This window comes from Arvicanthis niloticus, chromosome 13 (assembly GCF_011762505.2).
Source record: "Arvicanthis niloticus isolate mArvNil1 chromosome 13, mArvNil1.pat.X, whole genome shotgun sequence".
NCBI lineage: Eukaryota > Metazoa > Chordata > Mammalia > Rodentia > Muridae > Arvicanthis > Arvicanthis niloticus.
The window spans coordinates 6,637,719-6,759,614 of record NC_047670.1 but is presented as its reverse complement, the minus strand read 5'-3'; the positions used below and the strand labels follow the sequence as shown (position 1 = coordinate 6,759,614).

The following is a 121,896-nucleotide window of genomic DNA, read 5'->3' as shown; positions in this document are numbered from 1 at the left end:
AACTTCAGTGCTTTCTGTGGATCCAGTTTTAATTCACTCCCAAAGTGTCACCCAGATTTCTTGGGCTGCTTGTGACACCCTTGATCTAATTTTGAAGGCTCCTCCTTTGTCCCTGGGTTCTTCTCTTCTAACCCCTGGAATGGTCTGCTTCAAACAATTGTATCTGAGCTGTGTTTGAATAAGAGTGCTTTATCAGGAAGTTCTTGGCAAACATCTTTGTCTGTTTTGGTGATCTGGAAGACTGCCTAACTTTCTTTTGGGTTTAGAGCTGCCCTATGTCACATGGCTTTCTCATCGACTCATTTCCTGCCCCCAGAGACTGTATCTATTCTAGGAAGAGTAAAATGTGTCCTCCACCTGGATGGACAAATTCTCCTTGCCTCCCTTCCCTCCCTCCCTCCCTCCCTCCCTCCCTCCCTCCCTCCCTCCCTCCCTCCCATCATCCACTTACCTAACATTTATCTAGATGCTTGCTTTATACTAGGTTCTGGGAATATACAGATGTCAGTGTCTTGACTTTGAAGCTACATTAGAAGTCAGTTCTGTGTGAGTGATGCAGTGCATCTGAACAATGATTGTGGGGTAGGTAAAGACAGACAGACAGACAGACAGACAGCATAGAAAAGTCAGAGACTTCCAGAGACAGAAGCAACAAGAAACACATTTACACAGAATTACTTTCCAACTTACATCTTTGATGTTTCCTCAAATCCTGATGTATGATTGAGCTGCTTTGCTGTCCCTTAGGTCTCTGGAGTTCCAGGGTAGGCATTTTCAACAGACCAGGCTTTGGCAAGGATTCATCATGTTTCTCTGCCAAGGGCTCTCGCTGGCAGATGGCAACAGCTGCTGCAATCGAGTGTAAGAAAGTACAGGAGGAGCCCTGCAGAACGTCCTTTTTATTACACTAATGGCTTCTTTCCTGAGAGTGGCTTTCATTGTATTGGTACATAATTGTTCCTGCCAATGCATTTGCTCTGATCATACAAAAATCTAATTACTCTACGTAATGAATCATTAACAATTTCCTTAAATTTATTTCAGTGTTTGCATGTTGGCATTCAGTTTATGCTAATAAACCTAAAATATTCATGCTTTTAAGTCTGAGATTGCAGATGTTAAAAATTTGTTTTAGTAAATGTACATTGCAGATCAGGTTTTTGTAAAACCCGGGGGGTGTAAGCTCCTGGAGATTATTCTGGAATACGACAGGCACATGGCTTTCCCATCCACTTTTAAAGCAGAGGTCCTTCATCTCCTTCACCCAGCATGTTCAGTTAGCCAACAGAGTGACGTGTGGGCATCAGTAACTCAGGAGCATTGATGGGTGCTTAGTAATGAAGGCGGATCAAAGTGACTGATCTTTATATCCATTCCCTGTTGGTTTATCTGCACTGAGACTCATCCAGTTGATGAAGTAGATATTGGAAATTAATATTGTTGACGAGCCAGGGTAGGGGGATACAGGGGTGCGTGCCTGGGGTACAGAGGACAAGGGGAGAGGGCATGGGGGGAGACTCTATGAAGGGGGACTGGGATGGGGCAGCAGCAATTAGGATGCAAAAATTAATTAATTAATTAATTAATAAGAAATTAATATTGTTAGTCTAAGAATGGAAAGTTAACTTTAAGTTCTCCCCCACAGACATGCAGCACTCAGCTTTTTTTGAATGTGGTCACTCTTAGGAACTGTATCCCGAGATGTCCACCTCCTCTGCTAACTACCCAAAGCTTATGTGCTCAGTCTATTATTATCCTCCCTTCACAGATTAGAAATAGAATTTGAGAAGTGAAGCAACTTGGCCCAAGGTTCCAGTATTTCACAGTGCTTTCTCAGCTGGGGCTAGTTTTGTCTGGTTGAGGACATTTGGCAATGTCTGAGGACATTTTTCACTGTCACAATCAAGCACGGGGGTGGGCTGGGGCAAGTCATTGATACAATGAGGAAAGCCAAGGACACTGCTTAACATCCTATAAGGAGCAGAACAACCCCGCCCCCTCCAAGAGAGGATGATCTGCTCCAGCGTGACCACAAGGTTGTGGGTGAGAACTGCGGTATCGCAGCTGAGTGCAATGCCCCTGACCCAGCTCTGTGGGCTGCGGCTTTCTAACAGCTGTGGTAGACAGCTGTGGTGGGGACCACGGTGTGACTACGCCTCTTCTCCCGCACCTGTGGGGGTGTAGCCTTCCTTTCTTGTGTGGGCTGTGGAACACTGTGGGGAACTGAGAAAGCCTGGAGGGAATGTGGTTGTTTGACATGGGCACAACCATGTCAAAGACCCAAGGCTTCGGAGCCATGGGAACAGCCACGCCTTCTCATACTGATCCGATCCAGGACTGGCAAAGCCTTCCGCTGGTTTGAGTGCAAATATTGACAGTGTAAGTAGGAGTATTTAGGGACAGTGGACTGCTGTGTGCAAAATTAGCAACTGCAACCTCTGCCTCCTAGACACTTAGACTGCTCACCTACAAAGACTTCCTACCCATACTAGCCAGCCCTCCCCGTGTGCTGTACATAGTAGGTGCACTCTGTCATGGCAAACAGTCTACCTGATCCCAGCTTTTCTGTACATGTCTGTCTGTTCTTTCTACTGTTCCTTGCTGTCACAGAATACCTGTGTGGCTGCAGCCTGGGGCTGTGCGCATACTTGTCACCTGCAGAAGTGACTTTCAGCCAGTGTTCAGACTCTCTTTGTTTTACAGGCCAGTTTTGAGGGAATTCTACAGAAACCCTCTGTCTCTGGAGGCACGGATTCTCAGCTGCTCTCAATGGTCACTGCTTAGCTCATTTGCAGACCCACTCTCTCCTCCTCTAATTGAGGTATGCCGAAGGGCTGTTGATACTTCTGAGAGCAAAGCCCCCAAACAACAGGAAAGCAAAGCCACACTCCCACAGGATGTGTGAGTTCATAAATATATGTGTGTGTTCATGTGTGTATGTATCAAAGGCCCTCATCATCCTCTCCTTTCCCCCTTCCCCTCCCAATACAGCTTTTCTTCCCAGTTTCCTTCTACTTTCCTGTCTTTCCATGCACATGCACGTGCACACACACACACACACACACACACACACGTTTTAATTAAAGGTGCCTGCATGAGCATGGGGCGGGCCTTTATTACTTCAGGAAGGACATTATATCAGTGGCTACAGCACTGAGGACCATGACTCTCCAATCCCAAGGAACCTGCCTTATGCTCATCTGCAACGAGGGAAGCATTGTAAGCCCTCCTCTAAGCCACGAACAAATATCGACAGCTGTCGTCTTGTGGGCGTAGCCACTGCTGCTATGAGTGCCATGGTTGTGACCTGTCCGGAAGGCAGCTTCTCTAGCATTCCTTCCAATCATCCATTCCTTACAATTTTCCCGTATTCCTTTTCTCCTCTATGCAGTCTGAGTATGAAGTGACTTATCTGTCCTCTCTTTCTCCTCATGTACTCAGTAGGCTTCTGGACTCTCCATGGATGTCATCCAGATCTGGTTGTGGCTCTGAGAGTCCATCCAGGCCCATGATGGTCTCTTCTCTTCTCTTCTCTTCTCTTCTCTTCTCTTCTCTTCTCTTCTCTTCTCTTCTCTCCTCTCCTCTCCTCTCCTCTCCTCTCCTCTCCTCTCCTCTCCTCTCCTCTCCTCTTCTCTCCTCTCTCCTCTCCTTTCCCCTCCCCTCCCTTCTCTTCCTATCTATCTATCTATCTATCTATCTATCTATCTATCTATCTATCAATCATCTATCTATCTATCTATCATCTATCTATCTATCTATCTATCTATCTATCTATCATCTATCTATCTACATATACACAGGATTTATTAGAGTGGCTTACAGCTTATGGTCTGACTATTCCAACAATGGCTGTCTCCCAATGGAAAGTCCAAGAATCTGGCAGTTGTTAAGTCCATGAGGCTGAATGTCTCAGCTGGGTTTTCAATATACTCTGGAATCCCAAGGAAGCACTGGATGCCCATACATGCCAGTGAGAGTGAGGTAGGCCAGCAAAGAGCAAGGTTTCCTTCTACCTGTTCTTTACATAGGCCTCTGCCAGAAGGTATGACCCAGCTTTAAGGTGGAACTTCCCAACCTCAGGAGATCCAGATTTAAGGTGGGTTCCTGAGGAGATCCAGCTTTAGGGGATGTTCTTCCAACTCCAAATGATTTAATCAAAAAAAAAATCGCCAGGTAGTGGCACACACCTTTAATCCCAGCACTGATAGGCAGAGGCAGAGCAGGCAGATCTATGAGTTGAAGCCAGCCTGGTCTACAGAATAAGTTCAAGGACAGCCAGGGCTACACATAGAAAGCCTGTCTTGGAAAATCAAAATAAGAAAAAGAAAAGAAAACTCTCTCATAGGTGTGCCCACCATCTTGAGTTTTAGTTAATTCAGAATGTAGTCAGGTTGACAGCCAAGAATACCATCACACCTAACATATGCATGAGGTCTGAGAATGATGTGCCCTGTTAACACTTATATAACAAATTCGTCCAGGGTCCCAGGAGAGTTGGCCCAGAATTGCTTAGCTAAACAACTATAACTAGCAGATGAAAGGCGTTTTAAAAGAACTTTGACATACTCAATAATCTGTACTTTAAATTGTCTTTTTAAAACATACTTTTATACAGTGTATTTGATCAGGGTTTCTCTTCACTTGTGAGATTCTATCCCCCCTCCTAGTCAGCCCCATACCTTCTTTATCTCTTTCTTTAAAAAAAATCTAGTAGGCTAATTAAAAAGAAATCTAGAATAAAACAAAGCAAACAGACAAATAAAGGGAAAAAAGGAAAAAAACCTGAAAAAATGCAAAGAAAATGTTTAGGAAATATATACTCCCCCACCGCACACATACATGAACACAAACCCATAAAAACATAAAATTGGAAAACATTATAGATAAGCAAAAAGACAGGTAAGGTTAAAAAATATTCTTGAGTTTGTTTTGTGTTGGCCATCTACTGTTGGACACAGGGCTGCCCTTAAGTGTGGTGTGGGTACCCGGCAAGACTCCACTGGAAAAAAATAATTTTTCCCTTTGTGAGTTGTTGTCTTAGGGAAGGGTGCTCTTCCCTTCTTGGTGATGTTGACAAAGTCTGGCACAGACCTTTGTGGCCCCTGCACATGCTGCCATGGTCCTTTGAGTTCATGTGTGCACCAGTCCAGCTCTGGTTAGAAGGCCTTTTTTATCTCCATAGACTTCACCATGGAAAAGAAGGGGTTGTTCACATATTTCTGTCCCCTCTTCCACAGAGATCTCTGAGCCCTGAGGAGAGGGGTTTGATGAAGATATTCCGTTTAGAACTTAGTGTCCCAGGTCTCTCCGTCTCTGCACAGTGTTCAGCTGAAGCTGTCTCAGTTAGTCCCCATCTCCTACAAGAAGAAGCATTTCTTGCTGGCTTAACAAGACACTAAACTCATTCCCAGCAGGTGTGGCTTCTGGGTTCCCAGATAGAGTCCCATGATGGTTTCTTTGTCTTCAACTTTCAGTCAGAACTCCTAAAACCTTTTTTAAAGGCTCTGGACTGCTTTTTCTCTCTCAACCCAGCTGACAGTCTTTCTTCTCAATAACCATCCAGCTGAGAATTTTTCTATGCAAATTCAGTGTGTGCTTTTAGTCCCCAGTCAAATACTATTTCCTCCTTTAACTTCTAACTGGAAGCCTTGGGCTCCCAGGGGTGGGTATGGTGTATCACAGGGGGGCAGTATGGGATGGGGGGGGGCGATGGGACGAACCAATGCCTGAACTCAGAGCCTTGTACAGACTAAGTGAGCACGGTGCTACTGAGGTATCCCTAGGCCTTTCTTCTATTTGTATTTTGATACAGGGTCTCACTAAGTTGCCTAGCTGGCATTGAGCTTGAATATGCTATTTAAAAAGCTATGGATCTATAATGAGGAAAAAAAAAAAACAGCTCTTCTTGCATCTGAAAGTAATAAGTCCAATGCAGTGATTTCAAACTTCTAAGGCAAATTGTTATCTTACAGATACCAAAATTTTATAGACAGCATCAATCTGATGTTGTAGAATTGAACTTTTATCCTAATGGAGCTGATTGAAATAATGTAAACTTTGAAAATGTGAAAGGTGGATAAATGGGCATGCAGTTTCTACCTGTATTTTATTTGGTTATGTAACACTGAGAAAGCCAGTGAAATAACTGTTAACAGAGTTTAGAAATTCACTTAGAAGTCAGTAAATTCTATTAACACTCTATTATAGATTACATACAATTATTGTATATGATATACATTAACATGTTGGTAGTATTTCAGACACTAAATTTAATGTCTGTGTATTTATTAAGTCAATGATTTCATGATCACACACAAGACTTTACTTTGAATCATGAATTCTCAGTGTATGATTATTATTCCGTGTGTGGTGAGGCAGAAATATTGACTATTGAAAGAAAAGAGGAGAAGAGAAGAGAAAAGAAAAGAAAAGAAAAGAAAAGAAAAGGTTGGTCTTCAAATGTAACATGGACTCGGCATACACTGAGAGACCAACTTCTTTGGGTTCAGACTCCATCTTAGAGAACCTGACCTAAGGTTGAACTCAAGTTAACAGGCCGGTACCTAGCACCAGTTTCCAGGCATCCCCCAACAAGACCTATGTCTCACACCAGTTTCCAGGTTACTGCCCAATAAATCTGCACCTCCAGGTTACAAGTCCACCCCTGCCTAACAACCACCAGTTAGGAGGAAAGCAGGAGCTAAGCCCAAGCTCCAGCTTGTGAATAGAGACTCTTGGGTGATTGCATCGGATTGACTCCTCATTGGCCTTGGGGGTTCATGAACGCTTCCTGGTACTACACACATGTTACAACTTAATGGGGACTAGGGAAGCATGTGGAAGACTTTAGGGGAACAATGAAGAGGAAGCAACCAACTGTGGACAGCACAGGAAAGGAACTCTGGGTCCTCATGGAGCAGGTGTGCACACAGCATAGAAAGAACAAGGTAAATAAGCAAAGTTGTCATGTCATGCAAGTCCTTATACAGTTAGAATATATGGAATTTAATTTTTAGTCTAACAAAGCTCTCTCAATTAAGGGAAAATTTAAGTTGAGGAGTTTTAAAGTTCACCTTTCAGGGGAAAGGTGAACCAAAGAAAAGAGCCAGGAGGCAGTATGTGGGAGGCCAGGACATGGGAGGTAGCTGGGGTCATTGTGGACATCTGAGTGCAGACCTTCATGAGTAAAGGGCGAGTGGAGGGGGGGGATTCCAGTAATGGGGCAGAGTGTCCAAAAATCCTGAGGACAGAAGAGGAAGAGTGAGCCATTGTGGTGGGAAAGGGCCATGAAAGGTATCAAAGATGGTTTCAGTGTCGCAGGGTCCAAGGCAATTTGGGACATTTAAGGTCCTTATTTTAATTCCCGGAAGAAGTGAAGTTCTTAGGATTTTAGAGGAGGAAACGATATCATGTAATTTACATGTTAGTAGCATCTTTCTCACCATTATCCTGAGAATAGAGAGAGCAAGGCAAAGAGGTCAGGGAGAGATGTTAAGAGTCTGCTGGGGCTGCCATTTCAAAATACCAAAGGGTGGGTGGCTTGAACAATGGTCCTTTACTCTTCACAGTTTGGGGTGCTTGGAAAGTACAGACTGAAGGTACCAACTGGGTGAGTTTCATGCTAGTGGCCCATTGTTTAGCTTTTGAGCACCCACCGTATCCCTGTGGCTTCTCTGTGGTGGAAATAAACAATGGAGAGGGAGAGAAGTGGGAGAATGTCCTGTTTATCTTTCTATAAGGAAAAAGAAGTAGATGAATACAAAGCACTAGACCCCGCACTTGTTCAGCTAACTCCAGTCACCTCCTGTGGTGGTTTATGTAAGAATGGAATGCCCTCCAGGCTAATATATTTGAATATTTAGTCGTGGTTAGTTGAACTGTTTGGGACAGATAGTAGGTATAGTCTTGTTGGAGAAGATGTGTCACTGAGGGTAGGCTGTGAGGTTTCAAGCGTCCTTGTCATTCCCAGTTAACTCTCTGCTAATTTATGGATTAGAATTTAATGTCTCAGCTACTGCTGCAGTGCCACATGTACCTGCCTGCTGCCATGCTCCCTGCCGTGGGATGGTCTTAGACTCACCCTCTGAAACTGTAAGCTCCCAATAAATGGTTTCTTCTATAATTTGTCTTTGTCATAATATCTCTTCCCAGCAATACAAAGTAACTAAGACATTCCCCAAGCTTCACATGACATCATTCTGATTCAGAATATCAATTTGGAGGAGACACGAGTTTTCAGTTCACAGCAGGAGGTCACTATTTGGGGTGAGAGATGTCAGAGAATTTGGTATGGCAGAGGATACAAGCTGTTATACTGTGAAAGTATTTTTTTCTTTTAAAGCAGGTTAGCTCTATTGGGTAATCTGATATGGAGAATGGGAGAAAAAATAATCAGAGACAAAAAAGAATACTGGATAGGCATGATATTATTGTTTGTTGTTTACTTTCAATATTGATAAGTTGTACAGAACTCAAGAGAGTAGCTAAGAGTGGGATCCAAAAGTTCTCCATTTAATGAGTTTCAATTTGTAAATAAATGTGAGGACGGCTTACTACAAAAGTTTTGTTCCTGTTTGACACTGTGGCTGGGGACAACCGGCTTTTAAAGGACCTGGGCTAGGAATGCCAATGCTATGTCAACCCAAGGCTATCTGGCACCACTGACGAACAGCTCTACCACAGATCCCAGGACCGTTCCCCTGGGAGGCATTGGGGGTATTGATTTTTATGTATTTTCTCTTCTCAGAATCTGCCTTTGCACTCAGAGGCAACAGAATTCTGACATTTACTCTTGGATGTTTCCTGTACAGGGAAGTTATAAAGGCCTTTTGGGCAGAATTGTCTCAGACATTTCCTCTGTGCCACTGTCCTTAAAGTATCAGACGTCATGCAGCGCATGCCCTCCGACTCTATCCACTTCACCTCAGTGCAATAGAGAATGTGTGGATTACATGACTCTAAATACAACTTTGGAAAATTCTCTTATTTTGAAAAGGGAAGATACACATGAAGCAGGTAACTAATCAAAGACAAGGGCTGGTTTTTTTTTTTTTTTTTTTTTTTTTTTTTGTCTTGAAGACCCAACAGACATATAATAACATTTTTTAAAGCCTGAAAATAGTAGAATGTTAGATAATTTTTTAAATTATTGGCATTGTGTGTGTGTTATAAGTGTTGTGTGCATCTTCATGTGGGTGTGTTCATGTGTGCATGTGAGTGGGAATACACACGTATTTGTGCTGGAGATTGCAGGATCTCATACTGAAGCAGCAGCTGGTCATTTGCCTAGGTCAGCCGTTCTTAGAGCTGGGAGCCTGCTGTCTTCCTTCACCTCTCTAGCGCTGAGATTCTAGTTGTACGTTTCCTCACTCTGTAGTGTGTGGGGTGGACCAGTGAGTACTAGGGAACGGATGTAAAGCAAGTGGTGGGGATCCACTGTTTACAAAATACCACTAGTCTTGAAAAAAGTGATAGAGTAGCACTTAGCAGCAGTTTCCTATGTCATTGTCAGAGATATATTTGTCAGAGAAGCGTCTCCCTGCAGCAGATGGGACCAAATACAGTGACCCACAGCCAGACATTATGCAGAAAGAGGGACCTTAGAACAGTCAGCCTTAAATGGGATGTCTCCATCAAATCCCTCCCCTCAGAGCTCAGGGAACCCCACAGAAGAGGAAGCAGAAATGGAAGAGATCAGGAGAACAAGGCTCTCTAAATCAACTGAGCAAAGCTCATATGGGCTCCCAGAGGCTGAAGCAGCCAGCACAGGGCTTGCACGGGTCTGCAACAAGTCCACTGTGTATGTAGTATAACTTCCAGTTTAGTGTTTGTATGAAACTCCTGAGTGTGCACAAGTGCATCTCTAGTTTTTGTTCCTTCTCTTGGGCTCTTTTCCTGATGTTGGGGGCTCACACACACACATATACACACACATGAACGCCTACATACATATATAAGTATGTCATATACACACACAAAATAGAAATTAAAAATTAAAAATACAAATACAAATAAAAAAAATCAATATACCTGTGTGTTGGTGTCCTTGGGTTGCTGAAACAAAGACTTTTCAGGCTGTGCTTGTTAACAACAGAAGTCAAAGTTTTCTCAGTGCTGGAGCTACAAGTCTGAAATCACTATTAGCAGTTTTGTCATTTGAAAAGTTCTGTTTTAGCTTCTTGACTCTGAGCTGGCCATCTTACAGTGACTCGTTTTCCTGTGCGTTTTCCTATGCATCTGCACACTGACCCTTTCCTGTGCTAGCAGCATCCTAATCTCCTCCTTACACTTAAAGGCTTATTCACCGAGGGTGTATCCGATGACCTCATTTGACTCAATTACTTTGGAACCATCTAGCTGCAGCCTCTGAAAAACCACTGAAGGCCATCTGCATCTCTGAGCGGACACATTTCAATGCATGAAACGCTCTTGGAGAGATATCCTTGTAAATTCTTACACTTCTGTTTTAGGGTTGATATTGAAGATGTCTAATCTTCACACACACACACACACACACACACACACACACACACACACACTCACTCTTGCAGACACACACATTGTATTGTGATAAGGCTTTTTTGGTATACATGAGGGATGAAGATGGTGAAAGGACCTGGTGAGCAACGTAACAAAAGAAGACGCCTGGTCCTCGGGGTCTTATACCCATCTCCTACACAAGAGTAGGCATGTGGGGTGAGATGAGATCTGCTAGTAAACTGAATTTAGCTTGGGGTGGGTTTGGCATTCTGCAGGCAAGATGCTCAAAGCAGGGTGCCGATTGTTCCTTGCTGCACAGACTAACCTGGCGTTCCTCCAGAAACACTTGGAACAAAGCAAACAGGAGACAAGTAGCTAGTGAAGTCAAGCCGGGAGAGTGTGTATGGATTCAGTCATTTTGTTTATAACCCTGAGTAGTAGAAGCTAAGAGGCCAATAGACTTGACTTTTCACACAGCTCTCTGAGGGTTTCTTGTCACTTTATTTGACTCTTAACTTTTTCTCTGCTAAACACAGCTATGTTTCTGTACATCACTGTTTCTCTTAAATATCTGTTGGAACCAGATGAGATGTAGATACAATAAAGTTCCCAGAAGGGTTGTTTTGCTTTCTTTGTTTGGCCACAAGAAAACACTTTGTAAATCAAGTCAGCTTTCAAATGCTTGAAATTGCAAGTAAGAAATAAGAGCCAAGAAAGGTCAAACGGTGGATGAAGCTAAATCATGTAATTTAGGTCGAATGTTTTTATGAGAGAGTGGGATTGTGCCAATGTTGTAGATTTAATAGAAAAAACTCGCAGATCCATAGCTGTTTGTTTCAAATAATAAAGTGGAGTGAATGGTAGTGATTTATGGGGTTCCCTTTGATCCTGACACTTCATTATTTTTTACCCAGAATGGCATTTCTGGTACAATCTTTTAATACCATGTTTCCTCATCTTGCTCTGAAATAATATCTCCACCACAATCAGCCTCTTATGTGATGCTCCGCTGACTCCCATCTGGAAGGCAGTTGCACCATGAACGAGATTGCTGATGTCCCTACGTTTGTGTTTCTTGGAGTCTTTCTGAGGATATCGAAAATAATGGTGTATAAAATAGAAAATCAGACAAAAATTTATTTATTTATTTATTTATTTAATTAATTTATTTTTTACAAATTATGCACATGTGAACAAACATGTCGTTTTGTTAAATCAATATGCACAATGTAAAAAGTGATAACAGAATCAAAAGCATATGACTTTAACCCTCCCTTTTAAGTAAGGTTTTTGTTTGTGTCTTCTGTTTTTGTGTTTAATTATATTTTTGAGACAACATGCTACGAACTTAAGAACATAGCTTCACTTGCAGAAGAAGACATTTTCATTAACACATTTCTCTTCATTGCTTCATCCAGTTTTTAATTAATATAGAATTTTCCCAAGATGACATAAAACACAGGATTCTAAGAAAGCTGGTTTGTTATGCATGGGGAAAAATATATGGATTGTGTATTTTGACTTTGCAAAAATTTCACCATATACTCTGACTTGAGTTTTCCCCTTTAGGGAATGTAGCCAACGAGACCTGGCCTTAACTCGCTGCTTTAATAATGAGGTTAAAGAGGCACTTCAGCTTTCTTAGCCTGATAGCTTTGCATCAGTTAACCTGAGACGACACTCATTTAATTGGACTCGTGGAGAAGAAATGAGATGGTACATGTATGGTAGTTAGTGGTCATACACTGATGGGCAGTCTCACTGGATTTGGAATCAACTAGGAGAGACAGATTTCTGAATGTGTCTGTGAGGACGTTTTCAGAAAGATTTAACAGGGTAGGGGAGACGCGCCCTGGACATAGTACTAACATAGGTCTGTGCCCTGTGATCCAAGGGAAAGCAGAACACTGATACTCATCTGTCTGTTCTCTGCTTTCTGCGATGTTCTGATGTGGGAAATCCCAGCTACTTTCTCCCACACCACAAACTCTGCAGTGCTTCTTCCTCCACAGGCCAAAATAAACGCTTTAAAGAAACACAAGTCACTTTTGGTCAAGCATTTGGTCACAGTAATGAGAAATTGTTTTATCTCTACGAGCACTTAATTTGCTCAAGTATTGCAAATGTTAACTGAGAACTCTGAGGACAGCAGGGTGTTGGCCTCAGAAGAATGCAAAAATGACCTGGCCTAACTGCTCCCTCCAAGCGAACACCCTTGACTTTGTAAGCGGGGTTTGAACGCCCCCAAGAAGGGGTGCTCACCATATGCCAGTGCTTCTGGCTGTGTGATGAACTGTTTGAATTATAACCATATTTTCTGGGTCACTCTATGCATAAAATGTTGACACCCTGTCTCAAAATGAGAACTAGAAGACTGCCTTTTCTGTGTGTCTGTGTGAGCATTTTTCCAGAGGTTTAACTAAAGAGAGATGGAAGACCCACCTGGAACGTAGGTGGCAGCTCCAGTCCAGGGGCTGAGGTGCAGGACTGACTAAAGAGAAATCGAGCTGAGCAGTGATGTTCATCACTTTCTGCTTCCACTTAGGGACACGATGTGACCAGCTACCTCCATCCTGCTGCCGTTCACCCCAGTATGATAGGCTGTGCTTCAACCTGTTAGCCGCTGCTTCTGTGAGGCACTTTGTCGCATTAGCCAGAAACCTTCCTTAGTGCACTTAACGCCTTTCCATAGGAAGAGGGCGAGTGAGTACAAATACCCGAAGAGAGAGTAAATGATCTCGGGAAAGTGACTGGGTCCTGGGAATCTGACATCTGTCACAGTCGGTGGCTGAGTTGTTGACCTCAGCGTCCTCTCCTTAATATGAGTTAATGTTCCCCTGGGTTTGCTGGGAGGATTTGTCACCACTGAGCTCCTTCAGTAGAATCTGGAACCAGATAGAAGGTGAAAATAAAACACGTGCTGTACCGTCATGCTCCGCTCCCCAGCCCCGCCTGCCCCCACCCCGCCCCCTATCCCGCAGCTGCTGCCCCCTGCCAGCTGCCACCCCAGTTTAAAGTCCCAAGTGTCATAATTTGGGTGGCATTTTATAACTCCATTTTCAGAAAAACAAGCTCAAAGGAAACCAAGCATCTCCCTTCCCACTTTAGGCTAGACTAGACAGGGGATTACATACTTCTCGGCTACAGAGTTTCTTTATTACTGAGAACCATAATTCCTAGGTACCAGTGCTTGTCTTTCGTGGGTGGGCAAGCAACAGGAGTAGGCTGGTTACAATGAACAGCTGAGTGGCTCTGCTTTGAGCTGAAGATTTTCCTATGTTACCTAATCTGGGGCAGACAGGTATTAAAGGTTTCTCAGCCCACCTTCAGTGATTATAGCAAAATACCCATGACTGGGTAATTAATAAAAGAGAGAAGGTTATTTTGGCTCACAATCTGGAGGGATGGAGCTGGCAGGAGCTGTGTGCTATACCACACTGTGATGGAGAGCAGACGGGCAGCTGACAAGTGAGAGCATTTGAGGCGACAGAGCACAAGGGAAACAGTTTGTAACAGCCAGCTCTTGTACTAATCCAGCCTACCACCGGACCTAACTCACACTTTTGGAGATGCCAATTCTGTCTGTGGGCACTGCTGAAAGACCTCTAATGTTCTTATGTCTCAGTGCTGCTGGCAGAGGCACTATACTTCTCTCTGAATTTTGGAGGATACAAATCATAGCCCAGAAGGATGTATGGTTGGTTATTTTTCATGGCTATGACTGAAGCTCAAGAAGGTGACAGGACAAGGACATCTCAAGCTACGGCCAATGCCATCTCTGTAAATAGGCGGTTGGTTAAAGCAAGTTTGAAGGGTAGGTCCAAAGTGACAGGCTACCCTACAGCTCAACTACTGAGGTAGAGAGGTGACAATATTTTTAAGCAGTAATTCAACCCACACCAGTCCAGATACAGTTGAGCCTGTATATTCTTAAAGAATGTAATTGTCTTTAACTGCAATGCATGGGCTTTGATTATATGAAAGGAAGGCTGGTCCTGATATTGTAAATACAGCTGCGTTCCTAGGTTCTTTTGTCTGCTTGGTGTGAGAAGCCGAGCAAAGCCGATTATTCTGGAGTTTCTTCACAGTCATTTGCTAAGTGTAAATACGATTTTCAGGTGACCCACTCTTCTCTCTTCCATGCAACAAGGCAAAACTCAAATTTTAGCTGGGAAGTCCTCAGCAGGTGGAGGACTATTTATTATATAACTATTCAGCCTGGATGGCTTCTCTGCAATTATTTTGCTGCTATTTACAACATTTGCAGAACCGAGGGAAAAATGTCAAATAAGCATTTGATATTTTTCCTCATCTCTCCATCCAAGGGCTATTGCTTTGTAATTTGTTTAGCATTTTAGTAAATCCATTAACCTTTCACCCTGGACACAGAAAATGGGTTCGATGGTTTAATTCTGCTCCCCGAGGAGTCTATAACCACATCGTAAGCAGCATGTTAGACATTAATTGGGATGTATTTTCAGACACATCTAGAGTCAGGATAATGGAAGCATAGAAAATACGAACTAGGGAAAGCCAGAGAAACTAGCCTATCTATGAGCATGCTGATTCCGAAATCATCACATCGATTTCTGTTGGTAGGAATGGTATCTACTTGCCCCGGGGCTCCAATAGTAAACTACATTTTATTTTATAGTTAAGACCTATTTTCCTTTCTTAAAATCATTTCTTAAAATTACTTATTTTGGTATGTGCATATGAATGCAGGTGTTGTAGAGACCAGAAGAGTGTGTCATATACCCTGGAGCTGGCTTTGCAACTGTATGTGAGCTTTCCAGTGTGAGTGCTGGGAATTGAGCTTGGGTCCCCTGAAAGGGTAGTGCATGCTCTTAACCACTGAGCCAGCGAGCCAGCCCTGTTCTAATTTGCTTTCTATTGCTGTGTTAAAACACTGACCAAAGCATTTCATTTTATCTCATAATGTCAGTCAGAGTCAGTTGCTGAGGCAGGAACTAAAGTGGAGACTGTAGAGGACTGGTTCTCACTGGCTTCCTTCCCTCATCTTGCACTCATTTAAATCTATTTATTTACTTATTTATTCACTTACTTATTTATATCTTGAATGCTGCCCCCCCTAAGGTTTCCCCCTCACAGAGTCCCTCCCTCTACTCCCCCCTTCTCTGGAGAGAGTGGCCCCACCCTGGATAGCCCACCACCCTAGAAGATCAAGTCGCTATCAAATTAGACATGTCCTCTCACTGAGGCCAGATAAGACAGCCCTATTGAGGAACAGATTCCACTGTCAGGCTACAGCTTTAGGGAAAGCCTCCTTCTCCAGTTGTTGGGGGAACCACATGAAGACTGAGCTGCATGTCTGTTGCATATGTACCATGGGCCTCCTTCCAGCCTGTGTATATTCTTTGGTTGGTGGCTCAGTCTCTGAGAACTCCCAGAGGTCCAGGTTAGTTGACTCTGCTGATCTTCCTGTGGAGTTCCTATCTTCCTCAGGGCCTTCAAGCCTTCCTCCAACTCTTCCATGAGAGCCCCGACTTCTGTACAGTGCCAGCCTGCTCTTTGATACACCCCAGGACCATCTGCCCAGGGGCGGCACCACCCACAGTAGGTTGGCTCCTTCCATAAAAATCATTAATGATAAAAGGCCCCACAGACTTGTCTGCAAGTCAAGTTTATGGAGGCATTTTCTCAACTGATGTTCTCTCTTCCCAGACTACCCTGGCTTGTGTCAAGTTACAAAACAATAAAGTCAAATCACTTGAAACCAGCCTGCCTTTCCGGCGTGTGATTGCCACCGATTTCCTGCACCTATTTTCTGAAAAGCCTTCTGAGCTTTTTCTTGGCTCCCCCAGGTGCTGTGATATTTGGGACTTGGAATTTAGGGGACTATTTCAAAAGTCAGAAACTAATTTTCTGAAAAGAAGGGCTTGCGCAGAAAGGCAGCCTTTGCTTTTCTGTTGCCCTAAGTGAGAAGCTTAGCCCAGGAGAGCAGCTCCCTGTGCCCAGCTGCTATCTGCCACCTGGGCCTCAGCCCTATCCCTGCACTTGTTACCACACACACTGCTTAGGGACACGAATAGTTCCACTCTGGGGCTGACTGGATCTACCTCTCCCAGGCTCCTGTCACCGTGGAGGTGACACTGATAACCCGAGTTGCTTTGCACACTGTATGCCCTTGCTTAGTTGAGTCTTACACTGATCTTATAACCAGGCCAATTCTTTATCTCCCTTGTATTTGATCAAAGATTTATCCTGAGGCTAATCTCCAGTGTTACTGTGACACCTGAGTGCATCTGAGTCTGGATGAGCAGGGACGGAAGTTGGGAGGAAATGTGTATACAAATCCTGAACATTCTGTCAGTTGTTATTTTATGGAAACGATAGTTTATTAGAAGGCACATGTGTCTGAGTAAGCTGTGTTTTATTCTTCTGTGAGATGTGAGGAAGGAATAAAAAATAGGCTAGCTAGGCTTGATAGTTTGAGTAAGAATGACATCCATTGTCCTGCTTTGACTTGTTGCCCCAGGGTGGGCTGATACCCAAGGGGGGCTTTCCCTTCTCTGAGGGGAATGAGAAAGGTAACGGAGGGAGAGATGTGTGAGGATGCGACTAGGAGGAGAGGAGGGAGGGGTGCGATTGGGGTGTAAAGTGAATGAATAAATAAATTAATAATAAAAGGAATGGCCTCCAAAGGCCGGTATATTTAAACACTTAGTCACCAGGGAGTGGTGCAGCTTGAGAAGGAGTAAGAGGTGTGGCCTTGCTGGAGGAAGTGGGCCAGTGGATGCGGGCTTCCAGGTTTCAATGGCCAGAGCCAGGCACAGCATCGTTCTTCCGGTACAGCATCGCTCTTCCGGCTGCCTGTGGATCCAGATGTAGAACTCTCAGCTGCTTCTCCAGCACCATGGCTCCGTGTGTGTCACCATGCTCCCTACTGTGGTGACCAAATTTCTGAAACTGTAAGCAAACCCTAATTAAATGCCTTTCTTTCTGAGAGTTGCCTTGGTCATGGCGTCTCTTTACCTCACTAGAATAGTGACCAAGACGTTTGGTCTCAATGTTTGCTTCTGTAATTTTTTCCAGGATACTCTTGGGCTCTCTCTCTCTCTCTCTCTCTCTCTCTCTCTCTCTCTCTCTCTCTCTCTCTCTCATTAGGAGGTGGGTGCAAATGGGAAGGAGGGAGAATGGAAGTATTGAATATGGACGTTTTAACAAAGGACAAAACAATTATATATAGTGCTAGGCAGAACATTGCTCATGTTGAAGACAGGAAGCATGGAAATGCTTGCATAAATCCACAACACCCAGTAGTTAAGAATGAGAGAATATTCTTCAAGAAAAAAAAATCTGGTTTCAAAACTGTTTTCAAACACATTATTCATCCTAACCAGGAAAACAGAATCTGGCCTAGGAAAGTATTTTAAGTCATTTAATATACAGGCTTCTTACTTTAAAGACTTGGAGACTGAGGAACAGACAAGTGACTTAAGATTCATCATTCACAGAGCTGGCATATGAAGAAATAGCTTCTGGCCTCACACTCCAGCCTGAAACAGCCATCCAACGCTATTAAGCTATCTGCAGACAACCTCAGGCCTTTTGTAGAGTTATGTTTAAAGGCGAAAGGGACTTTGAAGTTGTGATAAAATTAAACTGGTTCTGGGCTTCCTAGCCACTGTGGTCCCTACTGGTACCTAGTTAGTGTCCTGACTACTGTGCCACTTTCCTCTGCATGGTCAGGAACGGGGGTCGGGGGGTGGGGGGGTGGGGGTGGGGGAGTCTTCCTCCTTCCTTCTTCACAGCCTCCAGGGAACTTCTCTCTGGAATAATAGCCCAAAATTTGAATTTCTTATTTTCAAGTTCTGCCATGAGCTACTGATTTCTAAGGCCTCTTCCAGGAGTGAGACCATTTCTCTTTAAAAAGTATTGTGCTAATAAGAATTTTTTGAATATTTATATATGTATCATTTTGGTTCCCAAGTGACAATAGGCAGTTTCCCAGCTTTGTCAAACGCACTGGCTTCTATGAGGTGACACTCCTTATCTGGGCCAAACTGCTCAATTGTACTCTCTAGTTCTTTCCTCATTAAAAGAAATATTGAAAATGAGTTTCTTTAGCTGCTTGAAACCTGTGCTTCTGTGAACATATCACCATCTCAGAGGTTATATGTCTGTGAACACATCACCATAGCAGAGGTTATACTTCTGTGAACACATCACCATAGCAGAGGTTATCCTTCTGTGAACACATCACCATAGCAGAGGTTATCCTTCTGTGAACACATCACTGTCACAGAAGTTGTGGGGTTTGCACAAGGAACCAGGCTGAATCCTGCTGCACTCACATGGCTGCCCAGCATGGCTGCTGTCTTGCCACCTTTGTGTGGACAGAAGAACATTGTTCTAAGTCTCACAATTCATGGCTGATAACAGGAATGCTTGAGTATAGGATACTCAGAACATTCACCAAAAGTGTGGAGGCAGAAAACCCTCACAACTATCTGCAAATGCTATTGCTCAGAGCTGTGTCTTTCCTAGTCCAGGCCTGCCAACAATCTGTACTTGAATCTTGTTCTAGGGGGGATATTTAAAGAATCCTCTCATATGAGAAACTTGTTTCTATGGCTCATCAAGATGTGACTTCATAGTTACAGCTATAATGTTCTTATTTTCTCTGGGAAATTGTAATTCTATAGAGAAATGGGTAGAAAGTTTTCTGTATAAAATCTTGAAGACCACCACTGAAATTATGTAGCCAAATTAATTCTGAATTGTACTTACAACCAGGTTCCAAATTTCTTGTGTTATCTCCACTGTGTTTATGATAGTTTAGCATGAGTCTCCCCCCCCCCCCTTAAAGCCATACAAATTGCCAAAGCCTTCAGAACGGGCAGAGTGTCAATGCTGGCATGCTGGGTTAGTTATTCGTGCTAAAGGGAGGATGCCAGCCAATGAATCACCAACAGACTTCTTGCCACACCTGGGGTTTTCTCTGTAGGGCTTCCATCCAAGTGTTGACAAAACTCAACTTTGGATAGACTCTAAGAATTGCTGGGACGATGGCCAAAGGTGCTTTCATGCCAATGGGACAACCCCCCTGCCCATTAGCTAGGCTCTTCTGCTCCCCAGATGGCAAAAAATAGAGAGTACTTTGTGATTTCCCACATCAATGCTGATTGTGAAGTCTTCCAGACAAAAAGCTTCTAGTTATGGTCATTCCTTGTAGTGCCCTGGACTCGTTTTTTGTAAAAGCTTGGTTTGAAACTAAGTTGAAAGCTACTACCCAGCCATAGGCCACATAGGTGTATTAAACATGCTGCCTGCTTAAGGTTAAGATTCGGGCTACAGTCACAGTATCAGGTTTTATCTTCTGAACAGTCCTGGAAACAGCTGGAGCAGATGCAGTGCCTCAGTTGACTGAGTGGGCTGCCCAGGGTTCTGACTCTAGCTAGGTAGTTGATTTGTCTTGGGACTGACATTTATCAAGAGTCTCTCATTTCCTTCTTGGGGTATTAACTCATTGTGGAGCTGACTTGTGAGTCTGTGTAAGGACCAATGACACTTTTGAGAAGGCCCACCTTTAGGAAGGTGGATGCTCCATCGTGGTCTCACATAGGTCAGTGCTTGACAGTGTTTGTAAATACAATTAGGAGAGCGAAGTTGTACTTATGAAAAGGACATTATAAGAAGAGACACTCACTGGGCAGCCTGGTAAACCTTCTTTTACTGCTATTATCTGTAATTTCCCTCATCAATTATTCTAATGTCAGTACGGAGCCTAACTGAGTTAAGGAAAGAATACAGGAAGATTTACATTGACAGGGTGTCAAAAGAGTGGCCAGGAACCTGGAGATGCCGTATCATGCCTCTGTTTGAATATCATAACCTGATATGGTGCAAGCTTCTAACAGAGTCTGTTGGGTCCTCACAGACCCGTCGAGCCAAACCAGCAACTCTGGCTACACGTTTTTCTTAGTTTGGCTTGCATTGCTGTGAAGAGACTCTGTGACCACAGCAACTCCTATAAAGGAGAACATTTAATTGAGACTGGCTTACAGTTTCAGAGGTTCAGTCCATTATCATTATGACAGGAAGCATGGTAACATGCAGGCAGACATGGTGCTGGAGGAGGAGCTGAGAGTTCTACACCTTAATCTGCAGGAGACTGTAAACCACACTGGGCATAGCTTGAGGATATGAGACCTCAAAGCCCACCCCCACAGTGATTCAGTTCCCCCAACAAGACCACACCTACTTCAACATGGCCACACCTCCTAATAGTGCCACTCCCTATGGGCCCATGGGGACATTTTCTTTCAAACCACCACAACATTATTTCACAAAATATGATGTTAACACCAACTTATTAATGGTTTGCTTTTTAGAAAGAAGAGAAATCTGTGGAAGATTCTAGAAAACCCATCACTAAGACCTTGTAATGTGTGCTTTCTGTTTGCTGAGATGGGCTCTTTAGCCATTATCATCTGTCATTCTCAGGGCATGGAGTAGGTTTAATATGGTGAACAGAAGTGTTTTTTTAGAAAGCTAAGGGTTTGGGATGTCTCTCAGTGGAAGAAAGTTGGCTCAGCATGAACAAGGCTCCAGTTCAGTCTCCAGCATCAGAAAAGATATATTGGATGTTGGTAGGTAATAAATTATCTAGCCTCGTGTTTCTCCTAAGCATTTTCTGTTGTCTAGAAAAAAAAATCAACTTTACTTTCAAATATCACTTCAACACAAAATCATATTCTCCAAGGCCCAGGGAATTAGGTCTCTGTCTATGGATCCACTTGCCAGCACAAAAAGTCTCATTTCATGGAGAACTGCCTAGACATAGCAAAGGAATTTGTTCTAGGAGAACTAAGTTGGCTGAACAGGGAGTATTGGGTCCTTCCTTTGGGAAGGGTCTGGTGCTGGTGGGCCCTTGTGAGTGTGCAGCAGTTGCTACTGAACCTCGTCTGACCTGAGACACAGAAAGTGAGCAGCTTTCCTGGATGACTGGGCACCGTGCCACTTCTCTTCTGAAACAGAAGGAGCCAGTCTGTATCCCTAGCTGGCTGTCATATGCAGACATAGTCGTGATGCTCTGAGCATGAGTAACTGCTGATAAGGCTTTAGTGGGGACAGATGGGAAGGCTGCTTCTTGCTCACGCTTCCTCACTGGGGGGTAAGGCCGAGTGACAGTTTCCTGCTAATCCTTATTATACCTCACTGAGCATAGCACTAGTATTACAGACTCTTCCTTTCCCTTATTTCATTATGTCTGCACAACTGGGCAGATCTTTCAGTCAAACCCACACAGTCTGATCCTTAAGCTCTCACAGGCGCACACTCGCTTCTTTACTACTGAGCCTCCATTTTCTTGATAGCAGTTTATAATGGAATGCCTTAAAAAAAAAAAAAAAAAAAAAAAAAAAAAAAAAAAAAAAAAAAAAAAAAAAAAACAAGGAGAGGAAGAAAAAGGTGCCTAAGTAGGAAACAACCAGGTGTGAAATTAGAAGATGAAGAATAAAAAATAGGGGCTGGAGAGATGGCTCAGCGGTTGAGGGCACTGGCTGCTCTTCCACAGGAACCAGGATCAATTCTCAGCACCCACATGGCAGCTTACAACGGTCTGTAATTCCAATTCTAGGGGATCTGACACCTTCAGACAGATATACAAACAGGCAAAACACCAATCAATGACCTAAAATTAAAAAAAAATATTTTTAAAAAGAAGAGAAGATAGCCATAAGAGGAAAACTGGCTTAGAATCACATACAGCTTCAAATAAGGGGAAGAGAGAAGCAAAGTGTGGTGGAGGGAAGTAATGGGTGCCTGTGAATAAAACGAGGTTTTCCTGGGATTAATAATGAAGACAATGTGGTCAATGGCTTCTATTCTCTCCTTTTCTATCTACCAGGATGGAACCTAGAGCCTCATACACACTGGTCAAACATTCTGTCACTGAGCTATATCTCCAGCAAGGTTAATATGATCTTAAAGAATTTAAAACAACTAATGGCACAACATGGAATTAGATTAGAAGATAACACAAAACCTATTGATTATGAGAGTGGAAATAAAGATTAAGTGATGCCATTAAAAGGGGTGTTCAGATGGAGTCCGTAGTTGTGGGTGAAGTTAGTGAGTGTCCAGGGTGAAAACTAAGCTACTCTAAGAATAAAGCATGAGCTGAGGAAGATAGTGGCAGCTATTTGTGAGCACAGAGTCATCAGCTTTAAAACAGGTGGAGTACCTCCTCATTAGATACGCAACATGATGGACTTATCAGTCCCAACATACATCGAGTGCATTTGGTGAACCTGTTACTCAGACATGCTGGGGGGACACAATGATGAGTCAGACAGATGACATTGCCTAGAAAAATTATTAGTTCTTCAAAATTTTCTTACAATGTACTTTGATTATATACATCCCTATTTCCTTTTCCTACCAAATTCCACCTTCTTAACCTACTACCAAATTTCTTCAAATGAACCTATTAAAGTCAAAAGCAGGCAAAGAGAGCAGGAGGGTGGCCTGAAAGCAATAAAGATACAATAGTCATAAACTATTCTCCCTAAAATACATAGTATTGAAATCACCAGTGGAAATACAACAGGAACCAAGTGGTAGTGGCCAACACCTTTACTCCCAGCACTTTGGGAGCAGAGGAAGGAGGATCTTTGAGTTCAAGGCCAACCTAGTGTACAGAGCGAGTTCCAAGACAGCCAAGGATACACAGAGATATGCTGTTGTAAAAAAAAGCAAACCAAAACAGAAGAAGAAATACAAGAGAAAATGTAAAGACCTTTCTGCTCCAAAAAGTTGCTTCCCTGTTAAGTCACACACACAACTGTGACTGGTTGATATGCTGGTTGGACTTCCTCAGAGTATGGGTTATCTCTGCTGACAGGAAGGCAAGAGAAGGCAGAGTACAGAGGAAAAGGAAAACGTCTCAGAGGGCCTCATAAGAACAGTGTTACTGGTATTCACAACAGAGTGTTTTTGGACTGTAGGGAGCACCCACAGGTCTAGGGTCCCCTATGCTTATTCCTCTGCTTCCTTTATACTTGAGAAGTGGCAGTGGTTAGGATCTGAGTTCAATTTGCCCCTTCCAGCTAAGCTTCATGTGCCAGTAGCCTGGCCTCCTGTGTGGTGGTATTGATGAGGTAGAGCTTTTAAGAGGTAAAGGCTTCAAGGTATGGTGGTTCATACCTGCAATCCCAGAACCAATAAATCAGGAACATTATGAACTTGAGGCCAGCCTGGGCTACACGTGGAGATCCTGTATCAAAAAGCTCAACCAACCAGCCAGCCAGCCAGCCAGCCAGCCAAACAAACAAACAAACAAACAAATTTGAAGTCTGGTGGAAGGTGGTAGGTTATTGGGGGTTGCCTACTTTACAAGGGATTAGTGTAGTTCTTGTGGTAGTCCAGTTATTTCCTTCAAGAGCTAATTGGTATTAAAAGAACAAGCTGAATCCTACTTATGAGTCTCTAACTCTTAGCTTTCTGTGTGACCTCTTCCATGCTAAGATACTTAAACACCATGATGTGATGAAGTCAGGGCCAGTGCTACACTCTTGAACTTTTAGACTTTGTTCAAATATGCAGTTTCCCCTTTGATCATTTTCCAGCCTCAAGTATTTGTTATAACAGAAAATGAACTGCACCTGAGGTCTCCCTGTAGTGGTAATGGTACCATGCGCAACACTCTCCATGGAGAGAGAAGCAGAATTTATCTCTTTTCAGGCAGTCTGGATCAGCTGCTATGATTTCCCATGGGAAAGTATCTGTTTTGATTCTGTTACATAAGAGGGCATAGAAGCTCTTAGATCTAGAATTTCACCATGAAACTGATTCTCTTGGAAGAACCCACTACCCCCACATAACTGCAGAAACAAATGCCTGTGCCCTGCCATTGGCTGAGTAGTCTAAGACTTCGAGCTTTGAACATATTGTATAATTTTGTTTGGAGAGCATGTGACTCAATCCTGCCATGGAGACAGATACACACTCTTAAACCATCTGGGCATGAGTCTCAGAGAAGGTCTGCAGACACACAGTGGTCACTGGTCAACCATAGCCACACGGTTCTGGTGTCAGATACCCATATGTGGAGAGAAAACACAGGTTGATGGCTGCCTTTCTTCAGTCTGGATTATAACCTCACCCATACAAACAAACTGATGGCTTGATGGATTGCTGGATACTGTGTTTTCATAATAATGCTGTTTCCTCTGAATTATTGCCCTAAAATCTTCTTACAAGTAAAGTAATAGCTCCCAAGTTTATCTTCTCTCTGGAATTTACCAAATGCTCTTACATATTTTATGCCTGGTGAGATAGCCATGTCTTATAGTCAAACTTTATGTACCCCAAGCTTTATATTTTTCATAAATGTTTTAATTCAAATAAAGTAAATTTCAAGTGTTACATTTTCCTCCCAACACTGAAAATATAGCTACTATTAATCACTTCTGGTTTTATTAGCATGCTTTAAATATCATAAACAAAATTAAGAATATAAATCTTGTTTTAGGTTGTTTTCTAAATAACTTGAGTTTTTAAGAACCTTTCACAAATTTCAGAAAATATTTGGGAAAATTGTTCATTTTATCTGAAAATTTGTCTTCAGTTGTGTATCTATAAGTACTTCATCTTTTTTATCTGGTATTATCTTCATATCTTTACAGTGTAATTTATCATCTGTGGCTTCTAACAACTGATGTCAGTTGGGCATTCATATGCATGGGTTTTCTCCCACAGATCCAGTCACCACAGACCCAGAGTAGAGTTAAATATACAGTAGTATCTGCATTGAACACATTTGTCTTTAAGTCTTGTATTTATTTCTCAAACAAGATAGTATAGCCATGGCCTACATAGCATTTGCAGTACATTTAAAATAATCTAGAAATGATTGAAAGCATACAAGAGGGTTGGTGTAATATGTCAGCAGTTAAATGTGCTGGCTGCCAGACCTGCCTAAATTTAACCTCCAGGATACATATGTGTGGGGAGCCGACAGAAGGCGCTATTATCCTTGCAGTCATCTTGAGCCATATACCCTGATAAGAGACTTGATTACAATAGCCTACAACAGCTGAGCACACTCTGATAACATCTTGTTTTAGATACCCAGGATTTTCCTTTGGGTGTGTGAGACTTAAAGGTGTAACTTAGAGATCAGACTTAAAGGTGTGACTTAAAGGCATGACTTAGAAGTGAGACATATAAAAGGTGAGAGGCAGACAGAAGAAGGCACTTAAACCTGGAAAAGGACTTGGAACTGGGAAAGAGACTGGCAACTTAGAACTAGGTTAGGACTTGAGACTTATTACAGCTGAAACTAGGATTAGGACCTGAGACTTGGTACTAGGAACTAGGGACTTGGAACTTGGGACTGGGAACTAGGAACTTGGAGAGAAGAAGAGAGACTGAAGAACAAATGGGATTGAATCACACTCTGTCTGGTCTCCATTCTTCGCATCTTTCCTCACTCTCTCTCTTGCTGAACCCCGGCCCGCTGACTGGAGCAGATTGGGGCAGTGCGGGCTCTAACAACTTAGCCCCCAAGGCTTTTGGCAGTGCGGGTTCCAACATTGATAGAGCGGTCCCCGACATTTTGGCCCCCAAGCGTGGGGCAGAGCTGTCCGAGATACATATGATGGAAGGAGAGAACCAGTTCTAGCAAGTAATCTTCTGATTTTCACATGTGTGCTATGACATTAACATTCACACACACACACACTCCAAAATATATGTATATGTGTATGTGTATATGTAGTATATGTAGATGTAGATCTAGATGTGTGTGTATGTGTATATATATATATATATATATATATATATATATATATATATATGTGTGTGTGTGTATGTATATACATATAGATGCATATACACACATATATGCATATATATGAATATGATCAGTCCTATTACACTATTTTATAGAAGCCTCGAGTGCATCAGATGTGGGTATCCATGGGGGTGGGGTTCTGGCTAACTGCTGATAGCCAGCAACAGCTGTATCTCATGTCCTTTTTTGTTGTTGTTGTTTTACTAGCTAGAATTGCTTGCTTTGAATATGAAACTAACTATCCCTTTAGGGAAGGAGACAATCAAGAGAGTTGCACTAGGAGATATGTATATTTAATTAGGTTCATAAGTTTTGGGGTCTCTCAGAAGGATTGAGTCTTAGTAGGGAACTTACCCACTAATAGCATAACTCAGTGTGAAGTACTCCAAAATTTGCAAGATCATCTTAATTTATTCTCATTATCAGGAAGATGAATAATAAAACCAAGTTTTAGAAATTTTTAATTTCCCCCAAGGATTGCGGGTATCTTTTTTGTTGTTGTTTGGTTGGATTTCTTTTGTTTTTAGAACCAACTATTGAAAGACACTTCAAACAACAGGTTCTGATGATCCAGCCACCATTTCACACTTAGAAATTGTCAGAACTGAATGGCTTTTCTCGCTCTGCTTCGCACCTGCTATCGCCTTTTCAGAGGACCTATTTATAGTTAATAGTTACAATTACAGATGCTGAAGCCACAGTTCTTTTCTGAGTCCCATTCTACATGTGTTTTAGCCAAGAACTATGCTGGACTATTGGAATAGTTAAAGACAATTATAATAAATGAGCCAAACCCATTGGATTCTTGGATGTTAGCCTATTGGAAGCTAAACATACTAAACCTGCAGATAGTCAGAGCACCCTGAGCTCTGGTGAGCACCAAGCTATGAAATACTCACTGTCTATGAGCCTTGACTGAGGGGGAGTATATTAGTTATTTATTTCTCACTTATTTTAACATGTGCTTAAGGGTAGTATATTTTAGAAGCTTTCTTCTGAGGGCATGCTAGAATATTACTGAGTATTCTAGGGCTGAATATTACTGGCTTTTAAGATTATTTTGTTTTCAGATGACAATAATTCCTTTTTCCGTTTCTCCAACTTTCCCCCAAGTAAAGTCTTAGCAAGAGATGGCACCTTGGTGTCTTGACACAGCGGTGTTCTTCCCTTAAGCCACTCGCTGTATTTGTAAGATGAATGTTAGTGATACTATGTAGAGAGTGGACTCACCGGACGAGGATACTGAACATCTCCATCGCATTATCACTGCTTTCTGTTTGCACACTTAGAGCTCGTCCAGCTATTAATAACTACATGCTAGCGTCTTGTGATCTGAGCTGTAAAGTACCAGAACGTATTAGTTGTATCTGAGTTCATATTTCTACCCTTGCTCCTCTCAAGGCTAGTAATATCTACACATGACAAATCCCAACTGTGACAAAGACTTTCACCCATCTTGTGCAAGGCCTACAACTTAGCTATTCAGAAATGTTGATGTACCTTTGACATTAGGACATATAATGTCTTGCCATGTACCTCATTGTGCTGTGCCCCTGTCTGAGACATTCTCGCACCCGACCCCCTTGCCACTTGAGACTACCCATTCACCTTTTGGGTCTTAGCTCAAGCAAGAATCTTCTGTGAAATCTTTCTTGGTTGCTTTTTTCCTCCGGAAGTGACCTTATTCTTTGAATTTAGTTATGACTACAGTGCATCCCAGCATACTGTTAACTTTATAACTGCATTCTTAATTGCATTTTGTACCGTGTCTAGCTGCACATTTGTATTCTCCCTGAAGGCAGACACAGTAGCTGATTTATTTCTGAGCAGTGTGGAAGAAAGCACATTAATTCACAGTGAGGGAAAGACACTGCTAACCAGGAGGGCCCAGTTGCTAACAAGCAGGAAAAATCTGAAAAAGAGAGAGCGATAGAAAGAAAGATAGAAAGACAGGAAGAAATAAGGCAAGAAAGGAAGGAAGGAAGGAAGGAAGGAAGGAAGGAAGGAAGGAAGGAAAGTTTAAGGCGTGTGTATTCCTCTCCAGTAATGTTCCACAGTCACTTCATGGGAAGGGATAAATAACACGAACATCTTGGGAGAAGATCTGTAAAGTGGGGTCTGGTAGAAGGAAAGTGTACAGAGAGGGCAGAGGCTTCTCAGGGAGCTTTCCAGAAACAGCTGCCCATAGGGAAGACTCTCCCAGAGGCCAGTGGCCTCTGCCTGCTCCATGTGGGACACACACTGTTCAGGACCTGAGGACACAGGCAGAGTCAGAAGGAGGGAGACAATGGGGACTCATGGAGGAAAGGATTGGTCCCCAGCTCGGTGTTGTGGAGATGAAGCACCTTTGACTGAAGATACAGCTCAAGTCACAATGGTACAATGTGGGCAGATTAGGCAGTGTGCTGTGGTAATCATAATGAAGACCAAGGTTGTTTGTTCCCAGGGAAATGAGAGAACATTTAAGGTCCAGGGCTAGGTTGCCGTAGCAAAATTTCAGTCTAGTTTCTTTAGGTTCTTCCTGGGTAGATCTGCTCTTCCATCATAATTAATTAATAGTATTCCTCTTACTCTCAAAAGTCTCCGTGTTTACATAACAAATTATAGTTGACATTTCTTAATCTCTACCACAGCATGAATGGGTTTACTGTAGGTGAGATAAACTTGTATTCCTAGACTTTGGTAGAAATATTAGGTTCAAAATTAGAATGAAAACATAGCTAATGATTTAAAGAGTGGATATTGTAATTTAGTTTGAGATTATAAAAATGAACGCATCTTTAATTACAACTAGTACCACAAATAGAAAATTTTAAATTTTACATTTATACAGAAGCCTTGGGTTTTGTGTACTGTGAACTCTGCCTTTACTTTTGTCTAGAATAGAATGATTTCAAAAGACTAATAGCATCTACATGTGGCTAAGTGACTTCTACTTACAGGGGAGTTTGTCTACTTTGAGATGTTCTCAAATGTGTTTGGTGCATCATGTGCTGGAAAGAACAAAGGATGAATCCTTGAGGACCTGTCTCAGTTTCTTACCAGCTAACATGAAAATGAGTTAATTAACTATCTGGTAGCCCCACTTCCTCACTGGTGGAAAGAGATGTTCACATCTCTGACTTCTCATAGCAGTTGTGGTAAAGAGCAAATGATATAATAAAATAATCTGTTTAAGAACTACACAATTTAAGTGTGCTGAATGTTCTTTCTAAAAGGAATCCACATGAAAGTACTTAATGTCATAAAATCAAGTGTATGCAGATGAGTTGGAATGACTGAAAATCATGGTTTTCTTGTCAGAAACTGTCTTGTTTTACATGAAAGATACAGTCACTAGTTAATCAAAGGCCTGAGGAAAAAATGAAGCAATTCTGGAGATGGAGCCCTTTAGTTCCTTGTTTTATGGTGTTTTATCTAATAAACCACCAACCTAGTCATCAGAAGGTCAACTGTTTTATAGATTAACTCTCCCGGCCCATGACACAAGGCTGTGTCTTGTTAGAGAGAACAGATGTTTGTCATTTGTCTTTCCACATCAAAGACCTGTGGGAACTTTTTAATAAATTAGAAATGTATTGAGGAGATTCGATTCATTCTTAACCTAAAGGAAGTATAACTCAGCACAGCTTCCCTAAAATGAAAGTAGGAAGTATAAAAACTTACATGGAACAATTCAGTTTCCTAGAAAACCCTTTACTGTTGGTGAAGCGCACGGGAACCTTTGAGGTTTTAGATTATATTCGGGATACTTACTTCTAATTTTGGAAGGTTGTTAAAAATATTTAGACTGCCACATACAGATTTATATTAAAATATGCTTTGTTTTTTGCACAAACAGAGCTTCTTTTAAAAATAAAGTCAACTTTGTTTAAAGAAAGGGGCCATTTAATTTTGCACACAAATGGTAAAACTGAGAATATTAGTAAAACAACACAGGCTTTTGTGAAATGAATGTGCTTTTGTAAGAAAATGAATGCATTTCAATTCTGGGGAAAGTCCCCACTAGGGTCTGGGATATGTTAGGCATGTTACAAAGGTCGTGGTAGTTGAGTATTTGTAATGTGGTAAGGAAAATTCCCATTTCCACTTTTTCTTACATGAAGATCTTAGCCAGCTTCTGCAGGAAGTGCAGGTGTGCAGCAGTCTATGGCTGCCCGCTACCCTCCCCAAGCCAGCCTCCCGGAAGCCAGCCTCCTGCGTGCTGAATCACTCATCTATTTGGTCATGCTGTGTAGGACTTTTGCAGCTGTAATTAAAAGTCCCAAAGCAGTTGACCTTCAGACATGGCGATTAACCAAATGGGCCTGATTTAGTCATATAGAGCCCCTTAAGATGAAATCGGAATTCAAGAGAGTTGACAAGAGAGAGGGGCAGGGCTGGCTTGGATTGCTTTGAAGATGCGGGGGTCATGAGTATGGAGCCCTGGGAGCAGAGGGTGGATGTCAGCTGACAGCGGCAGAATGGTGACCTCAGAGCTACAGCCTCAATGAAGGAACCTCTGTTGTGGTTGCCCCATTTTTTTTTTTTTTCCCTGAGGCAGGGTCTCACCATGTGGCTCGGGATAGCCTGGAACTTCCAGTATGTAGTCTAGGCTGATCTACTATTCATAAATGTCTGCCTGAGCCTCTTGGTGCTGGGATTATAGGCAGCCATCACCACACCTGGTTTATGAATTATCCTCTCTAAATTCTTTACCTAAAAAGTTCAGCTTGGCCAACACCTGGATTTTGGACTTAAGGAGACCGTAAGCAGAGAACCAATGGAGCCACTTCTAGACTGTGGAATAATAAGTAGATGGTCTTCCTAGTTTCCAACGTGTGATTAATCTGTGCAATAGCAGCCTAATGTAGAAGCTCACGGTCCTGAAGCAAATGAACCATAAATCTAAGTTCAATCCCTCCAGCATTGCTACAGAGAGAAAAATGGAGAAACAAAGCAATCAAAGATCGTAAGGAACCCATTTCTGAATTCCACGATCAGTCATTCATTCATTCATGGCCGTGAGCCTGGCTCCCCTTCGTACGCTGTTGATGACAGGCCTGCCTGTGGAGATAAAATCGCAGCCCGTTTCTCAAAGTACTCACAATCAAAGAGTCTGGGCAGACAACCAAACGGATCCATGCAGGTTAATATATCTCTCAGGTACCATGAAAGATACACCAGCGGTCAGGCGAGGCGGATCATCGCACAGGCTCTGCGTTCTTTTCACATGCCTGCTGTAGGCGGTATAATAGTCTCTGAAGAGGTCCAAGCTTCCAGAGCCAATGAACACATTGGATTAGTGCTGAGGAGAAGGTGAGGTAGAAATAGAATAACGCCTACCAACCAAGTGACTCTGAGATGAGATGATACCCATCAAAATTCCAACACAATTCTTCAAAGTCATGGAAAAAATAACATAGGATAGCAAAAACAATTCTTAACAATAAAAGAACTTCTGAGGGAATCACCACCCCTGACCTCAAGCTGTACTACAGAGCAATAGTGGGAAAAAAAAACTATGTATTGGTACAGAGAGACAGACAGGTTGATCAATGGAATAGAATTGAAGACCCAGAAGTAAAACTACACACTTACGGATGCTTGATCTTTTACAAGGAAGCTAAAAATGCACAATGGAAAAAAGAAGGCATCTTCAATAAATTGTGCTTGTCTAACTAGCAGTCAGTATATAGAAAAATCAAAATAGACCCATGTTTGTCACCTTGCACAAAGCTTAAGTACAAGTGGATCAAGGACCTCAACATAAAACCAGATACATTGAATCTAATAGAAGAGAAAGTGGCAGCGTCTTGAACTCATTGGCTCATGGGGGGTGGGGTGGGGGGAATTCCTAAACAGAACACCAATGACTCTAAGATCAAGAATTGATAAATGGGACCTCATGAAACTGAAAAGCTTCTGTAAGGCAAAGGACACAGTCAATAGGACAAATTGGGAAAAAAAAAAATCTTCACTAACCCCACATCTGATAGAGGGCTATGTTCAAAATATATAAAGAACTCAGGAAATTAACCTCCAAAAAGCCAAACAATCCAATCAAAAAATGGGGTATATCGCTAAACAGAGAATTCACAATGGGGGAATCTCGAATGGCTGAGAAGCACTTAAAGAAATGTTCAAAGTCCTTAGTGGCCAGGGAAATGCAAATCAAAATGACTCTGAGATTTTATCTTACACCAATCAAAATGGCTAAGATAAAAACCTCAGGCAACAGCACATGTTGTCGAGGATGTGGAGAAAGAGAAACATTCCTCCATTGCTGGTAGGATTGCAAACTGGTACAACCACTCTGGAAATCAATCTGGAGGTTCCTCAGAAAATTGAAAATAGATCTACCTGAAGACACAGCAATACCATTCTTGGGCATATACCCAAAAGATGCCCCACCAGACCACAGAGGTACGTGTTCTTCTATGTTCATAGCTGTCTTGTTTTTGATAGCCAGAAGCTGGAAACAAACCAGTTGTCCCACAACAGAAGAATGGATACAGAAAATATAGTTCATTTACATAATGGAAGACTACTCAGCTATTAAGAATGAAGACATGATGAGTTTTACAGACAAATGGATGGAACTAGAAAATATCATCCTGAGTGAGGTAACTCAGACCCAAAAGGACATGCATGGTATGTACTCACTAATAAGTGGATATTAGCCAAAAATTACAGACTTTCCAAGACACATTCTACAGAATTCAAGAAGGTTAACAAGCCAAAGGGCCCAAGTGAAGATGCTTCAATCCCACTTGGGAGGAAGAAGGAAACAATCATGGGGGTGGGGCGGCAGAGGGCGATAGAGAGAAGGGAAAGTGAGGGAAAAGGGGGAACAAGATTATGTATTGGGGGGAGGGACAGGCGAGAAGCCCTGAGGGTCAGCAGAAAGAATGGACATATACAACCTCGGGAGGTGTGTGGGGGCGACCCTCTAGAATGTACCAGAGACCTGAGAGGTGAGAGACTCTCAAGCCTCAAATGAAGGGACCTTAGATGAAATGCCCAACAGTGGGGACAGGGAACTCATAGAGTCCATCTCCAGTACAAAGACAGGGCATCAAGTAGAGAGATGGGGTTGCCATCCCATAGTCAAAAACTCTGACTAGGAATTGTTCTTGTCTAAAAGAACTCTAGGGACAAAAATGGAGAAGAGACTGAGGGAAAGGAGGTCCAGTGACAAGCCCAACTTGGGATCCATCTCAAGGGAAGGCTCCAAGGCCTGACATTATTACTGATGCCATGATGTGCTTACAGTCAGGAGCCTAGCATGGCTGTCCTCTGAGAGGCCCAACAAGCAGCTGACTGAGACAGATGCAGATACTTAACATCCAACTAATGGACTGAAGTCGGGGACCACTGTGGTTGGATTAGGGAAAGACTGGAAGAGACTGAGGAGGACGGTGACCCCATAGGAAGACCAGCAGCCTCGACTAACCCAAATTGCTGAGATCTCTCAAACACTGAGCCATCAACCAGGCAGCATACACTAGCTGGTTTAAGGCCCTTGACAGCAGAGGACTGCCTGTTCTGGTCTCAGTGAGAGAAGATGTACCTAACCCTTGAGAGACTTGAAGCCCCAGGGAGTAGGGAGGCCTGGTGGGAGGGTGGGGGTGTGGGGACATCCCTTAGAGACAGGGGTGGGGGTGGGGGTGGGGGGGCAAGGAATGAAATGAGGAACTGTCGGAGGGCAAACCAGGAGGGGGATAATGACTGGACTGTAAATAAATTAAAAATAAAGAGGTAATTGTACACTGTTAGCACACGTTTTCTTTACACTGGGAGGGAGCATCAGCGCATCTGCTTCCCAAAGGTGGCGGCGGAGATGCATGGGAAATACTGACAAGGAACTGAGGGGATTAGTTAGGTGCTAAACATGAGATGATATTTGTGGGTTTCAAAACAAATCACTGAACCGTGCTCAAAAGAAAAATATAATTGTGTATAAATTATATGGTAGTAGTCTTGATTTAAACTGCACCTCAAAAGAAAATAATTGTTCACTGTTTAAGCAAAAGAACTACCAACTTCTCAAATGCATTTTCAAGAAAATGCGCCTTTTTAGGTTGGTTCTGTAGTTCAGTGATAGAATGTCTGCCTAGTATGTATTGAGTCCCTGGGTTTAATCCCTGGTGTATCTCTCTCCCCCTCCTCTTTCCCCCGCTCACCCCTCTCCTCTCCCCTTCCCCTCCCCCCATCCCGCCCCCCACCACACATACATATACCACACACACATATTCTCTCATATACTCTGTCTCACATACACACATCCCACTCTCTCTCACACACACATAGCACTCCCCTCCCTCCCTCCCTCCCTCCCTCCCTCCCTCCCTCCCTCTCTCTCTCTCTCTCACACACACACACACACACACACACACCATACATACCACAAACTCATACTCTCTCACACAGTTCTCTCACCATAACATTCTCTCACACTACACACACTGTCTTACACACACATTAACACACACCATACAACATATACAACACATATTCTACACACACAACACATACCACAGACCACACACAATACATACACACACATATACCCCCCCCCCCCACACACAAAATCAATGGAAAACACTACAAAGAACATTTTACTTAAATCTAAGAACTAAGAGATGACTTAAAGTGTCCTAGAGGAGGACGGGGAGATGCTCTCCTGTCATCGTCCTGAAGAAATGAACTGTAAACAGCTTGCTGCCAGTGAGTACCTATGAGGATTACACAGGGTGTGCTGAGATGGGTGCTATTGATCTTGCTCAGTGCTCAAGGACGACTTTTACAGCCCCCCCCCCCATTTTTTCCTAAAAAGAGAAACATTTTCATGTTTGCAAAGTGCTCTAAGTTCCTCAGAGAAAAATGCTAAGTACCGGAAGGGTGTTACTATCTCACGCGTTTGCAGCTTGCGTTGACAGTCATTTCACTGGTTCCATTTACAACTACTGCCTGTGCAAACCGCATCTTTCATGTGTTTGTTTGTAACCCACTAAAAGTGTGCCCTCATTTCAGAAAATGTCTCTTCAGAGACATGGATAACAAACTTACGGAAAGGTAACCGTCTTGCCCGAATTACTTAATGCCATTGGAGGGCATTGAGGGAATGAGACCATATGTGTGCGCTTGGCAAGGTGCCTTTGGAGTCAAAGTGCATCCTTAGCAAGTCTCTATGAATTATTTACTTGTTGGAGACTTTCAAGATATTATTTTATGGACAGCTCTTCGGTGGAAAGAATTTAGCAAGAAATGATCATTCTGCCTATTATTCTGCCAAGGGTTCTAGGGATTTGGCTAGAAGAATCAATAGGGTTTTTGTTGTTTTGTTTCATTTGCTTACAAATTTTATATCTGAGCAAACGGGCAAAAGCCCAGCCCAATTATTTACTAATACCCTTCAATTGCAGTTTATCAAAGATGCAGTCTGCTTGTCAGTCCTTTAATAAGTGCTTCTGTCTTCCTTTGGGGCGTGGGATCACAGTCAATAGCTATAAACCGCAGAAGTGACAGGATGTTCCATCTCATTAAGAGGCCCATAGCCCAGACCCCATCCTCCTCCTCCTGACATCTGATGTGTGCTCCTCAAAGACAACCTTTCAACCTTGTTGCTTTGCAAATACATTGGGTGTCCCAAGGGTACGTGATGAAGCAGGCCACATGCTTCAAGTTGCATAGCGGAACTTGCCTTTTGACGTGCGTTTCCTCAGTTCTCTGTGGGAAAACCCTTTTGTTCATAAGACGTCCTTGGCACCACTCTCCAAACCCTCACAAGTCCTTGATATACTGGGGGGAGGGGGTCATCCAGATGACTTGAGGTCGTCTGGAATTTTGTTGGTCATGAGACTAACTAGACTCACACTTTATAAAGATCTGTGTTCACTTGTGCTAATGATAGGATTGCCTTAGGCTTGTGTTTCCAGGGCTAAGAAAGCGTTATCAAGGAGAATAGCTTTATTGTATCCCTTACCAATTAAAGTATAGCATCTGAACAATCTTTGTGCAATATTCATTATAGAATACATTGAATGCATATTTTGATAATTTTTGACACCATTAAGGTGGTTTGTGTAAATGCATCCATATCTAGCCAGTCTCAACAAATCCTTTCAGAAATGTTATGTACCATTCACAATGTAGAATTTTCCAGTCACATAAGCCAATGTGTATGTTGTCATTATTTATAGTTTGCTTCCATGGCTTTAGTGACTACAAATGAAATTTTAGCAACAAGATTCAGTTTCATATTGCTGACTATAACTACCAAATTGTAAAAAACTTCAAAGCATTTAGCACATGCAGGTTTTTTTTTTTATCTTTAACTTAAAACAACAAAATTGTATGTATGTAGTACAAGTGGATTTTGAAGAAACTCTGGAGAAGAAACTCTGCCCTTCTATTATCTGATTGTGATCTTTGTTCTTCATAAATCTAGTAGGATTTCCCCACCAAAGAAATCAAATGGATTAATCCAAGATGAAGCATGTGTGTCCTAATTAACAAGCTCACTTAATTAAATTGGATTGCATGACATATATGCCCATAGTCAAATAGGACGACTCCTGGCAGGGAGCAAGAGAGGGTGGGGGTGACAGATGCTGCTGTATTTGTGGGTGAACCCCCCTCCCCCGTGTGTGTGTCCATGCCTGCATTTCCAGTGTTTCTGGGGTAGCACTGGATTCCAACAGGCCTCTCATTTTCTCTAGAATATAGACTAAAGGCATTCATTTCCAATCTTATTGAATGTGAAGACTTCCTTTTTAATATAAAAAGAAATCAAAGAATTTATTTATCCAACTGAAAATTCATAATCGACACCCTTATACATAATTTAACTGTGACCTTCAGATCACCCACAAAAGCTAGGGACAAACAGTGTCCGAGAAGCACTGTGCTCATTTTTCTCATTAATTTATTTATTCACTTTACATCCTGATCCAGCTTCTCCCAGTCCCTCCTCACACAGCCTCTCTTCCTTCCTCTCCTTCTGTTCTCCTCTGAGAAGGGGGAGGCTGCCTAGAAAGCAACTCACCCTGCACCTCAAGTCACTGCAGTATTAGGCACATTCTCTCCCACTGGGGCCAGACAATGCGGCCCAGTTAGGGGAGCGGGATCCACAGGCAGGCAGAGCCAGGGACAGCCCTGATCCAGTTGTTGGGTAACCAGCGTAAAGACCAAGTGAAGACCAAGCTGCGATCTGCTCCTTCTGCGCAGGGTTGTCTGTGTCTGCACCCTTCCTTTTGGGATTACACTCACTTTTCCTGAACAGGGTCTGGGGATCGAACTCAGGTCTTTAAGCTTGCACACAGCACTTTACTGACTAAAGTACCCTCCTGACCCCACTTTAATAGTCTGATTGTAGAAAATCAGGGAAAATACTTATTCTTAGCCTAATAAATGATGAGGAACTGACAGAGATTCTTATAAATCTTGGAGACATACTGTTTCTATTTGTTTTCTTTGGCTGAGTGATATTTCCTTATAAATATTAAATTAAAAAAAGCCTGCTCTTGCCACCAACAAAGGATATTTCCGTGTTTTGCAATGTTAGTGTTCACTCTGCTATGTATTACTCACAACCCATTTTTTTTTTCCTCCCAGACACGGGACTGGAATATGTTTCCACCTTTGATTACTACACCACGGGGCAGTAGCTAATGCAATGTGGGGTGAGATGTGTCCCTTCTCTAAGATGGAATCATAAAGAATGTCCTCAGTTCCATATCCACTCTGCCTTCCCACTGGGAGGAACAGAGAGGAAATGGGGACCAAGAGAAGGGAGGAGTCACAGGATGGGAGGAGCCTGAGACCAGGATGACCCAGCCCCTCTCCTGAGATCACAGTCACTCCTTCCCATGCCCCCTCCCAGTTGTGCTCTCTTCTGTCAGGCTTCACAGGGTCTCCTGGTCTCAGGAGACTAGAGAGTAGGAGTTTGGAAGGTTAACTGCAACGGGGATTCCATCTATTCAGCTATAGGGAAGTTGTCACTCATGCCAGGTGGGTAATTTCAACAACATAGCTGCTTTGGGATCAACCCACCCTCCGCTATGGAACCCCTTACCCCTGCTCTGTAGTTTACCCTAATAAACTCAGTGATGATTTGAGTGAAACAGTTACTTTGATCTGTCATTGGTGCTCTATCTGGGAGGGGTTGGGGGGAGGGGTGGGGAAGGCGGGAGTGGGAGGCAGGGGTAGGGGAAGTAGGAAATGTTTGCTCACATCTCCCTGGGAGGAGTTCACATAACACCCTTGTTAAATCATGCACGTGGAAAATAAGGAAAACAAGCCTGTTCTGCTGTGTGGAACAGTGGAACTGCATTTTCTTTTTCTTTTCCTTTTCCTTTCCTTTTCCCCCTCCCCTCCCCCTCCCCCACCCCTCCCCCTCCCCTCCCCCACCCCTCCCCCTCCCCTCCCCCTCTCTCCTTCTCCCTCTCTCTCTTTTTCGTTTCTGAGACAGCATTTCTCTATGCAGCCCTGGCTGTCTATGCTGGCTGTAGAGCAGGCTGGCCTTGAAGTCAGAGATCTACCTGCTTCTGCTGAGTGATGGAATTAAGGGAGTTTTCTTTACTAATGCTTGGCAGAATGCCTTGGGTTATTGGATGCTTTATCAACTTACTTTGTTAATTTGTTGTTTGTATCTGCTCCTGAGCCAATGGCCCAGATGATAATAGTCAGAATTCTGCAACTCTTTCAGATCTGTGTCTAGAAACATCTGGAGAAGCTTGATTGTATTTTCAATTCATGCAACTGCTTTGTCTACACCACTTTTAAGGGGTGATGTAAATTATGAGCAAATGAGTTTATCTGTTAATATTTTTGAATGGCTCTATTATATTGCAATATACAAAAATCTACTCATTTAGCAGTAAGAAAGGGGCTAACATTATCTTAGTCTGTTTCACGCTCCTATACCAGAGTACTGGAGGTTAGATCATTTTGTAAGGGAACATTTTTTCTTATAGTTTTGGAAGGATGTAAAGTCCAAAGTTAAGGTACTTGAGGGTTTGCCTTGTGGTAAAGACACTGTCTGGGCTTCCAAAATGGTTTCTTAAATGCTGTATCCTGCAGAGGGCATGGGAGAGCACTGTGCTCCTTATGTGGCAGAAGACTGAGGAGCAGAGAGACAGCAAGAGGAGGAGGTTCTCCTTCTGCAACAGAAGCAGCCAGGACAGTGGGGTCCTAACGACTTATCTCCTATTGTTATGACAAATACACTTCAACATGAATTTAAAAGGTCACAAATATTCAAATATTCAACCTATAGCAGTGAATTACTATGGGAGACTGTCAGATTATTGACCTAGAAGTGGGGAAAGGGGGATTCTTTTTATTTTAAAACACACATTAGTTGTGCTTTGCTTGCTTATTTTGGAGACAGGGTCCCTCTCTGTAGCCCAGGGTGGCCCAGATCTTACAGCAATCCTGGTTCATCCTCCCATGTGTTGGGATTATATGCATAAGCCCCTATCCTTGGCTGGGCTTCATTTTTATGTGCAAGAAGTGTTAATTTTCTAGGGCCAGAGGGGGATTTTCTTCAATGGCCCCACTAGAGTCTTCTCTTAATGCTAAAGGTATCACGGCAGCATTCTGAGTTTTCCCACTTCTCTGAAGACCTCTCCTTGGGTTAGCTGGGCTCCCTCTGGAGGGGACCTTATTGGAAGACAGTTTTTTCCTACACCAGCACAGCACTGTGTTCACTTATTAAAAAGTATATTCCTGGGCCGGGGAGACATCTCAGTGGGTAAAGTGTTTGTCGGGGCTAGAGTTTACATCCTCAAACCAATAAATGGCAGATGGGCTTGGTGGCCTGCCAGTACTTCCAACCCTGAAAGGCAGAGGCAGAGAATGCTCAGGGCAGGCTGGCTAGTAAGACTGGTCACATCCACCAGCTCTGGTTTTGCCTCAGAGAACTTGGTTGGCCTCAATGGTGGATGAACAATGAAGGATACTTTTAAAGAATCCATTTCTAATCAATTGTTTTAATTGTAAGTGTACATAAATACTAAAATATGAATGGTCCCTGCTCATTAGAAACACTAAAACTACAAACATGAACATAAAATCACATTTAAACCAAGGTGCTGTTAAACACAATCACTGGAAGGCACACGGGAAGAATCCCTCCGTGTGGGAGGATGGACTCATCCCAAGAGCAAGAAGAGAGGAGAAATACTTTATCAAGCTCTACTTTCCTTCAAGAATTTTGCAGTTTTGTTTGGCTCTAGAAAGCCGGTGCTGTGGTTGCCTGCAGTGTGCATGGGATATTGGTGAGAGGGAAGATGTGGCAACTCTTCTTCCAGTTGATTAGGTTCCAAACACTAGAGTCATCCTGGTATCCCTCTCCCCAGACCCACACCTGGATTCTTATAAATTCTGGTGTTTTCACCATTAAACCATCTCTCACCTGCCTTCACTTCTCCTGCCTTGGTCAAGTAAACCCCAGCTAAGTTGCCATTAGCCCTTGCTTGGACACCTTTGGTACCTCCCAATTGTTCTTGCTTCAAGATAACTTGATGTTCTGCATTCTGTTTCCTTATAGAAGCCAGAGAAATCCTCTCAGATCATGTCATTTCTCAGTGAAATCTGCCCATGGCTTCCCGAGTTGGGGTCTTAAGTGTTCTGTGGTAGTGTGGTTGGTTCTCCCCAGGAGAGCTCTTTGGCTTCATCTTACAGCATTTTCTCACTGATGTTCCCTTGCAGCCACACTGGCTGTCCTTCGTGCTGCTTCTCAGGCACACTGAGAATGATCAGGGGCTGGATACTGTAGCCTTAATGTCCTTGTATGCTCCTGCTAAAACAGATAGACCCATTTCTGTGATGTCTCCAGTGCAGGGGATACTTCGTCCTTACATAGGGTTGGGCAGTGACCAGCTTGGTGAAGAGCCCATCTTGCATCCTAGACTAAAGGGACCACTGCCATAGTCAACATGAACCACCAAAGCTGCCGGAGAGGCACCCCCACACTGAGCTAGATGTATTAAACAGCACGGGGGAAGAACACAGTAGCCATAATCTGCATTCACTTTCACCAGCTCAAGCCCAGTCACCAGACTGAATCCAGTGGTCAGGGAGCTGGAACATGAAGCGTAGTGTGGGCCAGAGAGAGACGGTGGTAAGCATCCATGTGTCCTGTCATACTTTGGTAGATGTACATCTGTCTGTCCCTTTCTTTAGGTCTAGTCTTAGTTGTCACCTTCTTAGAAGTACCTTGATGCCATTGTGTGGCTGTGATGCTGGCCTGGGCTCTGGCAGCCTCAGCTCTGTTTTGTTTTTGTTTTTAATCAGCGCATTTTCCCCTTTACTTCCAGAAAGCATTTATTTCTTGTAATGGTTTGAAATGCAGCTCGCACAGGATGTATTCAAGTACTAATCCCAGAACCTGAAAACGTGACTATTTGGATCTTCAGCTGTGATTAAGGATTATGAGATGAGATCATTTCTGGATGGCCCTAGTGAGCCCTAAACCCAACAAGTGTCCTGAAAACAGAAGAAATCACAGGTGTAGGTGTGTGTGCACTCAGTGTGTGTGTGTGTGTGTGTGTGTGTGTGTTGTGTATGTGTGTGTGAGAGAGAGAGAAGAAGAAGAAGAAGAAGAAGAAGAAGAAGAAGAAGAAGAAGAAGAAGAAGAAGAAGATGAGGAGGAGGAGGAGGTGGAGGAGGAGGAGGAGGAGGATGAGGATTAGGAGAAGGTGGCAGGGCCACATGGGGCCGCATGAGCCAGGCAGAGTTTGGAGTTACACAGCCATGTTCAAGAATTCCTGGAGCTGTCAAGAACTGGAAGAGGAAAGGAAGGGTTGGTTATTAGAGCAGAGGTGTGGTCTAGTGCTACGTTGCTGCTTTGGACTTCTGGAATGGAGGAAGGAAGGAAGGAAAGAAGGAAGGAAGGAAGGAAGGAAGGAAGGAAGGAGAAAGAGAGAGAGAGAGAGAGAGAGAGAGAGAGAGAGAGAGAGAGAGAGAGAGATCCTGTTCCTGTTGTATAGCCTAGGCTGGCTTTCTGTCTCTTCCTGTCAAAGTTTCATTTGTGTTGGGATCACAGGCGTGTGCACCATGACCACCTGAGACAATGTACTTCTGTTTTTAGCCATGTGGTCTGTGACAATCTATTATGTTACCTAAAGGAAAATGACACATCTTCTCTGCTCTTCTCATCTATCTTCTTCCCCGTCAATCCTTAGACGACCTTCCTTCCTATCACCTAAGCTCTGGCTGTGCTGGTGGTGGAGGTCGTGGTGGTGGTGCTGGTGTGGGTGTGTATGTGTGTGGTGTGTAGAGGCTGTGTTTTGTTGTTTGCAGTGCAGAGAACACTGCGTGGCATGCCAATACTGGTTGAATGAATAAGTAGACATAGGCAAGCACACCTTCAGCCTCCGCAGAAGATGAATTTACCTTTGTGAACAGCTTTAATAGCCATTGAAAAACGCTCTGTCCACAAAGACACCGTCTTTTGGTCTGTTTTCATTCAGAGACAGGCTGTTTAGTTGGTGAGGGCTGAGACTCTGAACTCTAGAATAAAAGTTCATCACCTCTGCAAATAAATGAAGAACCTGAGGAGAGATCTCTGAGAGGATCCGGAGTTGGATAGTCACCCCATGCCGTGGCATTGGCCAGGGAGGGAGCGAGCCAACCAGGCACTGGAAGACAGGATGAGCTCTCTTGGTCAGTTTCATTCTTTTGTTCATGGATAAAAATATTTCTCAGAATTTCACAAATCTATTCTTTAATATTGCTTTGCTTTTTGTCTCCCATTTGTCAATGGGAAGTTACTGCAACCCGGGGCTGTGGAGAGAGGCTAGAAAACACTGGGCTGAAATCTGAAGCCCCTGGCCTTGGCTGAGGAAAGCTTGCTTATCAGCCACCCCAGCGCCTGTCCCAGTAATATGGCTCACTTCTTCAGGGGGACCTCTTTAAATCCCAGCTCAGAACTCAACCTGGCTGGATTCATTCTCCAGTGTTAATGTTTGTATGTATGTGTCTGTCTTAGTTAGGTTTCTATGGCTGTGACCTGGTTCAGTGGGGCAGGGAAAGGGATTATTTGCCTTACACATTCACAACATAGCCCATCATAAAAAGGAGTTAGGTAGGAACTCAAGGCAGGAACTGAAGGCCTGAACCGCCAAAGCAGTAGCCATGGAGAAATGCTGCTTACTGGCTTGCTCACTTTGCTTTCCTGTACACCCCAGGACCACCTGCCAGGGTTGACACCGCCCCGAGTGGGTCACAGCATCCCACATCAGTCATCAATCAGGACAATACTCCCCTACACTTGCCCACATCTAATAGGGGCACTCTTTCATTTTCTCTTCCCTGATAACTCTCAGCTTTTGTAAAGATAAAAGCTAAACCACACAGCATGTGTATTTGTCCGATTAGTTATGGCCCAGACATTTTCATGGCTCACTAAACAACTAGTTCTCCACCACAGCTGACACCTTAATACCTGGTAGATGTTCCATAAATATGCATTAAATATAGTTAAGGTGGATGCTCCCGTGTGCTTACTTAATTGAAATTGTGTCTTCTCAGATCTAGATAGTCTAAATTCTGACCCTGGAACCATAGAGCAGCACCCCAAGATTAGCACGTGAAGTGCAGCTATGGGGCGCTTCTACACACAGATGCTGTCCCGCAATGCCGCTGGGTGATGCCGGCACTCGGATTCAGGAATGTGCATGTTCTCTTGCTCTTGTATTTCTTCTACCTCTGTGCTCCTGAAGGAGAAGCACACACAGGAAAGAGCTGACAAAGAGCATCTGTGGTAGCTTTCGTACCTGTGGGACAGCCCTTGGATTCCTGAGAGAGTGAAATGCATGAGAGCAGGGGGCTCCTGGCCCAGGTGTGTGACAGCAGGCGACAGATTCACCTTTTCAGGCTCCGGTGTTACAACTCTGCTGTCCTTTGTCGAACCGTGTGAATGGAGTGTCAGTGAACGCCTGGGAATCAGAGAGATGGAACCCTGGTCCCAGCTTCTGCATGGGAGAAACCCTCCGGTCTGTTCCTACCTCTGATGCATGGATTTGAAGCAAAGGTCCACACTAGTAAAAATGTCCCCAGGTGAACTGTAAGGGAGAGTCCTAAAACATGGCTTGCACATGTGCTGATCATCAGAAACACATAAGCCCACATGAAGCCTTCTCTCTGAATGCTTGGAGCAACTAAAACCTGAAAACGAGGCAACAGCGTTGGTGACTGGGGAGCCAACTGTCGTGCGTCCCTATGGGCACGCGGCTCAGCAAGTAAGCAAGTCCGGTACAGGGAGGTCACACGTGAACCTCAAGCGTCACATCGAGGTTTTAAAAGCTAAGCAAAAGGACGACTGTATGCCGCGTAATTTCACTTCTGTGACCGTCTAGGAAAGATGCACAGGGACAGAAATCATTGTGTATGTTGTTCTGGCGGATGGATGGAAGGAATATGGAGACTGTTTGCACTTGGTACAGTGCAGATTGGGTGACAGTGCACATTTGTCAACATGCATGAACATAAAACTGCTGCAGGAGGGGCGGAGGGCATGGCTTAGTGCCTAAAACGTTTGTAGTGCAAGCATAGGACCAGAAACTACCAGCACCCAGAGAAAACCAAGAGCGTGTGGGGACCTGCCTGCAATCCCAGAAGTTGGGAAACCGATCTTGGGCCAAGGTGGCTAGCTAGATTAGCTGAATCTGTGCTTTTGGGGGTGAATGAGAGACATCATCTTCGTGAATGAGATGAAATGTGATGGAGAAAACCTCTCAAAGCTGACCTCTGACCACCACACACAGGTAAAAGTGCCCCTCTGACACACATGGGGCAGGATACACATGGCAAGTAAACCACACACCCTGATGGATTTCATTCTCTCCAATGTCTCAGCAAGGCAGCCTGTCTAAGTGTATACATGCATACTCCTGCACAGATGCATAGCTACGTCTTCCTAAGTTTAATCATTTAAGGAAGGGAATTATCCCAGACTCACAGACAGTGGAGTCTGAGGACAACATAGTAGCATTTCTTCATTTTAAAGCATAATGAGGAAGAAGAAAGTGGGTTTTCTATGGTATGCTGTTATAAGGGGTGACATACTCTCCTCTTTTCAACAGGGCTCAGAATGCTTCTCATTTCACATTTTCTGTTCCTGCAATTACAAATTCTTCTTTGTATTCATTGGCATCTTGTTTCCTGCTTGGGATTTTTTGTTGTTGTTGTTGCTGCTGCTGCTGTTGTTCTGTTAACCAGGGCTGGGGGATTGGCCTGGGGCAGGAGAGGGAGCACAGTCACAGAGAGATCTGAGGAACAGAAATGCTTAGCCGAGGATTCTGATGGTTTGAGTGGCTGTGTTGTGACCTGAACTAGATGTAGCTCAGCCTAATGCATGTTGCACAGTCACTGTGTCCCTGTCATGAACTTTCCATTTTCACAAAGGCCCCACTGTGTAGCCATTTAGTTAGACCCCCATGTCTTAGCCAGGCCTCCTGGAAGCCGTCCTAGAGAGTATCTGTGCCATTCAGTTGGGTGAATGTCTTGGGTTCTATTGGTGTGATAAAACATGATCATAAGTAAGTTGGGATGGAAAGAATTTATTTCATCTTTTAACTCTCAAGTCACTCCATTGTTAAGGGAAGTCAGGGCAGGAACTTGGAGACCTGAGCTGAGGCACAGACTGTGGAGGGGTGTTGCTCACTGGCTTGCTCTGTATGGCTTGCTCAGCCTGCTCTCTTGTAGCACCCAGGGCTGCCAGCCCAGGGCTGGCTCTACCCATAGATAGCTAGGCTCTCTCACATCAATCACCAATCAAGAAAATGTACCTCAGGCTTTCCCACAGGCCAATCTGGTGGGGTCATTTTCTCAGTCGAGGTTCCTTCTTCCAAAATGACACTAGTTTGTTCAAGTTGATGGAAACAACTAGATAGCAAGATGGGAGACCATCCCAGTAGAGAAATTTTTGGCATCAGTACTGTGAATGATACGTAGGTCTGAGATATCAGGGCAAAGTTTGGTGAGATTTACCTTTAACTCACCTGAAGAACTGAATCACAAGATGACGGGGCAAAAATCAGGCCCTGCACAGAAGCGTGTCTTCCTGTAAGATATTTGTACCCATTTACCCTAATTTAAGTATGGTAGTTGCAGATTCAACCCAGTGAGGGGCGTGGTAAGTCACGATCCCCCTCATGGTGCTAAGACAAACCTTATGAGAGATGCGTTCCTCTCTCACCCCATGGTGCGTGTCTACTCCCTAGACCACACGGACCACCCCAGATCTACTGGAGAAGATGCAGTAGAGAGCAGCGTGGTCACTAGAGACCAGAGACATCTTTGTTTTCCATGCTAGGATTACAAGCCTCCCGGGAAGGGCAAAATGAGGATCCAGATATGGATCCTTTCAATTCTCTTTCATGGACAATTACTTTGATTGTGTGTAAGGTTTGACTTCAAAGAATAAAAATATTTCCTGAATTACTTAAAGAAGGACATTATTTCAGACTTGATCTACTAGACTTAAAAGTGACAGCTATTTGTAGCCATTGCTAAGTGCCATGGCTTCAGAGATATGGCCACACCCAGACAGAGCTCTCTCCAAATTGAACTGGTTCTGCCATCTAGTGGCAAAATTAATGAACTACACTAGATGAGCTACTCCAGGACCTGGCTTGCCCAAGGGGTGAGAATTAATTCTGTGTTTAATGTCCTGGGATTCGTTTCTGCCTTCCCGTCCTTTTGTTTCACCTCCTCACATGTGTGACTTTGGAGAAACTATAGGATATTTCTCCATCCTGGTTAACTGACCTATAGAATGAAGATAAAGACTTATCTGTATGGTTTTCATGAGGCACCTGTGACATACGAGCGGGAAACACTTTGCAGACTTCCTGACAGTGATATGATTGTATTTGTAATTTTTATTCTCAAAATGCAAATCTGGGGCTTATGAAATCGACTAAAGCATGAGAAATCAAGTTATGAAAATACGAATATTTTTGAATAAGTGAAGTCCATAATACTGACTGCTTGGATTAAAAATCAAGTTTATTTAGACTCTCTATGCTCAGTGCCAACAAATACATTATCTCCATTACGCTTGCCTCGAGCCAAGCCCTTCCCCACCTCCTAGAGAGTGCCTGCATCCCAGCGAAGCACTCGCTATGGCTATGTGCATGCTAATGCCTGTCTGCTTTCTATGCCTTCTTTCTCCCATTTAAAGAAGTCTTTATACCCAACTAGGTGTCGGCTTTCTAAACACACTGCTCTAGTGCTGTCAAGCAGACTTAAATCCTGTGTACTTTTTTACTGTGCTATGTGTTAGAGCATTTGACACAGACAGGCTGTCAGTGAGGATCGGGTGGGGTGTAGGCTGATGCAGAGCTAGAGTGTGAAATGCCTGTCATGAGACATTGAGTGTTACCTCGTATCTTCTCTCTGTCACCACAATGCCTGACACAAAGACTTCACACAACAAAGGTCCCATCAAAGCTGAGAGGGAAGAATGATTTTTGAGACAGGGCCTCACTGTGTAGCTGAACCCGGCCCTTCCTGCCAAAATGCACCATGAGAAGGCCAGATGTCTTCTCACAGAGCTCTGGACTAAATTGGCCTGGTAGGTAGAACTGGAAGAATAATACATTTCACTAAGAAACATCTAAAGATTACCAAAACATAAAGAAAAAGCCATTTCCCCAACTCAAGTGATATTAAAATTTGACATATTTTTAAACTTCACTGAAGTTGCATATTCATGATAACTGCTTCTGAGCAAGCCTGTACCCCGACACTTGTCCTTTGTCATCTCGGTGCTCAGAGTTACAGGGATTACATAAGTGAGTTTTATCCCCAGTCCCGCTAAATTTGAAGTATTGCTAAAATTTCCCCCATTGTACTATAGCACAGAGAATGTGGCTCTAAAGGCCCAGCCTTTGTTGAGTGTGGGTGCCATGACTGTATCTCTACAGAGCATGTCTTTCTTTCAGCTGGAAATACCTGCTTTCACAACCCAGAGGACAACGTCTCTTGCCGACTTATCAGAGTAGTTTTATATAGGGAATGCTATAATGCACACACTGTCCTGCCATGTGAAGGCCACATGAGAACAGCCTTTGATTTTCAGTGGCTCTTGGTCGCCTTATGAATTAGGCCCAGAAGATACTGTAGCGATGGTTGATGAGGCCAACACATCATGCAGTCTCTTCTGAAAAATATTTCATTTTAAAGTGAAATTATGCATATTCAATACACTTTATCTAACTTTATACCTTTCTCCAGAAACAATAATTTCTATGGTCCATGCATTTATTCACTTACACATTATTTTTTTTTATCTTACAATATGTTGATGGATATTTACTCTGAGAATAATAAGACACCTTTCTTTTCTTTTCCTTCCTTCCTTTCTTTCCTTCTTTCTTTCTTTTTTTTTTTTTTTTTTTGATGAGGTTTTACTTTATAGCCTAGGCTAGTCTGGAACTCACAACAACGCCCCTGCATCCACCTCTGAGTGCCAGGATTACAGATGTGTATCACCACAGCTGACGAAAGAATCCATTCTTAACACAATTTTGTAACTTAAGAGGACAGGATATGTGAACAGCGACACGCTGAAGGAAATGTTCTTTCTCAGATGTAAGATCTGCTTCATTTGCCAAAGAGAGAGCTCAGTCTGTAAGGTCGCCAGGCAGGCGCCACAGAGGAGCGTATACTGGGATCTTGAATGTTGTTTAGCAGATAGAAGAGGTCATCACACCCATGGGTGTGAAAGGGTTCAGAGGACCATGGGGAAGCTGAAAATACAAGGAAAAACTAAGAAGGTCCTTCATGGAGGAGAGATAGAGAGAGGCTAGATTTTGAAGGCCCTAATATTTACACAAGCTACCTAAGACTTGTGCGTTTTATATAGAAACCCAACAGGAGCCGTTTAGGGCACTTGCGTTATCGGTTTCTTTACTTCCAAAGGAATAACACCGAGCCATTAGCGCTCAGTAACTGAGACATGTGAGCATTCAGACATGTTACTTGAGCATTGATTTGGGGGTTTTAGAATCACGAGGAGACAATAGACTTGCTTCCTTACATAAGAAAAGGAACATGAGGCTTCTAGTTTGGTGACATGTCTTGGTCACACTGTTAGTCAGTTGCCAGACAGACGGAAAGCAATCCCTGCATATCTGAGACAGTCAGTCTTGCCAGTTCTAGGTGGTTTAGAGTCACCCAGAAGACACACATCCTGGATGTTTGTGGGGACATTTCCAAGGAGTTCTAACTGAGAAAAGGAGACCCGAATGTGGGCAGTACCATCCCATAAGTTGGTTATAAGAAGGAAAAAGGGAGGAATTCAGCTGAACATTGGCATTCCTGGTTTCTGGGCTCTGATACACAGTCAGGCCATTGCCACACACTCCTGCCACATGAACCTGTTTGCTCCTACGCTTTTCCTCCATGTTGAACTGTATTCCCTCAGACTGTGAGCCAAAATAAGCTTGCTTTCTCCTGCTGTGTTAAAACACCATGACCAGAAGAAACTCTGGGAGGAAAGGGTTTCTTTGATTTGTAGATTAGAGCCCCTCCCCAGAGGAAGCCGAGGCAGAAGCTCAAGGCAAGAACTTGGAGGAGGCAAGAACTGAAGCAGAGACCACAAAGGATCACAGCTTATTGGCTTGCTCCACACGGCGCACTCAGCCTGCTTTCTTGTGCCACCTGCCTAGGGGCTGCACCACCCACAGTGGGCCGGGTACCCCTACATTAATCATCAATCAGGACAAAACCCCACAGATTTAACCTATAGGTAAATTTTTATCAAGATTTTTTTTTTATCAACTGGATGCCTTTGTTCTTCCCAGATGTCTATGTTTGTATCAAATTGACAAAACCCAGCCAGTAATCTTCTCTTGAGTTGTTTCTTTTCAAGTACTTGGTCATGGCATTGAGAAAAGAAACCCAAACCAGCCTCACTGACAGCTCAGCGTCTTGGTCCAATTGCTCCTTTGGAGAAATGTTTTAGAATCAGGGCAGGGGTCACGTGGAACAAGTCTGAGAACCAGCTCAAGAGGCTCATGCCCAAGACAGGAAGTCAGAATATAAGCTAAGAGGAGGGAACAGGAGACCAGAGTAAGAAAAATATCAATTCTCCTTACAGCGTTTGCATGCCCCCAAGTCACTGAAATTCTTAACAAGATAGGTAAATTTCACTAACGAGACTGATAATGATGCCATAATGTTCCATAGGGAGGTTTCCTGTCTCTGCTTGGTCCTAGGTAATGACATTCTTAAAATTGGGATAGTTTAGCTCTAAGTGGCAGGGTTTTCTTTAATGTGAAGAGTCTGTTGCAGGTGAAAATGTCCAGCCAGAACTAAACATATTGATCATTTCTGGGGATGCAGAAAGACTGAACATTTCCTCATAAAATCCTTTGAATCAGGAAAGATCAATAAAACCAGAATGAAATGATTATAACTGATAAGGCACAAGGAAGTGTCTCCAGAAACAAGGACGTCCTGGACACCCTAAAGTGGGAAGGGAGGCTTTTCATAGCACGTGGGTAAAGGAGAAAAATGGGTGCAGGGTGGAAGCCTGCATTTCATCTGGACATGAAGGACTTGGGCGAGAGGGGGCTGCTGGGTACCAACAAGAGGTGGGAACAGGGGAATCTGTTCTCACTAGGAACTCGAAGCGAGAGAACAATGTTAAGAAGCCTGACAGCCACAAAACAGGGCAGCCACTCGCGCTGCCGCACTGACAACCTACAAGGAGAGTGAAAGGCAACTCTAGAAGGAAATGCTCATTTACTTACGAAGAACTTTCAGTTTTGCTGAAAATCACTGAGTTTCTGGGATATAATGGCTCATGCTTGGAATCCAAATACGTGGGAGACAGTCAAGAGGAGGGCTTTGAGTCTGGGGTAAAAATACAGCAAGTACTAGGGTAGCCAGGGCAACACATGGGGGCCCTGTTTCAAAAATTAATTTATTAGGTCTTTCTAGAACCTCATGTTTTAACATAGGATGCATTACCAAGCAGTTTCTCTCGTTGGAGCCCTGATTCTTAATTTATACATTGGAAGGCAGTCCTAGGAGTTGTCTCAGTTGGTGAAGTGTTTCCTGTCCAAGCTTGAGGACCAGAGTTTAATCCCCAGAACCTACATAAAACAACCAGACTGGGGAGGTAGGTCGGAGGTGTTCTTGTGACTCACTGGCCAGCCATTCTAGCTGATTGGCAAGCTCCAGGCTAATGAGGGTCCCTGTCTCAAACAACAACAGCAACAGCAGCATCACCCCAACCCCCCCAAAAAAAACCAGAAGGTAGATACTGCCTAATAAAAGACATGGTGCACAAATGTGCATGCACATCCACGTACATGTGTCTACCTACCTACACACACACACACACACACACACACACACACACACACACACACACGCACGCACGCACGCACGCGCTGGAATGAAATGAGAATCTTTCCCCAAAGCTATGACATTTGGAAACCATGCAGAGAAAGCCCTGTGCGATGAGCTGCTTCTCTGGGCTCAGCCCGCGGAGCTCTTGGCTCAGGCTTCTGGCACCAGAGGCCATTTCAACAGCTTATCCTACCTTTCCCCGCATCTGTCCTCCTGCCTTTTAATTTCGCCTTTTGAAACACACAACCAAAGAATTATAAACACACTTTCCTTTGGTCTAATTGATTGGAAGCCTTGCCTCATGGCAGGCTTCAACTGGAGCTCGCTGGGACTGCCTGCTGGCGGTCAGCTTGCACTGCATGCTGCTTGGGCCATCTGCCGCTCTGAGGGCCATATGGAAAGGGGCTCACACTTAAGGCCAAGTTATTTTCTTCTGTGTGTTCTCTTTGCTGTAGTTGCCAAATCTATGGATCAAGCATGGGTGTGATTACAGCTTCCTATTCTCTTTGAAAGCTAGTGACTCCAGATTTTTTAAGTGCACCTTTAGGTAGCACTTACTCACTTGCGAAATAGCGACCCCGTCACCCTCTGATATCAGTGGCACAGGAGAATCAAGAAATCACTTCTTTGTGGACCAGTTCCACAATGGTTCCTGTTCCCTACTTAGGGAATAAAATGACACGCCTTTAATCCCCGGATTTGGGACGCAGAGGCAGGTGGATCTCTATGAGTTCGACACCCCTCCCAGCTCCCCTGTCTACAGAGCGTGTTCCAGGACAGGCAGGGCTGTACAGAGAAACCCTGTCTCGAAAACAAAAACAAGAAACAAAACAATCACATTTTCTTTCCTCTAGGACTCTAAGCTGCCATTGTGTCTCCCAGGCCTACGACAGCGGGCACAGCCACACTGCGGTGCTTAGTTCTTGACTCTTGCAGCTTAGGAGCAGCTCAGAAAAGTCCGGAGGTGGCGCTGGGCTCCTACTGGGGCAGCTTCAGCGGAGTTTACACATCTGATCCCCAAGCTCTCCTTGAAACTCCTCTTCTCTAAAGTCGGGGCTTGACTGAGGTCTTCATCAGTTCTGGAAAGTAACTTTTGGGGGGTTTTGACTAAATAAAGGGGAGCAGAGAACTGCTTGCTTAAAGATCTTAACGATCACATTATTGATTCAGAGCTCTCTCTCTCTCTCTCTCTCTCTCTCTCTCTCTCTCTCTCTCTCTCTCGGAGGAAAAGGAGAATACAGTCTCAGTTGAGTTTTAGCAGAAGTGGGGTGAGTAAATGCAGCTGCGGGCATAGCTGCTCTTCTGCCTGCTCAGAGTATGTTTCCGTTATGGATCTCAGTTCCATCAAATTCTGTTTTAGCCCACTCTTTCCTGGGGGGGGGGGGGAGAAAGAGAGGGAGGGAGGGGAGGGCAGGGAAGGGAAAGGAAGGGGAAGGGAGAGGGAGAGGGAGAGGGAGAGGAGAGGAAAGGAGAGGCCAGGCATGAGCATGTGGCTACAGAGGAGGGAGGGAAAGGGGGAGAGAAAGGGTAAGGAGGGCAAGAGAATGGGGGTGGGGTGGGGGTGGGAGCAACCCCTTTTATACTGAGTCAGGCACACCTGACTGTCGCCAGGTAACTGTGGGGCAGAGCCTAGACTAAATGCCAACAACTATAAATTAATTAAAAAGTATCAGGCCCCTGAAGATAAATATTAACATGCATTACAATGCATCCCAGAGGAAGAAATAAGCAATTAATTTTCAGTCTCGCCATGTCGTGTTTTCCGTCTTCCCTTCTCTTCCTTGGTACTGATTGGTTCTATTCCCAGCTTTGTTTGTTTGTTTGTTTGGTCTGGTTTGTTTGTTTGTTTTGAGTGAGCCCTTTTCCCTCTGTGCCTTTCCAGATCAGAAGCAGCATGTTTAACTTCCTGTTATTAACCTTGTAGCTCCCAAAGCATTTTCCATATACTGCACTGTTCCGTGAGCATTTGGGTTGTGTTAGCAGGAACAGGTAGAGAGGCTCAGCTACCTGCGCCGTGTTCTTTATGAGCTGGAGGTGCAGGGCCGCACATACACGTGTGCACATACACGCACATACACATAGACTGAGAGAGGTGTGTTCATCCATGTGACTTACTACAGAAGGAACAGGGACTTTTCAGAAACCAAAGCTAACTCTGGAGACAGATTTTAAATCTATATTTGATATCCAAAGATTCCCTTTTAGTTTCATGGGCTTTTGTGTTTGTGTACTGTTTAACATTCTTAAATTCTTTTTGAAGAATTAAGAAAACAAGAGAGAAACGATTCATCAATATACCCGACATGTGTGCAGTTCTTCGCAGAAAGGCATCAACAGGTTGGGCCATCCATTCTTTATGTTTCTATCATCATCTCCACAGCTGCAATCCACCCCAAATGCCACGTGGTACAAGGAAAGCTGCCCTGTCTTTGCAAACCCAGTTCACATAGAAGCTCTGCGCAGCACCGCACTGCGCAACACCGCACTGCGCAACACCGCTCTGCGCATCACCATGGTTTCAGAGCCACTCATGTACACCCCAAGCTGAGCCCCATGCTCCTCTGTCCTGCTCAAGTGAGAAGTTCTCCTTCCCGCTCACTACTATCTCTCTTGGGTCCTTAGCACTGTGCTGGCCCTGAACATGGAGCCAACAGCACTCCTGCCTCACTGTGCTGCAAGCTCAGTGCAGGGCTGAGGGGATACCAGTTGTCACCACAATGTGAATACCAAATACAAAGAAAAAAATGGAGACTTAGGAAAGGGCAACACTGTATACTGTGCAGCACGATGCAGTCTCAGTGGGCGGGTGTGCCCAGGGCCAGCTGGCACTTGAGAGTCTCTTTAGCACGGGAGAGCCTTGATTTTCCTCTTTATTCTGTAGATTTTTTTTTGAGATTATAATTACATCATTTCCCCTTACGTTTCTTCCCCGCAAATCCTATGTATCTTTCCTTGTTCTCTTTCAAATTCATAGCCTCTTTTTTTATTACTTACTGTTAAATGCATATATGTATATACATATATGGTCCTAGTATGATCTGCTCAGTCTGAATAATGTTAGCTGTATCTATGTTTTCAGGGCTGATCATTTGGCATTGGATAGCCAGGGAAAACTATTTCTGAACCATTTTCTCCTTTCTTTCCCATCCACTCTACCCAGGACCAGATCCAGATCTGGAAAACTTAACTCATAATTCAGACACTCTTCTCTATGAAAAACAAAAATTACACAACACTTTACAGCGGCATCCACCAACCCAGTATTTATTTAGACTAGTAAAAACCAATACATTGTAAAATGTTTAAGACAGATGTATATTTCACAGATCATAAATGCAAAACTGTTATAAATTTCCAAATTAAGCAATTGTTTTATTCAGTGCTGTGGAATTATCCTACTAATTTTGGATATGGAGTCAGACTACTTTTGTAAATAACAAATGATAAGACCTGAGATAACTGCCAAACAATGCCCAATTCCAATGGGCAATCACAGCACTGTTGCACACTGCTATCACGGCACTGGGCACATAACTATCACGGCACTGGTATACACTGCTATCACAACACTGGTACACACTGCTATCATGGCACTGGGACACACTGCTATCACAGCACTGGGACACACTGCTATCACGGCACTGGGCACACTGCTATCACGGCACTGGTGCCATCACAGTATCAGACTGTATGTCATCTTATCTGAAGCAGTATTGGTGCTGTCAACTCAGCAGACATATTGTGTGCCTACATAACTTATTCCTTTACACCACCTTACCAAATAACCTAAAAACTCATTTGTTATTTCTTTTCAAAATGTACCACTTTCTTTTAATTAAAAAAAATTGGATAACTCTTGGAGTTATTTTATTTATTATTTTTTATTATTTTTTTTAAGATTTTATTTTATACATTGGTGCTCTTTTTGCATATACACCTGCATGCCAGAAGAGGGCATCAGATCTCATTACAGACGGTTATGAGTTGAGAATTGAACTCAGGACTTCTGAAAGAGCAGACAGTGCTTTAACCACTGAGCCATCTCTCCAGTCCCTTTTGGAGTTATTTTAACTTTTAAAAATTATAGCTTCTAGATGTCAGAATAATACCTCATTCTTACTGCCCTGCTTCATAGCCCATTCATTAATTTTTATATGACATTTTACTACTTATTACATTTCTCTATTTATTAATAAGTAAATGTTAGTCCAATAAAAACCCATTCTTCACATTCATCTAATTTAGAACTGTGGCAATTTACTACTTTAATGAAACATCATTCCACACTTCAGTTAAAATGGCACATGTAAATTTTGTTGCTGTTTCTTGGAATTTCTCTTCTAACTCTTTAAAAATTATACCTTTTATCTGTGATGGCTATTGCTGTATGTTTATCATCTCAAAAAGCTTTATGATAAATACATTTTTCCCCCAATTCGGCATCATTAAAGAAACATTTTTGTAAAAGGAAAATCCTGTTTTGAGAATGCTCATGTACAAAGAGGGTAAACAGCCTTACAATTCTGAGATATTTAAAGTAGTCCATAATTTCGTGGAGTGTGGACACACTGCCATTTATCCGTGCTTCAAAGAGAGGACAGCATCGCCCTTCCCCTTTGTCAGCTCCATACTGAGAAGTTTACGTAGCTCTTACACATGCGTGTTCTGGAAGTCAGGATTCTTGCTCTTATTATACAGATGAAAAAGTGAGTCTCCACTGTGCGAATTACTGGCAAACGGTTGAGTCAGGATTCAGGCCCAGTGACTTTGAATCTAATGGTTGGGTTCTTAATTACTACAAAAGACTGCTCTCGTTGATTTCAGGATTGAAAAGAGGATTTAAAAGGAGGAAATTTAAAGAGTGGAATCCTTGAAGTATTGACCTGGCCTTCCCCTGTAGGCATGTTTAGCAAGGAAAATGCCTTCAGCAGACCAGAAGGGACACACCCCTGCCACAGACCAGCAGAAGGGGACATCGGCTTTGAATGCTCACACCATTTTCTGCTTGTTAGACTACAATACTGGTGATTTGGATCCTGTCTGTGACTGAGCAATTGTGACCTCTACTGAACTGTGACCTCTATGGAACTGTATCACCCTCTTGGTGGTGAGTTCCTGGTCTGTACCCTCACAGTTGCATTTCCTGGTCTCTGACGTTCTTGTTAGCTCTGACCCAAGAAGCTCAGCTGTAGGGCAAGCTTAAGTAGCAACGTGAGCTCCACTCAGAAAGCACCAAAGCACCAGCTCACCGCTGGACGCTGAAGTGGTAACAGGGAAGTTATGGCTCTAGGAGGGATGAGAGTGAAAAAGAACTCAAGCAAAGTGACAGGAAGAAAGTCAGTATATGTGTTTATATTGATATACAGTCACCAGGTGCAATGCACTCTATAAATCTAATTTAGAAACTCCTCCAATGCTGAGAGCTGTTGATAAATAAATGTTCCTGACGTAGTATTATAAAACACTAATAATCTATGAAAAGGTATTCACATTATCAAGAACGAAGGAAGTGAACATTAAAGGGAAGAAATACAAGTTTTATCTTTTGTTCTCATAAGAATTGAAGGCAAGTGTAACTTGGCATCTTTTAAAAAACACTCATTTACTTTCTCTCTCTCTCTCTCTCTCTCTCTCTCTCTCTCTCTCTCTCTCTCTCTGTGTGTGTGTGTGTGTGTGTGCACATGGGTGTCACAGTGTGCAGCCATCAGAGATGACCTATGGAGGTTTTCTCTCTTCTTCTGCCATGTAGATCCTGGGGATCAAATTCAGGCTTGAAACAAGCGTTGTTCCTCAGTGAGCCATCACTCCAGGCCCTGGGAAAATTGATAGGAAAAATTTAGTTATATATTGAAGCTTTTGTGTTCTTTTGTCCAATATTCTGTATCTCTGGAAATTTATTTTACACAAATAATCACAGTGAATATAAGAAGACATTTCTCCAAATGAAAAGAAAGCCTAAATAGGAATAAATAAGTTGATTATCCACCAACAGAATGACCTAATGCTATTTATTGCCCATAATAGCTAAGAAATCTGTACATTTAATCCAACTTTTAACAAAATGCCAGTGGTAATTTTTTTCAAAATTAAAAACTTTATCCTTTAACCCATATGGGTGCTAGTTGTCAGGAGCTGTGGGAAAAGAAACTAGGGAGAAATGGTTTACTGGGTAAGAGATTTTCATTTGAGTTATGAAAGTATTTGCTATTAGACAGAGGTCACCAGCATTATGTGTATGAAAACACCTCTGTTTGATAGTTACCTTTATGTTTCCAAAAATCACCTTTGGAAAAGCAGTATAGTTTTGTGGGTAATGAAGCTGTGCGCGGCTTCTTCTGTTGCTTTCCAGCTTTCCCTGTGTCAATGAGCAGTGTTATTCTAATTAGTTATGAAAGAATTATAAACAAGTAACCTCACAAGAAAGTTACATTTTCTATTTTAGGGACACTGGAAAGAAAAATGCTTCAGTGAAAGATCTATGCCTAGAGAACCTCCAGAACCAGGGGGGCTGTGGGAACCCCAGCTACTAAGGGGTGGGGAAGAGAAAAGAAGAGAAGGAAAGGAAAGAAGGAAGGGTTAAAAGAAAAACGGGAGGGAAGAAAAGGGGACCTAGACATGCTTTGAACATGCCGAGAGCACATATTTCAAATACACAATGTTTATGAGTAGGATTGTGTCTCCAATCACTGTCACACATCTTGCTGTGCTTGCTTTCCAGGACTAAAGCAATCTAAAGGGGGCGGAGGGAAAGATCTGTGGGCTCGTTTGGAGCTAGTGCCTGGGAGGGCGAGACTGGCTGGTGAAAGGCACCTGGACGTGTCCAGAGGAGAATGCAACTCTCACCTGTGTGAGACACAACTCATGACCCACAGAGCGAAGGCCTATTCCCAGCTCTCTTCCACATCCCTGTCTCTCTATCTGATAAAGAATTGAAAGAAAGAAATGAACTACACTTTCTTCTTTCCTTCCTGGACCATAAGCCATTGCCTGAAGTGTATAGCTGGAGTAGAAGTCAGGTTTTTTGTTGTTGTTGTTGTTTTGTTTGTTTGTTTGTTTTGGAGAGGGGTGTGGGGGGAATTAGCGAGGTAAAAAAGAGCAAGCTCATACTTCTTGTTCCCCATCTTCTGCTGGGATAAGTTTCTGCCTTATATGTGTGTAGTCTGTTCTGGCCCCATAGTGTTGGGGTCCACACTAGCCCCACGTTCGGGCACCAAAAAATGTTGCAGCCCGAGCAAAATGTTGAGGCCCGGGCTGCCCCGAGTTTGGGGCAGCCCTCTATCCCGGCCCAAGCTGCTGCTCCGGTCCGAGGGTCAGGGTTCAGCAAGAGAGAGAGAGAGTGAGGCCAGACAGAGTGTGATTCAATCCCGTTTATTCTTCAGTCTCCCTGAAGTGTCTCTAGTCCCTAGTTCCTAGTCCCTAGCGCCTCCAAGTTCCAAGTTACTTCTTCCAAGTTCTCTTCCAAGTGCCTGCTTCTCTGTCTCCTCTGTCTGATGTGTCTCCCTAATGTCTGCTGTGTCTGATTCTCTCCTCTGTTCTGTCTCTGCCTTTTATATGTCTTATTTCTAAGCCACACCTCTAAGTCACACCTATAATCATGCCCTTAGGTCTTGTCTCTAAATCTGATCTCTACACTTCTAAGTCATACTCTTAAGTTACACACCTTTAATCTCACACACCTTTAATCTCACACACTCAAGGTATCTAAACCAAGATTATCGGAGTGTGCTCAGCTGTTGTAGGCTATTGTAATCCAAGTCTCATGTCAGGGTATATGGCTCAAAATGGCTGCAAAGCTGATAGCGGCTTTCTGCTAAAAGTCGGCCCCCAACACCATAGGAAAAATGGGACTAGTGACAGCTGCTCTTCTTAGCCACGTTTCCTGTGGTGCTGTTTTGTTTGTTGAGAATGACCACATGTCCTTTGGAATGCCCTAGTCACAAAAGGATGGTATCTAGAAGATGAGGAGAGGTGTTGCTGGAAAAAAAAAAAAAACAGTAGGGAATTTTAAGCTTTTCTTTCTATGTACTATTTAACAGGGAAATGTTAGTAGCTAGTAAAACAGTTAGATATTGCTAAGAAGGACTGAAGTGGAAAGTTAAGGGTTCTTTGGAGAGTCAGTTGTGTTGGAAGGTTTTTTCTCTGGGGCAAACACGTGAAAGAGTGTTTTCCTGTGGTGGACACAAGTAAAAGACTAAGGACCATTGCACTAATGCAGACACAGGTGAGAGGATGCTCTGCTAAAGCAAGCACACGAAAGGATGAAGGATTCTCTGCTAACAACACACATGTATTGGTCCGCCGTAGTTGAGCTCCATTTGTTGTGACGTCGAGGACTCGGGCTGATTGGATGCATGTGCAGAGGCGAGACCCGTGATGTGTGGAACGTATAAACAGGACCCTGTTATAATAGGGGATAATAGAATGGGACAGCGTGACAGAGGCAGAACTTGGCTTGCTGACAGAGCTAGCTGTGCAACACTGTGTCTCAAGTCTTCACTGATCTTTGCTTCCCTGAGAGAGGCACAGTCAATAACTTCTTCTGGTGTTCCTGCTGGACCCTCCTGCTGACTAGAGTCAAGGCTGAGGCTGAGTTGTGTCTACTAGATTGTGTCATTGCTTTTGCTAACCCAACTCTACCGAACCGGATGGCTGGTGTATCCCCAAGGTGTTTGTGAGTGGATCGAGCTGCCACTGCCTGCTGACCTGTGAACTGAACTGCCAATTTCCAGACAACACAGACAAGAGTTGCTCCAAAGAACCTTTCTAAACAGGTCCACTCCCCTGCCTCTCCCCATATCCTTCTTTTTCTCTGCCTCTGGTGGATGGTGAGCTACAAGGGAGGTTAAAGCATTTAAGAACTATCATTAAAAATACGTTTTGAAAAAAAAAATTAAAGTTACAAAGGACAGTGGTTCAAGTAGGCATGTCCAACTCACAGCTGCACAGCTACACAGCTGCACACAGCCTTCATATATGTGTGAATACAGCCCAACACAAACTTGTAAATGTATTTAAAACATTATGTTAAAAAAAAAAAGTAAGACTAGATTGCTCCATTATCCAGTGTAAACTTTATAGATGGCAATGTCTTGTAGTGTCAAGCAGGTTTGGCCACACCTGGGAGTTTTTCTCAGACAGGCTCTAAATGTTCCCAGATGTTTGCTGAAGCTATAAATATGCAGGTGCAATCTTAGTCTGATTGAAAGAGCCGTGATAGGAGGCAAAGCAAAACTAAAAGATACACATAAACACACACATCCTAAGCCAAAGGTGAAGCCAAAGTTGTGTCTTGCATCAGCCAAACATACATGAGTCTGTCTCAGCAAAACATTACATGAGTCTGCATCACATGACACAACCAGAAACATCCACTTCACAGCCCCATTTTTGTTTAAAAATTGGCTTTTCACCTAATGTTAGCAATTACATACACTTCTGGTTTCCATCTGGGCCCCAGAGATAAGCCTGTGCCACAGCTCTCCATACCCAAGTCTTGCCTGGGGAGAACTGGTCTCCCAGGAGTGCTGACACACCCAAGGTCACAGGTGAGATCAGTACTGTTGCTCCAATAGGAGTAGGGTCCTGTCTACGTATCCAGTCTGTTAGTCTATGTCTTTTTATTGGGGGAATTGAGTCCATTGATGTTAAGAGATATTAAGGAACAGTGAATGTTGCTTCCTGTTATTTTTTGTTGTTGTTAGAGGTGGAATTATGTTTGTGTGGCTATCTTGTTTTGGGTTTGTTGAAAGAAGATTACTTTCTTGCTTTTTCTAGGGTATAGTTTCCCTCCTTGTGTTGGAGTTTTTCATCTGTTATCCTTTGTTGGTCTGGATTTGTGGAAAGATATTGTCTAAATTTTTTTTTTTGTCATGGAATATCTTGGTTTCTCCATCTATGGTAATTGAGAGTTTTGCTAGGTATAGTAGCCATATAAGGTCTGCCTTTATGTTACTTGACCTTTTTCCCTTACTGCTTTTAACACAGGAAACGCTCCTCAGTGACAAAGACAGACACTACCTCAGAGTAAAAGGCTGGGAAAAATTTTCCAAGCAAATGGTCCCAAGAAACAAGCTGGAGTAGCCATTCTAATATCGAATAATATCAACTTTCAATCAGAAGTTATCAAAAAAGACAAGGAAGGACACTCATATTTGTCAAAGGAAAAATCTACCAAGAAGAACTCTCAATTCTGAATATCTATGCTCCAAATGCAAGGGCACCCACATTCATAAAAGAAACTTTACTAAAGTTCAAAGCACACATTGCACCTCACACAATAATAGTAGGAAACTTCAACACCCCACTCTCATCAATGGACAGATCATGCAAACAGAAACTAAACAGAGACACAGTGAAACTAACAGAAATTATGAACTAAGTGGATTTAACAGATATGTATAGAACATTTCATCTGTACTGGCTGATTTTGTGTCAACTTGACACAAGCTGAAGTTACCACAGAGAAAGGAGCTTCAGTTGAGAAAACGCCTCCATGAAATCCAGCTGTAAGGCATTTTCTTGATCAGTAATCAAGGGGTGACAGCCCCTTGTGAGTGGTACCATCCCTGGGTTGGTAGTCTTGGATTCTATAAGAAAGCAATCTGAACAAGCCAGGGGGAACAAGCCAGTAAGTACCATCCTTCCATGGCCTCTACATTAGCTCCTGCTTCCTGACCTGCTTGTGTTCCAGTCCTGATTTCCTTTGGTGACAGACAATGAATTGGAAGTGTAAGCTGAATAAAACCTTTCCTCCTCAACTTGCTTCTTGGTCATGATGTTTGTGCAGGAATAAAAACCCTGGCTAAGGTATCATCCTAAAACAACAGAATATACCTTCTTCTCAGCACCTCATGGTACCTTCTCCAAAATTGACCATATAATCATTCACAAAGTTCACATACGCATGGAAACTGAACAATGTCCTACTCAATGATAACTTGGTCAGGAAGAAATAAAGAAAAAATTAAAGACCTTTTAGAATTTAATGAAAATGAAGGCTCATCATACCAATGGGACACAATGAAAGGAATGCCTCTAACGCGCGCCTCCCGTGTCACCCCACGCCCGGAAGAGAAACACGAGAGACGCAATTCGGGTAGTTACTGCAAAACGAGGACTTTTTACTCTGTATCAGCAAATGTGGAAAACGCGGAAGGACGAGGGAAGAAACGGAAGGGCTGAGACGCGGAAGGGGCCTAGCTTAAAATACACCCTAGAGTGACGTATTCACTTCTGATTGGCTGTTCGCTCACCACCCAATATTATGCCTCGGGACTGGCAGTGACTTTGGCGGGCTCTCTGCCTTTGCATCTGCGCAGTTAATTGTTTACTGCTGGGAAAACACAAGGCCAGCGCCATCTTGGAAATGCTAACAGCGGCTTCCTACATCTCTCCCTGTTTAAATTATTAAAAAGAAACAGCCTTTCGCCTATTAAACGCAGTACCAATTAAGATTCGAACTCAAACCCGATCAAGCAAACTCCATCTTGGGGGAATAAGCGATCAAGAGCTTATAGCCCGAAGATTTTCCCTTACCCTTCCAGGTGCGATGGAAACAAGTCCTCTGGGTGCAAGGGCTAAGGGGATGTAAAGAGGAACTGACACCCATCCCTGTGCAATGGAGTATAGCTCCCAGGAGTGCAAGGGCTGTCAACCTACTATTCAGGTACCACAGCTATTTAGGCAAGGGCTGGCTGGACTTAGACCTCTCATCAACCCAGTGCAATGGGCTGAACCCTTGGGGTGCATTGACTGAGGGTCTCAGTCATCGGCTACTTTCTTAGCCTAGATAGTCAAATTTCAGGGAGAGATGCTTGCTCCAAGGCTGCGAGTGCTTGGGCTTAAAGCGACCTTGTCATGTTTTTGCTGGGCTCTGAGCTTACAGACCAACCATCTATGAACACGAATCCACATCATAGGGCTGTATCAAAACAGGCCTACCTTCCCTTTTAGAAAGAAAGAAAGAATGTTGGTTCTAACCGCTTTTCTATTTTTCCCCTCTTTTATTGGATACAATATTTACATTTCAAATTTTATCCCCTTACCATATTTCCCCCACCACCCAGGAACCCCTTATCCCATCCTCCCTCCTCTTGCCTCTATGAAGGTGTTTACCCACCTACCCCCCAGCCTCCCTCCCCACCCTCAGATTCCCCCCCCCTCAGTGCTCAGCCTTCAGGGTACCAATGATCTTGTCTCCCACCTATGCCCAACAGGGCCATCCTCCCCTACATATACAGCTGGAGTCATGTGTCTCTCCCTATGTGCTCCTGGGCTGGTGGTCAGCCCTCTTAAAAAAAAAAAAAAAAAAAAAAAAAAAAACTATCTTGATACTAAAATTTGTTTTGAGAATTGTATATTGCAGAATGATCAGCCTTGGTGTATCTACTCAACAAGCAAGCTGGGCAGACCTGCTCAAACCTCTGAGGTCCGTGAATTCCATCTGGAGGCAGCGAAGACACAGCATCAGAGGATTGTCAACTTGCTCTCCCCCCCACTCCTCTTCTAATATCTCAACGCCCATAATCAGCTTGAAGAAGCTAATGATGAGTCAGCGCCCCTATTCCCTGGGCATGGGGACTAAGGTGGTAAATGTTGGGCTGTCTCCCTAGGGAAAAGTAGTGGTTTTGTCGGAATAGAGAGGATTAGCTAGGGTTTATTGCATAGCCATAACCTATTAGTAGAAATCTGTATAATTAATATCAAGATGAAGATATAAATTCTTAAATGGCACCAATTTACTTTGTTTACAAATTTTAAGGTTTTCATTGGCATGAGCTTCTTAGTGATATAAGAGTGAGATGAATATTGTTACTCTCATAGGCATTGTACCAGTATAACACACTTAGGAATACAAAGCTTAGACCCAGTCCTTCTTTAACTTTTTTAACTGATTTGAGATGGTCAGCCTGTGAGTTAAGGGACTATAGCAAATTCATGACTTGGAGTTTATTATAAGGGTGTTCTCTATGTTTTATTTAGAAATAGCTGAGTGGAGTTAACAGGCAACAGTCCAGATTACCTTACGTAGATAGCTGGTTTTCAAAACATCAGAAATCCTTAGAATTGACATGACAAACATTTCAGTATTAATGTTCATTTTCATTAGAGACCTGTCTGCTCCGGACAGCTTCCTATGTTAAACTCTAAGAAGAAATTGAGCATCCTTGGAGTTACTCCAGTTGTGGTGAGACAGCCACTAGGCAAGAATTGCCACTTTCCTTCTACAGACAAATTACTGTCCAGAAAAGGACACACTTGCAGAATAGTCGACTGATTATATCTGCCTAGACAGAGTAATCAGCCCTTAATAATTCTGCAGCACTAAGGTCTGCCAGATGATCCTGGGCCAGAAGGCAGAAGAACAGATGCTCCAACGTTTTGAAGTAGAGCTAGTGTCCGGGTGTTCAGAGGTCTCTATAAATTGGCTAAGTTTTAGAAGCTATGCTTTGTGCTTCCCACAATTATAGTCAACTCAGTCATTCTGGATTTCTGATGGGGTTGAAAACTTATAGCTATTTACTTTGAGAGAAAAGATCTGAGTGTATGGTCATCAGCTGACATTCATCCTAAAGCCAAGGAAAAAGCCAGGTTCAGAACTAAGTGTTTTAGTTAGGATAGATGACAGAGGTGCTGGTTAGTCAACAAAAGGATGGACTGGGTATTAGGACTATCTTGTACCTCACTGGTACAAATAGGCATAATTATGCTCTAATTGTATTTTGAGAGAAAAGTTTCCTTTTAACAGGAAGGGTGATGTGTAGGAGGAGCTAAGGTGGGAGGAGTACTGAGAGGAAGAAAAGGAGTAAGAAGAGGAGAAGAAGAAGGAGAGGAGAAGCTAGGTGATGAAAGAGAGATAGAGGGGGGAGACAGGGAAGCAGATGTTCATGTATCTCCACCAGTCAAAGATAGTTGATATATCTAGGTTGGGTAGTGGGTTACACCTCTGATTGAACAATACCAAACTTATAAAGCCTATGATTAACATTTCTTAAAAAAATGTATAAATGCAAAAGGAAAAGGGGGCATGGGATAGGGGTTTTCTAAGGGGGGGGGGAATGGGGAAACGGGATGGTATCTGAAGTGTAAATGAAAGATCTAATAAAAAAAAAGAATATTAAAAAAAAAAAAAGAAAGAAAGAAAGAAAGAAAAGGCAGAAGAAATTCAAGAAGTAAAATCTCCAGGGGTAACAGGTTCCACTCGTGTTCCAACAAGGCTCGAAATCCGGATCTGCAATTGGTGTTGTACCTGGTCCAACTTCCCATTCCACTTTCCTTTTAAATAAGCAGAAAGATCATGGCTTTAAATAAATGTATCATTCACAAATCTCAGAGGTGTAATACCTGGATGTGGGGTTGCTGACACTCAGCTTATTTGAACCACATCCCTGAGCTGCTCCACATGGGCTCGGAACAAATCAACTCTCTGAATGACCAACAGGATGCCTGTAACGCATCCATTTTCTGTGGGAGGGTCAAAGCCTCAGAGGTCTTTTCTGAAATTTGATTAACAACAGTAGCTGTTGTAACTTTATTAACCATGTCTGTGTCTAGTGATCCATTCCAGCATTGTGCCAAAAGGCATGTAACATTCTTACAATCCAAGACATCAGAATTATTCTGAAAGTTGGATAACCTAAAGAAAAATGGAGGGTCAGCTTAATGGACTCTGCAGCAGTCCTTGTTCCCTTTGAACACCCTATTCTATGACCAGGCCTTGCCTGTAGCTGGCTAACACACCTTGGTTCTGGTATGCCAGAGTGGCCCACCCTCTCACAACACACATAAGTTAAAAACAAATGCAATGCAAGCAAGAGACTAGCTAGTGGAGCGGCAGCGGTGAATTTAAATCCGCTTGCCACAACCGCCACCCCAGGCATATCTTCCAAAGGTGTACCTCGAACACCTGCAGTCTTTTAACCCTCTTCGAGTCTCCGGGGCCTTCCGCTGCGCCTTGAAATTCCCGGGTTCTTGGCGCCAGATCTAACGTGCGCCTCCTGTGTCGCCCCACGCCCAGAAGAGAAACACGAGAGACAGTATTCAGGTAGTTACTGCAAACGAGGACTTTACTCTGTGACACACACGTGGAAAATGCGGAAGGACACGGGAAGAAACGGAAGGGCTGAGACGCGGAAGGGGCCTAGCTTAAAATACACCCTAGAGTGACGTATTCACTTCTGATTGGCTGTTTGCTCACCACCCAATATTACGCCTCAGGATTGGCAGTGACTTTGGCGGGCTCTCTGCCTTTGCATCTGCGCAGTTAACTGTTTACTGCTGGGAAAACACAAGGCCAGTGCCATCTTGGAAATGCAAACGTGTAACCACTGCTAACAGCGGCTTCCTACAATGCCAAGAGGAAAACTCATAGCTCTGAGTGCCTCCAAAAAGAAACTGGAGAAAGCACACACTAGCATCTTGACAACACATCTGAAAGCTCTAGAACAAAAAGAAGCAAATACACCCAAGAGGAGTAGACGGCAGGAAATAATCAAACTCAGGGCTGAAATCAACCAAGTAGAAACAAAAAGAACTATACAAAGAATCAACAAAACCAGGAGCTGGTTCTTTGAGAAAAATTGGTAAGATAGATAAACCCTTAGCCAGATTAACCAGAGGACACAGAGACAGTATCCAAATTAATAAAATCAGAAATGAAAAGGGAGACATAACAACAGAGACTGAGGAAACTTAAAAAAATCATCAGATCCTACTACAAATGCCTGTACTCAACAAAACTGGAAAATCTGGATTAAATGGACAATTTTCTAGATACCAGGTGCCAAAGTTAAATTATGATCAGATAAACCATCTAAACAGAATGGTAACCCCTAAAGAAATAGCAGCAGTCATTAAAAAGTCCCCCCCCCCGCCAAAAAAAAACGCCCAGGACAAGAATTCAAGAGTTCTATCAGATCTTTGAAGAAGACCTAATACCAATACTCATCAAACTGTTCCACAAAATAGAAACAGAAGGAACACTACCCAATTTGTTCTATGAAGGCACAGTTATGCTTCTACCTAAGCCATACAAAGATCCAACAAATCCAATAAAGAAAGAGAACTTCAGACAAATTTTCCTTATAAATATTGATGCAAAAATACTCAATAAAATTCTCAGAAACTGAATCCAAGAACACATCAAAATGATCATTCACCATGATCAAGTAGGCTTCATCCCAGGGATGCAGGGATGTCTCAATATATGGAAATCCATCAACGCAATACACATATATAAACAAACTCAAAGGAAAAAAAAAAAAACATGACCTTACTGGGCATTGAGATTCAGAAGTCCTTCGTGTGGTGGCAGGTAATGCAAAAGTCATATGATTGGAGAGGTTACTGATGTTGAAATATTGACTGGAATGAGAAACCCAAACATGAGCCTGTAAATCTCAACACTTGGAGACGAGGAGACTAAGGAGAAAAAAATGATGCAGAAGTAGAAGATGCCATGAAAAAAAGGTTCTAAGGCTGGGGTGTTTTCTGTGGCTTAGCACTTACCCAGCATGCATGGGACACTGGGCTTAATCATCAGAATGGGGGTGGGCAGAGAGAAGAGAACGTTAAAGATTATAAAGATGCCAGCCAGGCCATACACAACGATCACAGAGAATGAGAACTGGAGATAAGTTATGAGGTCTGGTAGTGAGCACAGTGCTCTCATAAATTTACTGACGTAGTGAGAGCAAGCTGCTAATCACCTTGAGCCCATGGACATGGCCTGTGGCCGAGGTGCCCTCCCTCTGGCACTGACTGTCTGGGACCTGCGGGTGGCTTTCAACAGAAGCAGCTGCTCCATTCCTAGTGGGCTCTGTCATCAGGAGGAGCAGGCTAATTGTGTCTGGAATTAGACACCCTTCCCCCATCAGCCTTCCAGGATTCAGGAGGACTGCTGATTACTAAGTCTCCTGTTGTCCCAACCTTGAGATGGAGAATTGTAAGACCTGTCCTGAATAGCTTCGCCAAGGTGCCAATGAGACTCACTGCTCAGGACCTCAAAGTCACACGTCCTCCCGCCCGCCTGTCCTTCCCACTGGTGAGAACTTCTTTCTCTTGGAAGGGGTTTTCCTCCAGATGAACTACTCATGTATACCTCATATCTGTCTGTCTGAGATGCTTGGCTTAAGATGCTAAGTGACTCATGTGAAGGAGATGGTGATGGGAATAGGATATTTAACTTGCTTATAGGTGAAAGGTGATAGCTTTTATTTTGGGAGCTGGAAGATGGTCTAGAGCCAGGGATGTATGTGTCAGTGTGTGTACATACAGATACATTCATACACACACACACACACACACACACACACACATATATATATATATATATATATATATATATATATATATATATATCCCTAACTCAATACCATCTATTTATCTATCCATCCATCTATCAATCCATCCATTATCTATCTATCTATCTATCTATCTATCTATCTATGGTGAGCTAGTAGAACACTGTCCTTGGACAGATGGAAGTCATGCAACAAAACAGGGAAGAGTTAGGGGTACATTATGGAGGAAGAGTTCCCTGAGTCAGGAGTGAGAGAGAAAATGCAGACTCACATAAGAGTGTTTGTGCCTGTGTGTGGTCTGGGAGCAAGGCCATAACTGCGGAGGCCAAGCACAGTCTTCTGAGCAAGGAGGATGACAAACTTTGCAGAATGAAGCCATCATCCTAGGTGGTGATGAACAGAGGAAGGTTCTGAGCACTGAAGTCATACTTGGGCAGTATAGCAAAACAGTAACTGAGAGGGGACAATGTTAAGGAGAGTGTGATCGGCTCTGATTTCTAGATTTTGATCTATATTTGGGGATAGGAGTTTCAGTTGGGTCAAAGAATTGGACATATTCACTAGGATAAAAAAATAAAAAAAGTATTTGAGAGATAAGCCTAGGGTCACAAGGTAGTTCAAAATATATACTTATATCAATTTAATGGGGAGGGGGAAACCCCACGTCATTTCCAGACATGCTCCAGACAAACCAGATATTTGGTTCAACCACAAGAACGTGCTATTTAACCTACAAAAATATTCACTCTGATTCAGTTTTAAAATACTGTGGGAGGGGCTCGTGTGATGTCTTATCAGGTTTGGGTACTTGCCACTCAGTGCAGGCCAACTGCCTGACATGGGTCCCTGGACACTGCCCCCCAAATAAATTAAAACTTAAAAATATTTAAAACTTCATGGATCATACTCCCTACTGATTCCCAGGCCCTCTGTTAATGACCTAAGGCTATAGTGAGAACTTGCTCTTAGAACCGTCAAGAAGCTGTGTGCTTCCTGAGACATTCTGAGGGATGGTGAGGAGACCAACAACGTATTCAGCTTTTTATATTCCTCATAACACGTGCTGTACCAGGTGACTAGCCATTTCTATAAGGGAGTACCACAGCTGAGCGACTGCTTAACTTTCACAAATACCATGAGAATGTACGTCTTTAGCTCCTCCACTTTTTAATCTAAGTGAGATTTGTGTGTGTGTGTGTGTATGTGTGTATGAAGCAGCCCCAGGAGGTGACAATTAGGAATAGTGATCTTTATCTGCTAGAGACATCCTGAGCCAAAGTAACTTTATTATTTGGGACCTTACTTCAGTGAAATATTTTTCTAAAATGTAATTGCTTTGGGGCCAGGGATGAACAGCATGTAAAATGCAATTAAAAGATGGAAGCTGCCTCCTGAGCTCTGCCGCTGAGCAGGAGTGATCAGGTGTGACAGTAAAGATGCTATCGGGAGTGCCACATCACACTTTCATTATTACATCAATTTCAGACTTTGGAACACAGCCATTTCACACATGCTTAATTAAATTATGTCAATGCCAATACTTTCAGCTGAAAAAAAAAAAAAAAAAACCAGAGGAAGTTTGGGGGCTGGGTAAGACAGTAGTAATGGTTCCTGGCTTTCCTGGTACAAGACTGGAGTTGAACCTTAATGTCTTTCTCACCTGGAAAAATCTGTTGCTGAAACATGTTGGGAGCCAACTTTAGTAGAAAGCGGCTAGATCAACTTTGCAGCCATCTGGAACCATATACCCTGATGAAAGACTTGGTTGTCAAAAGCCTATAACAGCTGAAGCACACTCTGATAAATATATTGTTTATCCCACATAGCTTGTTTTGCTGTTTAGTGACCTCAGCTGTATGGTGCACTGTATGGTAAAGTGTTTTCACCTGTGTTCTCCTGCTTGTGTATATAAATACCTCAGAATTCCCTTCAATAGGAGAGACTTGAGAAAATAGAAGAGAGACTTGATAAAAAAGAGACTTGATCACACCCTGTTTGGTCTCCATTCTTCGAGTCTCCTGCCCCTGCAGCCCCATTCTCTCTCTTGACCAGAGCACCTAGCGACAAAAGCGTTGAGGCAGAGTGCAAGTCCTCAACAGAAACAGGCCTTGATCTAAGTAGAACCTAATATGGCACAGTCTTGAGTGTCTTTTGTGTCTATGAGAGGGAAAAAGGGTCTGTGTGAGTCTGCAGCTCTCCACTCCATGAACAGCTTCAAATGAATGGAATTTTCTCAAACAGTTTTTCAAAAATATTGCAATTCCCTCCTTGCCTTTCTTTCCCCTTCCTTCCTTTTTTCCTTCCTTCCTTCCTTCCTTCCTTCCTTCTTCCCTCCCTCCCTCCCTCCCTCCCTCCCTCCTCCCTTCTTTTATTCCTTCGATTTATTCTTTAGACAAGGTCTGGTTATGTGGTCTTACTATACCTGCAACTCACTGTGTAGCTCAGGCTGGCCTTAGTGGATAACACCAAACAGAGTTCAGTTTATAATATCACCCAGCCATGAGTGAAGGTTCCTCTTCTATCTCTGTCTTAGTTGTGTTGGGCCATGTCCTAGAAGAAAGTTACCTGTCTAACCAGCTCAGCATGGAGATGGCAGATGTTTTAGTCAGAGCGACTCAGCTGTGAGCTACTTGGAGCAGCTTCACTCCAAGTGTGGTCACGCTGTGACTGGAAGAATTGTAATCAAGTGAGTCAGGGTTATGCTGTGTTGACCATTTAAAAAAATTAGTTTAGAATTGCTGTTGGCAGCCTGTGTGTGAGGGACAGTGTCACCAGAAGCCATTCTGACTGCTCAGCGGTGCCTCGATGTCACCTCTGTGAACATGGTCACTGGGATCTTCCTTGTCTTCCTGTCATAGTGTCACCTATATAGAAGATTTAGAGGTTACAATTCCAAATGTTTAATCCTTTTTTTTGTTTGTTTGTTTTTTGTTTTTTGTTTCTTGTTTTTTGAGACAGGGTTTCTCTGTGTAGCCCTGGCTGTCCTGGAACTCACTCTGTAGACCAGGCTGGCCTCAAACTCAGAAATCCGCCTGCCTCTGCCTCCCAAGTGCTGGGATTAAAGGTGTGCGCCACCGCAGCCTGGCCCAAATGTCTAATCTACATGTGGTTCTAGAAAGTCCTATTAATGGAACTCAAAACACCTGCCAGAAACACGTGACTCATTTCTTTTAAGTAGGTCAAAAGGTCAAAATCTTTTTTTCTAAAAGTTCCCTTTAATGCCTGGTGGTCTATCTTTGTTTTGTTTGTATTAACACCAGTAAGGAATTAGTAGGTGAGAAGAACCCAGGCCCTGCTCTGGACCTACTGGATCTGAGTATGCAGTCTTACAAAGTAAGGTTTGTCCAGACGCTAAAACATGAGAGTGTCACTGCAGACAGATCGCTCTTTACGCTTAGCTCTTCTGCTTTTTAAGTGCATCTTGCCAGGCACTTAAGGAATACTTAACTGTCTAAACCTGAATTACTTTGGGTATTCTATGCCATCATTTCTTTAATGTGGTGTTCCCTCTTTTTTTCTTAGCAGCTGCATTGCTAGGGCACTGATACTTACTGCCCTTAGGAATGATTATATAGGATGAGGAACCGGGTGAGAGGTGCATCTGCCTACCCAACAGCCACTGGGGTGTCTGTAAATGAAATCACGCTCCGTGTTCCAAAGCTACCTGTCCACAAATGAGGACGCAACAGGCCATCAGAGCTAATCAAATAAGGCCCAGGAGAAATGTTTCGCTATCACCACTAGGTGGCAATAGAGTAATTTTGAGGCTCTCCATTCAGGGCCCGGAGCTATTGTCTGAGTTGTACATGGGGCTCAGAAACTTTGCTCGGGCCTCATCTGTTTGCAGTGGCTAGAGGAAAAGCTGCAAGGAGTTCCTGAGCCTTCATTCTTCCCACCCATAGAGAGCCCTGCTTAACGGGGCCATTGATAAGTCCCTGCAGCTGTTGTTGAGGAAGAGCTGGGTAACACAGGTGCTACAGGTTTCAAAGGAGAGAGAGAACTGCATGTGTAGACCGGAATCCTTAGGCTCCTCGTTTAGGTGAGACAAGAGGAGTCTTAGGCCTTTCACATGGATTTTCTGTTGGCCTCTTCAAGTCTGAACATTAACTCGGGCTCATTCCAAAAGGAAGTGTGCAAGGTGTTGAAGCCATCGGTTCAGACAGAATTGACTGCTCCTAAGAGATCGAATGTGCCTAAGAAAATACGAAGAGATTTACACTAGAGATGGCCCTGTAGGCTAAGGGCGAGCTCTGTGGTCAGGGACCTGTGAGAATCTGAACATGCCCACAGGCCTGAAGACAGCATCTGTTTCAAAGGCAGGCTTTGGATTGTGTGCACAGTACTGAGCATGTTCAAAAGAACAAAACAGCAACTGCGTAGTGTGATGGGAGCCATACTCTCAACTTAATGTGTGTGTCAGAAACAGTCACAGTCCATATTTGCATGATGTATGAAATCATGAAACAGGACAGAAAAGTGTGTAAATGTTAAAGACTGCAGTCGTGGTTTTTGTGTATACAACACATGCAAATCCCCCCCCCCACACACACACAGATGAATTCTTATTTCCTTTATGCATCCCTGCATTTTCTAAACTTCCTGCAATGCACTATCATGCTTTATTGTTAATATAAAAAGCCTCAGCAGTTAAAATAGAATTTGTAAATGAAAACCAATGATGAAGGAGAATCTCAGATGAACTGCATGTGTGCACATGCATGTGTGCACATGTGGGCACTTCTTACATGCTCAGGTGAGGTGCCAAGAGTTTGAGGGATTGTTACCCTCACGATACAGTGGTAAACATGTCCTTGGCTGTATCAGACAATGACGGGTATTTCAGATTTCCACCTCTCTAAGGTGCACTTATCTAGAAGAGGATTAGTTTACCCATCAAAGCAAACATTATGTCTAAAGTTAAGTTTCAGAGGCTCACGAGCTTAGCTGTCCTAGCACAGAATTATCCAGCTCTAGGTTCTGGTGAGAAACCCTGTCTCAAGACAAACAAAACAATGTGGACAGCTCTGGAGGAATACAGGAACTGATCTCTATACTTACCATATTCCTGTGTATGTACATTCCTAAACATGCAAACGAACACACACACACACACACAAACACAGAGGTTAACATAAGGCTATCATTTCAGCTACTCAGTAGCTTGAGGCAGGAGGTCTGAAAGTTGAAGGTCAATCTGGGCAACCAGGTGAAACTCTATCTCAAAATTCAAACAGTCAAAAGAGGGTTGTGGATATAGTTTTATGGCAGAATCCTTACCTAGTGTATGTAAGACCCTGAGTCAAGTCCCCAGTACTGCAAAAAAGGAGAAAAGTTAGGTTTTAAGTAACACCTGAGGATTCAAACTATTTTTAACTACTACCTCTCTGCTTTTGACATTTCTGTGACTTGGTTTATTATGAGAGTCTAAGAGTTGATACACTGTATCTTGGCTATCATCTCCAGGTTGGATCCCACACTGCAGAAAACATGGAGACAGCACTCGATGAGGAAGAGTCTAGACACACAGGAGGCGACCAGCCTGGGATTTTCAATCTAAAAGAAGCATCGCTTTCCTCAGAGTCTTTCAGAACACCATTGCTTTCTGAGAAAAGGAGTCTCAGATGTGGACACCCACATGGCCAAGTCAGTGTGTAAATGGATTGTGGGACACTGGGGTTCCAACCCAAAATTTGGAGTAGAAACTTGTAATAAAGGGGATGCATGCTAGATGCTTCTCAGATTTTAATTGTGTGAGGAATGATAAAATAATTAGCATCTTGGCAGAGTGTCTTGTGGCCTCTGCTCTCACCTCCCTTACAAGCATCACGAACAAAGGACAGGCAGGTGTGGTCCTGTTTCACAAGATGTTTCGTGAGAAAGTCCTCAGTGCAGATTCCAGTCCTACAACTCCACAGCACCCACTTTCCTAGCCTCGTTTCCTCTCCTGAGAAACGGGGATAACCTCCTCAGTAACTGCTGGGCATTAAAGGTCATCTGTGTAAATGCCAGGAAGGACCACGCAGTGCATAGTAGAAACTCAATAAGCTGACATTGCCTCCATGTAATAGCCTGTCTGGGTGGAGACATTTTCATTTCAGCCCATATTACCTCCATTGAGGTGTGGGAGCAGGCAGTAAGAGTCGGTAAAAATGACGCTCTGAGAAAAGTCATTCCATACACAAGAGAACTGATGGGTTCAGTCAGTGTGATGTGGAGGCTCAGGACACATCAATGCCTTAGCAGATAAAAATACCGCACCATCATGTATGTCTGGCATACTTTGAGCTGGTCTGAGAAGCTGCAGGTCTTTGGAGAGCTTTGAAAAGATGTTCTTAAGCCAAAGAATACTGTAAGTATAAATTGTCGTGTGTGTGTGTGTGTGTGTGTGTTCATAGGCCTGCATGTGTACACATGTATGTGGACATGGAGCTGTGACATCAGCTGTCTGCCACCTTGTTTTCTTAACCACAGGACCTCTGACTGAACCTGAAGCTTGTCAAATGGCTAGATTGGCCGTACCAGTGAGCTCCAGTGATCTGCCCATCTATCCCTCAGTTCTAGGGTTGCAGACACTTGCACCCAGCTTTCATGTGGCTGCTGGGGATCTGAAGTAACCTTTCACTCCTGGAGTCATTTCCTCAGCTGGGAGATCAGCATCACTGTATGTGAATAAACTCATTTGGAGTTATTGTATATACCATTAAAAAATCATGGCTCAGCTGCCCTCAAACAGACTCAGGACGTTTACATTAGTCTGTAGTTGGGCAAACTTACCTAATACAAACCTGAGCCCCAACAAAGCTTGGAATGTCAGATGTAACTTATTAAAAATGACACTGAAAGTGAGACTCAGTAACTGTGAGATGGGCCCTCACTACTGGTGGATATTTTATTCTTGACTTTCACTGTGTATGACAACTTCAATAGAGTATGTTGTCCACACTTGTAATGTCAGCACAGGGTAGCTGGAGACCCATGAGCAGGAGCTAGCTACATATGAAGTTTGACGCTAACCTGGGCTATATGAATTAAACCCAGGCTTAATTCTGCCTCTCCATAAACTTTATTCAATTCCGCTTCTGACTGTCTCATAAAATGTGCTCCCTTTGTCTCCCTGTATTTCCCACGGCTCCCCATCCCCCACCCTTATCCTCCCCACCCCCACCCTCCACACGCACTCAGGTTCTGTGGTCATCCATCTGTCAGCTCCAGTCCTTGGAGCCTTATATTTTGTGGGACTTCAGTGCATATCAAAGTGATAATATATGATTTTTATAGTCAATGCATGCTATGCAATTTACTAATTTGTAGCTGGGCCAGACTTCCTCAAAGGATGAAGTAATAGTTTTGATCTCTAATTGGGGAATAGAATAGAAGCTAGTAAGATATTTCAGGAAATGGCAGTTACTTAAGCTGAAACTTGCTAGTTTAGTGGAGAAAACGGATTTGTAAAGCATCCTAATTTCACTCAGAGACTGCTGCCAGGATTGTCTAGCAGACAACCAAGAGGCCCTGGTGAGGCCCTAGGAGGTGGGGGGTGGGGTCAGAAGGTTCTTTCGTGAGGGAATAGGATGTACGGTCAAGGCTAAGGAGATTGCAGTTTATTAATTAACTCAGTAACCAGCCATTCAACCCCAAAGCGCCAAGCGATGGCTAATTAGTCCCTCCTAGGTACTTAGCAAAAGCCGCAGGACGGTGACACCACAGCGCGCAGGCCGGTGAGCTCCATGCTGTCCCCGGATGGCGGTGGGGGGGGGGACTGTGCCGGAGCTGTCACTAAGGAAGGCATAGGGCGCGCCAGGCGAGTCGCAGCTTGCAGTTGCTGCGGGAGACGTGTGGCGTGCCAGTCCGGCGCAGCCAGGGTGGCACCTTCAGACCCCCGGCACAGCCCAAGGCGCACGAGTCCGGGCGTGGCGAGGGGCGGTACCAGGCTGAGGCGCGCCTCCTATTGGCTGCCCGACACCACCCCCCACACCAACGAGGATATAAGCGCAGATGGCGCCAGGAGCCGAACAGCGCCCCCGCCACCGCGTCTCCTTGCTGCTTTTGTGCTCTCCCTCCCGCCATGGCCAGCCTTAAGGACCTCGAAGGGAAGTGGCGCCTGTTGGAAAGCCACGGCTTTGAGGAGTACATGAAAGAGCTAGGTGAGACTTTATCGCCGAACCCCTCCCTGGGTCCTCATCCTTGTGGGGATGTGTTGGTTCCCTTCCACCACGCGGCCGGGGAGCTGCGCTGAGCACCATGACGTGGTTAGAATGGAGAGCCCGCCTTTGCCGCGGGCTCCGGACGTGGTGGGTCACCCGGCTCCTCTCCTTCTTGCTCCTTCTTGCCCCCAAGGCAGCCCCCCTCCCCACATTGCTTCCGGTCCTTCACAGGTGCCTGCCAGCCGTACTGCTGTGAACCCCTTACAAACAGCCCCTCAGTTGCTCCTTAATGTTATCCCCACTCCTCTTTCTATCCTCATCTGGTGCCACCGTCCTGCCCCATCACCTTCCCCCCCCCCCCCCAGGCGTAGCAGCACACACTCTCCTTTCCCACCTTGCCGCATCTTTTGTTCCTCGATGGCGCCAGTGTCCCCCCCCCCCCCCCCCCCCCCCGTCTCTGAGAGGACACCGCGTGGTAGGGCGTGGTTTCTGCAGAAGCTCTTTAGAGGCAATGAATGATGCTTAGTTCCATTTCTCCGCTGCATCTCTTAGGTCCTCTCCTCGCCACTGGTTAGGCGTGGCACCCGCGGCGCTGCACAGGCGATAGCTGGTGGCCTGTGGGCGCAGCGCAGAGACACACATTGTGCATGGTTATAGTCTTGCGACCGTTCTGTTCTGCTTCTTTCTCTTGATTCTGGAGGATGAGGAGCAAGGAGACTTGGGCTTGGCTGGAAAACCATAATCAGAAACTGCTGCTGCTGGCCTGCGGTTGCCAACTGCTCCAAGATGGGTGTGGCCTTGCAGCAGGCACTTGCTCCTTAAAGCCTAACCAGAGAGTGAGCAAGGTTCAAGTTCACCCAAACTGGAAATAGTGCTTTGTTGTCTGTTGCTACTTTTGCCTACTCTTAGGGATGTGTTGGTAGACACACAGAACAGACTACGAAATGGACCTTTGTCACAGATGCTAGGAAGTGGGATGGGGTTAAGTGAACAGCCACTCTGAAGAAGTACTGGTAGTAGGAGGCAGCCTCACGGGCTGTTGTTCCCAATATCCCTGGATGTTCAGAACCAGCCTTCATTCATTCACACTATGGGGCTAAGTCTGGCTCCTGATGAATGATGTTTGTGTTTATACTATTGTCAGAATGTGAATGCATTAGGGTTTTGTGTCTTTCCTTGTCCACACTGGAAGACTAAATCAGGATGAATCTGGAAAGTGCCATTTGCTGGCCTCAGCCCAGACGTCTGTGCACGTGCATGTGCACGAAGCCACACAGGTGCGAGTGAGAGCACTGTTTGAAAGCAGCTGGGTGCTTAGGCTTGAGTGGCCAGTTCTCTGGATTCAGGAGTTAGGAAGGTAATGGGCCTTACCCATAGATGGTGGACAGCGTAGGAGGGAGCACAGAGGAAGACTGCATGGAGACACCGGAAGGCTGGCTGAGCATCCCGATAGGTCATTCTGCTTGGGTCAGAGTCTCCTTTCTTGTGAAAATGTCCTAGGTTCTATATGAATGTTACTGCCACGGACAAGTACATAAACTCAGTAGTGTGGAATTTCATACCTGTGTAACTACTGTAAATAAACTAACTATGCAAAATAAAAATCAACCAGATACTCAAATAGTACGGTGTTTTCAGATAGCACAGAAAGAGCCTTCCTCACCACGGAAAATGTTACACTGTCACACAGCTTTGAAATGTTCGTTCTTTCCCAGGGTGTATCTTTCCCCCTACTTATGAACATCAGAGCCACGTTCCTCAGTTAAAATACTGTGCTGTTTAGATGGAAAGTTTATTTAAAAACACCCTCCAACTGCTTTTATATTTACATTGTTGTTTGGGGAACATGGTCTCTATGCAGCTTAGAATGACCTTGAACTCTTGACCCTCTGATCTCTGTGCCTTGAATGCTGGAATTACATGTGTGTCAGCTGCATTATTTAAGGTTAAGGAGAGGACTAGTAGCTCAGTGGTTAGTAACTGAGATTTAGAGTCGTGTTGTCAGTACTGTTGACCTTGAGTTCTGTCACTTCTGGCTAAAGGTGCTTGCCGGCTCTCATCTGTCCAGAGGAGACATCACCCCTGCTGGCCCCCATCTCAGGATGGCCACGAGGCTTAGTGTATAATGTGAGCAACATGGCAGATATTTGCATGTCAGTGAGTCAGTAAGCATAGGCTGGCAAGTGGGGTGATTACAAATGAATCCTTGCTTGTATTGTGCAAATTCTAACCACTCCCTATGTTATCTCCCGTCCACAGGAGTAGGACTGGCTCTTAGGAAAATGGGTGCCATGGCCAAACCAGACTGTATCATTACTTGTGACGGCAACAACATCACAGTCAAAACCGAGAGCACAGTGAAGACGACAGTGTTCTCTTGTACCCTGGGAGAGAAGTTTGATGAAACTACGGCGGATGGCAGGAAAACCGAGGTCAGCTACAACATACTGTGAGGTGGCAGAAGCTCACCACCTAGAATTCATTCTAGAATGGCAGGTTATGCTGCATTGACAATGTCTGTACTTATTGCCAAGGGCTGAGTGAAAAAAATTACTGTATGGAGTTGAATTTTGATAAATTAGTAAAAGTCCCAGGACTATGAAGTGAAGACATGTTATATGAGTCTCTAGCTAGAAATGCACATAGTTATATTGTGAATAAAATCAATTTGGTGAATGAAGTAGAGAAGGAAAGGTGAAGGTGTGTTGGGGCGGTGGGGCTTCCTGCAGTTTGGAAGATTGTGAAGTCCCCTGCGTTGTTTGCAGACGGTTTGCACCTTCACCGATGGCGCCCTGGTCCAGCACCAGAAGTGGGACGGGAAGGAAAGCACCATAACACGGAAGCTGAAGGATGGGAAGATGGTGGTGGTAAGTATGCAGGGCCTTGTGTCGTGCTGCCATCTGCGCTTGCAGCCACGGTCTCACAGCCATCCTTGGTTGTTGGCTTTTTAACAAGAGAAGGAGACTTAGGAGGAAAATACTCAAAACAACAAGTTAGAAAGAGGAGCCCTCATTACTGAGGCAGGCCTTGTGGGGACAGCGATGTGATGTGATTCCCAGAACGTGCCTGAGCGGTCTCCCTGCGCTGCGGTACTTCTGTGAGGGCTGGCAGGCTACCGTGCAACCCTCTCCTGGTACATATATCCCCTCCCCCCATTTATTTAAAGTAAGGAATATTTGCCAAAACCACATGAGTAATTTAGAGAGTATATCCAGTGCTTCAGTCTTCAGGGTAGCAAATGTTTATCTGTAGATAAACAGAACAGCAGGTCCCAGGTTTTCTCGAGTCCAGAAATCCCGAAATGTGTTTTTCCTGTTAGCCAGGTCTGTTAGAAGCTTTTATAGGATTCTGCCTACAACACATGCTCTGACACGTACAGTCAGCCTGAGTCTGTATCACTCTTCTTCTAGGAATGTGTCATGAACAATGCCACCTGCACTCGGATCTATGAGAAGGTGCAATGAGGACCCCATCGTCATCCTGGACAGGAGTCCGCGACCAGAGTGAAGAAGCCCAATTCAATAAGCAGGTCGTAAACACCCATACGGCCTCACTTCCTTGGCTTTATTTTTCGTGACTGTTCAGTTCTCTTTCTTACAAACACTTTACACGAAACCATGTCAAACTGTTGGCTTGCCCAGGATCGCTCCTTTGTTGAGTAAATAAACGTGTTTGTGCTAACTCATGATACGTGTGTGGGTTCTTCAAGGAACTGGAAATTGGTGATACATTATGCCAACTAGGAATTAAAGAACTCTGGTGTTCTTCAGGGTCCCTTACGGCTGATATATCCTAGCCGTTTGTAGGCATGGCTAGCTTCTTTTGCAGTGAGTACATGCCCAGTCATTTAAGCTGCTCCTTTATCATTTGAACTTTGTCAACTCAAGAATTTGAGACTATTTCTATTAAAAGATAGCTACATAAATTTTATAGTATGAAGGAAGATCCAGGCTTATAAATGGTGTGATTATAACATCCATAAACCCCAAGAGAACTTTCATTTAGAGTATGAAGGACCTGCCAGGTACTGAGACCTGCTGGGTTGAGAAAATCTGAACCCTGGACACATGCAAAGACACCCCCTTTTTAGAATGTGCTGTAGTGCTCGTCACAGGTTATCTACAGCGCTTGGGTCTTCCTGTGTGCACTTCTATTCGGAAGTACGTGACGCACTGCTACGTAAAGAGTTGAGTTTTAGTTTGAGAGATAGGTTATAGGTACAGATCTTTGTGTACACATTCCCCAGAACAGCATCAGAGGGGCTGACTCTGTTATCTGCATTCTGCAAATATGAGAAAGGGTGTTTGACTAGCTAACTTATTCAAGGACGCAGGAAGTAGAGCTGGGTTGCAACACTCACTTCGCTATGTGCACTTAATGTATTTGGTTATTCTCAGCACGGCCTCTTCCTGAAGTGTACAGTGACCCCAGGGTTAAAGTCTTTTAGTGAACTCAGATTTTTCTAAGACCACCTCCCATGTGCATCTCAGAAATTACCTAAAGCTAGTCAGTCCCAGTGCTCAAGCAGCTGGACCATGAGCTTCAGGTTAGCCTGGGCTACATAATAGGACCCTATCTCAAAAAGAGAATTCCTTGGAGCTAGTTGGCAGTACAAGTGACTTCTTGGTCACCTTAGCCCCATGCCAGGCAGTGTGGGCCCATAAGCCATAGGTGCCTAGTGGGCTCTAGAAATGTGGTAACTCAGTTGAGCTGTACATAATGGGATTTCAGAACTTTGGATTGATAAGTAAACCATCTCAATGGTTTTTTCCTGAACGGGAGATAGAACCTCACTCTAGAACCTGCAACCCTGCCTCATTCTGAACACTGGGACTGCAGTGTGTTACCACGTCCAGAGCATCTTCACTCTGATAAGGTACAGGGATCTGGGTTGGAATCCCCTGCACTGTGCAAAGAGCCAGACCTGGCTAAACATGCCTGTAATTCCAACACCAGAACCAGAGACGGGTGAATGCGTGTGGACTTCTGGCTCAGTGATAGACTGTCTAGAGACACTGAGGTAGAGAACAGTAGAAGACACCTGATGTGCGCTTTTGGCCTTGCATGGGCATTTATGGTATTATTTTTGTGAACCTTGTACGTGCGCACATGATCACACACACACACACACACACTACCCTGAGGACTGGGGAGATTGTTCAGTGCATAAAAGTGCTTCCAGTGTAAGCATGAGTACCTGAGTTCAAATCCTCAGCAACTTTTAAAAGAATTACTGGGGTTTTCTAACTACCAGCCTTGCATCAGACTCAGTGAGAGACACCCTGTCTCAAGGAAATAAGGCAAAGACTGATCGAGTAAGACATTCAATGTCTTGTTCTAGACTCTGCACACATATAGGTGTAAATCACACATGTGCACCATATACATACAAATAAAAGTAAATTTTAAAAATGCATAGAATATGCTCAGACCCCACAGAGAACAGCACAGAGCACTGTAAGGTCTGCCCCACAGAGAACAGAGCACACACTGCAGGGTCTGACCCCACAGAGAACAGCACAGAGCACTGTAAGGTCTGCCCCACAGAGAACAGAGCACACACTGCAGGGTCTGACCCCACAGAGAACACACTGCAGGGTCTGACCCCACAGAGAATACACTGCAGGGTCTGACCCCACAGAGAACACAGCACACATTGCAGGGTCTGACCCCACAGAGAACAATACACTGCAGGGTCTGACCCCCACAGAGAACACAGTACACATCGCAGGGTCTGACCCCACATAGAACAACACACTTCAGGGTCTGACCCCACAGAGAACAACACACTGCAGGGTCTGACCCTACAGAGAACAGAGCATACACTGGAGGGTGTGACCCCACAGAGAACAACACACTGCAGGGTCTGACCCCACAGAGAACACACTGCAGGGTCTGACCCCACAGAGAACACACCGCAGGGTCTGACCCCACAGAGAACAACACTGCAGGGTCTGACCCCACAGAGAACAATACACTGCAGTGTCTGACCCCACAGAGAACAACACACTGCAGGGTCTGACCCCACAGAGAACAGAGCATACACTGGAGGGTGTGACCCCACAGAGAACAACACACTGCAGGGTCTGCCCCTACAGAGAACAGAGCATACACTGGAGGGTGTGACCCCACAGAGAACAACACACTGCAGGGTGTGACCCCACAGAGAACACACTGCGGGGTCTGACCCCACAGAGAACACACTGCGGGGTCTGACCCCACAGAGAACACACTGGAGGGTCTGACCCCAAGAGAACAACACACTGCAGGGTCTGACCCCAAGAGAACAACACACTGCAGGGTGTGACCCCACAGAGAACAGAGCACACACTGGAGGGTCTGCCCCCACAGAGAACACAGCACACTTCAGGGTCTGCCCCCACCGAGAGCAGCACACTGCTGGTGGCCTTTGTTTCTCTCTGGATCACAAGGCTGACCAGGAGATTTTGCTTGCTGCCCTGCCCAGTATCATGAGAATAGGGAGAAAGTCAAACTTCTAATGTGAAATGTGTCTACTGAAGATGAATGATATTAATAAGGTACAGTATCTCAAGGGACTACCCAACCCCACTTCTCTATTGAATAAGCTCTGACCTTGAATTTCAATCAGGTATCAAGCTGAGATCATTATGGTGTCACATCTGATTTGCTGTGTCAACTTCCTGGTTCACCTCCTACCACACATGTCTCAGCCCTCCTCTGAGCCCTCTGGCCACGGATGGATACAACTATGTCTCTGACTCAGGGCCTTCGTATCTCTGAAAGTTTATCCCTCCCCGCCCTCCCTGCCTTTCCTGACTTACTATATATTTCCTGGGTTAGTTGTGAGGTTGTTTGTGCTGTTATCTATCTCCCCACCTGTGCAAAGTAAGCTCCACAGAGAAGGAGGTGTTTTTAAAACATGCCTTCCACACTCTCAATGACAGAGAGCTCTGCACTGAGAAGGCACACAAGTTATTGCTAAGAAAAAACCAGTTCATAAATAAGCCAACTGCCTCTCATCTGTTAAATGCTTATTTAACACATTTTGGTGTCATGTATGACCCTTCATGATGTTGTTTAATTTATTTTTTAAAATCAGAGTTTGTACCTTTCTGCAAATTTTCTCAGGTTGTTTAGCTACCCGAAAGGAGCGTACTTGATGACTGGGGTACAAATGTCTGGAACAGGAAGCGAGAAACAGGCCTTTATTCTTGAGCTGGTGTATGGCAGCCATCAGTGCAGGCTAGCCATTGGTGGCCTGCTCTATGTGGCAATGGGCTGTCCTCCTGGGCCTGTGTGAAAGGTGAGTACTCTAACACAATGTCTGCTCAAGTGAATGGAACCCAGGCTCTTTGTGGGGCACAGTGCAGCTTAGATATGGATCATCACCAGAAAAATGGCGTAGCATGCTAAACCCTTCACCTACCCAAAGGGAGTGTGTAAGAGGTTACGTAACAGGCGTAACGTTTGAATTATACCTTTCTTCCCTTAAACCCTGCTATAGAAAATAGAATGACCTTGACCTCCTGATCCCCCACAGTTACAAGACGTGCACCACCGTACACAGTGTGGCCTGGGGATCCAGCCAGGCGTCCTGGAAGCTAGACTCGTACTGTATCAGTTAAGCTACATCCTTAACTCTTTTGGGGTTTGTTAGCATTTTTAGTTAATAACAGAGTGCTTGCTGAACCGGTGGCTTCATTATGATTTCTTATCGGTGCACACCATTACTCTTGGTGACATCCACTTCTCTCCTCTTCTTTTGCCTCTCTGGGCCCCTGCATTCTCCCCCTTTTGCTTTTATGTCTGTATTTAACTATAGACTCCACACAGAGAGAAAACATGCAATATTTGTCTTCCCTTTAACCTCCTATCACCCTGACTTGCTCCCTCCCTCCCTCCCTCCCTCCCTCCCCTTCCATACCTTTGGACCCTTTTGTCCCCTCACATAGTTCCTCATTTACTTTTGTGCCACACACACACACACACACACACACACACACATACATACATACAACACACACACAGACACACACCTCACACACGCCACACACACAAACACATATACAGACACCATACACAGACACACAAATCACACACCACACACATGCATACACACGCATATACACACACCATACACAGACACACACATACCACACACACACCACAGACACACACACCACATACACATGCATACACACACACCTCAGTGATAACTTTGTCTGGCTTATTTTCTTAACTCACAGGATGCCCTCCAGTCCCACCCTATCCCCTGCAGATTGGATTACGTCCTTGAGCATTGATAGCATCCATCTGAAAATGCATGTAAGTGCCCAAGGAGGCTGAGACACGGTGAATCATGACAGTGAGACCCTTGCGGGTGATTGGAAACATTACTGTATGTTATATACACAGTGGTTCTATTTCATTTATTGCTGACATGCTTTCTTGATTCTTAAAGTCAGCAGCCATTTCCTCGAAACTTGCTGTTTTAAGGTCAGTGACTGCCTACTCCAGTGATTCAGGATCGTAGTTACAGTTTTCTCCTAGGCTTTTTCCCTTCCTTCTCTCTCAGCCTTGTCCTCTTAGAGCTGCCTGCTGTTCAGAGGCTCTGTGTGCTGGACTGACGAAGCTGACAAACGGGTTTAGACTGACGTGTCTCTGCAAGGTTGTGAAAGGCAGGGTGGTTTGACTGGCTGCTGGTCACACCACTGCCACACCAGGGCTGGAAAATAACTGGAGTCTTGTGACATCTGCTCTGTCAGGCTGGGTCACCAGATCACATGGGACCATTTTCTTACAATCCGGTCCCTTCTTCCTCCCATCTCTTCCTGCACTGCACACTTTAAAAATTTCTGGGAAAAAGAAAGTATCTTTAGAAATGATTTTTTTTTTTTTTTTTTTTTTTTTTTTTTTTTAAGGCACAGCAGTGTGTAACAGAGCAATTTGATGTGCTTGCTGGAAAGCAGGGCAGGATGGGGTGAGGTCTCTCTCCTGGAGCCGACACTGTGAGGAGTTAGAACATACCAGCCTAAAGGGATGCACACAGCTGGGAACAAGCAAACCCAAGCCACGCAGAGGGCATAGGGAAGAAGCCATGTGCTGGGGTGGTTAGGGAAGGCTCTCTCAAAGGTCTTATTTGAGCCAGCCCTGAGTGATGAGCAGGGAGTCAGGCAAATATCTGGATCCAGTGTATTGAAAGTGACAAGACACACAGGGCAGGGACGCCAGATGGGGAGGGAACCACAGATGATAAGCCTGGAAGAGGTGTGGAGGGACACGGGAGGGGAGGGATGGGAGGAGACAGGAGGGGAAGGAAGGAGTGTGGTGGGACTGGGAGGAGAGAAAAGAGGAGAAGCTTCATTTAGATACAAAGTAATAAATAAATTAATCAACGAGAACAAAAGAGAAAGTGATGCAGGGCCACTGTCTAAGACTCCAGCAGGGGGCACAGCACGATGAATCTGAAGGTCACTGACACAACCAAGGGTATCAACTTGGAAGTGAGGGGGGGGGGGCTGTTCAAATAAAATAAAATGGAATAAAATAAAATAAGCCCTGGTTTCACTTTCAGCGGTGAAAATGACAGACTAATATTTGGAATAACTCTTCCTAGAAACTTTCTTTGAAAGTAACTGGACAAAATAGTTTTTAAGGTTTCCTCAAAGTACTGGTGGTTTAATAACATTGTGAGCTTTTATTTGGCTCAGATCTGGGAACTGAGAGCAGCAAGCCCACCTGCCTAAGCTGGTTCTCCATGGACAGTCACTTGCAGAGGTAGGCAGAGCTGAGAGGCTGCACTGGGGTTCCGGCAACACAGGAAGCAATTGGGCCTTTGATGGCAGACAAGCAGACAAACAACTCCATCCTCTGTGTATGTCTCAGAGACAGGTCTCCCAGCAGGCAAAATTTTGCCGGTGATTGCTGTTTCGCTAAAAGAGAATAGAAAACACAACCTCCTAGAAAGGAGATTGGTTCCATAATAAAGCTACATCTATATAGTAAAACTCCAGCAGGCATTAAAATAATAAAGATACTAATAGTAGTGGGAAAATCACTCCCCAAAGAGCACGTTATAAAGTGAAAAAATGAAAAAAAAAAAAAAAAAAAAACCCTTGGCTATCAAATATCATATACACCATTGGCCCATTTGTATATTAATACATGCATATATGTAGAAGACTATAGAGCAATGCTGATATTGCTTATCTCTTGAGGATGGAGTGATACGAAGTTTCTAGCTCCTCTTATGTACTTACAGAAAAAGCACATATAATAATATAAATAGCTTAATTCATATTTTAATAATACATTATACCAGGAAATACTGCAAAAAAAGGACAGAGAATGAAATAAACACCCTTGGAAGTCTAGTGTCAATAAAAGAGTCATGTTAATCCTTTACTCTGACGTTCTGAAATAGTTCTCTGTGCATTAGTATGACAGAACAGCTAAACATTTTATACCGGAGATTAACGTCATTTTCTTGGCATTGCTTGCTTTCCTTTAAACTCATGAAAGTGCGTGTAGACTCGAGCTGTGTTCCTCTCACCTCAGACCACGTAATTATGCCCACTCCGTGCTTGCTCAGTTTCCTTTTGATGGTTAAGATTCTGAAATTGATTCAGATTATTAACCGGTTTGAAGAACATCCTCAAACAATGTCGCAATGAAGTCATTCTAAGACATTTCATTTTTTTTTTTTTTTTTTTACTTTTCAGTTAGACCCCCTAAAGCACTTACTCAGCATTGTGTACACACAGTGGCACACACTGAGGGCAGCAGAGATGGCCTTGGGACACCGGTGGAGTGGGGTGGTCGCTCGTTAGGGAAGCCTCTGTGCTGCACAATGTTTCCCTCAGCAGGCAGCTTAATTACACTAACAGGGATCACATCTTTCCTCTTTTGCATTAAATATCTGAATCAGGGAATAATGTGTTCTACAATTAAAGAATGATCAGGGAATCATGTTCTACAATTAAAGAATGATGTTTGATTTATAGTGGAGATCTGCTTTCTTTGTCATTGATTGTTACGTAAAGTCTTGAATTTGTTTAGGCACAAAGCCAGTGCCTTCTTCTCTGTCTTCCACATCCATGGCCATGCCAGGTTGTGGGAACCCACGTGTATAGGTCTCTGAAGCCCTGGCACTTTTTTATTGTTATTGTTTGTTTGTCTGTTTTATATTCTGTTTCTTAGTTTTTTGATTTTTAAAAAAAAAAAACCTAGACTATTACTGAAAGAAAAAAAAATACAAGGAAGAAAATTCCCAGAGATGGATTTCAGAGCTTCAAACTAGTAGGAATGAAAATGACATCCACGTAGAAGTGTGGGAGAGTCCATAGAACAACAAAGACTTCTTTTATGACAAACAGCTGATTTGACCACAATTTCAGTAATTTTAACAGCCAAATACAGAAGTGAAGCTTGCTATCAGTCCCTTTCTTAGTTATGCAGGGCAAACACACAGGACCTGCAAACGCTGCCTTTGCTGGGGCAGGCAGCCTGCTGGAAAGTGGCCAGTTCTGGGAGCTGCTCTGTGCAATGCGTCATTTTACCAGATGAGAGGCACACCCAGAACCTTGGAGAGATCGCTGTGATAGAAATGAGGTCATCTCAAAACTCTATATTATGTGGAAATGATTCCACGTACCAATGAAAGGTTCTTATGCGGGATTGAATGCTTTGTTCTTGTTTTAAAACTGTCTTACTTATTTTCTTCCTGTCCTCATACCTAAGAATGACTGTAAAGAAACTGAAGGGACTTTTATTAACCCAGTAACTATAGTAAATCGGTGCAGCTCTGTACACTGAAATAACCCTCCCATTGACTACAAGCCATCACGTAGCCTCTTACGCAGGCCTAATGTTCACCCTCAAATGCGTTCCCCATTGTTGTTACAGAAATCAATTGTGCAAAACAATGCATTCCAATATGACATTGTCATCTCTGAGTTATATCACATCCGCCTCCCATTGTCCTTCCCTACCCTCCCCCCCCCCGTGATCTCCTCTCTCTCAGTTTAACTTTTATGCCTCTTTTTTCCAAAACCAGATTCCACATATGATGGGTGACTCGCAGTATTTAACTTCGTGGTTTATCTTATTTCACTCACTGTGACAGTCCTTACTTTCATCCATTCCTTTTGCGTGTGGCGGGGACAATGTGACTTTATTCTTCTGTGCGGATGAATCACACTCAGCTGTGTAGATACACTTCTTTTATTCATTCGTCTTGATGAGCGCCCAGGCTGAAGCCACAACTTAACTATTGTGAGTAGCACTGTGATGAGTAGGACCGTGCAAATGTCTCCGCAGCTTACTGATGTGAATTGTTTCCTATCTGAATCCAGAAGCGGTATAGCTGGGTCATGTGGCAGTTCAATATTTGGTTTCTGAGTGGCTCCGTAGTGGTTTCCATACTGTCTATTGTAACTTACATCTCTCAGAACGGTGTAAAGAGTGGCCCGCAGTGGCCTCACCAGCATTTGTTATTTTCATGATGTTCTGGTGGGGATGAGGTGAAATCTCATTGTACGTTTGATTTTTATCTCCCTAGTCGCCAAGGTTCTTCTCGTCTCTTCTCTCTGTTAATTGTTCCCTTTGCTAGGCAAGAATATTTAATTTCATGCAGTTCTGTAGGTAAATGGCTACTATTATTTCATGAGCTACTGGTGTCCTTATGAGAAAGTTATTGCCATCTGAGCTGATGGTGCATGCCTGTGATCACAGCACTTAGGAGGCTGGACGCAGGAAGTTCACAAATTTAAGACCTACCTGGGATACATAGTGAGACTCTATCTCAACAAACAAAAGCTAGACGGTTGGAGAGGTTAAGAACCCCAGAGGTTAAGAATATGCACTGCTCTAGCAGAGGACCCAAATTCAATTCCCACTACCTGCATTGGGCAGCTCACAATTGCCTGGACCTCTAGCTCCAAGGAGGATCCAATGCTTCTGGACTTTTTGGACACCTACATTCATGTGCACTACGTACACATATGCAACGAATACTCCTGCCCATCCTGCTGAAGAAGACAAATTCTCTCTGCGCCCAACTCCTAGATGAAGAGCTTCAAGCAACTATCAACTGCAGAGAGAAGGAAAGAATTCGCCCTTTCCAGAGATGAGCTCTCTGATTGACTATACAGAGCCAAGTGGCCCGTTCTAAATCATGTACCCACAAATAACACTCAGCAGATTCAGCAGGTTGTATTCCCCCCCCCCCCGTGTGTGTGTGTGTGTGTAACAATTATAATTAAAGAGAAAGAGGCCATGAGTTTGACAGAGGGAGTAGATGGGAAGAGTGCTAAAAGAAATAATCCAATTAAATCTTAATTAAATTTAATAAAAATAAGATAAATCTTAGAAAAATGCAAAAGCAAACACGAATTTGGAGGGCTACCATTGCCTAAGTCTTTATTTCATAGCTTTCCTCTAGCGATTTTGGAGTTTCAGCTCTTACATTAAGTTTTTAAATTGATTTTGGACTGGCTTTTGTTGAAGAGGAAAGATGAGGCTCTGATTTCATTCTTCTGTGGTTTATCCTGCCAAAAGTCCACCCTTAGTGGCCTACTTCCTTCAACCTCTTCAAATTCTCAGGTCTTTCCAAAATAGCTCCAGCAGTGGGGGACAAAGCTGTCAACACAGGAGCCTTTTGGGGGTTACGCTTTAAGTTCAAACCAGGGCATTCTGCTTCCGATGCCTCTCACCCTTTCAGACTTTCGAGTAATGTTTTGATGACATCCACATTCCATCCTTTCCCCTCCCATTGTTCCCCACCCCCATCACTTTTTCTTTCCACTGAGTCTACTTAGTGCTGTGCATATGCGCACGGGCGAACAGCCATTTCCCAGGTCAGCCTTTTAAGGGCCACATCTACAAAGAATTACTCCTGCACCCCAACAGCAAGCACTTGCCAACAATCTCACACCAACTGGTAGAACTTTGTCTGCTCCTCCTCCGTCCACAGTTGGCTTCATCTTGTAATCAGAATGTGTGCATGCAGTCACAGCTGCTAACGTGCAAGCCCTGTCATAGTCAGCCAATGTCTCACTGCAGATGTCTACCACTTCTGTCCTTACAGTCTTTCTATTCCTCTCTTCTGTAATGATCCTTGAGCCTTGGGGTGAGGGGTTCTATGATTCAGATGTTCTGTTTAGAGCTGGGCATTCCGAACTTGGTTATTCTCTGCAGTTGACTAACTAGGGTTCTCCGTATCAATCACCTGCACTGCCAGAGGCTTCTCACTGATGAGGGCTCAGAAGCGCGCTCATCTATTGGCCTAAGGTTGATGCTCACTTGGCAGAATAATATAGTTTGTAATATAGCATATAATATAGTATGTAATATAGTATGAGATTCTTCCATGACCTAACAAGTCTCAGGCTTCTGGCTCAGTCAACAGTGACAGGATGAGGTCCATCTCCTCCAAGTATAGGTTTTTAATCTAATTAAAAAGAGTTTGGTTGCTCTCCCAGCACTTGACACTATTGCACTTGTGAGCATATCTCGCCATGCCAGTCACTATTGTAGCTCACAGGGTCCACAGCTGGTACGCCTGTTGATCACTTTCTCATCCAGCCACACGTATAAAGTATAGGGGAGGCATTTGTCCCTCTGATATATGGTAATTCCATTTAATCTCTCTCTCTCTCTCTCTCTCTCTCTCTCTCTCTCTCTCTCTCTCACACACACACACACACACACACACACACACACACACACACATCTTTAATGTCAGTTACCTTTCTGTAGACTCTCCCCTACCCTGGTCTCCCATCCCCCACTCCTTCCCGTTAATCCTTTTGTTCCATTTCTCCCCTTCCCCCACCCCTGACTACCTGCGTTTTATTCGCCTTCCCTTCACGGTTTCTTACTAGTTTTCTAGTCTCTGTGTGTAGTCCAACGTAAACACTCGCATATCTGAACATTCGAATATATTGTTCATGTACTAGAGAATACATGTGTTTGTCTTTCTAGGTCCTGGTTACCTCACTCAAAATTATTTTTTTTCTAGGTCCATTTGTTTACATATAAACTTTGTAATTTTATTTTCTTTACAGCTGAATAATATTCATTATCCACTTATCAGTTAATAAACATCTAGGTTTTTTTTTCCATTTTCTGGCTTTATGTACAGAATTACATTGTCTTCAAATATGAACACTTTTATGGTTTCCTTTCCTATTTGTATTCCCTTTACCTCCTCTTGTCTAATTGCCCTGGCTAAGAGTTTAAGTACTAACCTGAACAGGAGTGGACGGAGTGGGCATCATTGTCTTATTCTGGATTGTAACAGATGGAGTGGGCATCATTGTCTTATTCTGGATTGTAACAGAAATGTTTGGAGTTTTTCTCCATTTGACAAAATGTTGGGTCCATGCATATTTTCTTTGTTATTTTGAGATATGTTCCCGCCATCCTTTGTCTCTCCACGATTTTAATCACAGGGCATGCTGGATGTTGTCAAAGGCTTTTCTGCATTTGGGGAGATGATCATGAGGTTTTTATCTTTGGATTTATTTATATAGTAGGTTACATTTGTTGATTTACATGGGAATCATATCACATCTATGAGATGAAACCAACTTGATCATGCTAGGCAATCTTTTTGGTGGTAGACGACCTTTTTGGTGTGTTGCTCCATTCCATTTGCAAGAATTTTACTGAGAACTTTTGCATTTATATCCATCAGAGATTTGTTCCCAGCTTCAAGCTTTTTAATGGTGCCAATGAATTTATTTATTTTGTGTAAAACTTCAGTTTATCCGAATATAAATTTGTAAAACATTTCATAGTGATTCTCTGGATTTCATTGTTATTTGTCATAATGCTCTTTTTTTTCAAATTCCAATTTTGTTGATTTGTGGTTTGTGTTGGGGCCGTTGGGAGAATCTCAACAATGGGATTCTGCTTTATGTGTACTTCATGTGGTTACTTCATGTGGATTTTTTCTTTTAAATTTAATTTATTGTTTTTTACTTATTCACTTTACATCCTGCTCACTGCTTCTGGTCACCCCCTCCCACAATCCTTCCTCCATCCCCCACCTCTTCTCCACTGAGTGGGTAGGAGCCCCCTCGGTATCCCTGCACCCTGGCATGTCAAGTCTCTGCAAGGCTAGGCGCTTCCTCTCCCACTGAGGCCAGACAAGGCAGCCCAGCTAAAAGAACATATCCCACAGACAGGCAACAGCTTTTGGGATAGCCGTGCTCCAGTTCCGGACCCACATGAAGTTCAAGCTGCATATCTGCTACATATGCCCGGGGAGGCCTAGGTCCAGACCCTGTATGTTCTTTGGCTGGTGGTTCAAAACTTAAAAAGTTTCGGACATGTTTGTTTATTGTTTGAGACAGTCTTCCTGCCAGCCATGCTCTTGCTCCAGGTGCTTAAGTCCTGAGAGAAGGTTGTGAGCATCCGGACTCAGGCTGGCTTTGTCTTTGTAGTGTGCTTTATGATGTACAATTCTCTTTTCTCTCTTTCTCAGTTTGGCTAAGAGTTTGTCAATTTTGCTTATCATTTAAAAGAATTAATTATTTGATTCATCAATTCTTCAAGTGGGCTTTTAGTTCACATTAATTTCTACTCTGATCTTTATTATGTTTTTCTGTGTACTGATTTTATGATTGGTAGTTTTTCTTAGACCTTGAGGTACATTGTTAAATTGTTTATTCTCTCTCTCTCTCTCTCTCCCTCCCTCTCTCCCGCTCCCTCACTCTCTCTCTCTCATATTTTATTGCTATATGAGTGTGATGATGATGATGATGGCAGTAGTACCCTGGGTCCCTGGGCTATTTATTCTTAGGTTGTTGGACACCTAAGCAATGTATGTATTGGATTGTATCTTGTCAAGTAGGCCTTAAGTCAGGTCAGATCTTGTTTGGTTACTCCCATTAGCTTTGTGCCACCACTGTCCTAGCATATCTTGCAGAAAGACACCATTGTAGATCCAATATTTTGTGGATGGCTTGGTGTTTATGCTTCCCTTTTGATAGCCTGCAGAGTACCTTTCTTCACCAAAGACCCTAGAACGTAGGGGCGAAGGTTCCATGTAGGCACTAACTCGACTTCTCCATGTTTCACGAGTTTATGGCTGTTATCTTCAGCAGTGTGGTCTTGCTGCCTGTGAAGAGCAACCTATAGTCTTGCCAACAGCCTGGGTTGTTTGGGGATTTCCACTGGAGACCTTTGGCCAACAACTCAATTAGGTGTATCCCAGTTCCAGGATTGGAAGTGTTATTTGTTGATAAGAGATGCCCAGTTGGGGCTCTGTCTCTGTCATTATTGGGTCACTCTACTTAGATCCCCTCCATATGTGTATATATCTGTCAGAGCTTCTGCTGTAGCAGGTTTGTAGATTACTCCTCGAATGGGCCTTCATTCTAGCTGTCTCTCCCTGTAGACTCTCCATTGTCTCCCTTTTTCTTTCCCACTTGATTATCTTGTTCCAGCCACCCACATCCATCCATAAGTAACTCTTCCATTTTCCTTCCCAAATGATATCTATTGTCACCCTAGACCTTACTCTATACCCATCCTCTGTGGTATAGGTATTCTCTACAGAGCAGAGCTTGATAATCATCGACTTAACAGCTAACATGCACATATAAACAAACACATAGCATGTTTGTCTTTCTGCGTTGCGATTACTCACCCAGGATGTATTTTTTTTTTTTAGTTCTAGTTACATCCATTTACCTGCAAATTTTATGATTTCCTGTTTTAACATCTGAATAATACCCCATTGTGTAAAAGTACCACATTTTTTTTTATCCACTCTTCTATTGCGGAGTATCTATGTTGTTTCCAATTTCTGGCTATTATGAACATAGCAGCAATGAACATGGTTGAGCAAGTGTCCTTGTGGATGGAACATCCTTTAGGTGTGTGAGATAGACCATTTCCCATTTTCCAGAGGGACTACCACAGCGATTTCTATAGCGGCTGTATAAGTTTGTACTCCCACCAGCAATGGAGGAGTGTTCCCCTTACTCCACATCTTCACCAGCATGAGATATCACTTGTTTTATTGATCTTAACTATTCTGACAAGTGTAAGATGGAATCTCAAAGTAGATTTGATTTGCATTTCCCTGATGGCTAAGGATGTTTCACATTTCTTTAAGTGTTTCTCAGCCATTTGAGATTTTTCTATTGAGAATTCTCTTTTTAGATCTGTACCCCACTTTTAACTGGGTTATTTTCATAATTTCTAGTTTATATATTTATTATTATTATTCTAGTTATTTATATAGTTTTGGTAGTAGTCCTCTATCAGGTGTGTAGTTGGCAAAAATCTTTTGCAACTTTGTCCGAATGACAGTGTCCTTTGCCATTCAGAAGCTTTTTATAATAAATAATAATAAATGAGGTTCCATTTATTTTTATAATAAATTATAATAAATGAGGTTCCATTTATTAGTTGGTCTTAGTTTCTGTGGTATAGGCATTCTGTTTAGAAGGTCATCTCCTGTGCCAGTGCGTTCAGGTTCAGTGGACCTGGTTTTATGTTGAGATTTTGGATCCACCTGGACTTGAGTTTTGTGCAGGGTGATAAATATAGACCTTTTTACATTCTTCTTCACACACACACATCCAGTTTGATCAGCACCATCTGGTGAAGATGCTGTATTATTTCCCAGTGTGTATTTCTGGCTTCTTTATAAAAATATCAGGCATTCTCTTATAGGTATGTGGTTTTATGCCTGGGTCTTCAATTCTATGTGTCTTTTTTAATGCTAATACCATGCCGTTTTTTATTATTGCTCTGTAGTACAACTTGAAAATTGGGGGTTGGTGATACTTCCAGCAGTTAATTGTCCTGGGCTTATTATGTTTTGATACAAAGATAAAAATTGCCCTTTCAAGATTTGTAAAAAGTTGTGGTAGAATTTTGATGGGGATTGCATTAAATCTGTAAATTGCTCTTGGTATGATGGCCATTTCTATTATGTTTGTCCTATTGATACATGAGCATGAGAAATCTTTCCATCTTCTGATCCCTCTGATATTTGTTGATTTCTGTAATTTTCTTCTTTGTTTTCCTCATTGGTTAACAATACTGATTCTCCTTTTTCTCTATTCTCTGATCCACTATAAGGGGTTTGCTGGATTTACTGAGTTGGGTTTTTCAGAGCTTCTCCTGATTCTCATTGTTCATCTGTTCCACTCATGTCATTCATTTTGTCTTGAGCACTCACACCTGTACGGACATACTTCTGTGTGTCGGATTCTTTTTTAAATTTTTTTACTGTTTAGAAAAAAATTAATTTTCCTTTCTGGTCTGCCTGTCTGTCTGTCTATCTGTCTCTCTGACATGTGTAGGTTCTCATGGATATCTTTGGAGCTGGATTTATAGGTGGTTGTTACCCAGCTGACTGGGTGCTGGGAACCGAACTTGGGCCTTCTGCAAGAGCAACAAACTCGTTTTACTACAGAGACATTTTCCTAGTCTCACGTGTGTGGGATTTTTGAAAGTATCTTCTTCAACCCTGACTTGCTAGTCATGAATGGCTTTGGTTTGTGTTTACCTTAGAACATCTTTGTTTTTCTATTTGTTTTGAGACAACTTTCCCAGATATAGTAATCTCGGCTGGTGGTTCTTTATTCTCATGGCGTTTGTCGTTTCTTCTGAGAAAACCAATGATATTCTAAAGAATTTAACTCTTGTGAATTGGCATTTTTCTCCTGCTGCTTTAATATCTTGCAGTGTTCTGCAGTATTGGCATTTTAACTACAATGTGTTATGGAGACTACCTTTTCTGGCCATATTTGCTTACGTTCTAAATGCTTCCTGTCCTTGGCTGTCTATATCTTTCCCTATATTTGAACATTCATTTTCAGTTATAATTTCATTTATTAGATAGTCTGTGCCTTTTGTTTACATCTCAGCTGCATATAAATGGTTAGCTTTGGTCTCTTGAAGGCTATATTCTTTCTTCTGCTTGATATAGTCTATTGATAAGGCTGCCCACTCTGTTTTCATCTGATCCATTGGATTGTTGACAATACATCTATACAAAGAAATCCATTTCAGTCTCTGCTGAATTTCTTACCTATGCTGTTTACTTTCCTGCTGGGTTTTGAAATCACATGGTAGGTAGGAAGTGCTGGAAGTTAGCAGTCTCTGGTCATACCCTTGAGTCTATCAATGGCTGTGACAGAAGGGGTGGATGGTCTGAGGGTGCTGTGTGACCACTGCCTGAGCACCCCTCCCCCACTACCTAACCTCAGCCTGAGACCACTGTGTGACCACTGCCTGGGCACCTCTCCCCCGATTGCCTAACTTCAGCCTGTGTTCATGCCTAGTTTTCCCTTCTCCACAACTGCCTCTTATGGTACTATTTTACCTAGATGGAATGCCAGGGTGTTTCCAGACTCTCCATCTTATGACTAATCTTTGTCTTCTCATCCTCAGAGTAACTCAGTCTTAAACGATCATTCCCTTCTCATAACTCTGTCTGTCTCGCTTGGAGATATGAGAAGCAACAAAATGAATTAATTCTCTAATGCTGGCCTGGGACACAGAAAGACTCTATTCCACCAAATTTTCCAAGTAGATCTAAAGCTTGCAGGAGCTTTACTTACTTACTAGTTACTAGGACTGTCCCATTACTACGACTTCCGGTCCACTCCAAAGATTCATGTGGCTGTATCCCCCTGACCCGATTCAGGAGTGGGAGAGGAGCTACAGGCTTTTTCCTTCTTGTTTCTGACTAAGTTTTCTGTTTCCCCATGCTCTTAAGTTGTCATATCATCTCTTTTTCTTTACAATGAAGACTTCATTACTTTGACTCTTCTCATTCAGAGGGTCACATGGAGGCAGCTTCTAAAGCACCATTGTCCACTTCACAAAATCTAGAATTATCAGGAAGTGGGGCCGCTGGGCATGCCTCTGAGATATCGTGCTACTCAGGGTGACTGAAGTGAAGAGACTTAGCACTGTGGGCAGCAGCACTTTTCTCCACTGGGATCTGGATTATATATGGAGAAAGCCGGATAATCACAAGCATTCACTGGTCTCTGCTTCTTGAGTGTGAATGCAGTGTGACTTGCTGCTTTGATTACCTCACGGTGATGAACTGCATCTCGAATTGTGAACCAGAATGGTGCTGGAGAAGGCGGGAATCAGCTGCGATCTGGAGTGGGGGGCATTGGCTGGGCTCTGATGAGACCCAGAGTCCCGAGCAGGAGTGGGATCATATACAAGTCCACAGAGCAGTCAGTGGAGGGTTGGATGCTGGAGAGAGGGCAGCAGCTGGGGTCTGGAGAGGCGAGGCAACCCTGGAGTTTAATGAGACCCAGTGAGCAGAGCAAGTGTGGGATCACATGTGCATCCATGGAGCAGTCAGTGGAGGGTTCGATGCAAGGCTGGATTAAATAGAAGTCAGGTGCACAGATGTTGTTCCCTCAATCCACATATTCTAGAATTCAGAATTTCGTCTGCACTTTTGAAAGTTAATGCAGGTTGACATTAATCTGAGAAATCTGAACTATAAAATGCTCCAGAATTGAGAATTTCATCAAGGTCATAAGGAGAGACTTCCATACCTGACCTGCAATGGAAACACAGGCATAGTAAACACATTGCATGTCGTTACCTTCAGGCTGTATGTAGACGGGGAGTAAGAAACATAAAGAAAACTTCCTGTTTAGATTTCAGTTCTACTGCAAGATATCTCACTGTTTATGAAAAAAATTCCAAAACTCTTCATTCCCTCAGTTTGAAGTTTTAGAACATTCAATTCCAAACATTTCAGATTAGGAATAACTAGCCTGTAACTACATATTTACATCCATATGTGAATATGTATCATACATAACCTACCCAGACGTGCCTGAAATCAAGCATTCAAATACCTGCAGAGAAATACATAAATGTTCACATCTGGTGGGACGAGGAAAAACTGTTAACCTCCATCCATGGTCACCTCTGGCTTTCCTGCAAATGAACTCAGGCCTTGTTGGGTTCTCTGGCAACTAAGGTAAGGGGGCGGGGAGGAGTCTTTTTTTTTTTTTTTTTTTTTTTGGTAGTTTTCTGGACTTTTGCCGAATGCATAGGCTTTACTCATCTTCCTCTTTCCCAGTCGCTGTTCTGTAATTTCACTTTGCATCGCTCTGACAAAAAGCCTGGCTCAAACAGCCTAGATGAGGAAAGGTTTACTTCTACAGTTTCAGATGCTCCAGTCCCATGGCCTTCTTCCATCCATAGATTCTGGGGCTGATCATGATGGCGGGGTGTGTTAAGGGGAGCTGACGGTCAAGGTGGTGGGGCATGTGGGAAAAGCTCCTTTGAGAGAGGCGCCTACAGGAAGGTGTGCAGGCAGTATAGAAGCCCCAGGGACGTGCTCCACTGACCCACTTCCTTGAATTCGGCTCTGCGTCCCATTTCCCTCACTACCCAATAATGCCACCATATTCATACTCTGTCAAGGAATTGGATTAGTTGATTCAGTCAGAGGCTCCAGGGTAATTTCCCAGAAGTGGACCTCAGCGCTGGAAACCAGGCTCACCAATTCATGAACCTGTAGCCGACATTCCACATTCAAACCAAGGCACATAAGAATAACATTAATTCATTAATTTAATAAGTAGTCTTTAAAACTCACCTGTGTTCCAGGTAGTGTTCTGACGTTTAGGAATGGAATATAGCTGATACTTCTGTTTCAAGTCGTTCTCTTTTTCTTTTTGACCCTGTCACATTCCTTACTCTTTGTTTATTTTATTTGGTTGGTTGATTTATGTTCTGTGCTGCTCAGGACAGAACTCAGGCCTTACATAAGGGCAGTTCTCAGTCACTTAGCTATGTTCAAAGCATCTTTCACATTTTATTTACGTTAATAAAAGTTGTACATTTTTATAATGTGCAGCATGAACTATGGATATTTTTAGTCATGATGAAATGGCTAAATCAAGCACATTAACTTTTGCATTACAGCAGATATGTATTTAAGGGGATGGCATGAGAATATATATTTATGCAATGAGATTATTGCTACCATGATAATAAAATAACAAATAGAAACACAACATCAGAAACAACGAACAGAAGAAACAAGAGTCAATAGGCTAGCATGAAGCATTCTGATACATGGGCTGACTTAGGAGTTTCCAGTATCCAGTTTTTAGTAAGATGCCAGGGAGGTGCCGGCTCCTACCGCAGGCTTCCCCCAAACTCTTCAGTACGTTGATATCGACCAAGTCCTCTCCGAAGTTTCCAAACCTCACATTTGCTTTTGATTATTAAGGGGGTTTTATTGTTCATCTTAAGTATTTGCAGGATAAGATTTAGAAGACATAAAACTGACAGCATATTTTGGATACTTTCTGCTCCAAAGAATGATCACAGTACTGTTTATACCAGGTACTAAGGTAAAATCTTTCTATGTATAACTTTACTAAACCCTCAAAAAAACCAAGGAAATACAAATGTGGCTTCCCGTTTGCAGACCAAGAAGCGTAGCCTGAGAAGCACAGTAGGCTGTGAGCTGTGCACAGTCAGGCCCGCCGGGACTCCCCACGCTGTCGGGCTCCCATGCCCGGCTGGCAAAGAACCAGACAAAGTGAAAATGAGGAACCAGTGTAAACGCTCTGGTTCCTCATTTGCAGCTGGGACAGAAGGCACAAAGCTGGGCATCTGAGCGCCTGAGGTCCTGCAGAGTCCTGCATGCTTCTTTTTTTGCCCCTGCCTGTTTGCCATCCCTGTCTCCCCGAGCACTCCCTACAGCAAATCACTTGCACAAAAAAATCCTTGCGTCAGAGTTTGCTCCTGTACACTTGGGAACTCCTGACCCACAGAAACCTTTAGAGAGATAAGGGCGTGATTGCTGTTTACCCACAGCCTGGGGTGACTGTGGCGCAGCAGCAGGTAGGCAGAAGTCCCAGAAGACACTGTGGATGTATACAGCAGGAATCTCTCCAGCTTGTCACTTGTCTCAGAGGCGTCAACACCTCAATGTATCATGTGATGCATTCCACATAGGAACTTTTCTCTTCTTTCTGTACTTCCGCAGACAACAGTCTGATCAGAGTCCCCACCCCACCCTACCTCCCCCAACCCCAGAGTGTACACACACACACACACACACACACACACACACACACACAGAGCATGCTGGACCACAGAGTCTGCTTTATGATACATGGAGTATGGATGACAAAAAGAGCCCAACAGTGAAGTGTCTGGTCCTACTGTGTCTAACTGATAGACTGGAAACATTCTTAGTTTGTAGGCAAAGCTGTCAAGTATCACAAAGTGGTTGAGAAGCTAAATAGGAATTTTATATAGGCTCAAGAACGAGAGGGAGAGCTAAAAACAGCCTCCTCGGTTCTCCAGTGGCCTCCTTGTTCCTTAGAACAGGATATGCCCTTATGGTCCTTGGCCTCTCTGCTTTGGTGTGGACCATCTTAGGAAGGCCACCCTTGAACTACCAGAGGGATGACTCTGAGATACCACGTTCTCATTTTCACCTCTCCAGGGCTGCCTGGTGCCACCTGTCTGAATGAACAGTGTCCTGTCTGCAGACAGACTGAGTTTAGACTTCCAGGTGCCCCTGAGGGATCTGGTCAGACCCAAGCTCACCTCTTTCCTGGCTTCCTCTCCTTTCGACTTCAGAATCCGACTTTTTCTCATCCTCCCAGAGCCACAAACAGAAGAAACAGAGAGAACAATAAAGAGTGTTGTTATTTGGACCAAATAAAAGACTCCTAGTTAAACACAAACTTCAGATAATCAAGTTTTTTTTAACATAAGTCTGTTAAAGTCAATTCTTGAGGCACATTTCTGTTTGACCTTCTCTGTTGACTAGCTGAGTTTTCATGCCCTGTTTTGTTGCTGGTAGCCTCACTCAGGACGCTGACTTGAGTGTGCCTAGTTATGCTATTAACACTAAAGTTAACAAACCAGTTTGCACCTGTAACTTCAACGCAACTCCCAAAGATTTTGTGGTAAAGGGCAAGCCCCCCCGACCACCCCTGCACTTGGCCACTCAAGGTTCTTTTTCAGAGGTAGCCACCACAGGTTCTTATCTGTTCTCTGTCATTAGCTCTACACACACAAGCGTGCCACTGTGCTGTCCCTTTAATGCTGCCCTAGGACACGTGCCACTTTGTGGTTTTTTGTTTGTTGTTTGTTTGTTTGTTTTGTTTTTGTAATTGCACATTCCCTGAAAATGGGCTCAGATAGCCATCAATCATTTTTTCTTTTTGATAACCAAATTGCAGGCCATGCCACTTGTGTTTATGAAGATATTCTGGAGTGCTGCAGACCTCCCAGGAGATGGACATGCTAGGTGCTGCTGATGTCAAAGAGAGAAGTGGGATGATGGACGGAAGGCAGTGCAAGGCAGGGTTCAGCTGATATGACCCTTTGCAAGTCATTTCCTCCAGGTCTGATGTGACCATGGGCCATCATGGATCAGGCTGTGGTGGCTGCATAATCCTGGGCCTCACCATCATGACTATGAAATGGGCAGAGAGCTCAGTAGTAGCTGAGTCACTGCAGTGGAACTCTTAGTAGTCTGGAGCAAAAGGAGAGTAAAATCGTTACAGGAATTCTACCTGGAATTCTAGCTACCTGATACCTCCTGGCCCCAGCTGCATAGTGGTCGTAGGAGCAGTTAGTGCTCAGAGGACATGGAAGGTCAATGATAAAGGGACTCCACACATGTGGCTTCTGTGAGTCACTGGAGTTAGGGCTTTTCAGCGATACACTTGTTCTGGGGTTACCTGCATTCCTGTAAGTAACCACCCACCATGGGTCCCAAGGAAGCCCCCAAAGTCACTGGCCCACCAAGCTGGATTAGGGTGGAATTAGTTTTTTTTCTGTCATCAGTTACCTATCTGGGGTGAATAGGTATTTGTTTACATCTCCCAAGGAACATCCACACAGTGCTATCTGACATTTAAAATGGCTCTGTCCCTCAGACAAGTATGTGGGAATTCCCTGAGTGGATATGAATAGTTTGAATGTAATTCTTTACAAGAAGACTCCTTTCTCCCAGGAAACAAATAACATTTTTACCAAGAAAAACATTAGTGTGGGAACTGAGGACTGCTAGCTAATATATCTGGGGTTAGTGTGCTTTCTATAAGCAAGCTTGCTGCTAAAATTCACAAAGAAAAGGGTGTGTTCTGAAAAAGCTGGTACTCAGATCAGTGGAAAGGTTGTAAATCAACACCACTTCCTGTCGCGGAGGAAGTAGGATGGCCGGGTGAGTTCCTGGAAGTTTTATTTGGCCAGTTGGTAGCCATAGGGGAGACTTGATACACAAAGGATGCATTGCTCCCCTGCTCAGGATGGTGACATGGGATGGCTCAGATGATAGTGCTTTTGTGGAATGGGATGTGGAAGATTGGTGACTAAGGAGATAAAAGGAATTAACCAACGGCATAAACCAACAAAGAGAGAGTTTCATAAAATACATACTCAGAAGGAAAGCAGTATGAAGATTCTCAGCACGTGGTCTGTGCATCAGAGAAAGGCAGAAATACCATTTTATAGTAACCCAGGGAGAAGCTGTTCGGCCTTATCCTTATGTGCATGCTATGTGGACTCTTAACCTCAGTGGACAGGCAGACATTTTGGTATTTTCCTGAGTGGTAAATTTTACAGGGTAATTGTAAAAACTGGCCATTGTCTGAGGCACAGTGGGAGTGGCTATAGATGACTAAGTATGACATTCTGGGCTAGGCTCCACAAGACTCGGGCCTTATGATTAAAGAATACACGTTTGTTTTTATTTTGGGTCTTTTAGGGTTACATTTCCCTGTGACAGACTGCAAGGTCTTGACAAAGATGAGAAATTTTTTTTTCCAGAGCTGCTTCAGAGTTTGGTAGGGACCTGCGGAGGGTGGTTGGCATTACTCATCTGCCAAGGGCTATAGCACCGTAAGGTGTAGAAGGTAAGGTATAGAAGGTAAGGTATAGAAGGCTTGAGGGACATTTTGGAGGGGGGGTGGTGGCTGCTTCAAGAGGTTGAAGCTCAGATGTGACATTGTTTAAAAGGTCTTTGGTGATGGCAGAAAGGTGTTAGTTCTTTTGGTAATGGCTGCTATCCTTCAGACAATACCAGCTTGAGCGCAATAGTCTATAATGGCCTGCCAATTGTACCAGAAGGTTAAGAAAATAAGAGCTGAAAACACAAATCAGATTAAAAATATATATTAAAAACAAATCAAGCAAGGGACTGTGGAAGTCAGGAGGGGATAGTTCATCCAGAGAAATTATTTAAGAGTTAGCCCAGCTGAAAAGTCTGGTTAATCCACAAAAAAATAAAAATAAATAAATTAGTTATTGAAGAGGCAGCGCTGGAAAACAGAGAATAAGAAATTCTAGAGATAAAAGGAGCCAACGCCTCTAATGTGTTCAAACAGCAACTAGAAACACTGGCAGTGAACAACAGACCTAGTGTGAAGGGGAAGTTCTACCCAACAAGGAAGACAGCAGGAAGCCAAGACCCCGCTGTACCCCAAGACTTCCCCTGGACTCATCAGGTGGCAGGGGAGGGGGAGAGCAGCATTTCCCACTGAATGTCTTGCCCCTTTGCAGGAAGTGCACCATTAAAAATTGAACCAGCAGGGTCTCTGTGGCCTCTCTGATCCACAGGATAAGTGGCCTCATGCTGGAGGTATGAGGTTCTTTTAGGGGAGTCTTGTTACCCTCAGGGTCCTGGCTGGTTGAGAAGGGCAATGCTACAATGACAACCGCTCCCACCTTTTGGCTCTTCTTACCCTTTAGGCCTTAAATTTTGATGGATGACTAGGCAAACGAGTAGTGTGATCAGTGTTGAGGAAGTAATGGAGTTTAGTTCTAACTTCTCTGTAACCTTTGGACAGAGCTTAGAAAAAGAATAGGCAGATTCTTAAGTAAAACTCAGTTATTCAAGTAAGAAAAAGTCCAAAAATGTATCTTAAATGTAACTACTTTTGCTAAACAGAAAATTGTGTGTCATATGTACGCCAGTGCATATGTGCATGCACGTGTACATTTGTGTGTATATGTGCATGTGTGTATTGGATGTATATAGGTCAGTGTTTGTATGTGTGTTATATGTATATTTGTATGTGTGTGTTGTACGAATATGTGCAGGTGAGTGCAGATGTGTGTGTAGTGTGTGCACATGTGTATAGTTACATATGTGGAGGCCAGAGGATGCCCTTCACTGTTATTCTCTGCCTCACTCTCCTGGGACAGGGTCTGTCAGCTAACCTGAAGTTCAGTGTTTCAGCCATTCAGCGTTCACAGGATGGCCAGGGAACTCCTAGGACTCTCTTGCCTCCACTCCCCAAAGGTGGAGTTACAGACACCCAAGGCCCTGGCTGGCCTTTAAACCAGAGCTGAGAATTTGAAGTTGGGTCTGAACCCTTGCATAGTGAGTAATCTCAAGCCATCTCCCTCGTCCCACGTGTCTTGTTTCAAAAGACAGGTTTTTTTTTTTTTCAGTGTTCTAAGAACAGTTTAGTAGCCAAAGGGAATTTTATTGTCTTAAACACAGGACTAGGTTTGATTTCACATCAGTGTTTTGAACTTTTTCCTTAGGGGTTTCAATAGCATTTGGTTACAAATGCTATTTATCATAAATGTGCTATCTTTGAGGTTCATCTTCTGTAACTCTTTTATCTTGTGTGGATCTTCTGTGATTGCTTAAGCTTTCTGGTTTTAGTCTCACTATGTAGCTTTAGGCGGCCTAGAACTTGCAATGTAGACCAGGCTGGTCTTAAACTCACAAAGATCCATATGCCTCTGTCTCCTGTGTGCTGCCATCAAAGGCATGTGCCACCATGCCTACCCTTGATCTAGTCATTTTATCTTAGGATGAAGTCTTATTTTTACCATGTAAAGTCCTTTTTATATCTAAAAGTTCACACTTTCACTGTCTGTCACTTCCATTCCCGCTTCCTTTTTCCTCACTAACATAAAGCACAAGCAATATAACAAGTCTGTCATGTTAACAAAGTGAAATCTAGATTGTTCAGTGTGATCTCAAACCAATGGAGCGGAGGAAGATTGCCCACGTGCACCTTGCTAAGCTCTGGAGAGTTTTGTCTGATGTGGACATTACGCAGATATGTCAGGAGACTTTTTAAAAAGCCCCTTTTTTCCCCTGTATTTTCCCCTTGGTCTCAGATGAGTGTGAAAGTTACAGAACACTACATTTCAGCAAGGTAACAAAACCTCTAAGCAAAAAACGTTGAACTTGTGAAATTATCTTTGCAAGAAAAGGCAGGAGGGAAAGATAATACACAGAGAGGCAAAAATCTTCATGTTGACCTTGTAACTACAGTTTTGGATACAAAAGGCATCTATTTCCTTGAATAACTGTGGAGATAGTGAATTTTTTTTTTTTTTCTGGAGGAGGCTGGAGACTTGCTGTTGAATGCAGCAGAGGCAGGCCAGACTCAGAGAGAATTTTGTATTTTCTTTTTATCAGAGTGCTAGCCAAGAGTAACCCACGGCCTAGGAGCCTGTGGATCTCAACACTTCCAGATTGTTAGTTCTGCTGTCCCTGGTCCTGGGAACCAGGCTGTCACTAAATGTGAAGGTCCTCTAATGTCGCCCTTAGACTTAGCATCTGTTAAATTGTCTGCTTTCTTCTTTGAGGATTCTTTAGTGAGAAGGAAGGAACAGCTGGCAGAGGGAAGAATGGATTTTTGAAAGGGCTCTCTTTACAGTTCCCACAGGGGAGTACAGAGAGTGAGATCTTAATTTCCCTAGGAACTTGGAGGGTGTCTCCCATGAGCAATCTCTCCCTCTCCCTCTCCCTCTCCCCCTCTCCTTCCCCTTCCTCTCCCCCTCCCCTCCCCCTACCTCTCCCCCTCCCTCTCCTCCTCCCTCTCCTCCTCCCTCTCCCCCCTCTCTCTGTGTGTCCTGAAAGTGAGACTTTGGAGCTATCTATGATGCTAGGTCCAGAGTGACTAACTGGTTAGGTAGGACAGAAGTCTCGAGAAGATTCACAATCCAGAACTTGGCCATGGGTTGTTTTTGAGGGGAACAGGGATTTACTTTCTTGGAGAAAGGAAAGTCTAGCCACCTATAAGTCTCTGAAATTGGAGAGTCTGGCCAGGGGTGCATGGGGGTCAGAGGCAGGTGTGCAAATGCTCACCCCATGTGCTCTGCTCCCTCTTGCTCCAAGGAGACAAAAGAGTGAGGGGCAAGAAACTTGAGGGTATTCATAGCACATGTAGATCCAGCCCAGACAATCTGTTGTAATGCATGAGCAAATTTGTTCCAGAAGGAACAAAGTAGCCCCTTATTCTCAACGAGGATAAGAGTGCCTTCAGCTACCATGAAAGAGTTGCCTTGGGCAGGGATTCACAGTTGCAAACAGCAAGTAAACTTTCCCAGGGCCAAAAGAACTTGGCTTGTATCCAGATGGGCATCAGAAAGTAGGAGTCAGTCACAGTCCAGTGGCCTTCATACCATGGCAGGGTATTGTCTAAGCCAGAGACCCTCAGCTGTCTCTGAATATCTCAGCTAACTACCACAAGCATCAGAGTAAATAGTCAAGAGAGATGAGTTAAAAGTGTTCCCTTGTATGGGCCATTACAACAGCACGTAAATGGCATATGGAGATGGCCAGTGACACTGTTGCTAAGCTCGAGGTTCACAGCTCGTGCTTCAACTCAGGTCCAGCCACTCATTCTCAAGAGGCTAATAATGAGAGACAAACCAACAGCGGAAATCAGAAAAGGGGGATTTATCCACTGTGGCCACATGGAGGAGGAACTGAAGAGATCCAGCAAACCCTTTCAGGTGTGGTCTTTAGGGTCCTGAGGTGAGATCAAAATTTTAACAGAGGGCCAAGGCTGTGTGCATCTTAGCAGTCCTGGCCACCGTTAGGTCCTTCCCTCACTGAGCTGTCATTTTCTGGGTTTCAGCCTCATCCTGTAAAAATCTGTGAAATCTCTCTCCTGGAGGCAAATTCCCCCTCTGGCTGGCACTTCTGCCTTCCCTCAGCAGGAGGTGCCCTGGGAAATTCTCATTTCTTTGGGCTCTGTTGTTTCAATAGTGTGACAGTCAGATTCAGAGACACAGTGTCTCTTTAGAATATCTTCATTTCTGCCAGACCACTTGCAACAAATACTTTAAGAAGAATTTACTAAAAGCTCATATAGAGCAAGCAAGTTTAGCAAAAATGTGCTCCCAAGCAAGTTCCTCCATGTCCAGAGAGGTGGGAGAGCTTTTGCAGCCATTGTTGTGGAAAAAGCTTGGTCATATCAACGTGGAACTCCTCCTGTAGGGACCTGTATCTGGGTAGACAGGCAGATGTCTGCTTATCATGTTGATAATACGTTTTACAGTGTCTGTGTTTTTCTTGAGACTGGCTACTTGTTTAAGTCACAAGGATCATGAAGAGTTAGGTTCCAGATTATAGTGTAAGATTCATGAGCCAGGCTCCAAATGATCAGAGCCTGAAGGTTAGGGTATACACATTTGTTTTATTTTAAAGAATTATTTAGTGTTTGTGACGTTTACCATGGTACAGGTGTAGAAGTCAGGGGACAGCTTTGTGCACGGAGGATAACTTTGTGGAGTTGGTTTTCTTCTTCTACCTCTATGTGGTTTCAGGGATGGAGCAAAAGTCATCAGGCGTCTAGATTCTAGATTCTATATGATTAGAATGTGTTATAATACATTCTATTATCCTGTCCTATCCTATCCTATCCCATTTTAATTATAGAACAAGCACCTTTGCCCACTGAGACATCTCAATGGCCTCATTTTTAGCCCTTTGTCTCTCCAGACATGTTTGGTGGTTATGAAAGGTTAACAAATGTATGTAGCCTATCATGGCATGAGGTAGAAGGATGCTCTTGCTGCCTGAGAAGGTGAGAAGAACCGTGGGCCTGGTGTGGTCTGCACGGAAGCATTGTTATAGCTATGTATTTAAGGTGATGCTTACTAGATTGCACAGTTCTCAAACTTTATAATACAAAAGGGTGGCATGAAAACACGTTATCTGGACAAATGGGAAAGCCAGTGACTATAACGCATGCTACATCTATATGACCTATCTATCATATGTGCCTTAGATCTTTAAAATGCCTGTAATTCTCTGCTAGTCGCATGTCTGAGCTAGTCCCTCAAACTGAGGTAGATAGCAAGGTCTTTAATTGCAGCGTACCCTGCGGTCCTCGCTTCTTACAGTCTTTCTCACTGCTTTTAAGGCATCTTTAAGACTTAGGGAGAAGGAGCGTTGAGGCATTAGATGACTGTGCAGCCTTTTAAATTGAGTTTCCTGGGACTTGGGCAGTGGAGGCACCCGAGTTCTCCACTTGTGTCTTCAGTCCCCTTGTGCTGAAATGCCCACTGGTCTAGAGCAGCAGCTTCCTCTGAACTGCATGGTGTGTACGTGCACTCACTGTCAGTACATAAGCTAAATAAACAGCGGAAACCAAACACTCTGTCCACCAAGTGCATGAAGTGTCTCTCAGCAGCATTTACTTTAGCACGACCTTGAGAAGTGCACTGCAAACACACGGGCTTGGTCATCCACTCAGAGTGTGCGGTCCAGCAAGGGAGTCTTCTGAATGGAGGGAGGGCCAGATTGTGAAAAAGGGAGTTGCTTCTGAAAACCGGTAGCAGAGACATATGCTAGCCCCTGGTAGCTGCCTTGCCCACAGCTCCTGTCTCTTGGTTACTGCTGTTTCCAGGTTACCTGCTCGTTAGTATTTCCTCATCAAGTAAATTTTAGAAATTTAAAAGGGTAAAAATAACGAACATTTACTTTATTACATTTCTTTGCTTTCTCATCTTCGTTACTCCACTATTGTTATTCCTATCTCATTGGTCATGGAATCAAATAAATCCCAAGCTCAGGGTGGAGGTACTTGGAAAGATTATTTAGTAGAAAACAATCTGTCTCAAACTCAGGATAGCTGGTTAACTGAGGTGCAGATTTAACCTATCAAAGTGAGTTTACCTTAGTTCCTGCTCAGCCGCACCTATTACAGAGTCATCCTGGCTGACACACCCTACCCCTACACCTAAACCCTTCAGGCCAGGGACTAGGCTGGGCTTCCTTCCTCACAGCCTTGTATCCCTATCACCCTTACCAGTGGTTCTCAGCCTTCCTAATGCTGTGACCCTTAATACAGTTCCTCACATTGTGGTGACCCCCAACATAAACTTACTTTTTTGTCATAACTGTAATTTTTCTACTGTTACAAATTATACTGTAAATATCTGGTGTTCAGCATATCTGATATGTGATCCTGTGAATAGGTTGTTTGAAACCCCAAGTGGGTTGTGACCCACAGGTTGAGAACCACTGCTAGCCCTTTTGGCTACCTGTCTCTTGGATCACTAGGTCTCTGGGTTTCCAGTGATTCTCTTGCTCCTTCTCTCTTCTCTTTCTCTCTTGGTACACACCACCCCTCCCCCGTCTTTCATGGTGTGGTTCAGTGTGGACCCTTCCAGATTTCTCTCTTGCTGTGTTATCCTCTTACCGCAGTAAACCTCGCCTCCCCCATTGCTAGGAGCTGTCCTAGCCTCAAGGCTTCCATCATCTGGTGAGATAAACACAGAATCGTGGGCTTGGAGGAATGGAAAGAACCTTTAAAATAAGTGCATTCATGTAAATGACATATTTAAATTATTCTTGAAATACATAGGACTATTAAAAATAATTTTTTTGCACCAGGTGATGGTGGTACTTGCCTTTAGTCCCAGTGCTCCGAGGCAGAGGCAGGTGGATTTGTGGGTTTGAGGCCAGCCTGGGATACAGAGAGAGAGAAAGTTGCAGGACGGCCAGAGTTACATAGAGAAACCCAGTCCTGAGAAAATCAATCAATACATAAACAAATTTAATAATAACAATAATAACCCTTACATTTAATTTATATATTTATGATATTTCTATGTTCATAATACAAATACTATATTTATATTCTAAATATATTGATAATATATTTATAAATAATAAAATATAAAATATAGTAGTTATTATTATTATTATCATCATTCTCATTATTATAATGTTTTGAGAATCCTTAAGTCTGTAAGCCTGCTCCCTTCCACCTTTGGTTACTAACTTTCAAGTCAATAGTGATTAAAATGTGATAAAATAGTGATCATAGCTCCGTATGATGCTAACTGTGTGTTTTTTCATGGAAATGGAATGTTTGTTTGTTTCAATAACCCACAGCTGTGTCTTTCTGTTTGCTGGACTCTCATACCCGAGGGCAAACAAACATTGTTTCTGGTTTCCACTCTCTTCTCGTGGCCTTGGAAATAGTCTTAGCAGAGACAATCAAACAAGAAAAAGAAGCTGTAAGGAGCTACTTTAAAAACAAGGAATTCCAGGTCTGGCAAGGTGACTCAGAAGGCAAAGAAGAGCTGAGCCCGATTCCCGGGGCTCCCGCGGAAGGAGAGAAGGAGCCCCTGCGGGTTGTCCCCTGACCTCCACACCTGTGATGGCGGTGTGCTGATGTACCTTATATAAAACATATAAAGGGAAAAAAAATACAACTTTGACTCTTGAGAGCAAAGCACCTTCATTTTATAAGAGGGAGATCGGAAGACATATGGAGCCATGTGGCTTGCCCAATGGCACATGGAGGGCCGATGGCAGAGTCTGCACAGGATCTCATGCTCACCGCAGATTTCAAGAAAAACCTTGATGTAAAAAGGTACTTTCTGCCTGGTTATGGAAGCTTGCTTACCAGACATTTGGGGTCTGAGAACTTGATTTTAGTTTGTTTGTTGATTGAGAAGCTCCAGAGTCCTGAGAGAAGCTTTGCGTATCCACTGAGCCAGTTCAATTCTCAGACAGTCCTCAGTGTCTGGAGTGGATTCCCGAGTCTCCCAGGTCTTGTCTGTCTACACCAGTGAAGGAGGGCCACAGCATGAGCAATCTGAGATAGACAGTAAACAGTTCTGGAGAGCTTCTAAACTGGCTCAATATGGAGGGAGGTTCGTAATAACTTCCTATGGCATCAAGACCACCTTTCGTAAACAAGACATGTGCCTGAATGTGTAAGTGTATTTCCAAAGGTGACTTACCTAACTCCACCTAGCAATGGTCTTTAGGTAGGAAGTCTAATCTGTAGATCATGGTTTGTTTCAAAGGATGGAACATTCAATACACGCAGGGAAGCAGAAGACAGAGCAAGTAGATCTGTTGTTGAAATTTTTTTTTCTACAATGATCTTCAAAATGCAAAGAAGTTGGGGCATGAACTGAAGAAAGGCTCACCGATCCTCTGGGAATAGTGTAAAAGCACCTTCCCTGGCTCACAGGCCTGCTCCTTCTCGCTCACCCCAGCCTATTATTTTACAGGTCCACTTGATCACTGTGTATCCTTTTTAAATTTAAGTAACTTCCTGATTCGCACCATTTTTCGGAGAGATGAGGTAATATGTTGTTTTTATGTGAAAGGACCCACACACACGCGCTCACATGAGCACTCATGCACATCATTACCATAAATAGTAAGGAGTTTTACCTTTAAAATTAAATCGCTTGAGCCACAGGCCATTTCAGTGCCTCTCAGTTGTTCCAAGAAGCCCCGCCTACAACCTTCTCCTTACAGAGATAAGGCTGTGTAAAAGCAGTTTTTCCAACCACATCTTGCCTTGGGAGATGGCATGTTACAATCAGCATTTGACTGGGTTTCAACTGCTAATTCAGAGGCAGGGTGTCTCTGTACCTCGTTGTACACGTAAATGGTATGATTTGGCCAGCCCATGTGGCACAGACTGACATTTATCTTATTCTTAAAAGCAAAAAGAGTACCACCTTGTGAATTTATAAAAGTAATTTGGGACTGATGGGTATATTAAAACCATATCAGAAAGACCAGGCTTGAGAACATATTAAGCACGCCAGACCAAGGAAACGGTAAGACACTTTCACCTAGACCCTATCAAGAGGGGCCACCTAACACGTTGATGTCAGCAGCTCCCAACATCCTGTCCTCTGACCTGTGGGTGCACAGACAGACACCTGTGGCTGTGCCACACACCCTAACTTGGCTTGGCTCTCACTGACTTAGCAGCCTGCTCCCTCTGCTGTCAGTCTTCTTCTAGCCCAGGTTCTGCTCTGTGAATCAGCAGCTGGTACCATTCTTCACCTTACTGGAGTGGCTGAACTCAGCCCCCAGGTTCAGCTTTACTCTGACCTTGTGGCTTGCTCCCCTCCCCCAAGAACACAGATTTATGATCTTTGCATCTCTATCAACCCCCTCTGCCCACCTCTCTATCCTCTGTGAGCTCTGCTGTAAACTCTTGGTAGCCATTTTCTAACCGACATAGATGCACGCACACATACATATGTCCATATATAGAGATAGACACAGTTACTGGGTGACGTGAAATGTGTGATCAGAGAGTTAATGTTAATAATGTAACTAGGAATAAAATATTATGTTTGCCAGTGGCTAGCTATCAAGAAAATCGGGATGACTTGGCAAATGCAGCCAACCAAGTTGTGAATTTATTATTATCCAATAGTTCTGACATTATTGAAAGGCACAAACATGTCTACCTGATTCTGGGAAGGAATGCTCACACCACTGTCCGTCCTAAAACATTTCCTAAGACTGTGCTTATACACAGGGAATTAAAAGATGCTGATGGCCCTGGTGGAGATGGCCTTCGTTCTGCACAGCTCTGGGCTGTGCTGGGTCGTTCTCCACCAGTTAGTTCTCTAGTTTATTAGGTGGGCAAAATATATACGGATGAATTTCTTCCTTCTTGCTAGGTGTCAAGTTTCCAGGTTCATTTGACTCCTTGTATGCCCAATCTTTTTCTAATTGTTTCTTTTCACATGAAGGCCTTGAGAGGAACACAGCTGTATGGATGAGTGTTCTTCTAAAACACACGTCCGTAGCTATTTCTCCAGCAGGCCATTCCTATTTCCTTTTTCTTGAGTACTCCATTGCCCAGATCTTTCACCACTAGGTGTCACATGTATTCACACAAATGCCTCAAGGCTGTAAAAGTGAGCATCCCAGCTCTGCTTCCCTGAGCTTGGTGGGGAGGGGTTTGATGACCCCCGCTTTTGGCTGAGTGTTCCAAGGCCTCTCTGCGTCATGTCTGCCTGTGGGTCTCTGTGCTTGCTCCCTGTATTTGTTCTCTGTATTTGTGTAAGAGAATGTCATTAGGAGTCGTTTTATCACTACATTATTATTGTTGTTGTTGTTAACAACCAGTAGTATTTGGTTTTACCTACCATAGGTCTCTGGACTATCTGGTCTCTAGTTCAAAGAGTATAAAAGCCAAAGGGGATGGAGGACACTAAGAACACAAGGCCTTCTAAATCAGCATGAGCAAAGATCATGAACTCACGGAGACTGAAGCAGCACGCACAGGGCCTGCACAGGGTCTGCATCAACCAGGTGTGTATATATTATGGCTACCAGTTTAGTGTTTTTATGAGAGTCCCGAGTGTGTGAATGAGTGGGTCTCTATTTCTTGTGCCTTCTCTTGTTTTTTTTCCCTTCTGTTAGCTCATCCTGTCCAACTTTGATGTGATAGTTTTTGTTTTATCTTGTTATATTTCAGTATTATCTCTTAGAAGCCAGTACATCTCTAATGGGAGACAGAAAGGGGGTGGATCTGGATGTGGAGGTTAGAGGTAGTCTGGAGACACTGGGAGGAGTAGAGGAACGGAAAACCATAATCAGGGTATACTGTGTGAGAATGAGAAAATAATCTTTTATTTTTTTCACTAAAAGGAAAAAATAAAGTAAAATATGTTCTGGTTATTGTGGCTTGCCGTACAAAATCTTATATTGAACGTACTTGCATTTTAGCTCACCTTTACTGAAGAGTCTCTCTCAGAATAGAAACAAACAAACGAACAAGACAAATAAAACCAGAACAGAATCTTAAAATCAAGAAGAAAAAGCTCAAATTGAAGTAAGTTCCTTTATATTTGAGTAGCTGGAGACTCTAAGACGACATCCATTTTGTCCCCAGAGGTACCAGTCACCTCTGTCACCTCTGTCTCCTTTGTCATCTCACTTTGCTGCACAGTTGCCAGGCAGCTTCTACTTAGCTGGAGCATGCAAACAGTGTTAGGCACCTACACACTAGCTATGATGAGAGAGCATGGTCCACTCTCATCCCACACAGCAGCTATGATGAGGGAGCATGGTCCACTCTCATCCCACACAGCAGCTATGATGAGGGAGCATGGTCCACTCTCATCCCACACAGCAGCTATGATGAGGGAGCATGGTCCACTCTCATCCCACACAGCAGCTATGATGAGGGAGCATGGTCCACTCTCATCCTACACACCAGCTATGATGAGGGAGCATGGTCCACTCTCATCCCACACAGCAGCTATGATGAGGGAGCATGGTCCACTCTCATCCCACACAGCAGCTATGATGAGGGAGCATGGTCCACTTTCATTCTATAGTTTTGTTTTTCAGGTAAAGGTGCTGAGGTATTAAAAATATTTCTCGGTTACAAATTCTAGGCCTGATCAATTTACCTTTCTTTCATGTTAGGGAAAATGAGGCTTGGCATGGCTTACTCACTGTTCAAGTGCGTAGCAGAAACAGACCTCTGACAAACATCTCCTGGGCTGCTAGACACAGTCCTTCCTCTCTACGTTAATCATTAGCATCAAATGTATTCTAGAACTTTGAGGAGGTGGTTACAAATCTCATGAGATCATGCTTGACATTTTAGGAATATTATCTTCAGAAAGCTCTTTAACTCATTAGAGTTAAAATTCAGGCTGTTACTCGGCTGCTGAAAGACCAAATTGGAAACTAATTAGTTGGGACTTGGAAGGTGGTTAAACTATTTGAGATGTTCCACTGGCAGACAAAAACAGGTAAGCAAAAAGTTGTAAAATCAAGTAAGTTAGAGAGACAGGGGTTGGATGCTTGAAATCTAGTCCATGTGTATACTGTTGTTGAGAATGTTGTAGGCTCAAAACCCCATGGTTAATAAACTTGACCAGTTGTAGTTAAACTAACACTAAGTATGGTTGACCAGAAACTGTAAAACCACAAATGACATACAGTGGAAAGCAGATTGTGAAACGTGCTTTGATCGCCAAAGTGATGGAAGGGTACTCACTTTGTATGTCAGCAGGATGTGACTCTCCTGTTGGAGTTTTAGCTCGAATATGGTCAACATCTTAGTTATGTCCTCTTTGCCCACAGAGCCACTTTCTGACCAACAACACCAACAAGATTCATGACTTTATCATCAGAGACATGAGGTCTGATAACTTTCAACATGACTTCTTAGCCATCAAGTCCTGACAACTGGGCCATTTAAAAATGTAACATTTATGCGTGTTGTAAAACAGTATTTTCACTAACCATTCTTCTCCTTTGGTAACCATAAAAATTTTCAGTGTTACAGAGTCCAAGGCCACATAAAGTCAGACTAGGAAGGCAATGGCCTCATTTCCTGGATGTTGGCATTATAGTTGTTACCAGGCGGTAGGAGCAGGTGATACATTCAAGATAAAATACTATTGAGCATGCTAGAAAAGGTTGGATGTGTTTGTTTCTAAAGTTTCATGGAAGCAGTATATTTACAGACCTGCTGGCAATAGGTGTTTACAAAGGAAAGCAGCATCAGATAGAATGGTAGCCTAGGGCATCATTTCACACTGTAAAGTTATCTACCTAAACAACTGGGTGATCCATAAAGCTTGTGGATAGCTGTAACTATTTTACACAATTTCAGATGTCGCTTAAGCTCAAGTGATTATTCTCCCTATGAACAGTGATTCATTTTGGCTAAGGTGCCACCATCCCATGTGAACACACATACATGAACACACACATGCATGCACACGCACACACACACACACACACACACACACACACACACACACACACACATATATATGTGAATATATATATATATATAATAAGGATATATATATATATATATATATATATATATATATATATATATATATCCTTATTTCCATTAGAAATAAGAGTTCATGTATGGTCTACTTTGGGTATACTGAGTTTGAAATGTGAGCATTCTCTCTCTCTCTCTCTCTCTCTCTCTCTCTCTCGATCTTTATTGATTTTTTTAAAGAATATTTGATTTTAGTTTTTACCTATTCACTTTACATCCTCTTACTACCCCCTTGTGGTCACCCCCTCCCACAGTCCTTTCCTCATTCCCTTCCTCTTTTCTTCTGAGCGGGTGGTGGTCCCCCTGGGTATCCCTCCACCCTAACACTTCAAGTCTCTGCAAGGCTGGGTGCTTCCTCTCCCACTGAGGCCAGACAAAGCAGCCCAGATGAAAGAACATATTCCACATACAGGCAACAGCTTTTGGGATAGTACCCCACGCCTGCTCCAGTTGCTCAGGACTCACATGAAGACCAAGCTGCACATTTGCTACGTATGTGCAGGGCGGCCTAGGTCCAGCTCATTTATATTCTTTGGTTGGTGGTTCAGATTCTGAGAGCCCCAAGGGTCCAATTTTGTTGACTCTATTACTTTTCCTGTAATTTCTGTAATTCTGTATTACTTTTTCTGGAGTTCCTGTCCCCTTCAGGACCTGCGATCCTTCCTCCTATTCTTCCTTAAGAGTCCTCAAAGCTCCATCCACTGTTTGGCTGTGAATGTCTGTATCTGTCTGAGTCCACTGCTGGGTGGAGACCCTCAGAGGACAACACGCTCCTGTCTGCAGCATAACAGAGTGTCATTAATAGTGTCAGGGATTGGTGCTTGCCCATGGGATGGGTCTCAAGTTGGGCACCAATTATTGGTTGACTATTCCCTCAGTCTCTGCTCCATGCCCTGTGCCTGCATTTCTTGCAGACAGAATCAATTTGGGGTTGAAAGTTTTGTGTGTGAGTTGGTGTCCCTATTGCTCCACTGGGGTTCCTGCCTGGCTACAGGAGGTGGCCTCTTAAGCTTCCATATCCCCAAGGTTGTAAGTCACAGTTAAGGTCACCACATTGATTCTTGATTCCTCTCCCAGGTTTCTGTCTCGTCTTGGAGATGCCCCACCTCCTACCCCATCAGCTGCAGGTTTTTATTAATTTTCATGGCTATCTTTCCTGACACATATGGCTTTTAACCTGACCAGTTTCCTGATAACAATTCTAACTGTGAAAGAAAATACATATATTTTGGGATGGTTGCTATATTTGTCATAACTAATGATCTAATTCTTTCAAATGACATTAATCCAAATTAAGAAAGCTAAATAAAAAAAAGTCATTTGGGAAATTATTATTTTCTTGTTTGTGGTGGTTTGAATGTTTGGCCACAGGAAGGGGCAATATTAGGATGTATGGCCTTACTGAAGTAAGTGTGGCCTTCTTGGGGGAAGTGTGTCACTGTGTAGGTGAGCACTGTTATCTTCAGACTCCTACCAGTGCAGAAGAGAGACTCTCCTGGCTGTCTGCAGAATGGAGTCTCCTTCTGGCTGCCTTTGGACATGACTTCCACAGCACCAGGTCTGAGAGCACACAGCCATGCTTCTCACCACGATGATAATGGACTGAACCTCTGAAACTGTAAGCCAGCTCCAATTAAATGTTGATCTTTATAAGAGTTGCCTTGGTCATGGTGTCTGTTCATAGCAGTAAAACCCTAACTAAGATCTTGTCTTAGAAAAGTCTATTTTGTTGATTCTCAAAATCCTCAAAGATCATTCTGAGTGTAGGTTTTGCAATCGCTTGTCTGCCCATGGACTTTCCCTCCTGTCTTCTTTAATCACCCAGAATATGTTGTTCTAGATTCAGATAGTTCTGTGACAAAAAAACCAAAACAAACAAAAAAAAAAAAAAAACCAAAAAAAAAAAAAAAAACCAAAAACAAAAAACAAACCAACAACAACTCTAGAGCTGGGGTCACTGAGGGACTTCAGATGTGGGGACCTGGAGACAAAGTGCCATGTGACAATCTTTTATTAATTGGCAGGTTGTTAACTTTCTCTTTTCCTATTGCAGAAGTTGGCAGACACAGAGGAAGCCCCTGACTCAATATCAGGATTTACTGAGTTCAAAGGAATCTGGGAATGTGTGTTATATATAAAAATTCCAGAGATAGTCTCTGCCCAGCTGACTTGTGTTTTTCCCCTGTGGCTCCTGTGCAGAAGCCCTCTGCCTGGCTAATCCTGAATCATACATGCTCAAAACCCTAGCTGTGGCAGGTGCTTAGATAAGCTGATCAGTAGAGAGGCTATTTGCTTCTTCAAGGAAACATAGAAGCTGCTATTGGCAAAAGAAAGAGCAAAGATTTTCTAAGTAGAAAAAAAAAAAAAAAAAACCAACCAAAGCTAGATGAAAGCAAAGACCTATTAAGAGATTGTATTTTATCAAAAGGATGAAGAATTGAACTTCTAAGACATTCTAAGATTTTATTCTAAAGGCTAATTGTCCTAAGGCCTCCATAGCTTCAGGGGTAGGAAGATGACTCCATCATGATGGTGACACCGAGAAAAAGTCACAGTGTTTCATTTGGGTGCAAAGCTTTCTTTCAGTTTACCTTTCTCTTCAACACATCCTGGAACCGTCCTAAACGTCATGACAGAGAATCAAAACCGAAGCACGTCCATTCTTCTATGTGTGTGCATCAAGTGTGTGCGCTAAAGTTTGGCCTGGATACTTTTGTTTTATACTGGTCTCCAAATATGAGAAAGTCTACAAAAGTGCACCAGGTCCCAGAATGTTTCCATTTATCTTTGTATCCTTCAGTTATCTCTGCTCAAAAATGAATCCAGGGACTTCTGTAGAAAGAAAAAGTTTCCCCTATTTCCTTATACTATTGAATTATATCTGGCAAGATCCATATAGTTATAGAAGGCTACTCCTGGTGTGTTCAGCAAAAGCAAAAGTGAAAGGGCCTGTGGCTGAGCTGGAGGAAGAGGAGCAAAGTGCTAACAATTAAAAGTGTGCCATTAGTGTAGTGAGAATTTTGGCTTCATTTAAAACCCAGTTATGTCATGTGATTATGTTTTTATTTTAACCCCAGCTGCGGGACATGGGCCTGTTTCACAGCCGTTAACTCTGATTGTCTCGTTGTGCTCTGGGAGGGACATGATTTTTGCCAGTTTCAGATAGTTTGTGTTTGGAATTTTGTGGACTCTTGAGAGGGTATAAATGTGAGAGCCCCCGAGAGGGCCTGTGGGGGCTGCTGCTCCCCTGGCTGCTGCTGGTCTCTGCTTCTGCTGAGTTGCTGCTTTGCTATTTGGTTTGATGGATTGCTGATTGGGCATATCCTGACAATGAAGGTTGGACTTGATGCTGCTGGTCAACAGGAAGTAGTCTAAGGAGATCTATGCCTCCGTTCCCCTCTGACCTTCCTTCTCTCTCTAGGGTTGGGAATTAGAAGGGATTGGTGTGGAGAAGGGTGGTGGGGTTAGGAACCCAACAAAGTATCCAAAAGTGTGTTTACACATCAGAGCAGCAGTCGTGCATTATGTCAATAACATGGGCGTAAGCACAGCCTTGCCTCCATTCTAGTACTTTCTGCACCCTGGTTCTATTTCCTCTTATGGGTAATGTGCATGATAAATCAGATACTCTATAACTATGGTTTATGGTGGGTATTAAACACCAGGCACATTTCTGTTACTGGGAACACAGCAGTAGAAATAATTGTCGGCCTTCATGTCCACCCAGAGTGTAGCTTAGAGGAGAAGGCATAAAAGCAAATAAGCAGTAAACCAAGCACAGAGCCAGCAGAGGACCACAGTTCTGAAGAAAACCTAAGGCTGCACGTAGTACAAATCACCTTTCTCTCTTTTAAGTTGACTGCAGTGGAATTCAATTACAGGTTAAAAAGCAGCTTTAAATTCTAATACTTTGGTTTTGAAGGTTGGAATATTTGTATAAGTATGATAAGATTTCCTGTGCATGATATCTAAGGCTTACAGAAAAAACTAAATCCTAGGGAAAGCATATTGGTCTGTTTTTTGGATGCCCAGGAAGCTCTGTGTTGTGTCTGAGTCTTGACTGGGACCAGCCACGGCAGACCAGGGATGGAGTCACTTGTAGCAGGATGTCAGTGTTCAAAGTTTTAGATTTTGCATTGTTACGGGTTTCAAATATTCTTTTATTAACAATGTGCTCCTTTGCATTTATAACCAAATAATTAATCATTAGATCATAGAGGCCGTCCGTTAGACCCTATAACAGATCACTGGCTTATGTGAGCCACACCTGGGATAGGATTGGTGACTAGTCTAAAGGGAAGTGGTGTAGACTGAGGTCTAATTATTGAGACTCTAATTATTTTGAGTCTGTGAGGGCTGTTCTGGAAAGCATTAATTAAGGAGGAAGTCCTGCCTTTTGTGTGTGTGGTGCCATCTTGGGAAGATGTGATAGGATGGAAGAGAAGGGAAAGCCTACTACAGACATTGTCTCTCTGTCTGCTTCATGGATGCTGTCCCTGCTTACCACAATGGACTGAAACCACGAGGCTAAATCAGTCCTCCCTCCCTCCCTCCCTCTCTCCTTCCTTCCCTAACTTGCCCACCTTAGGCATTTTGGCAGAGGAACAGCAAAGCATGACTCACAGGGAACAGCAGCTGGAAGAGCACCGAGGCAATAGTCAGTGCTGTAACCCCAAGCTCCTCCGCTGCCACCTTCTCCTGCAGCCTGAAAACTGATCCCCTTTCAACTATCTCTCTGCAGCTCAAGTCATACACATATCAGACTGATTTTCAGCACCAAGCCATAAGAAAACAATATCCACTCGATTTCTGCAACGTCTATAGCCTGAGTTCTACATGCAAGACACTATTAAAACATGGCCCATTGTCTTGGATGTTAGGAAGAGTGTGACTCTCTTTTAAGGATTCTTTCTGGAGACAATGACAGAAAATTGTTGTTTGGGGAATTTTTAGCCCTCAAAACT

At 43.5% G+C, this 121,896-nt stretch overlaps 2 protein-coding genes and 1 long non-coding RNA gene across 5 annotated transcripts; all 3 read left to right on the top strand.

Moving 5' to 3' along the window:
• The first annotated feature begins 6,662 nt into the window (after nucleotides 1–6,662).
• On the top strand, nucleotides 6,663–65,674 carry LOC143434038 (uncharacterized). 2 transcript variants are annotated; one of them, XM_076911221.1, is made up of 3 exons: nucleotides 6,663–6,947; nucleotides 8,811–9,015; nucleotides 61,643–65,674. In XM_076911221.1, the coding sequence occupies exons 1-3, from the start codon at nucleotides 6,858–6,860 to the stop codon at nucleotides 61,657–61,659; spliced, it is 312 nt and encodes a 103-aa protein (XP_076767336.1). In that variant the 5' UTR covers nucleotides 6,663–6,857; the 3' UTR covers nucleotides 61,660–65,674. The 2 variants fall into 2 exon arrangements, 1 of the variants encoding a protein (XP_076767336.1); XR_013103188.1 differs by lacking the exon at nucleotides 8,811–9,015.
• Nucleotides 65,675–65,725: 51 nt separating this feature from the next.
• LOC143434037 (uncharacterized) lies at nucleotides 65,726–75,688 on the top strand. Its single transcript, XR_013103187.1, has 2 exons — nucleotides 65,726–68,699; nucleotides 74,422–75,688. It is a non-coding gene; the product is annotated as an uncharacterized LOC143434037 (long non-coding RNA).
• A 1,251-nt stretch (nucleotides 75,689–76,939) lies between these two features.
• On the top strand, nucleotides 76,940–80,787 carry Fabp5 (fatty acid binding protein 5). 2 transcript variants are annotated; one of them, XM_034517483.2, is made up of 4 exons: nucleotides 76,940–77,102; nucleotides 79,362–79,534; nucleotides 79,868–79,969; nucleotides 80,513–80,787. In XM_034517483.2, exons 1-4 carry the CDS (start codon nucleotides 77,024–77,026, stop codon nucleotides 80,564–80,566), a joined length of 408 nt encoding a protein of 135 aa, XP_034373374.1. In that variant the 5' UTR covers nucleotides 76,940–77,023; the 3' UTR covers nucleotides 80,567–80,787. The 2 variants fall into 2 exon arrangements, with proteins under 2 accessions (XP_034373374.1, XP_034373375.1); XM_034517484.2 differs by lacking the exon at nucleotides 79,362–79,534 and having other exon boundaries at nucleotides 76,951–77,102.
• The last annotated feature ends 41,109 nt before the right edge of the window (nucleotides 80,788–121,896 follow it).

What these genes read in the sequence shown, in the direction of transcription:
- Fabp5 (XM_034517483.2), top strand. Translation starts at nt 77,024, where the DNA reads ATGGCCAGCCTTAAGGACCTCGAAGGGAAGTGGCGCCTGTTGGAAAGC. An exon ending in CGGATGGCAGGAAAACCGAG is followed by an intron (nt 79,535 to 79,867) that starts GTCAGCTACAAC and finishes CGTTGTTTGCAG; the next exon opens with ACGGTTTGCACCTTCACCGA. An exon ending in AGGATGGGAAGATGGTGGTG is followed by an intron (nt 79,970 to 80,512) that starts GTAAGTATGCAG and finishes CTCTTCTTCTAG; the next exon opens with GAATGTGTCATGAACAATGC.
- LOC143434038 (XM_076911221.1), top strand. Translation starts at nt 6,858, where the DNA reads ATGAAGAGGAAGCAACCAACTGTGGACAGCACAGGAAAGGAACTCTGG. An exon ending in CACAGCATAGAAAGAACAAG is followed by an intron (nt 6,948 to 8,810) that starts GTAAATAAGCAA and finishes TTTCCTGTACAG; the next exon opens with GGAAGTTATAAAGGCCTTTT.